This window comes from Hylobates moloch, unplaced genomic scaffold, assembly GCF_009828535.3.
Source record: "Hylobates moloch isolate HMO894 unplaced genomic scaffold, HMol_V3 SCAFFOLD_23, whole genome shotgun sequence".
Classification (NCBI taxonomy): Eukaryota; Metazoa; Chordata; class Mammalia; order Primates; family Hylobatidae; genus Hylobates; species Hylobates moloch.
The window spans coordinates 3,510,325-3,646,109 of NW_026652298.1; the positions used below are offsets into that span (position 1 = coordinate 3,510,325).

The following is a 135,785-nucleotide window of genomic DNA, read 5'->3' on the forward strand; positions in this document are numbered from 1 at the left end:
GTTTATGTGATGTTATGTTTAGTCTGTTTATGTGATAAATTACATTTATTGACTTGCATATGTTGAACCAGCTTTGCAACCCAGGGATGAAGCCAACTTGATCGTGGTGGACAAGCTTTTTGATTGCTGCTGAATTTAGTTTCCTAGCATTTTATTGAGGATTTTTGCATTGATGTTCATCAGGGATCTTGGCTGGAAGTTTTCTTTTTTTGTAGTATCTCTGCCAGGTTTTGGTATCAGGATGATGCTGGCTTCATAAAATGAGTTAGGGAGGAGTCCCTTTTTTTCAATTGTTTGGAGTAGTTTCAGTGGAAATCATACCAACTCTTCTTTGTATCTCTGATAGAATTCAGCTGTAAATCCATCTGGTCCTGGGTTTTTTTTTGCTTGATAGGCTATTTATTACTGCCTCAATTTCAGAACGATTGTTATTGGTCTATTCAGGGATTCAATTTCTTCCTGGTTCAATCTTGGGAGGGTGTATGTGTCCAGCAATGTATCCATTTCTTCTAGATTTTCTAGTTTATTTGCATAGAAGTGTTTATAGTATTTTCTGATGGTTATTTATATTTCTTTGGAGTCAGTGGTGATATCCCCTTGTCATTTCTGATTGTGTCTATTTGATTCTTCTATTAGTCTAACTAGCCATCTATTTTATTATTTTTTTCAAAAAACTGGCTCTTGGATTTGTTGATTTTTTTTGAAGAGTTTTTTGTGTCTCTGTCTCCTTTGGTTCTTTCTGTGTAGGGTTGTCTTTTTGTGTAGGGTTGTCTTTTTCTGTGGGTTGCTCTGATCTTGTTTATTTCTTGTCTTCTGCTAGCTTTGGCGTTTGATCTTGGTTTAGTTACTTTAGTTATGATGTTAGGTTGTTGATTTCACATCTTTCTAGCTTTTTGATGTGGACATGTAGTGCTATAAATTTCTCTCTCAACACTGCCTTAACTGCATTGCAGAGATTCTGATATGCTCTCTCTTTGTTCTCATTAGTTTCAGGGTACTACTTGATTTCTGCCTTAATTTCATTATTTACCCAGAAGTCATTCAGGAGCAGGTTGTTCAACTTCCATGTAGTTGTGTGGTTTTGAGTCACTTTCTTAAACTTGCATTCTAATTTGATTGCACTGTGGTCTAAGAGACTGTTATGATTTCCATTCTTTTGCATTTGCTGAGGAGTGTTTTACTTCCAATTATGTGATCAGTTTTAGAGTAAGTGCCATGCGGCAATGAAAAGAATGTATATTCTTTTGCTTTTCGGTGAAGAGTCCTGTAGATATCTATCAGGTCGGCTTGATCCAGAGCTGAGTTCAAGTCCTGAATATCTTTGTCAATTTTCTGTTTTCATGATCTAATATGGTCAGTGGAGTGTTAAAGTCTCCCACTATTATTGTGTGGGAGTCTAAGTCTCTTTGTAGGTCTCTAAAAACTTGCTTTATGAATCTGGGTGCTCCTATATTGGGTCCATATATTTTTAGGAGAGTTAGCTTTTCTTGTTGAACTGAATCCTTTACCCTTATGTAAATGCCCTTCTTTGTCTTTTTTGATCTTTGGTGGTTTAAAGTCTGTTTTGTCAGAAACTAAGACCACTGCTCTCTTCTGTTTTCAATTTGCTTGGTAAATTTTCCTCCATTCCTTTATTTTGAGCCTATGTGTGTCTTTGCATGTAAGATGGGTCTCTTGAAGACATCATACCAATGGGTCTTGACTCTTTATCCAGCTTGCCATTCTGTGTCTTTTAGTTGGGGCATTTAGTCCATTTACGTTTAAGGTTAATATTGTTATGTATGAATCTGATCCTGTCATCATGATGCTAGCTGGTTATTTTGCAGACTTGTTTATGTGGTTGCTTCATAGTGTCACTGGTCTATATACTTCAGGGGGTTTTTGTAGTTACTGGTAAGTTTTTCTTTTCCATATTTAGTACTTTTGTCAGGGGCTTTTGCAAGGCAGGCCTGGTGGTGATGAATTCCCTCAGCATTTGCTTGTCTGAAAAGGATCTTATTTCTCCTTCACTTATGAAGCTTAGTTTGGCCAGATATGAAATTCTGGGTTGGAAATTCTTTTTTTAAAGAATATTGACTACTGGCCTCCACACTCTTCTGGCTTGTAGGGTTTCTGCTGAGAGGTCTGCTGTTAGTCTCATGGGCTTCCCTTTGTAGGTGACCTGACCTTTCTCTCTGGCTGCCCTTAACATTTTTTCTTCCATTTCAACCTTGGAGATTCTGATGATTATGTGTCTTGGGGTTGATTTTCTCATGGAGAGGAACCTCTTACAGGGGTTCTCTGAAGTTACTGCGTTTGAATGTTGGACTATCTTGCTAGGTTGGGGAAGTTCTCCTGGCTGATATCCTAAAGTATGTTTTCTAACTTAGTTCTGTTTTCCCACCTCCTTAGGTAGCCCAATCAGTCATAGTCTTGGTCTTTTTACAGAATCCCATAGTTCTTGGAGGTTTTTTTCATTTCTTTTGATTATTTTTTCTCTATTCTTGTCTGTCTGTCTTATTTCAGAAAGGCAGTCTTGAAGCTCAGATTTTTTCCTCCACTTGGTCTATTCTACTATTGATACTTGTGATTGCATTGTGATGTTTTCACGTTGTGTTTTTCAGCTCCATCAAGTCAGTTATGTTCCTCTCTAAACTGGCTATTCTGGTTATCAGCTCCTGAATTGTTTTATCATGATTCTTAGCTTCTTTGCAATGGATTAGAACATGCTCCTTTGGCTCAGCGAAATTTGTTATTACCCACGTTCTGAATTCTACTCCTGCCAATTCAACCATCTCAGCCTCAACCCAGTTCTGTGCCCTTGCTGGAGAGGTGCTGTGGTCACTTGGAGGAGAAGAGGCACTCTGGCTTTCTTAGTTTTCAGGGGTTTTGCTTTGATTCTTTCTCATCTTTGTGGGCTTACCTACTTTTGATGTTTGAGGTTGCTAACCTTTGAATGGGGTTTTACTGAGGTCTCTTTTTGTTGATGTTGTTGTTTTCCTCTTTTTTAACAGGCCATTTTCCCATAGGGCTGCTGTGGTTTGCTGGGGATCCACTCCAGCTTATTGTTGCCTCAGTTCCTCCCACACCTGGAGTTGTGCACCAGCGAAGACTGCAAAACAGCAAAGATGGCAGTCTGCTCCTTCCTCTGGCAGCTCCACCCCAGTAGGGCAACAGCCCAATGCCAGCCTGAATGCTCCCGTAGAAGGTATCTGGAGACTCCTGTTGGGAGGTCTCACCCAGTCAGGAGGAACGGGATCAGGGATCTGCTTTAAAAAGCAGTCTGGCTACCCCTTGGCAGAACAGATGCTCTGGGGGGGGGATCCCCACCTCATCCAGACTGCCCAGATTCTCCAGAGTGCAGGCTAGAAAGACTAAGTCAACTGAACTGTAGTGATAGTGGCTGCCCCTCCTTGCAGGGGCTCTGTCCCAGGGAGAGATCAGAGTTCCATCCATGTAACTCTGGCTGGAGTTGCTAAAATTCCCACAGGGAGGCCCTGCCTGGTAAGGAGGGATGGGTTGGAGTTCCACTTGAGGAAGCAGTTTTGCCATGATCTGGCACAGTAGCGGTACTATGTTGTGGGGAGCTCCTCCCAGTCTGGACCACTTGGACTCTCCACAGCCAGCCGGCAAGAACTGCCAACTCAAACTGCAGAGATCCGCCTCAGGCAGTCTCCAGCCTGCTGCTGCTGGCCAGCTGGAATTCCAAGCCAGTGGGTCTTAACTTGTGAGGTGCCATGGGAGTGGGGCCTGCATAATGACACTGCTTGGCTCCCTGGATTCAGCCCCCTTCCTAGGAAACGGATCTCCCACCTTGCCAGAATTCCCAAGACCAGAGTACTCAAAGCTCCTGGGTCTCTGTGTGTGCCCAAGCAGCCACTTCGCCAAGACCACATACTCTGTGCTTTGGACCCGAGGCCCTGGTGGGGTGGGCTCACAAGCGGATCTCCTGATCTGTGGATTGCAAAGATCCATGGGAAAAGCACGCTTTCCCAGGTGGGGTCGCACCATCAGTCATCACCTCCCTTGGCTGGGAATGTGGGCTCCCCTGGCTCTGTGCCTCTCCCAGATGGGATATCTCCCCACCCTGCTTTTCCTTGCTCTCCATGGATTGAGCTGTCCACCTAGTCAGTCCCAGTGCAAGAACCTGGATTCCTCAGTTGAAGGTACAGAATTCACTTGCTGTTTTTATTCCACTTTGTGAGAGCTGCAGACTGCAGCTGCGTCTAATCAACCATCTTGGCCCACCCACCCAAAAAAGTTAAAATTGTTTCTTTAAAATATGTGTTGCTATCCTTTTGCTCTGTGTTCCCACCCAAATCTGTCAAATTGTAATTCCCAGTGTTGGAAGTGGGGTCTCATGGGAAGTGATTGAATCATGGAGGCAGATTGATTTGTGGTTTGATTACCTATAAATATAGAAATGATTACATCTGTTCTTTCAACTCCAGTTAGGTGTGGATCTACGCTGAGGAAACTGAATGCTGAGATTTATGGCAATTTTGGGACTACTACAACTATTAAGAAGCTTCCTTGTCTCCAGTTGTCAAGGCTTAAGAAAAATGAATCCAGGAGATTTTATTATTGTAAGAAGTACACAATGCTGATATTGTGAACAAAGTATGCCAATGATGGCACTTGGTAATAATAATGTATTATATCAATAGACTTTCTCCTATCTAAAGGTTACTGATTGCATTTTAAGATATTTTTTAAACCACAGTTTCCCTCAATTTTATCATAAAAATTATAAAAATGTTGTAAATGAACACTCATGTATCACTTAAGTTTACTAGTAAACATTTTGTCACATGTTTTCACCTCCCTGCCTTCCCTCTCCATTTGTTTATTGGAAAACACACACTCTCATGCACTATCTCTTGTTTAAAAGTAAGGTATACAGGGAGGTGAAAGATCTCTACAAGGATAACTACAAAACACTGCAGAAAGAAATCATAGATGACACAAACAAATGGAAAAACATTTCATACTCATGGTTTGAAAGAATTAGTATCATTTAAATGGTCATGTTGCCCAAAGCAATATACAAATTCAATGCTATTTCTATCAAACTATCAATGCCACTATTCACAGAATTGGAAAAAAAAAACTATTCTAAAATTCATATTGAATGAAAAAAGAGCCCAAATAGCCAAAGCAAGCCTAAGCCAAAAGAACAAAGGCAGAGGATCACATTACTCATCTTCAAACTATAAGGCTACAGTAACCAAAACAGCATGGTACTGGTACAAAAACAGACACAGACTAATGGAACAGAATAGAGAACCCAGAAATAAAGCCACACACTTTAAACCATCTGATCTTCAACAAAGTTGACAAAAATAAGCAATGGGGAAATGAGTCACTGTTCAATAAATGGTGCTGGATTAGCTGGCTAGCCATATGCAGCAAAATGAAACTGGACCCCTACCTTTAATCATATACAAAATTCTCAGTGTTGGGAAGATTTAAATGTACGACCTCAAAGTATACTTATTCTAGAAGAAAACCTAGGAAATAACATTCTGGAAATAAGCCTGGGCAAAGAATTCATGACTAAGTCCTCAAAAGTAATTGCAACAAAAACAAATATTGACAAATGAAACATAATTATACCAAGAGCATCTGCACAGCAAAAGAAGCTATCAACAGAGTAAACAGACAACCTACAAAATGACAGAAAATATTCATAAGCTATGGTCTGACAAAGGTCAAATATCCAGAACTTAAATTTACAAGCAACAACAACAACAAAAAAAACCATTAAAAAGTAGGCAAAGGACATGGACACTTCTAAAGACATATAAGTAGCCAACAAACATATGAGAAAATGCTTGACATCACTGATCATCAGAGAAATACAAATAAAAACCACAATGAGATGCTATCTCACACCAGTCAGAAAGACAGATGGATGCTCGCAAGGCTGCAAAGAACAGGGAATGCTTATACACTGTTGGTGAGAATCTAAAGTATATTAGCCATTGTGAACAGCAGTTTGGAGACTTCTCAAAGAGCCTAAAACAGAACTACCACTGGACCCAGCAATTTTATTACTGGGTATATATCCAAAGGAAAATAAATCACTCTGTCAAAAAGACACATGCACTCATATGTTCATTGCAGCACTATTCACAATAGCAAAGACAGAATCAACCTAGGTGCCTATCAACGGTGGATTTGATAAAGAAAATATGGTACATACATACCATGGAATACTATACAAACATATAAAAGAATGTAATCACGTCCTTTACAGCAACATGGATGCAGCTAGAGGCCATTATCCTAAACAAATTAATGCAGGAACAAAAAACCAAATGCCACATGTTCTCACTTGTGAGAATTATGTCCATGTGCACATGGACATAAAGATAGGGAAAATAGACACTAGAGACTACTGGAGCTGTGGGGAAGAGAGGAAAGGGGCTGAAAAACTACCTATTGGGTACTATGCTCACTGGCTAAGTGGTGGGACCATTTGTACCCCAACCCTCAGCATTATGCAATGTACCATAAACCTGCACATGTACCCTCTGGATCTAAAATAAAAGTTGATATTTTTAAAAATTAAATAAATGAATTAAAATCAAAGTAAGGTAGACATCATGATTTCATTTCTAAATATAGTTCAGAGTGTATCTCTTCAGGAAAAAAAGACATTATTTTTTATTAACTACAATAGCAATTGTCACAATTTTTTTAAATGGATGGAGAGGGGAGGGGCCAAGGTAGCTGAATAGAAACAGCTCCGGTTTGCAGCTCCCAGCGAGACCAACTCAGAAGGTGGGTGATTTCTGCATTTCCAACTAATGTACCCAGTTCATCTCACTGGGACTGCATAGGCAGTGGGTGCAACCCACAGAGAGTGAATAGAAGCAAGATGGGGTATCACTTCACGTAGGAAATGCAAGGGACCTCCCTCCCCCAGCCAACGGAAGCTGTGAGGGACTGTGCTACCCAGCCTGGGTACTACGCTTTTCTAATGGTTTTTGCAATCTGCAGATCAGTAGATTCCCTCATGAGCCTACATACACCACCAGGGCTCTGGGTTTCAAGCACAAAACTGGGTGGCTGTTTGAGCGGGCACCAAGCTGCAGGAGATTTTTTTTTCATACCCCAGTGGTGCCTGGAACCCTAGCAAGTCAGAACCATTCACTCCCCTGGAAAGGGGGCTGAAGCCAGGGAGGCAAGTGGTCTCACTCAGCAGGTCCCACTGCCACGGAGCCCAGCAAGTTAAGAACCACTGGCTTGAAATTCTCACTGCCAGCACAGCAGTCTGGAGTTGACCTGGCATGATGGAGCTTGGAGGGGGGAGGGGCATCCGCCATTACTGAGGCTTTAGTAGGTGGTTTTCCCCTGACAGTGCTAAGAAGACTAGGAGGTTAGGACTGGGCAGAATTTACCACAGTGTGGCAAAGTGGCTGTGGCCAGATTGCTTCTCTAGATTGCTCCTCACCAGGCAGGGCATCTCTGAAGAAAATGGAGCAGCCCCAGTCAGGGACTTACAGATAAAACTGTCATCTTCCTGGGACAGAGCACCTGCAGGGAGGGCCATCTGTGGGTGCAGCTTCAGTGGACTTAATCTTTTCTGCCTGCCAGCTCTGAAGAGAGCAGCTGATCTCCCAGCAAAGTGCACCAGCTCTGCAAAGGGACAGACTGCCTCCTCAAGTGGGTCCCTGACCCCCATGCCTCCTGACTGGGAGACACCTCCCAACAAGGATCGACAGAAACCTCATACAAGAGAGCTCCAGCTGGCATCAGGCTTCTGGGACGAAGCTTCCAGAGGAAGGAGCAGGCAGCAATCTTTGCTATTCTGCATCCTCCACTGGTGATACCCAGGTGAACAGGGTCTGGAGTGAACCTCCAGTAAAATGCAGCAGACATGCAGAAGAGGAACCTGACTGTTAGAAAAAAAAACAAACTAACAGAATGCAACAACAACATCAACAACAACCAAAAAACCCACACAAAAACCCCATCCAAAGGTCACCAACCTCAAAGATCAAAGATATATCCATGAAGATGAGGAAAAACCAGCGTAAAAACACTCAAAATTCCAAAAACCAGAATGCCTCTTCTCCAAATGATGGCAACTCCTCTCCAGCAAGGGCACAAAACTGGACAGAGATGAGATTGATGAATTGACAGAAGTAGGCTTCAGAAGGCAGGTAAAAACAAACTCCTGTGAGCTAAAGGAGCATCTTTTAAGCCAAGGCAAGAAAGCTAAGAATTTTGACAAAAGGTTAAGGGAACTGCTAACTAGAATAACTAGAGTTTACAGAGGAACATAAATGAACTGATGGAGCTGAAAAACACAGCACAAGAACTTTGTGAAGCATACACAAGTATCAATAGCTGAATTGATCAAGCAGAACAAAAGATATCAAAGATTAAAGATCAACTTGCTGAAATAAGGCATAAAGACAAGATTAGAGAAGAATGAAAAGGATCAAACAAAGCCTCCAAGAAATATGAGACTATGTAAAAAGACCAAACCTACAACTGATTGGTGTACCTGAGAGTGACAGGGAGAATGGAACCAAGTTGGAAAACACACTTCAGGATATTATCCAGGAGAACTACCCCAACTTAGCAAGACAGGCAGACATTCAAATTCAGGAAATACAGAGAACACCACTAAGATACTCCAAATCCCAAGAAACGTAACGATCAGATTCTCCAAGATTGACATGAACGAAAAATTGTTAAGGGCAACCAGAGAGAAAGGTCAGGTTACCTACAAAGGGAAGCCCATCAGATTAACAGCAGACCTCTCAGCAGAAACCCTACACGCCAGAAGAGAGTAGGGACCAATATTCAACATTCTTAAAGAAAAGAATTACCAACCCAGAATTTCATATCCATCCAAACTAAGCTTCATAAGTGAAAGGGAAATAAAATCCTTTACAAACAAGCAAATTCTGAGGGATTTTGTCACCACCAGGCATGCCTTACAAGAGCTCCCAAAGGAAGCACTAAACATGGAAAGGAACAATCAGTACCAGCCACTGCAAAAACATACCAAATTGTAAAGACCGTCGACACTGTGAAGCAACCATACAAACAAGTTTGCAAAATAACCAGATAGCATCATGATGACAGGATCAAATTCACACATAACAATATTAACCTTAAATGTAAATGGGCTAAATATCCCAATTAAAAGACACAGACTGCCAAGTTGGATAAAAAGTCAAAACCCATTGGTCTGCTATGTTCAGGAGACCCATCTCACAGGCAAAGAGACACAAACGCTCAAAATAAAGGCATAAAGGAATATTTACCAAGCAAATGAAAAGAAATAAAAGCAGGGGTTGCAATCCTAGTCTCTGATAAAACAGACTTTAAACTAACAAAGATAAAAAAAAACACAAAGAAGGGCATTACATGATGGTAAAGGGATCAGTGCAACAAGAAGAGCTAACTATCCTAAATATATATGGAACCAATACAGGAGCACCCAGATTCACAAAGCAAGCTCTTAGAGACCTACAAAGAGACTTATGCTCCCACACAATAATAGTGGGAGAGTTTAACACCCCACTGTCAATATTAGACAAGTCAACAGGACAAAAATATAGCAAGGATATTCAGGACTTGAACTCAGCTTTGGGTCAAGTGGACCTAATAGACATGTACAGAACTCTCTACCCCACATCAACAGAATATACATTCTTCTCAGTACCACATGGCACTTAATTCTAAAATTGACCACATAATTGGAAGTAAAACACTCCTCAGCAAATGTAAAAGAATGGAAATCATAACAAACAGTCTCTCACATCACAGTGCAATCAAATTAGAACTTAGGATTAGAAACTCACTCAAAACCACACAACTACATGGAAATTGATCAACCTGCTCCTGAATGACTCCTGGGTAAATAACAAAATTAAGGCAGAAATAAAGAACTCCTTCGAAACCGATGAGAACAAAGAGACAATATACCAGAATCTCTGGGACATAGCTAAAGCAGAGTTAAGAGGGAAACTGATAGCACTAAATGCCCACATCAGAAATCTGGAAAGCTCTGAAATAGATACCTAACATCACAATTAAAAGAACTAGAGAGACAAGAGCAAACAAATTCAAAAGCTAGCTGAAGAAGAGAAATAACTAAGATCAGAGCAGAACTGAAGGAGAGAGAGACACCAAAAACCCTTCAAAAAAATAAATGAATCCAGGAGCTGGTATTTTGAAAAAAATTAACAAAATAGATAGACCACTAGCTAGACTAATAAAGAAGAAAACAGAGAAGAATCAAATAGACACAATAAAAAATGATGAAGGGGATATCACCACTGATTCCACAGAAATACAAATAACCATGAGAGAATACTATAAACACCTCTACACAAATAAGCTAGAAAATCTAGAAGAAATGAATAAATTCCTGGACACGTACACCCTCCCAAGACTAAACCAGGAAGAAGACGAACTCCTGAATAGACCAATAACAATTTCTGACATTGAGGTAGAAATAGCCCATCAACCAAAAAAAGCCCAGGATCAGACAGATTCACGCCGAATTGTACCCGAGATACAAAGAGGAGCTGGTACCATTCCTTCTGGAACGATTCCAAACAATAGAAAAAGAGGGACTCTCCTTAACTCATTTTATGAGGCCAGCATCATCCTGGTATAAAAACCTGGCAGAGATACAACAAAAAAAAATTTCAGACCAATATCCCTGATGAACATCAATGCGAAAATCCTCAATACTGACAAACTGAATCCAGTGGTACATCAAAAATCTTTTTTTTTTTTTTTTTTTTTTTTTTTTTGAGACGGAGTCTTGCTCTGTCGCCCAGGCTGGAGTGCAGTGGCGCAGTCTCGGCTCACTGCAAGCTCCGCCTCCCGGGTTCACGCCATTCTCCTGCCTCAGCCTCTCCGAGTAGCTGGGACTACAGGCACCCGCCACCAAGCCCGGCTAATTTTTTTGTATTTTTAGTAGAGACGGGGTTTCACCGTGGTCTCGATCTCCTGACCTCGTGATCCGCCCGCCTCGGCCTCCCAAAGTGCTGGGATTACAAGCGTGAGCCACCGCGCCCGGCCTCAAAAATCTTATCTACCACAATCAAGTCGGCTTCATCCCTGGGATGCAAAGCTGGCTCAACATATGCAAATCAATAAGCATAGTCCATCACATAATCAATGACAAAAAACCACACGATTATCTCAATAGATGCAGAAATGACCTTTGATAAAATTCAACGTCTCTTCATGTTAAAATATACTAGGTATTGATGGAACATATCTCAAAATAATAAGAGCTATTTATGACAAACCCATAGCCAGTATCACACTAAATGGGCAAAAACTGGATGCATTCCCTTTGAAAACTGGCACAAGACAAGGATGCCCCCTCTCACCACTCCTATTCAACATAGTGTTGGAAGTTCTGGCCAGGGCAATCAGGCAAGAGAAAGAAATAAAGCGTACTCAAATAGGAAGAGAGGAAGTCAAATTGTCTGTTTGCAGATGACATTATTGTATATTTAGAAAATCCCATAATCTCAGCCCAGAAATTCCTTAAGCTGATAAGCAACTTCAGCAAAGTCTCAGGATACAAAATCAATGTGCGAAAATCACAAGCATTCCTATATACCAACAACAGACAAGCAGATAGCCAAATCATGAGTGAACCCCTATCCACAATTGGTACAAAGAGAATAAAATACCTAGGAATACAACTTACAAATGACGTGAAGGACCTCTTCAAGGAGAACTACAAACCACTGCTCAAGGAAATAAGAGAATATGGAAATAAATGTAAAAAAAAAAAAATCCATGCTCATGGATAGGAAGAATCAATATTGTGAAAATTGCCGTACTGCCCAAAGTAATCTGTAGATTCAATGCTATTCCCATCAAGCCACCATTGACTTTCTTTGCAGAATTAGAAAAAACTGCTATAAATTTCATATGGAACAAAAAAAGCCCATATACCCAAGACAATCCTAAGCAAAAAAAACAAAGCTGGAGGCATCATGCTTTTCTGACTTCAAACTATACTACAAGGCTACAGTAACCAAAACAGCATGGTACTGGTTCCAAGACTGATATATAGGATGATAGAACAGAACAGAGACCTCAAAAATAATATCACACATCTACAACCATCTCATCTTTGACAAACCTGACAAAAACAAGCAATGGGGAAAGGATTCTCTATTTAATAAATGATGCTGCAAAAACTGGCTAGCCATATATAGAAAACTGAAACTGAACCCCTTCCTTACCCCTTAGACAAAAATTAACTAAGATGGATTAAAGACTTAAATGTAAAACCCCAAAGTGTAAAAACTCTAGAAGAAAATCTAGCCAATGCAGTTGAGAACGTAGGTATGGGCAAAGACTTCATGACTAAAACACCAAAATCAAGTGCAACAAAAACCAAAATTGACAAATGGGATCTAATTAAACCTAAAGAGCTTCTGCACAGGAAATAAACTATCATCAGAGTGAACAGGCAACCTACAGAATGGGAGAAAATTTTTGCAATCTACCCATCTGACAAAGGTCTAACATCCAGAATCTAGAAGGAACTTAAACACATTTACAATAAAAAAAAAACCATCAAAAAGTGGGTGAAGGATATGAACAGACACTTCTCAAAAGAAGACACGTATGCGGCCAACAAACATATGAAAAAAACTTTATCATCACTGTCATTAGAGAAATGCAAATCAAAACCACAATGAGATACCATCTCATGCCAGTAAGAATGGTGATTATTAAAAAGTCAGGAAACAACAGATGCTGGAGAGGCTGTGGAGAAATCGGAACGCTTTTACACGGTTGGTGGGAGTGTAAATTAGTTCAACCATTGTGGAAGTCAGTGTGGCCATTCCTCAAGGACCTAGAACCAGAAATACCATTTGACCCAGCAATCCCATTACTGGGTATACACCCAAAGGATTATAAATCATTCTACTATAAAGACATATGAACACGTATGTTTATTGTGGCACTATTTACAATAGCAAAGACTTGGAACCAACCCAAATGCCCACCAATGATAGGATAAAGAAAATGTGACACATGTACATCATGGAACACTATGCAGCCATAAAAAAGAATGAGTTCATGTCCTTTGCAGGGACATGGATTAAGCTGGAAGCCATCATTCTCAGCAAACTAACACAGGAACAGCAAACCAAACACTGCATGTTCTCACTCATAAGTGGGAGGTGAACAATGAGAACACATGGACACAGGGAGAGGAACATGACAGACTAGGGTCTGTTGGGGGGGCTGTGGGAGGCAAAGGGAGGAAGAGCATTAGGACAAATACCTAATGCATGCAGGCTTAAAACCTAGATGATGGGTTGGTAGGTGCAGCAAACCTACATGGCACATGTATACCTATGTGACAAACCTGCACATTCTACACATGTATCCCAGAACTTAAAACAAAATAAAAAAATAATAATAAAATAAAACAGACAGATGGGGCGGGGGGGGGGGTGGGGAATTGACAGATTTCCTCAGTTTTCCCTGATACTATATACCAATTTTTAAAAATACAGGATCCAATCCGTAATCATACATTGGGTTTATTCTCCTCTAATCTTGAACAGTTCACCTGCTTTTTTGTTTCTTTCATGATATTCGGAATTTTTAAGAAATCCAAGACTAGTCATTTTGTAGAATGTTCTGTGATTTAGGTTCCTCTGGTTGTTTCCTCATGATTAGATTCAAGTTAAGCATTTTTGGTAAGAATATTATATATGTAATATGTTTTTCTCAAAGAGTCCCTTCTGGAGGCACATAAAGGCAGTAGTTATTCCTGATGTTAAGTTTGATCACTCAGTTAAAGTGGTACATACCAGATTTCTCCATCATACGTTATGTAATCTAAGGGTTGATGCTTTGATATTTCATGAATCCTGATTCCCCACAAAATTTCACCAAATCGTTTTAACATCTTTTGATTATCCTTGCCTGAATTAGGTGTTACTGGTGGTTGTAAGATGGTCATTTTCTATGCTATCATTTCTTCTACAGTTACTGGCTGGACTCACTACGTTTTTGTTGTTGCCATCATTGTTTTTGTTAATTAGTATTGAACCATAGATTCTTTTTTTAAATTACCTCTCTAATACCACAAGCAACAAACTACAGGTAAAGTTCAAGATGTTTTTACTTGATTCTTTTTGTCTTCAGAATAAAAATTATAGAAGAGATAAAGTCAGAGTACTCTGTCTCAAGTTACTTGAATTAATTGGTTACTTGGTTGAGAAGATCATATTGTTAGAATTTATATGCAGAGTGATCTAAAAGTCAGATTTTCCATTCCATGACTAGGATGACCCATGTGGAGCAAGGCAAAGTGAAGAAATGTTGGAAGAAATATTACTCAAAATTAACATATACAAAAACAAAAGAATAAGATGATACTTCTGGAGTTTTCCATTATTGTGTAAAACAAAACAAAACAAAATTCTTAACATATCTTATTGGATGAAGCAATTGTTTTCTGGTGTGACTTGGTTTTCCATTTATAAATCATTGCATGAGAAGATGAATTCATTTCTAGTTTTATTGAATACAAAATGCCAATGAGCTATCCAGCTGAAGATGCATAGAAGACAACAGGAAGTGTGGGTTTGAAGCCTAACAAACTGACCAAAAGCATTGGCTATACTGTAAAAATTAAAGCTATTGTAGTAAACAGGACAATAGAGGCAAGATTAAGAGGAAGAGAAGAGAGGCCAAGGACAGTCTCTTGGGGGAAAATATTTCTGGTAAACAAAGAGGAAGATGTGATAAATAAGGAATAGAGAAGGCCAATAAAGGATTTTTTTTTTTTAATGAACAGACTTACATTTAGGCTCAAGGCCACATGCTTCTTTACAGATTGATAGGTGCTGCCAATGCTCAGAGAATGACACCCCAAGTATGAGTGCCTTGGCACGTGCTGAGTTCTTTCAACTGAAAAAGATTGGAAGGGCATCAGAAACAAGGTCTCTCTAATCTTCCTTACATCCTCCTTTCTCTCCCAAGGCATATCATAAAAACCAGAACTCTTCCCTGAAGTGGTCATAGAAACTAAAAATCCTTACCCCTAAAGCAAGCCATGAAATCTAAAAAGGTCACTCTCTGACCTACCTTCCCTGAAAGTGAGACACTTTTGTCCTGCCATGTGCCCATAGGAAAAGAATACTGCACAGAGAGGCGAAGAAGAATCTTAACAAAGAACCTTTTTATGTTCCCCAAAGTTATTCCCATTAGATCATACCCCTTTTTCCAATCATATTTCTCCACAAATGTCTACTTCTTTCACGGGGCTTAGCATAAAAGTACATGGTTTTCCCTGGGTCTTTGTGTCTTCATTTCTGAAGTCTCCTACTTCCCATAAAACACTGTTAAATAAAGTTATGCTTTTTTCTTGTTAATCTGTCTTTTGTTATGGGGTATCAGTCATGGCCCTTATGATGGGCAAGGAAAAGATATTAGGTTAGTACAAAAGCAATTGCAGTTTTTGCACTGTTGAAATTTGCTGTTTGATATTCGAGTTCATTCTTACATAACTGTGGTTATGTTATACATCATTTTAATGCACATTTCTCATTTTTTTTTTTGCTAATGACTTATTACTTGCTGTTTATCTTATACTTATTTTAGACTATTGAAATGCTGTTAGACAAAAAGCAAATTTGAGCAATTTTCTCATTTGAGTTCAAAATGTGTTGTAAAACAATGTAGACAACTCGCAACATCAGTAATGCATTTGGCCCAGGAACTGTTAATGAACATACAATGTAGTGGCAGTTCAAGAAGTTTTGCAAAGGAGATGAGAGACTTGAAGATGAGGAGCATAGTGGCTGGCCATCGGAAGTTGACAACAATCAATTGAGAGAATCTTTGAAGCTGATCCTCTTACAACTACACAAGAAGTTGCCTTAAAACTCAACGCCAACCATTCTATGGTCATTTGTAATTTGAAGCAAATTGGAAAGGTGAAAAAGCTTGATAAGTGGGTGTCTCATGAGCTGAGCAAAAATTTAAAAAATCATCATTTTGAAGTGTCATCTCTTATTCTATGCAGTAACAATGAACCATGTATCAATCGAATTATGATGTACAACAAAAAGTGGATTTTATACAATAACCAGTGATGACCCGCTCAGTGGTTAGACCAAGAAGAAGCTCCAAAGCCCTTCCCAAAGCCAAACCTGCACCAGAAAAAGGTCATGGTCACTGTTTGGTAGTCTGCTGCCAGTCTAATCACTACAGCTTTCTGAATTCTGGCAAAACCATTACATCTGAGAAGTATGCTCAGCAAATCGATGAGATGCACCAAAAACCGCAATGCCTGCAGTTGGCATTTGCCAACAAAAAGGGCCCAATTCTTCTCCACAACACCACGTAACTGCACGTTGCACAACCAATGCTTCAACAGTTTAATGAATTGGGCTATGAAATTTTGCCTCATCTGTCATATTCACCTGACCTCTCGCCAACCCACTACAACTTCTTCAAGCACCTTGACAACTTTTTGCAGCGAAAATGCTTCCACAACCAGCTGGAAGCAGAAAATGCTTCCCAAGGGTTCGTTGAATCCCAAAGCATGGATTTTTACCCTACAGGAATAAACAAACTTATTTCTCATTGGAAAAAATGTGTTCATTGTAATGATTCCTATTTTGATTAATAAAGATGTGTTTGAACCTAATTATGATTTAAAATTCACAGGCTGAAACCGTAATTACTTTTGCACCAACTACAGTTTTCACCCCTACTGTTTTTAGAGTCAAGATTACTAGAATGTCAGAAATGAGCAAAATTAGATGTAACTTCATAAAGACAATGTAGTCCTGATAGTAAGTATAAAGGTCGTTTAGTCTTTGTATCAGTTTCTTGTCATTGCTGTAACAAGTTACCACAAACTTGGTGCCTTAAAACAACATTCTAGAGGTTTTAGAGGTCACAAGTCCGGAATCATTCACTGGCCAAAACCAAAGTGTTGAGAGACCTTCACTTCCTCCAGGGGCCCTAGGGGAGAATCCACTTTCTGTCTTTTTCAGCTTCTAGAGCGTCATTTCTTTGACTTGTAGCCCCTTCCTCTATTTTCAAAACCAGTAGCATCTTGTTTCAGTCTTCTCATCACCTTTCCCTTCTCAGGTCAAATTTCCCTCTGTTTCCCTCTTATAAGGACACTTTTGATTACATTTAGGATCCATTCAGATAATCCAAAATGTGGGAAAATAAAACCATAAAAAATGTTCCAGAACCACATCACTCTTCAGGCTGCTAATCTCTGTCAAGTTTGTTTGGTATTATCACACTTATCAGCATTTACATGAAGCATTACTTTTCAGAAGGATTTTAAATAGCTATAATTAAAGCTATGGTGGCCAGGCATGGTAGCTCATGCCTATAATCCCAGCACTTAGGGAGGCTGAGGCAAAAGTATTGCTTGAGGCCAGGAGTTTGAGACTAGCTTGGCCAATATAGCGAAACTCTGTCTCTGTTTTAAATAAAATAAATAAAGTTGTGGAACAGGGAGTAAATTGCGCAAGTTTACAAAACCAATCTTTTCATCAAAACGAAGCCTCATACTGTCTGTTCTTTTGAATAGTTCTTAGAATGGCCACATGCCCATTTTGACCTCACTGTGACAAAGTGAGGGCTATTTGAGCCAAGAAAAGTCTACACTAAATAAGTAAATACAGTAAAAAGTTATGTTTATTAGATTTAATTTCCCCTTTGGAAAGAGCCAAAAACATGGCATTCTAAAATAAGACAACCCTTAGGTCAAATCTCAGATGTGCCATCTGTACTTGACCAATCTGAGCCTTAGTGTCTTCATCAAATGACATTGAATAAATAAGCACTTGATAGCTGCTTAATAAATGTTGGGCACTTTCTTTTTCATGAAAATTTACACCATTCATTAAATATTATTTGACTGTCTACCATGTGGCCAGGCATTAGGTTAAATTTATGTGTGTCTGCTAAGATTTCTATTTTAGTAATTTTTTAAACCTTAATGTGACATAGAAAGATAAAGCAAGATGTCTACAGATATGAGAAGAATTTAAATAAAATAATGTACAGTTTAACATTCAAAGTTGTGTTTATAATTGGGAATAAAGAAGACCTACTGACATATATATATATATATATATATATATATATATATATATATATACACTATATTTTCATCCCCCATAACCTTTGTTACAGTCTTTTATTATAATGTTGGGGTGTTTTAGGCCTCAGAAACAGGCCTCAGGAAACAGAATCAATCAATCTCTCTCTCTCTCTCTCATCTTCTCCTGCCCAAACAAGGAATCTAAACTGATTGTAGGTCATAAGACCCTTATTCCGGAGAGGGTCCTGCCCCATATTCTGGAGGAAGGAATGTTGCACAGAGAGGCCGAGAGGAATCTGAACAGGCAGGCATTGCTGGGTAATGTGGTTTGGTTTGGCTCTGTGTCGCCACACAAATCTCATGTTGAATTGTAATCTTTCAGTGTTGGAAGTGGGAGGTGAATGGATCATGGGAGCAGACTTTTCCCCTTGCTGTTCTTGTGATAGTGATTGAGTTCTCACAAGATCTGGTTGTTTAAAAGTGTGTAGCACTTCTTACTTCACTATCTCTCTCCTGCTTCATGTGAGGATATGCCTGCTTCCCTTTTGCCTTGCACCATGACTGAAAGATTCCTGAGGCCTTCCCCAGCCAGCCTACCCATACAGACTGAAGAACTGTGAGCCAATTAAACCTCTTTTCTTTATAAATTACCCAGTTTCAGGTAGTTCTTTATAGCAGTGTGAGAACAGACTAATGCACTGGGTTTAGATAATACTCTTTTTGTTGAATCACATTTTGACACAGTTGTCCCTGCTTCAATCATGGACAATCAATAAAGTCTCCATCAAAGGCCCAAAGGACAGGGTTAGAAAGCTTCCAAAGCACTGAACACATGGAAGTTGACAGGAAGACGTACTCATCTACATGCCTGCAGGGTGGCAAACCCCCACAAGGACAGTAGCTCCTGTACTCAGGACTGTCCCAGACCTCACCCTATGTATCTCTCCATCTGGCTGTTTACTTGTATCCTTTAAGATATCCATCATAATAAACTGGTAAGCATAAGTGTTTCCCTGACTTCTGTAAGCTGCTGAAGTAAATTAATTGAACTCAAAGCGGGGGTCTTGGGAGCCCCAACTTGAAACCAATCAGAAGTTTTGGAAGTCCAGACTTGTGACTGGTGGGAAGGAGGCAGTGGTCTTGTGGGACTGAGTTGTCAACCTGTGGAATCTGTCTCTATCTCTGGAGGACACCCAAGCTGGTGTCCACTGCTTGCTGTGTAGGGAAAAGCCACCATACATTTCATCAGAGGTCTTCTTATGTGAAGGTGATTGTTGTGGTGTGAGAGCAGAGGGAAAAGCATGGTTTGAGGGTTTTTCCCAAAAATACAACCTGTTGTGAATTCTTGAATTAATTGTTTTATTGATAAGCAATGAGTTGGAAACAATGTATGAATATAAACTGATATAGTATCATTTCATTAATAGTATCTAACTCAAATTTAATCAAGTGAAATCTTTTTATCTAGAGAAAAATGCCAACAATAGGTTACAATATAATATTTGCTGACATTTTTCAATATCAATACGTAACTATCAGCTCCTAAATGTTTGAGTTTAAATTTGAAGATTTTATAAATCTTGATAAAGTATGTATGAAGAAAATTATATTTTGTTAAAATCAAAGAAGATAGTCACAAGGTAAATTTCAGTTTATCTTCATAATTTAAACAGTTACCTCTTCAGGATGAATGTCATTTTTTGTTCTTGCTAACAGTGATAGAATTCATGAATAGTTGCATTTTAGTCACTGTCATTAATTGATAAGTCAGAAGTTTGTAGTGTATCTTCGTAAGTAAATTCTTTTCCTTTAAGTGTGAGAGTGATTGACAAAAGCAGGAATCAACCAATCTAAAAGTGTTAATAACATTTAAAGTAAAGCCTACAAATATGAACACCAAACAAAAGTGTTCTTGATACCAGTTTATAATCCTAAATGGGGGAAACATTGTGAAAATATAACACTATCAAATGACTCCTAGGGATTTCCACATCAGCCTAAACTAATATGTGCCACAATTAATAGTATGCTTTATTCCTACTTACAAATGGCATTTCATCTAAGGACACACAAAGCAGTACACTTGGGAAGTATAAATTATACACATGTAAGACGCGGAATGACTGACTGAACTTTACATGAGAAAGAAGAAAACTGGCTAGGCACGGTGGCTCATACCTCACTTTGGGAAGCTGAGGCAGGTAGACTGCTTGAGCTCAGGAGTTCAAGACCAGCCTGAACAACATGGCAAAACCCTGCCTCTACAAAAAATACAAAAATTAGCCAGGCATGGTGGTATGCCTGTAGTCCCAGAAGGTTGAGGCTGCAGTGAGCCGAGATTGCACCACTGCACTCCAGCCTGGGTGATAGAGAAAGACCCTGTCTCAAAAAAAAAAAAAAAAATGAAAGAAAGAAAGGATCATAGAGGACAATAAGATGAGTATGAATTAAGTAAATATTTAACAGTATGAAAGGACTCCTAAGAGTGTATAATATAATGTCACTGCATGTTAAATAAAGGTTAAAATGGAGTAAATGAAGAACTGCTTCAGTTAAGCTTCTGAAGGATCAAGTCCATGTCGCACTTCGCTTTAGAATACAACTCTCAAAGAGATATATGGTTAGAATGATGAAATTCTAAAGAGGAAAACAGCAATAGCTAAATGCTAAAAGGTAGATTGTATTTTAAATTTCTTTAAGTTTTAAAAAAGATAATTTAATAATAGCGTATAGCAAGGGTTCTCAAATGCTTTAGTCTTAGGACCACTTTATGCTTTCAAAAATTATGAGGGACTTCTGGCCTTAGCTCCAACATGTAAAGAGCTTAAAAGTTATCATTCCATCCTTACAAGAGAGAACTAGAACACCTGACCACCTAGACCAACTGAAGTTCTCTGATAGATTCAAGAAAAGTTGTTAATTTCAAGGTAAACCACGGCCTTGAGATCTGAAGAGACAAGCAAACCCAGAGAGTCATGACCAAGATCAGCTAACCTAGAAAAGTTGCTGAAGACATAAACTGGCAGGATCATTTAAAAGATAATTTTGACAAATTGCTGGAGGTTGAGTGTAGACTAGCTTGAGAATGAGAACTTCTTTAAGACCATAGTTTCAGTGAGGCCACCATACTTCTTTGGGTTTACCTCAAAGACACTCAACAAGGCTCTCATGGTAAAGACCAAAAATGTTTTTTGCAAGATGAAAAAGCCCTGAAGATCTATTTCACAACAATGTGAACATACTTAACATTACTGAACTGTATACTTAAAACTTGACAGAATGGTAGGCTGGGGATGGTGGCTCCCACCTGTAATCCTAGCACTTTGGGAGGCCAAGGTGGGTGGATCACTTGAGGCCAGGAGTTCAAGACCAGCCTGGCCAACATGATGATACCCAGTCTCTACTAAAAATACAAAAATTAGCTTGGCATGGTGGCATATGCATGTCATCCCAGCTACTTGGGAGAGCAGGCAGGAGAATCTCTTGAACCCAGAAGGTGGAGGTTGCAGTGGGCTGAGATAGTGCTACTGCACTGTCTCAGGAACAAAAAAAAAAACAAAATGATGGAATAGCAAATGTTATGTGTTTAACACAAAAAATTGACAGCATTCATCTGGTCAAACAATAACCAGTTAGAAGATATAATAGACAAGAGAACCCTGATCATAATAGCAATAAAGAAGAGTAAAGATAAAATAAGAGATATCCAAAACTTCTGTGTAGAAAATTATAAAACATTTCTGAAAGACACAAAAATAGACTTGAATAAATGAGAAATTATCCTTTTTAATAGGATATCTCAACATCATAAAGATGTCAGTTTTTCCTAAATTAATTTATAAAGTTAATCTGATTCCAGTAAAAATTTCAATATTCTAATAAACTTTTTATGGATCTAAATAATTTGATACTAAAATTTGTATGTAAAAACAAACACATAAGAATAGCTTTAAAAAACACTCACAAAAGAAAACTGTGAGGGAGGATATACGCCAACCAGATATTTAAACATACTATAAAGCTTCTATAAAACTAAAACAATTTGGTACTGGAACATGGATAGCCTAATGGGATAGAATGTAAAATCGAGAATAGACCACTGATATGGTTTGGATCTGAGATTTGTGTCCCCACCCAAATCTCATGTTGAAATATAATCACCAATGTTAGAAGTGGGGTTTGATAGGAGGTAACTGACTCATGGGGGCAGCTTCTAATAGTTTAGCACCATGCCCCAATGCTGTTCCAGTGAGTGAGTTCTTACAAGATCTGGCTGTTTAGAAGTGTTTAGCACCTCCCCCGACTCTCTCTTCCTCCTACTGTGGCCATGCAAGACATACCTGCTTCCCCTTCACCTTCCACCATGATTGTAAGTTTCCTGAGCCTCCCCAAAGGCAGAAACTGCTATTCCTCCTGCATAGCCTGCAGAATTGTGAGCCAATTAAACCTCTTTTATTTATAAAGAGGTTTATTACCCAGTCTCAGGTATTTCTTTATAGCAGTGTGAGAAAAGACTAATCAAAGAAAACTGGTACCAAGGAGTAGGGCATTACAATAAAGATACTTGAAAATGTGGAAACAGCTTTGAAATTGGCTAACTGGCAGAGGATGGAAGAGTGTGGAGAGCTCAAAAGAAGATAGGAAGATGAGGGAATGTTTTGAACTTCCTAAAGACTTGTTAAATTGTTGTGACCAAAATGCTGGTAGTGATATGGACAGTGAAGTCCAGGCTGAGGAGGTCTCAGATAGAGATGAGGGAATTATCTGGGAACTGGGGCAAAGGCCACTTTTGTTATGTGTTAGCAAAGAACTTGGTGGCATTGTGCCCCTGATCTAGGAATCTGCAGAAATTTGAACTTGAGAGTGATAATTTAGAGTACTTGGCAGAAGAAATTTCTATGCAGCAAAGTGTTCAAGATTTGGCTTGGCTGCTTCTAACAACCTATGCTTATAGGTGTAAGCAAAGAAATGACCTGAAATTGGAATTTATATTTAAAATGGAAGCAGAGCTTAAAAGTTTGGAAAATTTGCAGACTGGCCATGTGGTAGAAAAGAAAAATTTATATTCTGGGGAGGAAATCAAACTGGCTGCAGAAATTTACATAAGCAAAGAGAAGGCAAGTACTGATAGCCAAGACAATGAGGAAAAGGCCTCAAAGACTGCCTTTGAGGCAGCCCCTCCTATCACAGGCCTGGAGGCCTAGAGGGAAGAATGGTTTCATAGGCCACTGCCCTGTGCAGCTTCAGGACACTGCTCCTGCATCCTGGCCACTCTAGTTTCAGCCATGGCTCAACAGGGCACAGGTACAGTTTAGGCCACTGCTTCAGAGGGTGCAAGCCATAAGTCTTGGTGGCTTCCACATGGTGTTAAGCCGGTAGGTGCACAGAGTATAAGAGTTGAGGCTTGGGAGCCTCCACCTAGATTTCAGAGGACATATGGAAAAGCTTGGATGTTGAGGCAGAAGCTGGCTGCAGGGACAGGGCCCTCATGGAGAACCTCTACTAGGGCAGTGTGGAGAAGAAATGTGGGGTTGGAACCTCCACACAGAGTCCCCACTGGGACACTACTTAGTGGAGCTGTGAGAAGAGGGCCACCGTCCTCCAGATCCCAGAATGCTAGAAAGCCACCAACAGCTTGCACCATGGGTCTGGAAAAGCCACAAGCATTCAGCACCAACTCATGTGAGCAGCTGTGGGGACTGACCCCTGCAAAAGCCATAGGGCAGGGCTGCCCAAGGCCCTGGGAGCACACCTGTTGCATCAGTGTGTCCTAGATGTGAGACATGGAGTCAAAGGAGATTATTTTGGAGCTTTAAGATTTAATGACTGCCCTGCTGGGTTTTGGATTTGCATAGGGCTTGTAGCCCCTTTCTTTTGGCTGATTTCTCTCTTTTGGAACAGCAGTATTTACCCAATGCCTATACCACCATTGTATCTTGGAAGACACTAACTTGTTTTTTATGTTACAGGCTCATCAGGCAGAAGGGACTGGTCTTGTGTCATATGATATTTTGGACTATGGACTTTTGAGTTAATGCTGAAATGAGTTAAGGCTTTGTGGGACTACTGGGAAAGCATGATTGTATTTTAAAATATGAGAAAAACATGAGATTTCGGAGAGGCCAGGGGCAGAATGACATGGTTTAGATCTGTGCCTCTACCCAAATCTCATGTTGAAATGTAATTACCAATGCTGGAGGTGGGGCTTGGTGGGAGGTGATTAGACCATGGGGGTGGTTTCTAATAGTGTAGCACCATCCCCCAGTGCTGTTCTAGTGAGTGAGTTCTCATAAGATCTGGTTGTTTAGAAGTGTTTAGCACCTCCCATCTCTCTTCCTGCTCCAGTCATGTAAGACATGCCTGCTTCCCCTTCACCTTCTGCCATCATTGTAAGTTTCCTGAAGCCTCCCCAGAAGTGGAAGCCACATGCTTCCTGTACAGCCTGAAGAACTGAGAGCCAGTTAAACCTTTTGTTTATAAATCACCCAGTTTCAGGGATTTCTTTATAGCAGTGTGAGAATGGACTAATACAACCACCTACATATAAAAATTAATATGTGGTGGAAGTAATCTCTCTTAGTGCTTGGGACAAAGATTATCTTTTTAATAAATGGTGTTAGGACAACTGAAAACGATAAAATTTGATCCATTCCTCATACCATACACAAGAATAAGCTCCAAATGGATCAGAGATCTAAATAAGAAGGAAGGGATGGAGAGAGGGAGTGAAGGAGGGAGGAAGGAAGGCAGGAATTATGTAAGTTCTAGAAGAAACCATGAGTGAATTTTTCTATAGCCTCAGTAAAAATAGGCTTTTTACTTATAATTCAAGGCTTTTTAACTGACTCAAAATTCAGATGTAATAAAAGAAATGATACATTTGACCTCATAAAAATATAAATATTTGAGATGATAAACCACAAAGTTAAAAAGCAAATAAACTGGGGGAAATATTTGCAACATATATTGTAGTTCAATAGCTGATTTCTAATGTACTAAGGACTTTTAAGAATTGGTGAGAGAGAGAGACCAAAAAATCTTACAGAAAAATGAGTCAAAGTCATAAACAGATGATTCACAAGAAGAGGCATAAAAATGGCCCTTAAATGTAGGTAAAGATGTAATTGTGATCATAATAAAGAAAAATGCTATTTAAAATTATCCTGAGATTTTACTTTTCTCCCAGCTGACAGGCAAAAGTTCAAAACTTGATGATATACTTTTGTTTAGGCTATAGAGAAACAGGCACTCTTGTACATTGTTGGTGAGAATGCTAAATGATAACAAACTATGTATATTCTTAGACTTATACTTGTAGGCATTTATAATAATACTTGTAAGAATTTATCTTGAAGATACAACTCCAACACACATTAAAATACACCTCCAGAAATATAAAAATACATACATATACACAAACTGATTACAGCATTAATGTAATTGAAAAATGTTGGAAACTACTTAAATATCTAAGCATAAGAAGTTGTATGAATAAACTGTATGGAACATCCACACAACTGGGTATTATATAGATGCTTTTAAAAAAGAATGAGAAAAAGTTTCATATGAACTGATATGGTATGATTTCTAGAAGACATTGCTTGCTGAAAGAACAAGACATTTTATATATATATATACACACACACACACACTGTATATGTATATAAGATATTCACATTAAAGAGATGAGAGAAAACCATGCAGAAGGGATATGGGAATGAGTGACACCTCTCCAAATATATCTTTTAGTATTATTTTGATTCTTGGGAGCATGCTAATGTTCTACATGTTTTTTAGAAAATTAAATCAATAAGGGTGAGAAGAAAAAAAAGAAGTCCTAAAATGTAAAGCAAAAGGGACCAAATGATCCCACATGTATTTTAAATGAATGCCATAACCACAATGAAGAGGAAAAAAAGAATGAATTTATCCCAGTTACTTTGAACCCACTATTTGACTTTTTACCCAGTCTTGGATTGGGTGGGATAGTGGGAGAGAATTTCAAACAAATCCTTAACTCTTTTTTTGTAGCATTTTAAAATATAGTGGTATGGGCAACAAAATTCTGAAACAAATTTGGATGTATTATAAGATTGAGCAAATGAATAAATGTATTGATATTGTTGAGATCCAGAGTTTTTACTGAAGAAGAAGGGACAAACTAATATGGAACGTGGAAAGGAAAGAAATAACTCTTGTGGGGCGAACTGGAATTGGAGGAATAAATGTAAACCCATTTCTAAAATATGTCTATGCATGTCTGTATACTTGTATATTTACATATACGGAAATTTCCTAATTTTGTTCACTTAAGAGCAAGAGCAAAGACACTTCAGCATAACTATAGCACATTTAGCATCAAGATCTTGATCTGTAATATCCTCTCTCCCTGAAATGAATTAAAGCTTCTCAGAAAAATGACTGAGTTTAGGGCTAGGGCAGGGTAAATATGAGATGAGTCTAGAACATCTTGATATACTAGAAAGCAAGAACATATTACAAAAGGATAATGAACAAGAACACAGGATCCAAATGAAAGGGACTGCCACTTGTCAAATCTGAAAAAATTAAACAGAAAAATTTCTGTACCATAACAAAATATAAACCATTGGAGTGAAAAATAGGAACTCATGAATCTAGACTGATAATAAATAGAGATAAAGAATGGGGAAGAGATGAGGGCCCTTGCTTGTAAAATGTCAAAGCCTGAGTGGTAAATATAGAAAGAATGCTGGAATTGGAAAATCAGAAATTTGTGATCATTATAGGCAAGATTTAATTAGGAACAGGAATTCTGAAATGCCTATATGAGAAAGTTAACAGATCCTCTTCTCAAAGAAACAGTGATAAAATTGGATGAATACATAAATTAGTTAATTAATAATAAAGTCTCTAGAAACTGACCACAGGGCATATAACAAATTGAGAAACATCTGCTCAAGAAAATCTGCTGCATCTCAGTAAGAAAAGTGTGAGTCTGTGTCATTCATGCCAGGGGTTGCTCCTATCTTCCCCATCTCCATGTTGCAGAAATTCTATACTGTGCAGGTGGGCAGGCCATGAGGACTGGTAGCTACCATCTTCCCTCAGCAGTTCCAGACCTAGCACACAGGTGTCACTCCAGGAGAGGCTGCAGCAGGTTGGGAAGAGCAGTAGCTCCCATTCCTACCCTCATGGCTCTGCCTTGTGTTGTGACAGGTCTGTCTAGGATGGACATAGCATGATGTAAGAGTGGCAGCTCCTTGACCCTGCCTGACAGGGTTAACTTTATTAGCAACAGAACATGAAAAAAGCAGGGACACTATTTAAAACAAAGAAGTGACATCTAGAAGGTGGTAGAATAGGAGGTTCCTGTATTCAAGCCCCCACAGAAACACTGATTTGAACAACCTACTACCCATGAAGAAGAATATGTTTATGTGATGCACATAGTCCAGCTCAGAGGTTCCACCACCCTAGTGGAGCCAAAAAATCCAAGTATAGATGCATAGAAGGTAAAAAGAACAGTTTCACTTTATGTGCATCACCCCTCCTTCAGGTAGCACAACTCTGCCAATAGAGACCCCTTTAATCTACAATTTCTTTCTTGGGAAAGAGAGTGAAATAAGTGCCCAAGTTCCCCAGTCTTATGACATACCGTCCAAGGTACCCACTTCTGTTTTGCCTACCCAGAACACTGAGATCAACATAGCTAAATCATCTGAAGACAACTAGGAGCAGTGAAAAGGGATAGGGAATCAGCAACCAGCATGCAGATCTCAAGAATCAGCACAGACTCTACTAACAGACACATGGACCTAAGAGCCTAACCACAAGCTCTTAGACACCTTATTGGGAGACCACCTCCTACTAACTAGCTAACAAGTGTCCCTAGCATTGTGCACCACTTTCTTTCTCCCCATAACCACTGCATGCAATTCTCCACAGAATTCACATGGATATAAGCTGATAACTCAACTCTGCTTAGTTGGAAAAAAGCACAAAACCTTAAACATTCAAGGGCACTGTCCTACGATAAATAAGCAGGAGAGTTTCAGCACCCTATTAGATTTGCGATATTGAGAGAAAGCACACAATCCTAAGATGCCCTCTTCAAGAGAAAACAAAGGAATAGTGGAGTTAAGCACATTCAGCTAAAAGGTATGAGAAATCCCTAGATTCTAGCTGGGCTGACTCATGAAGATATTTCTGTCCTGAAGCCAGTCAGTAAAGACTAGAGGAAGTGACTACTTCAAATGCCAAGACAGCAGTGCAAATTTCAAGAAACAGACATACAAAATCAAGGAAACGCGATACCACCAGAGACAAAATAAATCTCCAGTGGCTGACCATAAATAAATGAAAACCTATGCATTACCTGAAAAAGAATTCAAAATAATCATGTTAAAGAAGTTCAGTGAGCTTTTATTCTTGTACAGTTATTTAAGTTCCTTGTAGATTCTGGATATTAGCCCTTTGTCAGATGGATAGATTGCAAAAACTTTCTCCCATCCTGTAGGTTGCCTGTTCACTCTGATGATAATTTATTTTGCTGTGCAGAAGCTCTTAATTTGATCCCATTTGTCAATTTTGGCTTTTGTTGCAATTGCTTTTGGTGTTTTAGTCATGAAGTCTTTGCCCATAACTAGGTCTTCAATGGTATTGGCTAGGTTTTCTTCTAGGGTTTTTATGGTTTTAAGTCTTACGTTTAAGTCTTTAATTCATCTTGAGTTAATTTTTATATAAGGTGTAAGGAAGGGGTCCAGTTTCAGTTTTCTGCATATGGCTAGCCAGTTTTCTTAATACCATTTATTAGATAGGGAATCCTTCCCCATTACTTGTTTCTATCAGGTTTGTCAAAGATCAGATGGTTGTAGATGTGTGGTGTTATTTCTGAGGCCTCTGTTCTGTTCCATTGGTCTGTATATCTGTTTTGGTACCAGTACCATGGTGTTTTGGTTACTGCAGCCTTATAGTATAGTTTGAAGTCAGGTAGCATGATGCCTCCAGCTTTGTTCTCTTTGCTTAGGACTGTCTTGGCTATGTGGGCTCTTTTTTGGTTCCATATGAAATTTAAAGTAGTTTTTTTCTAATTCTGTGAAGAAAGTCATTGGTAACATTGGATCTGTAAATTAGTTTGGGCAGTATGGCCATTTTCATGATATTGATTCTTCCTATCCATGATCATGGAATGTTTTTCCATTTGTTTGTGTATTGTCTTATTTCCTTGAGCAGTGGTTTGTAGTTCTCCTTGAAGAGGTCCTTCACATCCCTTGTAAGTTGTATTCCCAGGTATTTTATTCTCTTTGTAGCAATTGTGAATGGGAGTTAACTCCTGATTTGGGTCTCTGTCTATGATTGGTGTAGAGGAATGCTTGTGATTTTTGCACGTTGGTTTTGTATCCTGAGACTTTGCTGAAGTTGCTTAACAGTTTAAGGAGATTTTGGGCTGAGACAATAGGGTTTTCTAATACACAATCATGTCATCTGCAAACAGACAATTTGACTTCTCTTTTCCTATTTGAATACGCTTTGTTTCTTTCTCTTGCCTGATTGCTGTGGCCAGAACTTCCAAAACTATGTTGAATAGGAGTGGTGAGACAGGGCATCCTTGTCTTGTGCCAGTTTTCAAAGGGAATGCTTCCAGCTTTTGCCCATTCAGTGTGATATTGGCTGTGTGTTTGTCATAAATAACCCTTACTATTTTGAGATATGTTCCATCAATACCTAGTTTACTGAGAGTTCTTAGCATGAAGTGGTGTTGAATTTTATTGAAGGCCTTTTCTGCATCTATTGAGATAATCATGTGGTTTTTGTCATTGGAAAGTGGACGAAGGATATGAACAGAACCTTTTCAAAAGAAGACATTTATGCGGCCAACATATGAAAAAATGCTCATCATCACTGGCCTTTAGAGAAATGCAAATCAAAACCACAATGAGATACCATCTCACGCCCATTAGAATAGTGATCATTTAAAAGTCAGGAAACAATAGATGCTGGAGAGGATGTGGAGAAATAGGAATACTTTTACACTGTTGGTGGGAGTGTCAATTAGTTCAACCATTGTGGAAGACAATGTGGTGCTTCCTCAAGGATCTGGAACCAGAAATACCATTTGATCCAGCAATCCCATTACTGGGCGTATACCCAAAGGATTATAAATCATTCTACTATAAAGACACATGCACACGTATGTTTACTGCAGCACTATTCACAATAGCAAAGACTTGGAACTAACCGAAATGCCCATCAATGATAGGCTGAATAAAGAAAATGTGGCACATATGCACCATGGAATACTATGCAGCCATAAAAAAGGATGAGTTCATGTCCTTTGCAGGGACATGGATGAAGCTGGAAACCATTATTCTCAGCAAATTAACACAGGAACAGAAAACCAAACACCATGTGTTCTCACCCATAAGTGGGAGTTGAATAATGAGAACACATGGACACAGGAAGGGGAACATCACACAGCAGGGCCTGTCGGGGGTGAGGGACTAGGGGAGGGATAGCATTAGGAGAAATACCTAATGTAGATGACGAGTTGATGCATGCAGCAAACCACTGTGGTAACTACACGTTCTGCATATGTATCCCAGAACTTAAAGTATAATAAAAGGAGATAAAAGAACTAGGTAAAATGAAAAAGAAAATTTTTTTTTGGTATATTTCCTAATCAAGATAGATGTTGATTGTCTATGTTATGCTGTTGTTATTCTTGTTGTTTATCCATTATTACTACTGAAGAGTAGTATTTTGACCATCCATTTACCTAATTTTCTGGATGTTGTTATTCTAACAGTTCATGTTCTGAAAGTAAAATAGATTTTCTTGCTTTTCTAGTTAACATCCATGTCTTCTGTGAATAACTACAATTCAGATTTTTTGAATCAGCTTCTTTCCTGTTTTTTTTTCTCTTCCTTGTTTTGGTCCCCACTCAGACATCTCACACAGTAGTGAATTGTGAGAGGCCAGTCCACTCCCTCTTTTAACTTTACCTTTATTGAAATACTTCTAATGTTTTTGTGGATTAGTATATTTGCAGAAATTTTCCCCTTTACTAGGAATTTTTTAATTATGCTATTTTGCATGTATAATCATCAAATATTTTATTCTAGGATTTAATGTTGTAATTTTCCTTTAATTTTTGATTTAATGAATAAAGTTTGAATTGTTAAAAAAAAAAGTATAACAAAAAAAGTTCAGTGAGCTATAAGAGAGCACAGATAAGCAACTATAGAAATCAAGAAAACAATACACGAAAAATTTTCTTTAACAAAAAAAATATAAATAATAAAAAAGAACCAAACAGAAACTCTGAAGCTGAAGAATACAATGACTCAACTAAAAAATACAACAGTTTCAACAGCAGAATTGACCAAGAAGAAGAAAGAATCAGCTAACTAAATTCATGTCATTTGAAATTATTCAGTCAAGGAACAAAGTGAAAAATAATGAAAAACAGTGAAGAAAGCCTTTGGAACTTATGAAACACCATCAATTGACCAACATATCCATTGTGGGATTCTCAAAAGGAGCAAAGAAAGATAAAGGAATAGAAAGCTTATTTTTAAAAATAATGACAAAAAAATTACCAAATTTGGGGAGGGAAATAAACACTTAGATTTATGAATCCAAAAGAGCTACAAATAGACTGACCATAAAGAAGTTTTCAGCGTGACATTTTATAAACAAATGGTCAAAAGTCAGTGGCTCATGCCTGTAATCCCAGCACTTCAGGAGGCTGAGGCATGCAGATCACTTGAGGTCAGGAGTTCAAGAACGGCCTAGCCAAAATGGCAAAACCCCATCTCTACTATAAATCCAAAAATTTGCCAGGCGTTGGGGCATGCACCTGTAATCCCAGCTACTCATGAGGCCGAGGCAATAGAATCACTTGAACCTGGGAGGTGGAGGTTACACAGTGAACCAAGATCACACCATTGCACTCCAGCCTGGGTGACAGAATAAGACTCCATCTCAAAAAAAAAAAAAAGGTCGATGACAGAGGGAATTTTGAAAGCAACAAGAGAAAAGCAATTCATTTCATGCAATCAAAATCCCCATAAGACTCTAAGCAAATTTCTCAACAGAAACCTTGCAGACCAGCAGAATGGGATAATATATTCAAAGTCTGCCTGGAAACAGACTTGGGGCTGTTGGCAGGCAGGGTTGAGGTTATGGTGGTAGTGAGGCTGGCCCCTGTTTGCATGGGAACTAAGTGAGGCCTATGATGGTCAGCTTTCTCCCACTTTCCTGACGACCGGAATGACTCAGCAAAGGCAGCCATAATCCTCCTAGGTACACAACTCCAGTGACCTGGGAATCTCACCCCACTCACCACAGCAGCTGCAGCAAGACCCAACCAAGGTGAGTCTGAGCCCAGACATGCCTAGCCTTGTCCCCACCTGATGGTGCTTCCCGATCCACCCTGATAGTGGAAGACAAAGGGTATATAATCTTGGGAGTTCCAGGGCCCTACCCACCACTGGTCCCTCTCCATAACTACTATAGCTGATGCTTTCTGGAAAGCACAAACCTCCTGGCAGGAGGCCAACCAGCACAAAAATAGAGCATTAAACCACCAAAGCTAAGGACCCTCATGGAGTCCACTGCACCCTCCACCATCTCCCCTGGAACAGGCGCTGGTATCCAGAGATCAGAAACCCATAGACAGTTTACATCACAGGACTCTGTGCAGACAACGCTCAGTACCAGCCCGGAGCCAGGTAGATTCACTGGGTGACTAGACCCAGAAGAGAGACAATAAACACGGCAGTTCAGCTCACAGGAAGTCACATGTATAGGAAAAAGGGGAGAATACTACATCAAGGGAACACCCCGTGGGACAAAATAATCTGAACAACAGCCTTCAGCCCTAGACCTTCCCTCTGACAAAGCCTATCCCAATGAGAAGGAACCAGAAAACCAACCCTAGTTAAATGACAAAACAAGGCTCTTCAACACCCCCCAAAATATCACACTAGTTCACCAGCAAAGGATCCAAACAAGGAAGAAATCCCTGATTTACCTGAAAAAGAATTCAGGAGGTTAGTTATTAAGCTAATCAGGGAGGGACCAGAGAAAAGTGAAGCCCAATGCAAGGAAACCCCCCAAAAAATGATACAAGAAGTGAGGGGAGAAATACTCATGGAAAGAGATAGCTTAAAGAAAAAACAATAAAAATTTCAGGAAACTTTGGACCCACTTTTAGAAACACAGAATGCTCTGGACAGTCTCAGCAATAGAATTGAATAAGTAAAAATTCAGAGCTCAAAGACAAGGACTTCGAATTAACCCAATCCAACAAGGCAAAGAAAAAAGAATGAGAAAATATGAACAAAGCCTCCAAGAAGTCTGAGATTATGTTAAACAACCAAACCTAAGAATAATCGGTATATCTGAGGAAGAAGGTAATTCTAAAAGTCCAGAAAACATATTTGGGGGAATAATTGAGGAAAACTTCCCCAGCCTTGTGAGAGACCTAGACATCCAAATACAAGAAGCACAAAGAACATCTGGGAAATTCATTGCAAAAAGATCTTCACCTAGGCACATTGTCATCAGGTTATCCAGTCAAGACAAAGGAAAGAATCTTAAGAGCTTTGAGACAGAAGCACTAGGTAACTTTAAAGGAAAACCTATCAGATTAACAGCATATTTCTCAGCAGAAACTCTACAAGCTAGAAGGGTTTGGGCATCTATCTTTAGCCTCCTCAAACAAAACAATTATCAGCCAAGAATTTTGTATCCAGCAAAACTAAGCATCATATATGAAGGAAAGATACAGTCACTTTCAGACAAATGCTGAGAGAATTCACCATTACCAAACCATCACCACAAGAACTGCTAAAAGGAGCTCTAAATCTTGAAACAAATCCTGGAAACACATAAAAATGGAACCTCTTTAAAGCATAAATCACACAGGACCTATAAAATAAAAATACAAGTTAAAAATAAAAAACAAAAAATCAAAGTACACAGGCAACAAAAAGCACGATGAAAGCAATGGTACCTCACATTTCAATACTAACATTGAATGTAAATGGCCTAAATGTTCCCTTAAAAGATACAGAACCACAGAATGGATAAGAACTCACCAATCAACTATCTGCTGCCTTCAGGAGACTCACCTAACACATAAGGACTCACATAAGCTTAAAGTAAAGGGGTGGAAAAAGGCATTTCATGCAAACAGACTTCCAAAGCAAGCAGGGATAGCTATTCTTATATCAGACAAAACAAATTTTAAAGCAACAGCAGTTAAAAGAGGCAAAGAGGGACAGTACATAATGGTAAAAGGCCTTGTCCAGCAGGAAAATATCACAATCCTAAACATATATGAACTTAACACTGGAGCTCCCTAACTTACAAAACAATTACTAATAGACCTAAGAAATCAGATAGACAGCAACACAATAATAGTAGGGGACTTCAATACTCCACTGAAAGCACTAGACAGGTCATCAAGACAGAAAGTCAACAAAGAAACAATGGATTTAAATTATACCTTGGAACAAATGAACTTAACAGATATATACAGAACCTCTCATCTAACAACTGCACAATACACATTCTATTCAATAGCGCATGGAGCTTTCTCCAAGATAGACCATATGATAGGCCATAAATTGAGCCTCAGTAAATTTAAGAAAATTGAAATTGTACCAAGCACTCTCTCATACCACAGTGGAATAAAACTGGAAATCAACTCCAAAGGAACCTTCAAAACCATGCAAATACATGGAAATTAAATAACCTGCTCCTGAATGAGCACTGGGTCAAAAATGAAATCAAGATGGAAATTTAAAAAATTTTCAAACTGAATGACAATAATGACACAACCTATCAAAACCTCTGGGATACGGCAAAAGTGGTGCTAAGACAAAAGTTCATAGCCCTAAATGCCTACATCAAAATGTCTGAAAGAGCACAAACAGAAAATCTAAGGTCACACCTTGAGGAACTAGGAAACAAGAACAAACCAAACCCCAACCCAGCAGAAGAAAGGAAATAACCAAGATCAGAGCAGAACTAAATAAAATTGAAACAAAAAATATAAAAGATAAATGAAACAAAAAGCTGGTTCTTTAAAAAGATAAATAAAATTGATCGACCATTAGCAACATTAACCAAGAACAGAACAGAGAAAATCCAAATAACCTCACTAAGAAATGAAACAGGAGATATTACAACTGACACCACTGTAATACAAAAAAATCATTCAAGGCTACTATGAACACCTTTATGCATATAAACTAGAAAACCTAGAAGAGATGGAAAAATGCCTGGAAAAATACAACCCACCTAGCTTAAATAAGGAAGAATTAGATAACCTGAACATATCAATAACAAGCAGAGATTAAAATGGTAATTAAAAAATTACCAACAAAAAAGAGTCCAGGACCAGATGGATTCAGAGAAAAATTCTACAAGACATTCAAAGAAGAATTTGTACCAATCCTTTTGACACTATTCCACAAGATAGAGAAAGGAGGAACCCTCGCCAATTCATTCTATGAAGACAGCATCACCCCAGTACCAAAACCATGAAAGGACATAACCAAAAAAGAAAACAACAGACTGATATCCTTGATGAACATAGATGCTAAAATCCTTAACAAAATACTAGCTAACCAAATACAGCAACATATCAAAAAGATAATCCACCATGATTAACTGGGTTTCATACCAGGGATGCAGGGATGGTTTAACATATGCAAGTCAATAAATGTAATACACTGCAAAAACAGAATTAAAAACAAAAATCACATGATCATCTCAATAGATGCAGAAAAAGCGTTTGACAAAACCCAGCATCACTTTAGAATTAAAACTATCAGCAAAATCAGCACACAAGGGACATAACTTAATGTAATAAAAGCCATCTATGACAAACCCAAAGCCAACATAATACTGAATGGGGAAAAGTTGAAAGTGTTCCTTCTGAGAACTGAAACAAGAAAGGATGTCCACTCTCGCCACTCCTCTTCAACATAGTACTGGAAGTCCCAGGCAGAGCATTCCACAAGAAAAAGAAATCAAAGGCATCCAAATTGGTAAAGAGGAAGTCATACTGCTACTGTTTGCTGATGATATGATTGTTTACCTTGAAAACCCTAAGGACTCCTCTAGAAAGCTCCTAGAACTGATAAAAGAATTCAGCAAGTTTCCAGATACAAGATTAATGTACACAAACCAGTCGCTCTTATATATAGCAACAGCAACCAAGCAGAGAATTAAATCAAGAACTCAATCCCTTTTACAATAGCTGCAAAATAAATTAATAAAATACTTAGGAATATACCTAACAAAGGAGTCAAAAGATCTCTACAAGGAAAACTACAAAACACTGCTAAAAGAAATCATAGCCAACACAAGCAAATGGAAACATATCCCATGCTCATGGATGGGTAGAATCCATATTGTGAAAATGACCATATGACAAAAGCAATCTAACTCAAACTCAATGTAATCCCCATTAGAATACCATCATCATTCTTTACAGAATTAGAAATAATAATTCTAAAATTCATATGAATCCAAAAAAGAGCCCGCATAGACAAACAAGACTAAGCAAAAAGAACAAATTGGGAGGCATCACACTACCTGATTTCAAACTATACTTAAGGCCATAGTCACCAAAACACCATGGAACTGGTATAGAAACAGCATTGACAGGAACACAGACCAATGAAACAGAATAGAGAACCCAGAAATAAACTCAAATACTTACAGCCAATTGATCTTTGACAAAGCAAACAAAAACATAAAGTGGGGAAAGGACACCCTTTTCAACAAATGGTGCTGGCATAATTGGCTAGCCACACATAGGAGAATGAAACTGGATCCTCATCTCTTATCTTACGTAAAAATCACCTCAAGATGGATTAAGGACTTAAACCTAAGATCTGAAACTATAAAAATTCTAGAAGATAACATTGGAAAAACCCTTCTAGACATTGGCTTAGGCAAGGGTTTCATGACCAAGAACCCAAAAGCAAATGCAATAAAAACAAAGATAAATAGCTGGGACCTAATTAAACTAAGGAGTTTTGCACGGCAAAAGGAACAGCCAGCAGAGTAAACACACAACCACAGAGTGGGAGAAAATCTTCACAATCTATACATCTAGCAAATGACTAATATCCAGAATCTACAATGAACTCAAATCAGTAAGAAAAAAACAATCCCATCAAAAAGTGGGCTAAGGACCTGAATAGACAGTTCTCAAAAGAAGATATACAAATGGCAACAAATACATGAAAAAATGCCCAACATCACTAATGATCAGGGAAATGCAAATCAAAACCACAATGCAATACTAACTCACTCCTGCAAGAATGGCCATCATCAAAAAAATTAAAAAAAAAAAAAAAGCAGTAGATGTTGGCGTGGATGTGAACAGGGAACACTTCTACACTGCTGGTGGGAATGTAAACCAGTACAGCCACTATGGAAAACAGTGTGGAGATTCCATAAAGAACTTAAAGTAGAATTACCATTTGATCCAGCAATCCCACTACTAGGTATTTATCCAGAGGAAAAGAAGTCATTATTTTAAAAAGATACTTGCACTTGCATGTTTATAGCAGCACAATTCACAATTGCTAAATCATGGAACCAACCAAATGCCCGTCAATCAATGAGTGGATAAAGAAACTGTGAGGTGTATATATATATATCCACACACACACACACACACACACACAATGGAATACCATGCAGCCATCAAAAGGAATGAATAACAGCATTTGCAGTGACCTGGATGAGATGAGAGACTATTATTCTAAGTGATGTAACTCAGGAATGGAAAACCAAACATCGTATGTTCTCACTGACATGTGGGAGCTAAGCTATGAGGATGCAAAGGTGTAAGAATGATACAATGGACTTTGGGGACTTGGGGGGAAGGATGGGAGGGGATGAGGGATAAAAGACTACAAATACGGTGCAGTGTATACTGCTCGGGTGATGGTGCACCAAAAATCTCACAAATCACCACTAAAAAACTTATGTAACCAAATACCACCCGTACCCCAATACCCCAATAACTTATGGAAAAACAAAAATTAAAAATAAATTTTGGGGGGGTTAATACTTTTAATTACATGATTGTAATTAAATAATTTCCACTATTCGATATTTTGTATAAAACCAGTTACAACTCACAAGATTTTCAAATGTGACAATATGTATCAAACTACATACATATGCAAAGTTTACAGGAAGCTTTATCTTAAAAATACCTTCAGGAAAATAAACATTCATTCAACCAGTTCTCTTGGCTTTAAAAAATATGATTAGAAATATACACTGTAAAAAAAAAAATCAAGACAATGATTGATCAATACTGATCAGTTACATTTTAAAACTTTTAATAATCTGTACATGAATGCAGGGTAAATTCTGCAAATTATTAATAGAAAACTGCAATACTATCTTTGGATGAACATGTCTGCTGATAGTTCTGCCAGGTAATTAAGGAGGTAATTTCCTATACAGTATAGGTGAATTGTCCAGTCTTTAAACACATCTGGAGTCATCTCCACTCAGTGACGTGGAGAATACCCTGATGTGGGGAAATGCAAGAGCAGCGGCTAGCCTCTCCAGGCCAGTTTCAGTGGGAGAGAACATTTAAAGGGACAATAAAATAGGTTCTAAAAGTTGCTTTTGATGAGCACTGCTTTCCAATATGCACTAATGATTTTTTTTTTTTTACCAGGCCATCCTGCCCAGCGAGCACACTGGCCTTGAGCACACTGGCCTCATGACAATGCTTGGGAACTCCTCTAAAACTTGCCTAGGCCCAAGAAAAGTGAGAGGTAGCAATCACCCCTGTGAGAAGGCTAGAGGGGAGGGGAGGAAATAGGTAGGGGACAGGCTAGGGGCATCAAGCTCAGAATGGGGGAGTTCTGGAGGCCAGCAGAGCCGCGTGCTGCCGGGAAGCACTGGCCACGCCAGGCCATTCTGCTCTCATGAGGTGCTGCTCCCTACCAAGTTCTACAAAAAGCCACGTCCGTCCGTACTTCTAGGAACCCAGTTTTGCAGATGCTCTTCCTCTGGACTGTCCCTGACTCTTGATAATTTTGAGTCCCCAGAGAGCTTCAAGGGCACCAAAAATATTCACTTCTAATTTTAATTCCATTGCAAATTCCATTCTGGAGTACTTTCAGGGCTATTTAAGTCTCTTAAGTTAAGGGAATCTCTCCATCTGACAGACACAGTTTCATGTTCCATAGCAACAAGGTCTTATATAACAAGGATTCTAAGTCAGAATCCCAGAAGATTTTGGGTGTTTGTGGTTTCAGATGGGGGTGATGGGAAGAGTCCACTCTCATTCATAGCAGGAAGAACTTTCCATCCCTCAGACCCAGAGACTTCCTGGATTCTAGAGATGATCCCCATAAGAAAAATAATTAAAAAAAAAAAGACAACATATAAAAGTATAAAACTCACTGGTAACACTGAGTATATAGTCAAATTAAGAATATTGTAATACTGTAATGGTGGCATCTAATCACTTTTAACTCTAGTATAAAAGTTAAAAGACAAAAGTAATAATAATTCGAGCTACAATAATTTGTTAATGGATACACAATATAAAAATATGTAAACTGTGATATCAAAAATATAAATGGGGGAGAAGTGAAAGTGTAGGATTTTTGTGAACAAAGTTAAGTTGTTGTCAGCTTAAAACAGGCTGTTATATGATGTTTTATGTAAGCCTCATGGTGATCACAAAGAAAAAGAAACCTGTAGCAGATACATAAAGTGAAAGAAATCAAAACATTATCACTACCAAACAAAATTGTCAAATCATGATGCAAGACAGCATAAGGAACAAAGGGACTACAAACAGTCAAAAAACAATCAACAAAATGGCAATATTAATCCTTAACTATCAATAATTACTTTAAGTGTAAATGAATTAAATTCTGTAATCAAAAGACAGAGCGGCTGAATGGATTAAAAAACACTCACTTTAGCATTAAGGACACAAACAGAGCAGTGTGGTTATACCTATATTAGACAAAATAGACTTCAAGTCAAAAACTCTCACAAGAGACAAGATAATAATATAATGATAAAGGGGTCCGTTCATCAAGAGGATATAACAATTATAAATATATATGAACCCAAAATTAGGCTCCTAAATATATGAAGCAAATAAACAGAACTGAAGGAAGAAATAAGACAGCAATACAATAATAGTAGGGGACTTCGATACTTTACTTTCAACAATGGACAGGTCAGACAGAAAAATCAATAAATAGTAGACTGGAAAACACTATAAACCAAATGGACTTAACAGAAATATTCAAAACATTCCATTTAATGGCAGCAGAAAACACAATCTTAAAAACATTCTCCAGGATAAATCATGTTATGCTACAAAACAAGTCTTAACACATTTAAGAAGATTGCAATCATATCAAGTACCTTTTTTTTTCCACAATGGTATGAAACTAGAAGTAGGGGGAAAAACTGAAAATTCACAAATAAATGGGAAATTAACATATCTCTAAACAAGTGGATCAAAAGGGAAATCAAAAATATCTTGAGACAAATGAGAATAGGAACACAGCACACCGAAACTTATGGGATGCAGCAAAAGCAGTTCCAAGAGGAAAGTTTATAGTGATAAATGCCAACATTAGGGAAAAAAAAAAAATCTTGAAACAACCTAATTTTATACCTCAGGGACCTAGAAGACCAAAGTAAGCTCAAAATTAACAAAGAAAGAAAATAGTAAAGATTAGAGCAGAATTAAATAAAATAGAGACTAGAAAAACAGTAGAAAGATCAATTACAGTTTTTTGAAAAGATGAAATTGGCAAACCCTTAGCTAGACTAAGAAAAAAAAAGAAAACTCAAAATTATAAATGAAAGGGAGACTTTAAAATTGATACTACAGAAATACAAAGGATCATAAGAGACTGATATGAACAATTATATGCCAAAAAATTGGAAAACATAAGCAAAAAGGATAAATTTCTAGAACGTACAACCAAGACTGAATAATGAAAAAATAATAAATCTGAACAAATAATGAGTAAAGATATTGAACCAGTAGTCAAAAACTTCCCAGCAATGAAAAGCCCAGGACTAGACAGCTTTACTGATGAATTCTACCAAATATTCAAAAAAGAATGAATGCTGATCTTTCTCAAACTCTTCTGAAAAATTAAAGAGGAAAAAATACTTTCAAACTCATAAAGCCAGCAATACCCTGACACCAAAGCCAGACAAGAACGCTATAAGAAAAAAAAAATTACAAGCCAGTATCTCTGATGAACATAGATGTAGAAATCCTCAACAAAATACCAGCAAACTAAATTCAACAGCACACAGAAGGGAGTTTAAATCATGATCAAGTGGGATTTGTCCCTGGGATGCAAGGATGGCTCAATATATGCTCAAGCAATCCTCTCACTACAGCCTCCCAAGTAGCTGGGACTACAGGCATGCACCACCATGTCCATCTAATCTTTAAAAATTTTTAGAGACAGGGTCTTGCTGTGTTATCCAGGCTAGTTTGAAGCCCCTAGCATCAAGGAATCTACTGTCTCAGCATCCTGAATAGCTGGGATTACAGGTGCAAGCCATCAGGCCAAGCTCAAATAATATTTATAATGCTATATTATTGAATGTATATAATAGCACAAAGGTGTGGAGAGGGAATGGAACTATACTGGAATAAAGTTTCTCTATCTTATGTGTGTTATAAGCCCCTAGAAGAACCATTAGGAAATGACTTAAAATTGATTTTTAAAATTAAGAAAGAAATTAAAATGGTATACTAGAAAATAATCATGTAATACAAAAGAAGGCAATAGAGGAGAAATATAGGAACAAAAAGATAGAAGGCCTGCAGAAAACAAATAAAATGGAAGACATGTGCCTAACTACAGTGGCATTACATGTGAATGAGTTAAACACTCCAAAGAAAAGGCACAGGTTGTAAGACTCGATTACCAAAAAAAAGCAAAATTCAGTTTTATGATGTTACAAGAGACATACTTCAGGGTTTTTTGTTTTTTTTAATGTAGGTTGAAAACAAAGGGTTATAAAAAAGAAGAGACTATACTAATATCAGACAAAATAGGCTTTAAGACAGAAACTGTTACTAGAGACAGAGAGGCATCTTAAAATACAGTCAGTTCATTGGGGAGACATTACAATAAATATATATATTGGCATGACAGCAGAGCTCCAAAATGAAGCAAAAACTGACAGAATTAAAGGGAGACATAGACAATTCTATAGTAATAGTTGGAGATCTCAATGCCCTACTCTTGACAATGGGTGGAACAACTAAATGGAAAATCAGAAAGTATATAATAGACTTAAACAACACTATATGACCAACTGACCTAAATGACATCTGTAGAACATTCCATCCACAATAGAAGAATACAAATCCTTCTCAAATGTATTTAGAACATTTTCCAGGATAGACCATATGGTAGGCCATAAAAACAAGACTTAGTTTAAAAGGATTGAAACTATACAAAGAATGTTCTCTGACCACAATGGAATGAAATTACAAATCAATACCACAGCAAATTTGGAGAATCCACAAATATGTGGAAATTAAACAACACGTCTAAATAACTCATGGATCAAAAATAAAGAACAAGGGAAATTATAAAATATTTTGAACTGAATAAAAAACACAACATACCAAATTGGTGGGATATAGCTAATACAGTGTTCAGAGGGAAATTTATAGCTATAAATGTCTACATTACAAAGAAGCAAGATTTTGAATAATCTAACTTTCTACCTTAAGAAACTAGAAAATGTGAAAAAGAATAGTGTGCAAATGAGCACAAGATTTCTTTTTGGGATGATGGAAATGTTCTAAAATTAGATTGTGGTGATGGCTGTACAACTCTGTACATGTACTCAAATTAATTGAATTGGACATGTATAAAAATGAATTCTATGGCAGGTAGATTATACCTTAAGAAAGCCATTTTTATAAGATTGGATCAGGCAAAATTCATCAATGGATATTAAATCTAGAGGGATGTTTTGATGACTGGAAGTATATTTGCATGGTCTTAGACTGTCTCTCCACAGGTTCCTCTTTTATTGCAAGGAAAAACAGTGATTATTACAGTGAAGAATCAGAAAACATCTTGATCAGATAATCAAACTTAACATCACCAGAGCAGCATTCCAAGATGGCTGAGAAGGAACAGCTCCAGTCTGCAGTCCCCAGCATGATCAAAGAAGATGGGTAATTTCTGCATTTCCAACTGAGGTACCTGGTTCATCTTACTGGGACTGGTTGGACAGTGGGTGCAGCCCACAGAGGGTGAGCTAAAGCAAGGTACGGCATCACCTCACCTAGGAAGCGCAAGGGGTCTGGGAATTTCCCTTTCCTAGCCAAGGGAAGCTCTGACAGACTACCTGGAAAAATGGATACTGCACTTTTCCCAAGGTCTTAGCAACTGGCAGAAAAGGTGATTCTCTCCCATGCCCAGCTCAGTGGGTCCCATGCCCACGGAGCCTTGATCACTGCTAGCGCAGCAGTCTGAGATCGATCTGCAAGGTGGCAGCCTGGCTGGGGGTGGGGTGTCTGCCATTGCTGAGGCTTGAGTAGGTAAACAAAGCAGCTGGGAAGCTCGAACTGGGTGGAGCACACTGCAGCTAAACAAGGCCTACTGCATCTAGACTCCACCTCTGTGGGCAGGGGATAGCTGAAAAAAAAAGGCAGCAGACAACTTCTGCAGACTTAAACGTCCCTGTCTGACAGCTCTGAAGAGAGCAGTGGTTCTCCCAGCATGGCATTTGAAATCTGAGAAAGGACAGACTGCCTCCTCAAGTGGGTCCCTGACCCCCGTGTAGCCTAACTGGGAGACACCTCCCAGTAGGGGCCGACTGAAACCTCATATAGAGCGTCCTCTCCAGGATGAAGCTTCCAGAGGAAGGATCAGGCAGCAATATTTTCTGTTCTGCAATATTTGCTGTTCTGCAATATTTGCTGTTCTGCAGCCTCTGCTGGTGATACCCAGGCAAACAGGGTCTGGAGTGGAACTCCAGCAAACTCCAACAGACCTGCAGCTGAGGGACCTGACTGTTAGAAGGAAAACTAACAAATAGAAAGGAATAGCATCAACATCAACAAAAATGTCATCTACACCAAAACCCCATCTGTAGGTCACCAACATCAAAGAAAAAAGGTAGACAAAACCACAAAGATGTGGAGAAACCAGAACAGAAAAGCTGAAAATTCTGAAAACCAGAGCACGTCTTCTTCTCAAAAGGATTGCAGTTCCTTGCCAGCAACAGAACAAAGCTGGATGGAGAATGACTTTGACGAGTTGACGAAAGTAGGCTTCAGAAGGTCGGTAATAACAAACTTCTCCGCGCTAAAGGAGGATGTTTGAACCTATCGCAAGGAAGCTAAAAACCTTGAAAAAGATTAGACGAATGGTTAATTAGAATAAACAGTGTAGAGAAGACCTTAAATGACCTGATGGAGCTGAAAACCATGGCACGAGAACCACATGATGCATGCACAAGCTTCAGTAGCCAATTTGATCAAGTGGAAGAAACAGTATCAGTGATTAATATCAAATTAATGAAATTAAGTGAGAAGACAAGTTAGAGAAAAAAAGAGTAAAAAGAAACAAACAACACCTCCAAGAAACATGGGACTATGTGAAAAGACCAAATCTACATTTGATCGGTGTACTATCAGGGGAAACCAGCCCCCAATACTTCAACGTAGGTTCTTTTCTATTTTCCCTAAGTGTTGGCCAGTCTGAGAAATAAAGGGAAAGAGTACAAAAGAGAGAAAATTTAAAGCTGGTGTCTGGGGGAGACATCACATGCCAGCAGGTTCCGTGATGCCCCCGAGCCACAAAACCAGCAAGTTTTTATTAGTGATTTTTAAAGGGGAGGAAGTGTACGAATAGCATGTGGGTCACAGAGATCACATGCTTCACAAGGCAATAAAATATCACAAGGCAAATGGGGGCAGACTGAGATCACAGGACCAGGGCAAAATTAAAATTGCTAATGAAGTTTCATGTCCCATTAGGCACACATTGTCACTGATAACATCTTATCAGGAGACAGGGTTTGAGAGCAGACAACTGGTCTGACTAAAATTTACTAGGCAGGAATTTCCTCATCCTAATAGGCCTGGGAGTGCTACGGGAGACAGGGGCTTATTTCATCCCTTATTTGCAACTGTATAAGACAGACACTCCCAGAGTGGCCATTTTAGAGACCTACCCCTGGGAATGCATTCTCTTTCTCAGAGTTGTTCCTTGCTGAGAAAAAGAATTCAGCAATATTTCTCCTATTCACTTCTGTAAGAAGAGAAATATGGCTCTGTTCCACCTGGCTCTGAGGGAGTCAGACCTAATGGTTATCTCCCTTGTTCCCTGAACATCGCTGTAATCCTGTTCTTTTTTCAAGGTGCCCAGATTTCATACTGTTTAAACACACATGCTTTACAAATAATTTATGCAAGTAATGCAATCATCACAGGGTCCTGAGGAGACATATATCCTCAGCTTACGAAGATGATGGGTTTAAGAGATTAAAGCAAAGACAGGCATAGGAAATTACAACAGTATTGATTGGGGAAGTGATAAATGTCCATGAAATCTTCACAATTTATGTTCTTCTGCCATGGCTTCAGCCAATCCCTCCATTCAGAGTCCCTGACTTCCCACAACAGTGTACTTGAAAGTGATGGGGAGAATGGAACCAAGTTGGAAAACACTCTTCAGGATATTATCCAGGAGAACTTCCCCAACCTAGCAAGGCAGGTCAACATTCAAATTCAGGAAATACAGAGAACACCACAAAGATACTCCTTGAGAAAAGCAAACCGAAGACACATAACTGTCAGATTCACCAACATTGAAATGAAGGAAAAAGTGTTAAGGGCAGCCAGAGAAAAAGGTCGAGTTAAACACAAAGGGAAGCCCATCAGACTAACAGTGGATCTCCTGGCAGAAACTATACAAGCCCAAAGAGAGTAGGGGCCAATATTCAACATTCTTAAAGGAAAGAATTTTCAACCCAGAATTTCATATCCAGCCAAACTAAGCTTCATACATGAAGGAGAAGCAAAATCCTTTACAGACAAGCAAATGCTGAGAGATTTTGTCACCACCAGGCCTGCCTTACAAGAGCTCCTCAAGGAAGCACTAAACATGGAAAGGAACAAGTGGTACCAGCCACTGCAAAAACATGCCAAATTGTAAAGACCATTTATGCTAGGAAGAAACTGCATCAATTAACAGGCAAAATAACTACCTAACATCATAATGACAGGATCAAATTCACACATAATAATATTAACCTTAAATGTAAATGGGCTAAATGCCACAATTAAAAGACACAGACTGGCAAATTGCATAAAGAGTTAAGATCCATCAGTGTGCTGTATTCAGGAGGCCCATCTCATGTGCACAGATGCACAAAAACTCAAAATAAAGAGATGGAGGAAGATCTACCAAGCAAATGGAAAGCAAAAAAAAGGAGGAATTGCAATCCTAGTCTCTGATAAAACAAGCTTTAAGCCAACAAAGATCAAAAGAGACAAAGAAGGCCATTACATAATGATAAAGGGATCAATTCAACAAGAAAAGCTAACTATCCTAAATATATATGCACACAATACAGGAGCACCCAGATTCATAGAGCAAATCCTTAGAGACCTACAAAGAGACTTAGACTCCCATATAGTAATAATGGGAGAATTTAACACCCCATTGTCAATACTAGACAGATCAATGAGACAGAAGGTTAACAAGGATATCCAGGACCTGAACTCAACTATGAAACAAGCAGACCTAACAGACATCTACAGAATTCTCCACCTGAAATCAACAGAATATACATTCTTCTCAGCACCACATCCCACTTATTCTAAAGCTTACCACATAATTGGAAGTAAAGCACTCCTCAGCAAATGTAAAAGAACAGAAATCACAACAAACTGTCTCTCAGACCACAGTGCAATCAAAATACAACTCAGGATTAAGAAACTCACTCAAAAACACACAACTACTTGGAAACTGAACAACCTGCTCCTGAAAGACTACTGCATAAATAATGAAATGAAGGCAGAAATAAAGATGTTCTTTGAAACCAATGAGAACAAAGACATAACATACCAGAATCTCTGGGACACACTTAAAGCAGTGTGTAGAGGGAAATTTATAGCACTAAATGCCCACAAGAGAAAGTAGGAAAGATCTAAAATCGACACCCTCACATCACAATTAAAAGAACTAGAGAAGCAAGAGCAAACACATTCAAAAGCTGGCAGAAGGCAAGAAATAACTAAGATCAGAGCAGAACTGAAAGAGACAAACAAAAAAACTTTCAAAAAAATCAATGAATCCAGGAGTTGGTTTTTTGAAAAGATCAACAAAATAGACCACTAGCAAAACTAACAAAGAAGAGAGAAGAATCAAATAGACACAATAAAAAATGATAAATGGGATATCACCACTGATTCCACAGAAATACAAACTACCATCAGAGAATACTATAAATACCTTTATGCAAATAAACTAGAAAATCTAGAAGAAATGGATAAATTCCTAGGCACATACACCCGCCCAAGACTAAACCAGGAAGAAGTTGAATCTCTGAATAGACCAGTAACAGGCTCTGAAATGTAGGCAATAAGAGCCTACCAACCAAAAAAAACTCCAGGACCAGATGGATTCACAGCCAAATTCTACCAGAGTTACAAGGAGGAGCTGCTACCACTCCTTCTGAAACTATTCCAGTTAATAGAAAAAGAGGGAATCCTCCCTAACTCATTTTATGAGGCCAGCATCATCCTGATACAAAAGCGTGGCAGAGACACAACAAAAAGAGAATTTTAGACCAATATCCCTGATGAACATCAATGCAAAAATCCTCAGTAAAATACTGGCAAACTGAATCCAGCAGCACGTCAAAAACTTATCCACCATGATCATGTTGGCTTCATCCCTGGGATGCAAGGCTGATTCAACATATACAAGTCAATAAACATAATCCATCACATAAACAGAATCAACGACAAAAACCACATGATTATCTCAATAGATGCAGAAAAGGCCTTTGACAAAATTCAACAGACTTCATGCTAAAAACTCTTAATAAACTAGGTATTGATGGAACTATCTCAAAATAATAAGAGGTATTTATGACAAACCCACAGCCAATATTATATTGAATGAACAAAACCTGGAAGCATTTCCTTGGAAAACCGGCACAAGACAAGGATGCCCTCTCTCATCACTCCTATTCAATATAGTGGTGGAAGTTCAGGCCAGGGCAATCAGGCAAGAGAAAGAAATAAAGGGGATTCGATTAGGAAATGAGGAAGTCAAATTGTCCCTGTTTGCAGATGACATGATTGTATATTTAGAAAATCCCATCGTCTCAGCCCAAAATCTCCTTAAGCTGGTAAGCAACTTCAGCAAAGTCTCAGGATACAAAATCAATGTGCAAAAATCACAAGCATTCTGGCCAGGCAAGGTGGCTCAAGACTGTAATCCCAGCACTTTGGGAGGCTGACACAGGTGGATCACAAGGTCAGGAAATCAAGACCACCCTGGTTAACACGGTGAAACCTTGTCTCTACTAAAGATACAAAAAATTAGCCGGGCGTGGTAGCAGGTGCCTGTAGTCCCAGCTACTCAGGAGGCTGAGGCAGGTGAATGGCCTGACCCCAGGAGGCAGAGCTTGCAGTGAGCCAAGATCGTGCCACTGCACTCCAGCCTAGGTTACAGAGTGAGACTCCATCTCAAAAAATAAAAAAATTTAAAAATTTTAAAAAATAAGCATTCCTGTATACCATTAACAGACAAAAAGCCAAATCATGAGTGAACTCCCATTCACAATTAATACAAGAGAATAAAATACCTAGGAATCCAACTTACAAGGGATGTGAAAGACCTCTTCAAGAAGAACTACAAACCACTGCTAAACAAAATAAAAGAGGACACAAACAAATGGAAGAACATTCCACGCTCATGGATAGGAAGAATCAATATCGTGAAAATGGCCACAGTATCCAAAGTAATTTATAGATTCAGTGCCATTCCCATCAAGCTACCAATGACTTTCTTCACAGAGTTGGAAAAAAACTAAAGTTTATCTGGAACCAAAAAAGAGCCCATATTGCCAAGACAATCCTAAGCAAAAAGAACAAAGCTGGAGGCATCACGCTACCTGACTTCAAACTATACTACAAGGCTACAGTAACCAAAACAGCAAGGTACTGGTACCAAAACAGAGATACAGACCAGTGGAACAGAACAGAGGCCTCAGAAATAACACCACACATCTATAAGCATCTGATCTTTGACAAACCTGACAAAAACAAGAAATGGGGAAAGGATTCCCTATTTAACAAATGGTGCTGGGAAAATTGGCTAGCCATATGCAGAAAGCTGAAACTGGATCCCTTCCTTACACCATATACAAAAATTAACTCAAGGTGGATTAAAGACTTAAATGTTAGACCCAACACCATAAAAACCCTAGAAGAAAACCTAGGCAATACCATTCAGGACATAAGCATGGGCAAAGACTTCATGACTAAAACACCAAAAGCAATGGCAACAAAAGCCAAAATTGACTAATGGGATCTAATTAAACTAAACAGCTTCTGCACAGCAAAATAAACTATGATCAGAGTGAAAAGGCAACCTACAGAATGGGAGAAAATGTTTGCAATCTACCCATCTGACACAGGGCTAATATCCAGAATCTACGAAGAGCTTAAACAAATTTACAAGAAAAAAACAACCCCATCAAAAAGTGGGCAAAGGATATGAACAGACACTTCTCAAAAGAAGACATCTATGCAGCCAAAAGACACATGAAAAATGCTCATCATCACTGGTCATCAGAGAAATGCAAATCAAAACCACAATGAGATACCATCTCACACCAGTTAGAATGGTGTTCATTAAAAAGTCAGGAAACAACAGATCCTGGAGAATATGTGGAGAAATAGGAACGCTTTTACACTGTTGGGAGTGTAAATTAGTTCAACCACTGTGGAAGACAGTGTGGCAATTCCTCAAGGATCTAGAACTAGAAATACCATTTGACCCAGCCATCCCATTACTGGGTATATACCCAAAGGATTATAAATCATGCTACTATAAAGACACATGCACAAGTATTTTTACTGAGGCACTATTTACAATAGCAAAGACTTGGAACTAACCCAAAAGTCCATCAATGATAGACTGGATTAAGAAAATGTGGCACATATATACCATGGAATACTATGCAGCCATAAAAATGATGAGTTCATGTCCTTTACAGGAACATAGATAAAGCTTGAAACCATCATTCTGAGCCAACTATCACAAGGACAGAAAACCAAACACTGCATGTTCTCACTCATATGTGGGAATTGAACAATGAGAACACTTGGACACAAGGAGGGGAACATCACACACCGGGGCCTGTCATGGGGTAAGGGGCTGGGGGAGGGATAGCATTAGGAGAAATACCTAATGTAAATGATGAGTTAATGGGAGCAGCAAACCAACATGGCACATGTATACCACTGTATCAACCCTGCACGTTGTGTACATGTACCCTAGAACTTAAAGTATAATAAAAAATAATAATAATAAAAAAAATCACCAATGAAAGTCAGATGGACATCAGATACCACCAGTTCTGATACCCTGAGGACACAATATAAAACATTAGACAAACTGAAAATGAGGAATGTTTAATTAAAGGAGGAGGAGATATATTATTCAAAAGTGTCATAAAATACAAATAAATCTATGGAAATGCTCCAGATTAAAGGAAGCTAAAGAGACATGACAATTAAATGTTAACACTGATCTTAGACTGGGGGAAGATATTTCAAAGAGCATTATTATTTTCATTTGATAAAACTGGAATGCAGAGAGATTAGGTTAAAATATTATAATTAAAGTTAAATTTACTAACATTGACAAACGTATCATAATTGTGAAAGAATATTCATGAGAATTACGTATTGAAGTATTTAGGAGTAAACAACCATGACATATGTAATTTATTCTCAAATGGTTTAGACAAAAATCTCCCCCCAGCCTCTCTCTCTCATGTTCAGACACCAGCAGTTTTCCTCTCCTTTAAAGAATATTTAATTTTATTTACAAATAGCAAAAAAGTATTTTCTCTAGTTTAATAAACTGATAATCATGGCCATAATGTTTGAATATATTATTTGGGAAACCTATTGTAACACTGTCAAACAGCAATTTCCCACTATTGTTTTTGCACTATCAATGTAAATGTCAACACAATAAAAAGGCAAATAACATTTTACTCTTACTATCCAAAGAGTTCTGGCCTCATAGATTTCCTGACAGGGTCTCAAGGAAACCCAGGGGTCCATGGACCACTTGTTTCAAGAACACAAATTATAATCCTACTTGTTATATATTTTCATAGGAAGCAGAACCAAAGGGAACAAGCATGAAAGTTATCTATACAAACACATCCTGACTATGAGTGGTATAAACAAATTAAAGTGTGTCTCTGAAAAAAAGCTGTAGAATTTTCTCTTTTCTTTCATGTATTTTTTCATGTGTTATTTTTATTTTTATCATAAATGTTTTCAAATAATCACTAGAGAGACTGGTATTGTGAATCCCCATATGCCCTATTTAAACTGACATTAATATTTTGCTATTATTTGCTAGCATATTGTTCAAGTTGTTTAAAGCAAATTCCAGACATCATAGCATTTTATCCTTATTATACTCTAATATCTAGTTCATATTCAGATTTCCCCAATGGTTCCCTACCACTACCACCAAATTTAATTCTACACTTACTATTTTGGACTTGAATCCAAAAAAAGCGTTTGTACATTGTTTTTGGCTAATATGATTTTTTTTTTTTTTTTTGAGACAGGATCTTACTGTTACCCAGGCTGGAGTGCAATGGCAAAATCACAGCTCACTACAGCCTTAAGCTCCTGACTCAAGGGATCCACGCCTGAGCCTCCCAAGTAGCTGGGACTACGGGCACGCACCACCATGCCTGGCTCCCCATATTTCCTACAAACTGAAAGTTCCGTCTTAAGGTTTGGCAAAACTCAGGTTTAACATTTTTGAGAAAAATATATCATGGTGATACTGCCATAATAATTTATATAAACATGGCAAAAGGCCCATCTTTTTTTTTTCTTTTTTGAGAGAGAGAGTTTCACTCTGTCTCCCATGAGGAGTGCAATGGCGTGATCTCGGCTCACTGCAACTTCCGTCTCCCAGGTTTAAGCTATTCTCCCAACTTAGCCTCCTGAGTAGCTGGGATTACAGGTGCACACCACCACGTCCAGCTAATTTTTGTATTTTTAGTAGAGATGGGGTTTCACCATGTTGGCCAGGCTGGTTTGGAACTCCTAACCTCAAGTAATCCACCCACCTCTGTCTCCCAAAGTGCTGGGATTACAGGCGTGAGCCACCGCTGGCCCTTCCTCCCTTCCTCCCTCCCTCCCTTCCTTCTCCTTTCTTTTTTTTTTTCTTTTTTTTGCCAGAGTCTCGCTCTGTCACCCAGGCTGGAGTGCAGTGACACAATCTTGGCTCACTGCAACTTTCACCTCCTGGGTTCAAGTGATTCTCCTGCCTCAGCCTCCTGCGTAGCTGAGACTACAGGTGTATGCCACCACGCCCAGCTAGTTTTTGTATTTTTAGTAGAGATGGGGTTTCACCATGTTGGCCAGGCTGGTCTCGAAGTCCTGACCTATGGTCCATCCACCTCAGCCTTCCAAAGTGCTGGGATTACAGGCGTGAGCCACCACATGCGGCCCGGTCCATCTTGAAGGGTTAGGGACAGTTCTAACTACAAGTAGGTTTATACAGCTTTGCTTTTTCTTCAAGATCTGTACAACCCCATCCTAGAGTTTGAAGGATGTAAAGAAGTACTTTACCTCTATGGTCACTTGTTAGAACCAAAAGACACCTTCATGATAGAGATTTAAGCTAATTGGTTTACCAAGGGGCAAGCAACTGTTTAGTAGAATTTCACTAGCAGATTTGCTTAGCTGTGGTCATTTAAAAAAGCAAACATTGTTTTTCAAAATCAATTACTGCTTTCTTTCATTGTTGCTTGCCCAAGTATCCTAGAAAATGGTGATTTGGTTATTTTCTACCTCATTAGGAAATATCTTTCAATAATGGATAAATTAAGTTAATTTTGCAGGTAATTAAGAGTTTGTAATGTATTTACAGAGTGTTTAAAAATCATTGAATGAGAGATTCTTTATGTTGTGACTGTGGTTTCTTGTAGGTGGGGGTTCATAAGGTTATGAATTAATGACTTTGGTTAAAATAAATGTAAATCAAACCCAGGGAAGTTGCAGACAGAAAAGGGGATCAAAGGCTATTATAGGAGTTCCTAATAGCATCAGTATAATTAAAATTCTATTAAGTTTCTCAGAGGTTAATAATTTCATAGTGAAAATATGCTCAAGGCTGACATTTGGCATACAAATATTTAGCCCACAGCAATATTTTTTAAGGAAAATCTAATTAAGTTAGGCAGCAAAGGGGGGTTAAAAATGGCTGATCTGAAACCACAGAAAGAATTTTTTCCATTTCAAAGGTCTTATGTCTGGCAGTGATGCAAAGGTAAGCAAATTTTTTGGAATTTACTAATGAAAAGAAAACCCTCTTTTCATATCTTCCTTTAGCAATCCTTATTCCTCAGGTAGAATAATACCCATTCAGTGTAATTGGACTTTTCATGTCTTCTTTTTTTTTTTTTAAGAAATAAATTTGAAAGACTCCAGCAAATGACTGGATTCTATGTGGAAGAAGTGAAGCTTCAGATTGTGGTACATATGTAAATTAAAACATCTGCTACTATGGTGCTTACCAATCACTTAACTTGAGAACTGCATTTCTGTAAGGAAGGAAAAAAGAAAACACTTTCATAATATAAATATCAGATTGAGAAGAAACATCCTCTCAATGAGACTAAAACCATGTCCAATGCTTACATGCTACTCAGCCTAGCTTGTAGCTTCCACTCAGAACTCTGGTTTGGAGCTGATTTATATTCTGCTCTTGTTGAGTTTTGATTCTAGAATCAGTGATTTGCCTTCAGTGGCCACATGAGTCACAACCCATATAAAACTTAGGATCAGGAGGAGGGACAAACCTCTGGCTTGTGAGCTTTAAAATTATATGCAGTTTCCTGGGCTGTGGGGAAGCTGAGTGAGTTCATGGAAACTCACTCCATTTCATTTTCAGTTAAACATTTTCATTGTTTAATCTGAATTCATTTGGATTAGACACATAGTTTAAGTACAAGGCAGGTCTTTCAGGCCCCTACTTTGCTTAATTTTTCCCAGCAACCCATAGATTGCTAAAATTAGTGACATAAATACAGCTTTACCTTTCAAGGAAATAATAATTCCCTTTCTAAAAATTCACTCTGTTTCCTTTACATAATCTTATCAGTAAGTACAATGACATTTCCAGTTTCATAGATGGAGTCAAGCACAGAGATGGGTAGAAAGGGGAGTTACAAAACAGTATACCTGCAGCAGGACTGGAGGACAAATACAAGGAGGAAAACAGTTTGACCAGTGCCCTCTGTCAAATAATCTCTCATTTTCTAGACCTCCTCTCCCTGACCCCACCTCCACATAAAAATAAGCAAATAAAACAAGTTAACACAATTCCTTGGATAATAAAAACTGACACCTGTTGAGTACTATGTGCCAAGCAGTCTTCTAGGTGCCTGAAATGTAATACATTATTTCATCCTCACAACAACTCCATGACTTACAGGTGGGAGAAGTGAGGCACAAAGAGGTTAATAAACTTGCCCAAGGTAACAATCTATTAGAGGCAAGGCAGGGCTTGTAAACTTAAGCTGCAGTACTGTTCTCATAACCATGATGCTGTGGCCCACTGGCACCTGTATTCCACTTCAATGCTCTCTCCTTAAACTTCACAAATGTATACTATACCAAAAGTATAGGCTTTAGCTAAGATATAAGAGCTGGCATTCATACTGACCAAGATAATTTATAGATTCAATGCTATACCCATCAAGCTACCAATGACTTTCTTCACAAAGTTGGAAAAAACTACTTTAAAGTTCATATGGAACCAAAAAAGAGCCTGTACAGCCAAGACAATCCTAAGCAAAAAGAACAAAGCTGGAGGCATCATGCTACCTGACTTCAAACTATACTACAAGGCTACAGTAAACAAAACAGCATGGTACTGGTACCAAAACAGAGATATAGACCATGGAAGAGAACAGAGGCCTCAGAAATAACACCACACATCTACAACCACTGATCTTTGACAAACCTGACAAAAACAAGAAACGGGGAAAGGATTCCCTATTTAACAAATGGTGCTGGGAAAACTGGCTAGCCATATGTAGAAAGCTGAAACTGGATCCCTTCCTTACACCGTACACAAAAATTAACTTAAGGTGGATTAAAGACTTAAATGTAAGACCTAACACCATAAAAACCCTAGAAGAAAACCTAGGCAATACCATTCAGGACATAGGCATGGGCAAAGACTTCATGACTAAAACACCAAAAGCAATGGCAACAAAATAGACAAATGGGATCTAATTAAACTAAAGAGCTTCTGCACAGCAAAATAAACTATCATCACAGTGAAAAGGCAACCTACGAATGGGAGAACATTTTTGCAATCTACCCATCTGACACAGGGCTAATATCCAGAATCTACAAAGAACTCAAACAAATTTACAAGAAAAAAACAACCCCATCAAAAAGTGGGCAAAGGATATGAACAGACACTTCTCAGAAGAAGAAATTTATGCAGCCAACAAACATATGAAAAATGCTCATCATTACTGGTCATCAGAAAAATGCAAATCAAAACCACAATGAGATACTATCTCATGCCAGTTAGAATGGCGATCATTAAAAAGTCAGGAAACAACAGATGCTAGAGGATGTAGAGAAGTAGGAACACTTTTACACTGTTGGTGGGACTGTAAATTAGTTCAAGCACTGTGGAAGACAGTGTGGCGATTCCTCAATGATCTAGAACTAGAAATACCATTCGACCCAGCAATCCCATTACTGGGTATATACCCAAAGGATTATAAATCATGCTACTATAAAGACAAATGCACACGTATGTTTATTGCGGCACTATTCACAATAGCAAAGACTTGGAACCAACCCAAATGTCCATCAATGATAGATTGGATTAAGAAAATGTGGCACATATACACCATGAAATACTATGCAGCCACAAAAAAGGATGAGTTCATGTCCTTTGCAGGGACATGGATGAAGCTGGAAACCATCATTCTCAGCAAACTGTCACAAGGACAGAAAACCAAACACTGCAGGTTCTCACTCATAGGTGGGAGTTGAACAATGAGAACACACGGACACAGGGAGGGGAACACCACACACCTGGGTCTGTTGGGGGGTGGGGGGGCTGGAGGAGGGATAGCATTAGGAGAAATACCTAATATTTTGGTATTGGGTGCAGCAAACCAACATGGCACATGTATACCTATGTATCAAACCTACATGTTGTGCACATGTACCCTCAAAGTATAATAAAAATAAAAAATGTATTCACATAAACTTGTATAAGAATTATTACAACAGTTTTCTTCATACTAGCCCCAACATAAAAATGGACAATAATTTACAGTATATTAATATAAAGAAATATTACTGAGTAGTTAAAAAAAGAATTAACTGTTGATCCACAACAATATAGAAGAACTTAAAAAATGTAAGTCAAAGAAGCCAAATAGTACCTATATAATAAATACTATGGTATATGAGCTCATTTATCAAATCAGGCAAAACTAATCTTTGGGGAAAAATCAGAATGGTGGTTGTCTCTTAGGGATTGGGGATGGGAACTGCCTAGAAAGGAACTTTATGGAGTAATGGAAGTGTGCGTTATATAGGTATCTGTGTTTGTCAAAAACCTTATATACTGATTTGTATATTTCACTCTACGTAAATTTGACTTGAATAAAACAATTCTATACAAAAAAAAAAGAGCTGGCATTAGTACCAGTCTACAATTCTTTATCCTAAAATTCCAAAATTAAAATATTCTAAAATCTAGAAGGGTTTTTGAAGTTTTAGACACATCTAATTTGGCAGCAAAACCTGAATGAAAACTATCTATAGCTTTATTTATCACATTAATGACAAATATTCACATATTTTGCTGTAGAAATAATTAACATATTTAATTACAGATCCTGCTCATACCCTGCTAAATATACTCCATAATATATACGCATTATATTACATTTCAAAAGAAAAACAACAGATTCTGAATTCAAAACACATTTGCCCCCAGGAGTTTCTGAATTTTGGACCTATGGGGTGTACTTTTTTCACCCTCATAACTTAAAAAGAGAGGTGGTTTAGATCAAGGCCTGGAAGATGCATTCTGACTTATACTCCAATCAAACACACAAGAAAACATGTCCAGAGAAATTTTATGAATTTAAATAGTACCATACAGTTAGTAGATGTTTTAGCCAGTTTGCATTTCTATAAAGGAATACCTGGGGCTGGGTAATTTATAAAGAAAAGAAGTTTATTTGGCTCATTGTTCTGCAGGCATGGTGTCAGCATTTGCTTTTGGGGAGGGACCCCAGGAAGCTTCCAATCACGGTGGAAGGCAAAGGGGAACAGGCATGTCACATGGTAAGAGAAGGGGGGAAGAGTGACAGAGGAAGGTGAGACCAGGCTCTATTAAACAATCTGAACTCACAAGAACTAATAAAGTGAGAACTCACTCATTATCATGGGGAGGTCATCAAGTCATTCATGAGAGACCCACCCCAATGATCCAAACACCTCTTACTAGGCCCCAACTCTAACACTGGGATCAAATGTGAATATGAAATTTTGGGGGGAAAAATATCCAAACTATTTCAGTGGCAAAGCTGGAATTGAGGCCCAGATCTTGAAACCTTGTCCTCCAGAGTTCCTGATATAGCTCTTTGACATGGGTTTTGTGCTTTTTTGGCTTAGGTCAGAATATGGAATGGCTGCAGGTGGCTGATCAGATGCTGGGGCAGGCCATGCCAGAACTGGCTCCAAGAGCAGAAGTTCAGGCCTCTCTAACTTGGAGCTTTCCTGGGGGGAAAAGGGAAGCAGCGGGTAATAACTTCCCGTAAAAGTAGTTACCATGTGTTGCCAGTGACCTCAAGAATTCTATTTTAATATTGAAATTCCAGCTCTCCTTTACTCCCACCCAGTTTAAACCTGTACAAATCTGCATTTTAACAAGTGCTCTAGTAATTCCAGGGCAGAGGCTTCTGACTACACTTTGTTCAGCACAGTCAATCTTAATCAGAGCTTGAATCCCAGGGCCTCCATGTTGCATGACTCCATGGGCAGCCATTCATATCATAGCCCTTGTGAACGGGACTCCCTGGAGTTATACGTTGCACAGCCTTTATAGCCCCCTACACTGTGTCCTGTACATCAGCAGACACACTTCCCTTCTATGAATTCCCACTATGCTGACCCAGTCCTGGGCGAGGGAATCAGCAAGGGAGGGCCAGTGAAAAACAGAAAAGTTTATTCAGCTCGGATGTACTTTCTAGAATGTTGCAATCAGAATATGTAAAAAAAAAAAAAAAAAAAAAAAAAAGCTATTTTAATATTTTGTGTTTTACAGTTAAATATCATTTTTACATTTATTTCTGGCATTTAAGCCTTTGAAAGATCTTACTCTAGCCTGCTGACATCTTTTCTTCTTCCCTTTTGTGTCTTTCCTTACTCTTTGCCACTTACCTGCCTACCAACTTCCTGCTCAAATGAACTCCACCTTCAATCCCTCCCCTTCAAAAACAAAAAATCATCTACTCACCACTTTCTGATCAGGCCTAACTGTCCAAAACACCCTAGCATGACCTGGCTTCTCATTATCCAGTCTGTTTCCTTAGCTAACACATGGCGGAAATTCAGGCACTGGGGCAAGTGGAGCAGCATATTTAGGGTATTAGAGTATTTGTTTAGGAGTTTTAAAATCATTTTCAAAATCATACCACATATCTGCCTCATTATTCATGAATGTTGATAGAGAAAATAATTTCTACTTATTATATAGGGATTGTTGTCAAGATTTATTTAGGACTTGTGTTCAAAGCCCTCTCCTCCATAGAAAATGTGCCACAAAACAAAACAAAAAGTCTTTCTCAGAGCAAATGATAGACCCCTCTAAGCTAGATCTGGCTCCATTGCCAAATCTTGGTACTGCATTGTGAACTATCTAGAGGGGAAAGATACAGACCATGTCAATGGACTAGTCAATGCTCTGGAGAGTATAAACACTCCAGAAGAACGCAAATGTCATTTTCCCTCCAATTGGCTCAGGCCTTTGAGGCCATTAGGCATAAACCATTAACCCTTGGAGTCAAGGATTATGTCATTTGGTCTTGTAAATTATTGGCCCAGGAGCATCTTGTAGATGTCCAACAAGCAGTAAAGGAAAACATGACAGAGCTTCTGAGAACCAGCTCCCAGGGAGAAAAGCAAGGAACAGCCAGAGGAATCACGAGGTGGAGAGCAAATGAGGAGTGGCAGGAGAGTGTTTACGACGGACGAAAGTTCACCCAGGAGCTTCTGCAGCAGAGCATCAGCTAGTACACAGAGCAAAGAGGGAAAAGCAAGCCCAAGCTTAAGAAAATTTCTGATTAAGTCTTTTGATCCTTTACAAAAAGAAAAACATTTCCTTCTTCATGAAAATATGTTTCCACCTGGAACAGCATCTTCACCAGAGACAATTTACTAATGTGAGCTACTGGCATGTATTCTATTCTAGCTACATAGCACCAGCATTCAAGTCCCACTCAAATTCAATTCTGGTCTTAGAACAAAGAAACTGGAGCTTTTCTCTTCCTAGCTATATTCAATGCAAAGCAAATGACACTCTTTGGATAGAAATGGCTTGTGTTTCTGAAGAACACACAAGTGTTGATCTCCAGTGAAGAAAATTCCTTAGTGGTAAGTCGAATCAACAGAACCTAAATTACTCTAACTTGAAGGGGAGCTATAAATGTCTCTACATATGTTAGGCCTGATTTCCATGACCAAGGACTGGCTAGAAGTCAGATTCTTGCTCACATAGTTTATATTCAAAATATATGCACATAAAGGCAGCTGTCTTCACTGGTACACTGGACTAGTCCCTAAGTGAAGAAGAGAACATCCATTTATTTTTATGAAATCTTAAATTTGTTAAATTCTCAGTGACTTATTAAACAATTATTTTAATGTCTATAAATGAAAACTGCTTAAGTTTCTAGTTTTCATCCTTTCAGAATACTTGCTGTGTGAAGGATTTCCATGTAACTTCAAAATTTGAGAAATAATTGAGTGCTTTTGAACATATCTGGCTACACTGCTGATATGTTCTATGTCACAATAATGTAAATTTCCTCACAGTATATATAGTTCAGGCTGATTGATGGGTAGTTTGTTTTCAGTGTTTACTTGGTAATACGGCTTGGCTCTGTATCCCCACCCAAATCTCACCTCAAATTGTAATTCCCACCTGTCGAGGGAGGGAATGGTGGGAGGTGATTGGATCATGGAGGCGATTTCCCTCATGCTGTTCTTGTGACAGTGAGGGAGTTCTCATGAGATCTGATGGTTTTAAAAGTGGCAGTTTCCCTTGCACTGTCTCTTTCTCCTGCCACCATGTAAGACGTGTCTTGCTTCCCCTTTGCCTTTCGCCATGATTGTAAGTTTCCTTAGGCCTCTCCAGCCATGCAGAACTGAGTCAATTAAACCTCTTTTGTTTATAATTTACTCAGTCTCAGGTAGTATCTTTATAGCAGTGTGAAAATGGACTAATACACTTGCTTGAATTGTATTTTGCTTAGATAGAATATTATACATTAAGTGTTCAAATACTTTGTGGTAGAAAGGAAAGGAGCATATATTAGTTAGCCAGAGCTGCCATAACAAAATACCACAAATTGGTGGCACAACAGAAATTTATTTCTTCACTGTTCTGGATGTTGTAATTCCAAGATTAAGGTGCCAGCAGAGTTAGTGTCTGGAGAGACCTCTCACTTTGCCTTATAGATGACCACTTTCTCACTGTGTCCTCACAGAGCCTTACCTCTGTACATGTACTCCTGGTATCTTCCTCTTCTCATAAGGATACAGGTCCTGTTTTATTAGGACCCTACACTTATGACCTCATTTAACTGTAATTACCTCCTTAAAGACCCAATCTCTAAATATAGTCACATTGGGAGATTAGGGCACTCTGGCAACAGACAGACATGGATTTAAATCCTAGCACCCATCACTCAATAGTTGTGTGTCCCTGAAAAAGTGTATCCTCTCAATGCCTCATTATCTTCATCTGAAAATCAGGATAATAATTGTATGAAGGAACTTACAGAATTTTGTGAAGATTACATGGAATATGTAGAATGCTTAGACTCTAGTCAAGTACATAGTTCTCACTAAATGTTAGCTATTTATATAAAAAATGCTCCTTTGAAAAAACCTAGAAAGGCTTCACAAAGATTTAGAGATTTTAGAAATGGTCTGAACAATAGGTACAAAGAGAGGTAAGACCCATGCAAATGTAATTAGGGAATTTTCAGTTTCCACAACATACAGACTGAGATAATAGACACCCTTCTTCAGCTATAAATGTATAAACAGGTCAGAAAAAATATACAAAACATTAACTACATAGTTGAATGAAAAAAAGAAAAGATAAGTCCTCAGCCAGAAACAAAAGAGGAACTTATAGCTTGAGTTGTCAGCAGTGGCTGGGAGGCTCCTCACATAAGGTGGTAGAAGGAAGACAGTGTTAATGTCCAGATGGGATTAAATGGGGTCATAGGCCTGCAGATGACAGAAATCTAGAACTGAAGTCCTCCAACCCTGGAAAGACTGCCTTTTCTTTGAAAGAATGATCAAAAGGGCTACACCCCGATCTAAAGAAATAGAGATAAACTTGCCGAAGGCTCTAGGGGAGGAGAGCTTCTATGAGAAATTACTGTTCAAAGGAATCCTGAACAACTGACACTCCTCTTGTAGCAATATTTTTACAACCTAGGCATGTTGAATCTCTCCACACACACACACACACACACACACACACACACACACTGATAAAGATGTACTCATAATGAAAAGAAATTAAACTATATGAGGATACAGTTCACTATAAAGCACACAGCATAAGGAGACACAACAAACACAAGTATTAGCATTAAAGTTTCTGAAGATAATAGACAATTCTGAAAGAAAATATAAAATAGCTATGTTTACATTATTATGGTGATTTTAAAAACGAAGAGAAACTTTAAAGAAGAATACTATGTACAAAGAATAGAAAGATGTGAAAAAGAACCAAATATCACTTCTATACATGAAAAGACTTTGAAACAAAGAAGTCTTATAGGAAGACTAAACAGCAGGCAGATTAGACAAATTGAAGAAAGAATTGGTGAACTGGATTCCTCAGATAGATCTGAGGATCTATCTGAGAATCTATCTGAGGATAGATTATGCAAAATGAAGCAGAGAGATAAAGATGTCAAAAATATAAAAGAATATTAAAAGAAATGAAGGAGAGACTTAAAACACTCAATATGTATGCAACAAGAGTTGTGGAAAGAATAGAATATTTGAAAATTACATATATAGAAAATTTTCTGAGACAGAGTCTCACTCTGTCTCCCAGGCTGGAGTGCAGTGGAATCATCTCAGCTCACTGCAACCTCCACCTACCAGGTTCAAGCAATCTTATGCCTCAGCTTCCTGAGCAGCTGTAATTACAGGCACCTGCCACCACACCCGGCTAAATTTTGTATTTTTAGTAGAGATGGGGTTTCACCATGTTGGCCAGGCTGGTCTCAAACGGCTGACCTAAAGTGATCCACCTGCCTTGGCCTCCCAAAGTGCTGGGATTATAGGCATGAGCCACCACACCTGGCCTGAAAATAATATAGTTAAGAATTTTTCAAAATGGTTAAAGAGATATATCCTCAGTTTGAAGAAGCATAGGTCTTGAATAGGATAAATACAAATACATTCACATTTAGACATGTCAAACAGCAAAGAATATCTTCAAAACAACCAGAAGGAAAATATAGATTTCCTACCTTAAAAATAATTAAAATAAAAATAGATTTTCTATCAGCAATATCAAAGGCCAGAAGATAATATAAAAATTTCTTCAAAATGCTGATAAAATATAACTATCCAAAATTCTATACTTATCATTCAAGACTGGAGAGAAGTGAAAAAGGTTTCAAGCAAAGTTTGAAAACCACTTTCTGAAGGAACCACTAATGCATGATCTTTTTTAAGAACCAAGGAAGAAGCTGGGAACAATGATGAATTAATACATTTATAATTGTAAGTATATATAAATCAGCATTGACTGTTAAGAAACATAAGGGCTAATTTGAGAGGGTTGAAAACAAGGTGCAACTACTATATTAGACAACAATAATATGGAAAATAGGGATTAGTGAAGAGTTTAACTCTCAGGAGGAGGGAAGCAATATTAACTTTAGACTTTGTTAAGACAAGTATGCATTTTTTAAATGTACAATATTGTAAGACTGGAAAAAGACTTCTAAACTAACAGAGGGAGAAAAGACAAAATAAGAAAACCTTAAAGAATCTATTTAACAGCAAGAAAGAAGAAAAAAAGCAGTGTGTGTATATATAAAATCTCACACATTAAAATTTAAAAATAAATCAAACCACATCAGTAATTTCAACAACTAAACAGCAGTACAGACATCAGCAAAATGGCAGCATAGGACTTCCCAGCACTCATTCCTCCAGAAAACATCAATGTGAATAACATGTATAAAAATGCCTTTGCAGAGCTGAGGAAATTAGGAGATTACAGCACCTGGGTATAACACAGAAATAAGAAACAATGCATTGAAGAGGATAAGAAAGACAGTTACACATTACCCATATCATCCCTTCCCTAATCCAGGTAGCAAAATGTGAATTGAGATACCTGGAGGAAATAGAGGGAAGTGAGCATTGAACTTTGCCTTGGACTCCAACACTGGGCCTGACCCAGTAAAATCCAGTGCTGGGCAGGTCCTCATAGCCCCAGACTTCAGGTCAGCACCCACAGACTGAGCCTCTAGGCCTCCCCTACTACCAGGCTGACCCCAGTGGCTCCAGGTTCCAGACTGGCCCCAGGAATGGGCTGGACCCAGAAGCCCTAGGCCCATTAGAGTGGCCCCATCCCAGGCAAACTCCAGCCCTCACAGACTCAGGCTCTGATGTGAACACGCCAGGGCCAGGCCATCCCCAGTGGCCCCATGTACCAAACCACCCCCAGCACTGGGCGTGACCCCATATCTCCAGGCTTCAGGCTGGCATCTGCAAACTCAGGTTTCAGGATGACCCCTGCATAGCCAGGCTTCAGGCTGGCCCCTGCAGACTCAATCAAAAGATCCATCCCAGTGGATCTAGGCTCCTATCTCAACCCTACAGACGTAGGCACCAGGCCCACCCACTTGCTGACACAGGCACCTAGGTCAACCTGCCTTAAGATTCCAGTACAAGCCCACCTGCAGACCATATCAGAAGCCCTGCCCAGAATCTCTGGACAGACTGATTGGTGAAGAGTTTTCCCAGACAAAGAGTTTTCCAGTCTGCACAGACATCAATGTATAACCAGAAGGATCAAGAACAATTGGGGAAACATGACACCACCAAAGGAACAAAATAATATACCAGCAAACTGACCCTAAAGAAACAGAGATTTATAAACTGCCTGACAAAGAGTTCAAAGTAATCATCTTTAAGAAGTTCAGTGAGCTACGAGAGAATACAGATAGACAACAAAACAAAATCAGGAAGACAGACAATGAAACAAAATCAGGAAAACAATATATGAACAAAATTTGAAGTTTAACAGAGATAGAAACTATAAAAAAAATCGAAAGCTAACAAAACACAGCAACTGACCTTGAAAATTCCATAGAGAGCTCCAATAACAGACTCAATAAAGCAGAAGAAAGAATCAGTGAGCTCAAAGATAGGACATTTGAACTTACCCAGTCAGAGAAACAAAAGGAAAAAGAAAGAAGGGGAATTAAAAAAAAGCTTATAGAATTTATAGGAGAGCATCAAAAGAGTAAAGTTTCAAATTATAGGAGTTCAAGAAGTAGAAAGACAAAGAGCCAGAAAGTTTATTTAAAAAGATAATAGCAAAAAACTTTCCAAATCTGGGGAAAGACAGAAATATCTAGATACTGGAAGGTCAAAGGTTTTTAATCAGATTCAATACAAACAAAATTGCAGACTACACCAAGACATATTATAATCAAACTACCAAAAATTTAAGACAAAGACAGGATTCTGAAAGCTGCAAGAGAAAAGAAGCATATCACATATAAGGAGTTGCAATAAGGCTAGCAGTGGATTTCTCAGCAGAAACCTCATAGGCCAGGAGAGAGTAGATGGCATATATACAAAATGTGGGATGGGTGGGAGCAGGGAATATCCTCTCAATCAAGAATACTTTAACTGGCAAAACTGTCTTTTAGGAAAGGAGGAGTGATAAAGACTTTCCTAGACAAACAAGAGCTGAGGGAATTCATTACCATTGGACTCATCTTACCAGAAATGCTAAAGGGAGTTCTTCAAGCTTAAAGAAAAGAATGCTAGTAACACAAAAAATATGAAAGTATAAAGTTCACTGGTGAAAGAACCCACCAGGTGCAGTGGCTCAGGCCTGTAATCTCAACAATTTGGGATGCCGAGGCAGATGGATCACCTGAGATCAGTAGTTCGAGACCACCCTCGCCAACATGGTGAAACCCTGTCTCTACTAAAAATACAAAAATTAGCCAGGCGTGGTGGCGAGTGCCTGCAATCCCAGCTACTAGAGGGGCTGAGGCAGGAGGATTGCTTGAACCCGGGAGGCAGAGGTTGCAGTGAACCAAGATCATGCCACTGCACTCCAGTCTGGGCAACAGAGCGAGACTCTATCTCAGAAAAAGAAGAAAAAAAAGAATGAACCAAATTTAGAATATTCTTATACTGTAATGGTGGTATATAAATCACTTACATCTTTAGTATGAAGATTAAAAGACAAAAATATTTAAAATAACTATTGTTACAATAGTTTGTTATGGGATACATAATATTAAAAGATGTAAGTTGTGACAACAAAAGAATTGAGGGTTGAATAAAAGTGTAAAATGTGTTTATGCAATCAAAGTTATTATTCTCTCAAAACAGCCAGTTGTAATTATGACGTTTTATGTCAGCCTCATGGTAACCAGAAAACAAAACTCTTTAGTAGAAACACAAAAGATAAAAAGGAATCAATATATACTATTAGTGAAACTCACCTAATCACAAAGGAAAACAGCAAGAGACGAAGAAAGGAACAAAGGATCAACAAAACACTCAAAGAACAATTAACAAAATGGCAGTAATACATTCTTACATACCAGTAATTACCTTAAATGTAAATGAATTAAATTCTTGAATTAAAATACATAGAATGGCTAAATGGATAAAAACAGGACTCAACTACATGCTGCTTACAAAGTACTCACTTCACCTTTATGGACAAACTGAAGATGTGAAGAAATGAAAAAAAAGATATTCCATGCAACTGGAACCCAAAAGAGACCAGGGTTGGCTATACTTATATCAGATAAAATAGACTTTAAAGTAAAAAAACTATAAAATGAGACAAGGAGTTTCATTATATAATAATAAAAACGTCAATTCATAAGACAATATACAGTTGTAAACATAAATGCACCTAACATCAGAGTACCTAACTATATAAATCAAATATTAAAAGATCTGAAGAAAGAGAAAGACTATAATACAATAATAGTGGGGGACTTTGACATCCCACTTTCAGCAATGGACTTATCATTCAGGCAGAAAATCAATAATGAAATATCAGATGTAAACTATACCTTAGACCAAATAAAACTAATAGACACATATAGAACATTTCGTATGACTGCAGCAGTATACATATTCTTCTCAAGCACACATGGAATATGCTCTGAGATAGATCATATGTTAAGCCACAAAACAAGTCTTACAAATGTAAGAAGTTTTAAATCATATCTAGTATCATATTTTTACCACAATGGTAGAAAGTACATATCAGTGACAGGAGAAATTTTGGGAAATTCACAAATACATAGAAATCGAGCAACATTCTCCTAAACAATGAACGAGTCAAAGAAGAAATTTAAAAAGAAATGAAAAAAACATTAAGATAAATGAAAGTAGACACAGAACATAGCAAAACTTACAGGATGCAGCAAAACTAGTTCTAAGAGGGAAGGTTATAGCAGTAAATACCTACATCAAAAAGAACAAGTCCACATAAGCAAGCTAACATTACACCTCAAGGAACTAGACTAAGAACAACAAACTAACCTCAAAATTAGTAGAAGAAAGGAAATAATAAAGATCACAACAGAAATAAATGAAATAGAGACTAGAAAAACAATAGAAAAGATAAATGAAACTGAGGGTTGGTTTTTTGAAAAGAGGACACTCACGAACTTTTAGATAGACTAAGAATAGAAGACTCAAAGTTGTAAATGAAAAAGTAGACATTACAATGAAAGTATAAACAATCATAAGGATTATTATGAATAATTATACACTAACAAATTGGAAAACCTGGAAAAAACAAATTCCAGACGCATACAGGCTATCAAGGCTGAATCGTGGAGAAAATCTGAACAAAGCAATAATGGGTAAGAGAATTGAATCAATAATAAAAAGTTTCCCATCAAAGGAAAGCCCAGGACTGGATGGCTTCACTGCTGATTTCTACAAAACATTAAAAAGAATACAAATCCTTCTCAAGCTTTTCCCAAAAGTGAAGAGAAGGAAATACTTCCCAACTTATTGTACAAGGCCAGCATTACCATGATATCAAAGTCAGACAGAGATACTAGAAGAAAATAAAATTACAGGCAAATTTCCCTGATTAACCTAGGTGCAAAAGTCCTCAAAAAAATTCTAGCAAACTGAATTCAACAGCACATTAAAAATATCATAAACCAACCAGGGGTGGTGGCTCACACCTGTAATCCCAGCACTTTGGGGGGCTGAGGCGGGTGGATCACCTGAAATCAGGAGTCCAAGACCAGCCTGGCCAACATGGTGAAACCCCATCTCTACTAAAAATGCAAAAATTAGCTGGACGTGGTCACACGTGCCTGTAGTCCCAGCTACTCAGGAAGCTGAGGCAAGAGAATTGCTTGAACCTGGGAGGTGGAGGCTGCAGACAAGGATCTCCACTCTTGCCACTTCTATTCCACATAGTACTGAAAAACCTAGCTTGAGCAATCGGGGAAAGGAAAGAAATAAAAAGCAACTACATCAGAAAGGAATAAATTAAACTGTTCTTGGCTTTCAGACAACATGATCTTATATATAGAAAGCCCTAAAGACTCCATCAAAAAACTGTTAAAACTAATAAGTGAATCTGATAAAGTTGTATCCTGAATGAATCCTAGAAATAAAAATGGGCATTCATGAAAACACTATTCACATTTGAGTAAAGTCTGTTGTTAATAGCAAAATACCAATGTTAATTTCTCAGTTTTGAAAATGGTACCATGATTATGTAAGATGTTAACATTAGGAGAAACTGAGTGAAAGGCATACAGAAACTCTCTGTACCTTCCTTGCAACTTTAATGTAAATCTAAAATAAATTATTGCAAAATAAAAATTTTAAAAATTATATGGAAATTTTATATACAATTAATGATCTTTTATCTGTGACATAAAGAAAATGATACATTTTGAATATGTTCTTTTACGGGCCATGAGAACTCAACTCAGTTCACTTTCAAGGACTGACCCAAATATTACATTTGAAAGGAGAGAAGTGGGGAATAATAGCAGATGAAAGTTATGTTCTCATAAAAGAAAACTTGAAGATTGTATAAGAAATGTATTTCCAGTCCCAAATCAATTGATTGGCATTGCTAAGTGGCAAAGAATCATAGAAGAAGTAAAAGAAAATGAGCTAAAATGCTTAGTTGCTGGTGCTGTTTCTCCTTTTGCAGGAAATCTCAGTATGCCCAAGGCAGTGAATGCCATGTGGGATCCCCATTCCCTTCTCTTCTATAGAAAGAAGAGTGTGGAAAAAAGCAGGAGTGGCTTCTGCTGGTTCCAGGGCCATAACACATATTAGTCCCAATAAGAACACCACTTCCTGTGACTGGACAGGCAATGCCACTAAATCATAAGAAAAACTACTGCAAAAGCAAAATTTCAGGTGAACACAAGTCAAAGTAACGAGGAAGTCAACATTTTCCACAAGCAAAAAGTTGTAGATAGACAACTAAAATCCTTCAGGGTATTTGGTTTAGAAAAAAATTCCACCAGCACATATTTATATAACTGTTTTAAATGAAGTCAAAATATTTCTGGAGCTCTTTGCTGGATAAGAAATTGTTTGTATTTATCTGCTATTCCATATCATGTTTTTCACTTAAGAATATCAAAAGAGTTCCATTTGTATGTCTTCATCTATTCATAGAGTGGGGGAAATGTGTTCAGAGAGACTTGAAGCTAAGTGGGCAAATCTTTACAAGCTGGTATATTCCTACTGTTTGAAGCTGGTATATTCCTACTGTTTCAAAAAGATTACCCAAACAATGGTCTCCACACAGCCCCACATCTACTCTTTTACTTGCTAGACTGCTCCTTTGGAAGTGCCTATGAATTTCGTGTGACATTTTAGGGACACAAAATCAACCCTGACCCTCATAGACTGCCAGGAAAGTACGTGGAGAGCCTTATTTTTTTCCTTTTGTCATACTTCACCATGTGAGGCTGAGATTCCCCAGGAAGAAGCTCTGATATCATCATCAATGCCTGTCCCTTTTGATATCCTCTTCTTTAACAGTTGCTTCAGTTTCCTCATCTGTAAAATGAGGATAACAAATAGAGCTATCTCAGGGCTATTGTGTGGATTAAATAAGAGCATTATCTCAATTTTCATGGTGAGAAAGGCCCAGGCAACAGTGCCAAGTGTATAAAGTGTTTAATAAGTATTTGTCGAATAAGTAGATAAATTAATGAATTCTTCTACCTCTAGAAAATTCATAAGTCTCTGCCATGCTCTTCCTAATACCTGGGCCACTCTTCTAAATACTGGAGGGCTGTATAGGTAGCTGGAGTACTAATTCCAGCAACTGGGTAGCCAAGCACCTATTCTTAGCCTAAAACAAAACTCCTGAATGTTGCCTGGCCTGCAGATTGTGCCGTAATTTCAGCCACTCTCTACTTCAAATAAAATCTTGGTTCCTTTGCCCCCAATACTACAAAGAACTTTTCCAAATTTTAACCCCAACTGGACTATATCTTTAGAGAAATGTCTAATTAATTTGCTTCCTAGGGAACCATCTAGTGCTATTAGATTGTTTAGGTCTCAAGGTGTGTGTGTACAGTCAGCTCCGATTGAAGGGGAATTGCATAGATTCTCCAGATGGTAGGCTGCATGACTTATTCTTTAACGTGCTAAACCCCAGTTATCAACATTAGCCCCCAAAGCACAGGGAAGAAGAGAACATGGTCTTTCATAGAGTTCTGCGTTTCTCCACTGGGATGGCCCAAGTGAGAGATTTTGACACATTGCCTTCCTCGTCTAGAAAACTAGCATGCTTTTCTTTGTTTACCTTGGCCTTGGCCTGCTCGGCCAGTCTGGGCTTCCTGGGCAAACACAACTCCGGGTGAGTCCCTCATCCCCAACCTTCTGAATCTGGCAGAGTCACAAACCATGCCCACCTCCCTGCTCATGCCTCAATCTTCTCAGGCCCTCCCTGTGTTGAACCCTTAGTGCTGCCACTTGCTTGTTCTTGTTCCCTGACCAGATCATATGTCCCTGCCACCCAGTCCTCTCCTCACCCGTCTCCTCTTTACCTTCATTTGGTCCCCTGTCTATAAGCAGGCCAGGTTGTAGCCTCCAGAGTTCAGAACTGAGGCCTGGGCATCAGAAGCCTGCTGTTGTAGGAAATCTGAGTTTGATTCAAATATGTGGGGTGAGAGTCAGAGGCAGCTCTGGTTTCATTTTGAAGTTTCATTTTGCCAGCAACAGAAACTATGTCTGACTTAAGCAGAAAATACACTTTTTTCAAAGGATATGAGGTAGCTCACAAACTCTTCAAGAACACTGGGCTCAGAGGACAGGTGGGAGCAGAGACCCAAGACCAGTGAGGCTCTCCAGTCCCCATGGAACACAGGGAGCTGAATGTTAGCAGTACTGGCACCACCACAACCAAATGGGTTCTCTCCTGTTTCTGCTTCTTTGTGCCACTGGCTCCCTGTTCAAAGGCTGGAGTGATGCATCTGAGGGATCCACCCTAGGGCACATGCTTACACTTGAGCTGCAGGGAGGGCTAGTGAAGGGGGTTTTCTGGCCTTTAGGCAGGAAATTTCTCAAACATGAAAGGTAGTTCATATACTAGGTAGCCAAAAATGACAAATGTCAATTGCATTTGTCTCATTTGTCTCACCATTTTCCATTCTGTTCCTCATTCCTGTTTCCTGAAAACTAAAGCTATCACAATGCCCCATCCACCTCCCACTGCAGAATGTCCTGGAAATCTGGCCTCTGCACTCCTATTTCCACCACAGCATGTGGTTCCCCAACTCAGGATTTGTGGCATGACCTCCAATTCCTTCTCCAAAATTTTCTTTGTGCAAGTTTTGAAAGGAAAGGAACATCAGCACTCTCAGTTCATCCTGAAAGATGGAGTAGGAAGGTATAAGCTGCCACTTCTCTGCTTTACACATTCCTATCCTGAAGTTTAACACATGCTTACAAACTGTGTACATCATCAGATTAGCTTCTTTGCTTGTCTAATTCTATGATCACTGCTTTTGGAATATACAGGGGCTGGGGCCAGGTTGCTGGGAAGCCACAGGCTTATTAGAGCTAGTAGAAACCTTTCTGAGTTTGCAAAACAACAAGCCTTTAAAGAAAACATGTGCCCTTAGAGGACACTATCACACAAAGATTCCTTTTAGAAGACATTATCCCGCAAAGGCTCCCTGGATGTCAAAGTTCTTCCAGAGACTGAGAATTCAAAGGTCATCAACTGAGAGAGATATTCCTATCACCCCTCCTTGATGATCACTAGCAGAGGGCTTTGTGTTCATTCCATTCCCTCGCCAACATTTGGTTCCCAAGCTTGTCCTCTTATATCCATCTACCCATGTCCTGGAATGCAGCCAGCCCACCGACACTGATAGGATGGATGCTAGCTGCAGCGAGACTGCTTGTCTGCTGTATACAGAGAGGATGACAGCAGGACATCAGAACAGCTGTTGGAAGGGAGAGGAAGTGGGCAGCTGCAAGCAGGGTGGTCAGGAGAAGTGCCTCAAAGATGCCCTGAGATGCAACACATCACAAAGCACCACATCTTTAAACAGCCAACCAGGCAGAACAGCCTGTTGGGAAATGACCAGAAACATAAGATTCCTTTCTAAACGGAAGTCTGGGTCAGGAAGTGAGTCAAAGAAGCAAAGCAGCCAAAGGAGGTTAGGACTATTGTATGCTGAGAGCAGTTCCAGTGACCAAATCAAAGGTCCTTTTCTGTGTGGGCCTCTGGAAGGTTCTCCAGGTACTCCACAGCACATAGTTTTAGACGTTTTTTGTTCTAAAGCAAAAGAAGTGGTTTCAAAATCCTTCCAATCCATCCAAACACTTCCTGGCATGTTTACACTCTATATACCACAGACAGCATGCAAAATCTTGATGGTAAGGTCACTACAAGCATTGGAACCGATATATCAGTACCTTGGCATGACCAAGAGCAAGTTCAAAAGGGGGAAAATCATATCAAGAAGCTCTGGCAAAAGAAAGATAACAGCAATGGAGCCCAAATCCTGGCTTTAGATGCTAGCAAGCTCAAGTCTAAGGCAAAACACAGTGGATTATATCATTCTTGATGTCTACTTGGAGGAGGCTAGACAAACTTTTTGTTGCTCCTGAACTATGCTTAGGTATGAGGCAGTAGGCAACTTCACTGAAGCAGTTCTGAATGCACACACACAAACAAAGAGAGAGAGAGTGGCACCTTTCTTGTCTCACCTCCCTTCCACCCCCACAACCCCCACAGCTTATCTCAAGCTTTTCTGGTTTTGAGATGGAGTTTTGCTCTTTTTGCCCAGGCTGGAGTGCAATGGCGCAGTCTTGGCTCACTGCAACCTCTGCCTCCTGGGTTCAAGTGATTCTCCTGCCTCAGCCTTCCAACTAGCTGAGATTACAGGCAAGCGCCACCATGCCCAGCTAATTTTTGTATTTTCAGTAGAGATGGCATTTTGCCATGTTGGCCAGGCTGGTCTCGAACTCCTGACCTCAGGTTATCCACCTGCCTTGGCATTCCAAAGTGCTGGGATTACAGGCATGAGCCACCGTGCCCAGTCTCTCAAGCTCTTTCAAAGACTGACTCTGTAAAGTTGCGTCTCTAGGGGTCCAGAGAAATATAATACAAAAATGAATTCTCTGGTGATCTAGGTGCTTAACATAGGGATAGCATTTACAGGCTCCTAAAGTCACCTGTGTTTCAGACTGGGCCTATTCACCCTCAAAACCCCTTTTACCAACTTCTTCAGATCCAACTGAGTCAATTAGTTTCAAACACTTCTTGCTAACTAAACAAATGCACTTTTAAATATTTTTAAATGTTCATGTCTTATTATGAACAAATGTTTTACTGCCAACACTTTTTGAAATGTTGAAAGCCTCTCCACTGCATTAAATTCCCCTCAAGAATATCCCTTGACTTATCCTGACTTTTGACAGAAACCATTTCATTTTGCCAGAAAATACACATTTAAGGCATCTAACAATTACCATAACCCCCTCAGATTGTTGACTGAAAATCCATTGTGTGGAGGCCCAGTGTGTGGACCATAAAGGCTGTTTCATGTGAGCAATAAAGAATCTAACTTCTATCAGCATCCTCAGGGAGGACCCGAGGCCCCTGCCTCCAGGCTGGCTAAGGCCTTTTTTTCTGGAAGCCTTGCCCCACCTGTTTCTGTTGCATCAAGTTATCAGTTGAAACTCCTAACTTGCATATGATAAGCCTTGGAAGTCAAGGCCTGGCCTAGAAGATGCTGATGGCAGGGATGGTTTCCAAATGCCCCCAGCATATTTTATTTTAAATAAGCTGCTTTTCTGATGAAGCTATCAGGAAAGTTAAGGACAAAAATAGCTCAATTCCTAGTAGAGATTTATTGAAAATTATCCAACTAGATGTTACTGCATATTTCAATGTGATTAGAACTAGATGCTCTTCCTGACAATGATTGTCCTGTGACTATGATTAGGAGAAGGTAAGAAGGGAGCTGAGGGGTGACCCATGCTCAGAATAACATATAAAGTAAAAAGAACCAAGAAAGAGAAGGAGCCAGATGATTCTGGATCTGGCCAAAATAGGTCCCTACCCACACAAGATAGACTATAAAGATGGTAGGAGATGTGGTCATGAAAGGTCAAAATATAGAACAAGGTGGAAGGGAGATAAGACAGACAAGTCCTGGAAAAGTGCAGGTTCTTCACAATCGTAGAACGAGTTTTAAACAAGCGATGCTGGGCTGCTGGCTTTTCCACTCCCACTGCTTTATTTCTAAATCTACACTGCTTACAACTTTTTTCCTTTCATAATACAAATAAAGTTAAACCATAGATTTCTTTGGAAGTCACTGAGAAAGTTATAACACTGATATTAAATTCACATATGCCCATATAACATACAAATCCTATATTGAGTGATCAAGAAATAATATTATCCACCTGGAAGCGCCCAAGAATTTGGTTAGCAAGCCCTTTGAGTAGCTGTCAGTGTGAGGGCCTGTGACGAAGATGGAGATGATAGAAGAAACCTGCCCCATTTCCCTTTCCTCTCTACGGTGAGGAGGCAATTCTAGCAACTTGCTGTGTAAGGGTCTGTGTGGGGAGGTCCACACATGGCAGAGTCAGGCCCTTCACCTTTCTTCCCCAGTCACCAGCAGCCAAGGAGTGATTGCTTTCTCCTTTTAACAGGAAGTAGTACTGGCCCAATTCTGAATTTCTGCAAGAGTGCAAAGATGCGTTCACACGTTTAAAAGCAAAAAGTAGTAGAGGCTGCTCCTATGGAGATATCCTGCTGGCCATCTGTGTCCAGAAGCTGGCTACCTTCTCAGATGTTCATTCAATTCCTTCACCAGTTACCTATCTGGGATCTCCTGTGTCCTCAGTTTAGCAGATGCTATGGGGTAGATGTTAAGCAGCATGATCTGCTGGCCCAGCAACCCAGACTGGACTGCAGCCATACAGGGTGATTATTAGGTTGGCGCAAAAGTAATTGTGGTTTTTGCCATTGTAATGGTAATACAATCTTGAGTGCTGGCCCTTCCTAGAGAGACTCTTATCACACAAAGCCTCTGTTAAATTCCTAGACAAAACACCTGGCCTCAGGGTTTTAAGTTCCCGTTGTGGGAGTCCTTATCTTTTTCTTAACTGTAATATTAGAGGGTGGATGATGCTGATACTAGAATTTACATTCCATATGAATACCTAAGTGCTTTGTATACTGAATGTACTAGTCAGGACATGCACATAATAAATTGGAAAATTATTGAGCATCAACTCTATGCACAGTCTTGTGCTGGGCACCCTTTTATTAGTGGGTGTTTATCAAAGTATTCAATAATGGTCAGTTAGGATAAATGTGGTTGCATAATACTGACAAAGGTAGTATTGGATATATATGTCATTATGCCTAGATATAATTATGCCTATTATTTGTTTCCTTCTGGGTTAGTATTCCTTTGAGAAAAGATATTAATATACACAACAATGGCACATCTGTTCCCTACAGGTAAGGTGCGACTGACAACATCACAAGTCTACCTTTGCATAGTTTTGTGCTTATTAACATTTTAATCTATAAGCGATGCTATAACTCTGGGTGATGGCCTGGTTCACCAGGACTGCTGTGAAGGGTGACTTCTTTGATGTAACAAAAGATATTTAAATGAGTCTATGGACTGTACGGAAAGTTGCCCTAAAAACAAGTCACCCAGAGGTCTATTTTATAATCCTTGCACATTGGAAACAGGCTGAGGCCTTGCTGCCAGCAGCCATCTGGGGTGGGGTAGGAGCTGTGGGAAGCACACACCTACTAACAGGAACAAGATAACCCATCCAGAGAGTGATCTATGCTGCTCAAGAATGGGTGATTTTTTTTTTATTATTATTATACTTTAGGTTTTAGGGTACATGTGCACAATGTGCAGGTTTGTTACATATGTATCCATGTGCCGTGTTGGTGTGCTGCACCCATTAACTCGTCATTTAACATTAGGTATATCTCCTAATGCTGTCCCTCCCCCCTCCCCCCACCCCACAACAGGCCCCGGAGTGTGATGTTCCCCTTACTGTGTCCATGAGTTCTCATTGTTCAATTCCCACCTACGAGTGAGAACATGCGGTGTTTGGTTTTTTGTCCTTGCGATAGTTTACTGAGAATGATGATTTCCAGTTTCATCCATGTCCCTACAAAGGACATGAACTCATCATTTTTTATGGCTGCATAGTATTCCATGGTGTATATGTGCCACATTTTCTTAATCCAGTCTATTGTTGTTGGACATTTGGGTTGGTTCCAAGTCTTTGCTATTGTGAATAGTGCCACAATAAACATACGTGTGCATGTGTCTTTATAGCAGCATGATTTATAGTCCTTTGAGTATATACCCAGTAATGGGATGGCTGGGTCAAATGGTATTTCTAGTTCTAGATCCCTGAGGAATCGCCACACTGACTTCCACAATGGTTGAACTAGTTTACAGTCCCACCAACAGTGTAAAAGTGTTCCTATTTCTCCACATCCTCTCCAGCACCTGTTGTTTCCTGACTTTTTAATGATGGCCATTCTAACTGGTGGGAGAATGGGTGATTTTTACCTAGGAGAGAGAGAGAGAGAGAGAGAGTGTGTGAGAGAGACAGAGTGTGTGTGTGTGTGTGTGTTAAAACTATATGAGCTGTGAAAGAGTTTAGTGGAGGCCAGAGTTTCAATTTTAAGTGGGATCAGTCTACATCTGCTGGTATAAATCAACCCAGCTGTAGGAACTGGGCCCACAGCTTTCTCAGACACCTATTGTTGAGGGTAGACTTGGGCTGACAGTGATATAAACACCACAGAAAAGGCTCTCAGGGGTAAATAGAAAGCAGGAAAAGACCCTGGCCCCCTCCAGCCAGCAGTTCTCTGAGTTCTGTCTTCAAAGGCAAAGCTGGGTTTCTGGAAGCCACAGGCCTCTCCCACCCCTGACTGCACTGAGAAATGCTCACCTGCGTCCTCAGTCTTGTCCATCTTGTGGCATCTGCACACACAGCCCCCGGCCAGGCACTCAGCCAGAGCTTTGGAAATCCTGATTCAGCAGGCGCTCTGCTTAAGAGTGGCAGGCAGGTCCCTTTGCTCCTTACTGGTGACCTTTTGCCCAGGTCATCACCTGCTTCCAAAGGGATTTAAAATGAGGCATGGGGAAAGGACCGTTACAAATTCGCACTTCATTCTCTTTATTTGCACCTTCTTTCTTCTTTTCTCTCATCTTTCCCTGCGTTCTCTCCCTCTAGCTTTCCCTCTCTCCTTCCACACACTGTGTCAGGTAGGTGAAGCTTCCAGACTACTAGGGGAACACCTGTTTCCTTAGTTGTCCCACGGTCACCCCTAAAGCTGTCTCTTCTCAAGGGCGGCCGATCTCTGAGGTCCATGTGGCACAGCCTCCAGGGAGTGGACCAGCTATGAACTTGTAAGGAGGAAGGATCCCGCCTTCTGCTTCCAGCTTCCTCCAGTATTGAAAAGCAGTGGAGCCAGTGAAGATCTGTTTCTGTCCGTGAAAAGAATCCCCTATATCCTAAGAGATCAGCTCAGCAATGAAGGGGTTACTCTCCTTGGTGTGGGGGTTGGGGGTGTAGAAAGTTGCAGGACACTCTTCTCAGCTTGTCTGATGGAGATGCGACCTGGCACCACTGAAAAGCTTTAAGATTAATGGAGAAAAGGCGAAATCTGACAGCTTTTCCACTGGTTTCAGTCCTCCTGGGTGGGCTGATTGGTCTTGAATGTCACTAGCTACTTAATCTTGTGTATCTGAAACAGACTGGTGTGTTTGGGGAGCCCTGTTTGCTCTGTATAGACATCAATTGGAGAGGCAGATAAAAGGAAACTGCGATGAATTTCTCCTTTAAGCCTTTCACCAGGCACTTTCTGACTGCAAAATAATTAGTGACCCTGGCAGACACAACCATCCTGTGGTAGATGCTCCTGCCACACCCCTGGTGCGACTCTGACTTCCCTGGACAAGCTGCTTCTGCTCTGTTCAGTGCAGACTCATGCTGCCTACATATTCTTCCTGCTCACCAACTTTTTTTCTTTTTTTTCTTTTTTTTTAACTACATGGGCTTGCTTACCATTATGAACTATGGGTGCCTGCTTGATCTGGTGGCTGAGCAAACGGATCTCCAGAGACACAGATCTACAAGCACAAATGTGGACAGGGAAATAGAAGGACAAAATAAATAAATAAATAAATCCCGAAATGCACCCATTTGCCTGCATATATGTCTCAAACAAATAGGGTTGAGCTATTTTTTAATAACCAAAACATCTACCCAGGAATGGAAATTTAAAAATCAAATGATGCTTTCTATATCCTGTTTTTTCAAACTGAATACATAAAAGAAGGCATTCAGGTTAAGTGTCAAGCATTAAAAGAGAAAGAAGAAATACAACAGTGTTTGCAGAGGAGGTTACAATAGATTGGCTCCTTATATTTAAAAGATAGGAATGTTTGGTGATGAAGTAACTCTGTCTAGTCTGGTTTGGTCTGGTGTGAGAAGTCTCTGATGCATTTTACACACACATAGTGGTTTATGAAGAACCTGTCATAAACCTAAACGATAGCACCAATTAGAGATGAGCTTCCATTCATATATTTCAGATCATTTGCCCTTACCCTTTCCTCACTTTCTGATTCTTTAAACTCATGAGTGTGGTTGAGTGTATCATCGGGTGATGAATAGCTAGAGATGACTGAGGCCAACAGACTATATATTAATCATCCTTAGCCTAGCATCTGGGAATCCATAAAACTCTCTGTACTTTCAAACACAAGAGAAAGCCACATTCTCCAATGTCTGAAATTTGCCACTTACAAGCACACACAGGTCTATGCAGGGCATCTTCCTGCAATGTGCTTTGGGCTATGATGAAAAGTTTCTTTAAGGCAGAACACTTTCCAGTAAACATATACAAAATTCATCATAAACCAGACTAATTCTTCTGTCTACCAAAGGAAGATGGAAGACATAAACTGAGTCCAACACCACAGCAAGGTATCACAGGTCTCTATTACGACTTTGAAATAGCACCAGATATCTGGCTGTTTTTAAATTGCCAGTTTCTCCTCTTTGGTTGAGGATGTCTGCCAAAAAGAAGATACAGGAAGTTACTGATGGGCCGTAAAATGGAAAATGAAGTGAAAAATTAGTCTTCACTATACCAAAGCAACCTCATTTCAATTACCATTGCAAACATAGGTTATACTTTATTTTGTGACTTACTTTCTCTTTTAAAGATACAGCCTCACATTGTTGAGACAGCCATTGCAAAATTATAATTGAGGCAGTGAAAGAGATCTGAACTAACCAACTCTACCTTGCTTCTAAGCTCCAAGCTGTCCTTGTTCATTCCTGGGTATAGGCCAAACTAACTCTGGGAGAAACTTAGTTTATGGTTTAGCTTTGAAACAAAGATGTTAACAGCCCTTTCCCAAAACAAACCCCCTTTCTGCCTGAGGACTAGACTGCCTTTGCAGGACTAAACAATTAGCTAAAAGATTAGAAATTATGATTTAGGAGTCATGCAGCTGGAGGCTACAAAATTCTGAATCTCCCCAAATTGCTCCTGGGGATAACATCACTATTGTAAAACTTAAGATCAGTGCTTGAGATATTTTGCAGACCCTGCACTTGATGGATCAACTGGCACCACACAGATTGATAAACTGGCTCATCTGGTCTTGTGACCCTGACCCAGGAACTGACTCAGTGCAAGAGGACAGCTTCAACTCCTTATGAGTTCATCTCAGACCTGACCAATCAGAATTCCCGATTCACTGACCCACCTACTCACCAAATTATCCTGAAAAACTCTGATCCCCAAGTTCTCAGTAAGACTGATTTGAGTAATAATAAAACTCCAGTCTCCCGCACAGCTGGCTCTGTGAATTACTCTTTCTCTTTTGCAATTCCCCTGTCTTCATAAATAAGCTCTGTCTAGGGAGCAGGCAAGGTGAACATGTTGGGCGGTTACATTATGTCAAAGCCTAAGACTAGAGTTGACTGAAGTGATGTTGAGGAGACTGAAGCCAGTCTGCATGGCAGGAGAGAGTAGATGCTTCTCCATTTCTACCAAATGTGGCTGGCTGTGCTCTCAGGGGACTAGGAAGTAGTTGGCCAGAGAGCATACTGAATATAGATTTCATGAACAGGTAGGTACTGGGTACACGTTTCATGAACATCAAGAAGTACAAGAGAAGGAAGGAAACTCATACAAATACAAGGAACTAAAATGGGAGAGACTACTAGAGAGAAAGGGTCATTTTTCCTGGGACATTTTTCAACCTTGTTTGAGATATCTGAAACAATGCCTCTCCTCTTCCAGGTTAAAAAAAGAAAAGAAAGTGTGTGTAGCTATAAACAAAGAACAGGTGAGTGCACAGAGAAGGAAACTCAAGTTCCACGTCTAAAGTTATTGCTATAGTCTTTAAACCTAAGTTGTCTCTAAGTCAGTTTTGAATGAAAGGTGGAAGTCACCACAAGGTCACCACATTCATAGAGAGCCAAGAGATCCAAACATTAAAAAAAAACAAACACTGAAGTCATTCTGTGGCTATAATCACTGGCAGATTTCAGGAAGTTTCTCCACAGCCATGTTCTTGCCACTGTCATTTTATCTTTAATGGGCTCTACAGGTGGCAGATACAAATGTAAAGTAAACTATGGAATCCCCCAGAACCTTCTCAAGAGAATGAACCCAGGACTCTTTAGAGAGGCTGATGAATTTGAGACATAAAGATGATAAGAGAACTGGGAAGAGATGAGATGAATTCAAAACGTGTTCTTGGTGGCATGCAATGCTCCTAGTTCCCCACTGTAATCCAGTGGGCAGATGAAAAGGCTCCTTACTAATTAGCCTACTTGGGTGCTTACAGGTTAGGGTTCTGTGTTACCTAGAGACCCCCATTCAAAGACAAATAACAGAGAAGAGTATGATATACATTTACTGATCCAACAAATAATTTTTAGCATCTATTGAGTGTCAGATACTGTGTTGGGGATACAGCAATGATCACAACAAACAAACCTCTTGCCCTCATAGATCTTAAGGTCTATTGGGAGAGTCAGTTGTTGGACTAGGAAGTCTCCATCTGAAGAACATCAAAAAGGGGGTAGTATGGGATGCTGTGGGAGTTTAGGCTGGGGGATCAGAGAAGGTCTCCTTGGGACAACTGAGTGACAATACAGGTGATGTTCCAGAAGGAAAAAGAGGTCTGGAGGCAGAGAAGAGTATAGGATACACAAGAAACTGAAAGAAGATGAAAATAGCTAGAACATAAAGAGTGAGTGAAGAGTGTTGTGACACAAGGAGACTGGAAGGGTAGAAGAGGCCATGTTACAAAGGATCTCAAGGGTACTGTTGAAAAGTCTAGTCTCTAAGAGAATGAGAAGCACTGAAGAATACACTTTAAAAGGAAAGTGATATGAACAGATTCATATTTAAGACCCACTGTGACTGCTATATAAAGAATGTGTTGGATTTCCATAAGCCAAAAGAACAAAGCTGGAGTCATCACGCTACCTGATTTCAAACTATGCTACAAGCCTACAGTAACCAACACAGCATGGTACTGGTACCAAAACAGAGAGATAGACCAATGGAAAAGAATAGAGCCCCCAGAGATAATACCACACATCTACAACCAGATGAACTTCGACAAATCTGACAAAAACAAGAAATGGGGAAAGGATTCCCTATTTACTAAATGGTGGTGGGAAAACTGACTAGCCATATGTAGAAAGCTGCAACTGGATCCCTTCCTTACATCTTTATACAAAAATTAATTCAAGGTGGATTAAAGACTTACATGTTAGACCTAAAACCATAAAAACCCTAGAAGAAAACCTAGGCAATACCATTCAGGACATAGGCATGGGCAAAGACTTCATGACTAAAACACCAAAAGCAATGGCAACAAAAGCCAAAATTGACAAATGGGATCTAATTAAACTAAAGAGCTTCTGCACAGCAAAAGAAACTACCATCAGAGTGAACAGGCAACCTACAGAATGGGAGACAATTTTTGCAATCTATCCATCTGACACAGGGCTAATATCCAGAATCTACAAAGAACTTAAACAAATTTACAAGAAAAAAATCAAACAACCCCATCAAAAAGTGGGCAAAGGATATGAACAGACACTTCTCAAAAGAAGACATTTATACAGCCAACAGACACATGAAAAAATGCTCATCATCACTGGCCATCAGAGAAATGCAAATCAAAACCACAATGAGATACCATCTCACACCAGTTAGAATGGTGATCATTAAAAAGTCAGGAAACAACAGGTGCTGGAAAGGATGTGGAGAAATAGGAACACTTTTACACTGTTGGTGGGACTGTAAACTAGTTCAACCACTGGGGAAGACAGTGTGGCAATTCCTCAAGGATCTAGAACTAGAAATGCCATTTGACCCAGCCATCCCATTACTGGGCATATATCCAAAGGATTATAAATCATGCTGCTATAAAGACACACGCACACGTATGTTTATTGTGGCACTATTCACAATAGCAAAGACTTGGAACCAACCCAAATGTCCATCAATGATAGACTGGATTAAGAAAATGTGGCACATAGGGGTGGAGCCAAGATGGCCGAATAGGAACAGCTCTGGTCTACAGCTCCCAGCGTGAGCGATGCAGAAGACAGGTGATTTCTGCATTTCCATCAGAGGTACCAGGTTCATCTTATTAGGGAGTGCCAAACAGTGGGTGCAGGACAGTCACTGCAGTGCACCGTGCATGAGCCGAAGCAGGGCGAGGCATTGCCTCACTCGGGAAGCACAAGGGGTCAGGGAGTTCCCTTTCCTAGTCAAAGAAAGGGGTGACAGATGGCACCTGGAAAATCAGGTCACTCCCACCCTAATACTGCGCTTTTCCAAAGGGCTTGGAAAATGGCACACCAGGAGATTGTGTCCCGCACCTGGCTCAGAGGGTCCTACGCCCATGGAGTCTCACTGATTGCTAGCACAGCAGTCTGAGATCAAGCTGCAAGGCGGCAGCGAGGCTAGGAGGGGCACCCGCCATTGCCCAGGCTTGCTTAGGTAAACAAAGTAGCCAGGAAGCTCGAACTGGGTGGAGCCCACCACAGCTCAAGGAGGCCTGCCTGCCTCTGTAGGCTCCACCTCTGGGGGCAGGGCACAGACAAACAAAAAGTCAGCAGTAACCTTTGCAGACTTAAATGTCCCTGTCTGACAGCTTTGAAGAGAGTAGTGGTTCTCCCAGCACGCAGCTGGAGATCTGAGAACAGGCAGACTGTCTCCTCATGTGGGTCCCTGACCCCTGAGCAGCCTAACTGGGAGGAACACCTCAGTAGGGACACACTGACACCTCACTCGGCCAGGTACTCCTTTGAGACAAAATTTCCAGAGGAATGATCAGGCAGCTGAATTTGTGGTTCACGGAAATCCGCTGTTCTGCAGCCACTGCTGCTGATACCCAGCCAAACAGGGTCTGGAGTGGACCTCTAGCAAACTCCAACAGACCTGCAGCTGAGGGTTCTGTCTGTTAGAAGGAAAACTAACAAACAGAAAGGACATCCACACCAAAAACCCACCTGTACATCACCATCATCAAAGACCAAATGTAGAAAAAACTACAAAGATGGGGAGAAAACAGAGCAGAAAAACTGGAAACTCTAAAAAGCAGAGCGCCTCTCCTCCTCCAAAGGAACGCAGTTCCTCACCAGCAATGGAACAAAGCTGGACGGAGAGTGACTTTGACGTGTTGAGAGAAGAAGGCTTCAGATGATCAAACTACTCCGAGCTACAGGAGGAAATTCAAACCAATGGCAAAGAAGTTAAAAACTTTGAAAAAAAAATTAGACAAATGTATAACTAAAATAACCAATGCAGAGAAGTGCTTGAAGGAGCAGATGGAGCTGAAAGCCAAGTTTCGAGAACTACGTGAAGAATGCAGAAGCCTCCGTAGCCATCGCGATCAACTGGAAGGAAGGGTATCAGTGATGGAAGATGAAATGAACGAAATGAAGTGAGAAGGGAAGTTTAGAGAAAAAAGAATAAACAGAAATGAATAAAGCCTCCAAGAAATATGGGACTATGTGAAAAGACCAAACCTACATCTGACTGTTGTACCTGAAAGTGACAGGGAGAATGGAACCAAGTTGGAAAACACTCTGCAAGATATTATCTAGAACTTCCCCAATCTAGCAATGCAGGCCAACATTCAGATTCAGGAAATACAGAGAACGCCACAAAGATATTCCTTGAGAAGAGCAACTCCAAGACACGTAATTGTCAGATTCACCAAAGTTGAAATGAAGGAAAAAATGTTAAGGGCGGCCAGAGAGAAAGGTCGGGTAACCCACAAAGGGAAGTCCAGCAGACTAACAGCTGATCTCTCAGCAGAAACTCTACAAGCCAGAAGAGAGTGGGGGCCAATATTCAACATTCTTAAAGAAAAGAACTTTCAACCCAGAATTTCATATCCAGCCAAACTAAGCTTCATAAGTGAAGGAGAAATAAAATATTTTACAGACAAGCAAATGCTGAGAGATTTTGTCACCACCAGGCCTGCCCTAAAAGAGCTCCTGAAGGAAGCACTAAACATGGAAAGGAACAACCGGTACCAGCCACTGCAAAAACATGCCAAATTGTAAAGACCATCAAGGCTAGAGAGAAATTGCGTCAACTAATGAGCAAAATAACCAGGTAACATCATAATGACAGGATCAAATTCACACATAACAATATTAACTATAAATGTAAATGGGCTAAATGCTCCAATTAAAAGACACAGACTGGCAAATTGCATAAGGAGTCAAGACCCATCAGTGTGCTGTATTCAGGAAACCCATCTCACGTGCAGAGACACACATAGACCTAAAATAAAGGGATGGAGGAAGATCTACCAAGCAAATGGAAAACAAAAAAAGGCAGGGGTTGCAATCCTAGTCTCTGATAAAATACTTTAAACCAAAAAAGATCAAAAGAGACAAAGAAGGCCATTACATAATGATAAAGGGATCAATTCAACAAGAAGAGCTAACTATCCTAAATATATATGCACTCAATATAGGAGCACCCAGATTCATAAAGCAAGTCCTGAGTGACCTACAAAGAGACAGACTCCCACGCAATTATAATGGGAGATTTTAACACCCCACTGTCAACATTAGACAGATCAATGAAACAGAAAGTTAACAAGGATACCCAGGAATTGAACTCGGCTCTGCACCAAGTGAACCTAATAGACATCTACAGAACTCTCCACCCCAAATCAACAGAATATACATTTTTGTCAGCACCACACCACACCTATTCCAAAATTGACCACAGAGTTGGAAGTAAAGCTCTCCTCAGCAAATGTAAAAGAACAGAAAAGATAACAAACTGTCTCTCAGACCACAGTGCAATCAAACTAGAACTAAGGATTAAGAAACTCACTCAAAACTGCTCAACTACATGGAAACTGAACAACCTGCTCCTGAAAGACTACTGGGTACATAACGAAATTAAGGCAGAAATAAAGAGGTTCTTTGAAACCAATGAGAACAAAGGCACAACATACCAGAATCTCTGGGATACATTCAAAGCAGTGTGTAGAGGGAAATTTATAGCACTAAATGCCCACAAGAGAAAGCAGGAAAGATCCAAAATTGACACCCTAATATCACAATTAAAAGAACTACAAAAGCAAGAGCAAACACATTCAAAAGCTAGCAGAAGGCAAGAAATAACTAAAATCAGAGCAGAACTGAAGGAAATAAAGACACAAAAAACCCTTCAAAAAATTAATGAATCCAGGAGCTGGTTTTTTGAAAAGATCAACAAAATTGATAGACTGCTAGCAAGACTAGTAAAGAAGAAGAGAGAGAAGAATCAAATAGACGCAATAAAAAATGATAAAGGGGATATCAACACCAATCCCACAGAAATACAATCCACCATCAGAGAATACTACAAACACCTCTACGCAAATAAACTAGAAAATCTAGAAGAAATGGACAGATTCCTTGACAAATACACCCTCCCAAGACTAAATCAGGAAGAAGTTGAATCTCTGAATAGAGTAATAACAGGCTCTGAAATTGTGGCAATAATCAATAGCTTACCAACCAAAAAGAGACCAGGACCTGATGGATTCACAGCCAAATTCTACCAGAGGTACAAGGAGGAACTGGTACCATTCCTTCTGAAACTATTCCAATCAACAGAAAAAGAGGGAACCCTCCCTAACACATTTTATGAGGCCAGCATCATCCTGATACCAAAGCCTGGCAGAGACACAACCAAAAAAGAGAATTTCAGACCCAAATCCTTGATGAACATTGATGCAAAAATCCTCAATAAAATACTGGCAAACCAAATCCAGCAGCACATCAAAAAGCTTATCCACCATGATCAAGTGGCCTTCATCCCTGGGATGCAAAGCTGGTTCAACATATGCAAATCAATAAATGTAATCCAGCATACAAACAGAACCAAAGACAAAAACCACATGATTATCTCAATAGATGCAGAAAAGTTCTTTGACAAAATTCAACAACGCTTCATGCTAAAAAGTCTCAGTAAATTAGGTATTGATGGGACGTATCTCAAAATAATAAGAGCTATCTATGACAAACCCACAGCCAATATCATACTGAATGGGCAAAAACTGGATGCATTCCCTTTGAAAACTGGCACAAGACAGGGATGCCTTCTCTCACCATTCCTATTCAACGTATTGTTGGAAGTTCTGGCCAGGGCAATCAGGCAGGAGAAGGAAATAAAGGGTATTCAATTAGGAAAAGAGGAAGTCAAATTGTCCCTGTTTGCAGATGACATGATTGTATATCTAGAAAACCCTATTGTCTCAGCCCAAAATCTCCTTAAGCTGATTAGCAACTTCAGCAAAGTCTCAGGATACAAAATCAATGTACAAAAATCACAAGCATTCTTGTACACCAATCACAGACAGAGAGCCAAATCATGAGTGAACTCCCATTCACAATTGCTTCAAAGAGAATAAAATACCTAGGAATCCAACTTACAAGGGATGTGAAGGACCTCTTCAAGGAGAACTACAAACCACTGCTCAATGAAATAAAAGAGGACACAAACAAATGCAAGAACATTCAATGCTCATGGGTTGGAAGAATCTATATCGTGAAAATGGCCATACTGCCCAAGGTAATTTATAGATTCAATGCCACCCCCATCAAGCTACCAATGACTTTCTTCACAGAATTGGAAAAAACTACTTCAAAGTTCTTATGGAACCAAAAAAGAGCCCACATTGCCAAGTCAATCCTAAGCCAAAAGAACAAAGCTGGGGCATCATGCTACCTGACTTCAAACTATACTACAAGGCTACAGTAAACAAAACAGCATGGTACTGGTACCACAACAGAAATATAGACCAATGGAACAGAACAGAGCCCTCAGAAATAATGCCACATATCTACAACTATCTGATCTTTGATAAAACCTGACAAAAACAAGCAATGGGAAAAGGATTCCCTGTATAAGAAATGGTGCTGGGAAAACTGGCTAGCCATATGTAGAAAGCTGAAACTGGATCCCTTCCTTACACCTTATACAAAAATTAATTCAAGATGGATTAAAGACTTACAGGTTAGACCTAAAACCATAAAAACCCTAGAAGAAAACCTAGGCAATACCATTCAGGACATAGGCATGGTCAAGGACTTCATGTCTAAAACACCAAAAGCAATGGCAACAAAAGCCAACATTGACAAATGGGATCTAAGTAAACTAAAGAGCTTCTGCACAGCAAAAGAAACTACCATCAGAGTGAACAGGCAACCTACAAAATGGGAGAAAATTTTCGAAAACTACTCATCTGACAAAGGGCTAATATCCAGAATCTACAGTGAGCTCAAACAAATTTACAAGAAAAAAACAAACAACCCCATCAACAAGTGGGCGAAGGACATGAACAGACACTTCTCAAAAGAAGACATTTATCCAGCCAAAACCACATGAAAAAATGCTCATCATCACTGGCCATCAGAGAAATGCAAATCAAAACCACAATGAGATACCATCTCACACCAGTTAGAATGGCCATCATTAAAAAGTCAGGAAACAACAGGTGCTGGAGAGGATGTGGAGAAACAGGAACACTTTTACACTGTTGGTGGGACTGTAAACTAGTTCAACCATTGTGGAAGTCAGTGTGGCAATTCCTCAGGGATCTAGAACTAGAAATACCATTTGACCCAGCCATCCCATTACTGGGTATATACCCAAAGGACTATAAATCATGCTGCTATAAAGACACATGCACACGTATGTTTATTGTGGCACTATTCACAATAGCAAAGACTTGGAACCAACCCAAATGTCCATCAATGATAGACTGGATTAAGAAAATGTGGCACATATACACCATAGAATACTATGCAGCCATAAAAAATGATGAGTTCATGTCCTTTGTAGGGACATGGATGAAACTGGAAACCATCATTCTCAGTAAACTATCGCAAGGACAAAAAACCAAACACCGCATGTTCTCACTCATAAGTGGGAATTGAACAATGAGAACACATGGACACAGGAAGGGGAACATCACACTCCGGGGCCTGTTGTGGGGTAGGGGGAGGGGGGAGGATAGCATTAGAAGATATACCTAATGCTAAATGACGAGTTAATGGGTGCGGCACACCAACATGGCATATGGATACATATGTAACAAACCTGTACATTGTGCACATGTACCCTAAAACTTAAAGTATAATAATAATAATAATAATAAATAAGAAAATGTGGCACATATACACCATGGAATACTATGCAGCCATAAAAAAGGATGCATTCATGTCCTTTGTAGGGACATGGATGAAGCTGGAAACTATCATTCTGAGCCAACTATCACAAGGACAGAAAACCAAACACTGCATGTTCTCACTTATAGGTGGGAATTAACAATGAGAACACTTGGACACAGGGAGGGGAACATCACACACTAGGGCCTCTCATGGGGTGGGGTGAAGGAGGAGGGATAGCATTAGGAGAGATAACTGATGTTAAATGACGAGTTAATGGGTTCAGCACACCAACATGGCAGATGTATACATATGTAAAAACCTGCACATTGTGAACATGTACCCTAGAACTTAAAGTATAATAATAATAAAGAATGTATTGGATTGAGTCACAGAGGATTCTGGGAAACAGGTAAGAAGTCTGCAGACATCTGAATGGAGACAATGGTAGATTGGACCAAGGTGGTGGCAGAAGATTGAAAAGAAGCAGAAATATCCTAGTATCTGTAGACAAATTAACAGTGAAGATGCCTCAGGTCACAGAGACAGGGCAGAGGCATGCGAGATAGCCACGTGAGGATCTCATCCCACCCTGAGAAGGTGGGTCTTGGCACATACATCCCTGTCAGGTCTGACCAGAATGAGCAGTGGGAAGTCAGGAGGGTAGTTAGGAAGAAGGTAACTGACTAACTTGATGATTTTTAATAGTTAAGCTAATAGTTATGTTAGAAGGAATTTAGTTGTAGTAGAAAAGAATTCTGCAAAGGCTTCCTTTAAGAGAAGAGTCTGGGCCAGGTGTGCTGGCTCAAACCTGTAATCCCAGCACTTTGGGAGGCCAAGGCAGGCGGGTCAGGAGTTTGAGATCAACCTGGCCAATGTGGTGAAACACCGTCTCTACTAAAAGTACAAAAATTAATCAGGCGTGGTGGCATGCACCTGTAATCCTAGCTACTCCGGAGGCTGAGGCAGGAGAATTGCTTGAATCTGGGAGGCAGAGATTGCAGTGAACCAAGATTGCGCCACTACACTCCAGCCTGGGCAACAGAGCAAGACTCCATCTCAAAAAAAAAAGAAAAAAAGAAAAAAAAAGAGGAGTCTGTATATATTTCAAACATGAATTATGAATTTTAGTTTACATGCACGTTCAGAAACCTATTACATAGTCCCCTAAAACAGTCGTACATATGTATAAAGGTCAAAGCCCTATATATGACTATATTGTATATGCATATAACATATATTCCACATGTATATTTCATTTTATCTCTTAATACTAGTAGCTAGTAGGCCTCTTTCTACTATACCTCTCTACTTCTGGATCTACCAACTGAACTGTCAATTTACCAAGACTTCACTTACAAGACAAATATAACATATTAGAGAGAGTCTGGCTATGGTGGTTCACGCCTGTAATCCCAGCATTTTGGGAAGCTGAGGAAGGAGGATCACTTGAGCCTAAGAATTTGAGACCAGCCTGGGAAACATAGGAAGACCTCATCTCTACAAAAATTACAAATATTAGCTGGGTATGGTGGTGCATGCCTGTAGTACCAGCTACTTGGGAGGCTGAGGTGGAAGGATCACATGAGCCCAGGAGGCTGAGGCGGTAGTAAGACATGATTGTACCACTGCACGCCAGCCTAGGTGACAGAGCAAGACCCTGTCTCAAAAAAAAAAAAAAAAAAAAAAAAAAATTAGAGGGGAAAAAACCTAGAAATAGATTCTGTATTCAGATTCTAGAGTAAATGCCTTTAAGTTCTGGTCCACTTCAACAACAACAAGAAAAAAAATTGAAAAAATTATAGGTGATGCAATATGGGTGTAGCTGATAATGCAAGAAAAATGGTTTAGAACCCTGATCATCTTCATTTCAGGTTGTAACCCATGAAAGTACTACTTGGAATGTAAGAAATAGTAGAATATTCACACTTTCATATGCTTATATGAACCTAATATGTTTTAAGTAAAAATAAAATGTTAAGGGTAATGCACATATTTTTCTTATGTAATTCTCCTCTTAAACCAATTTTTTCAATTATCTGATAGCCACCATATTAACTATTGGATAAGAAGTATTCTTTGATGGTACCAAGGGCCCAGATATAAAGAAGCCACACATCCTAAGTACAGGCTGCTGGGTTATAAGGACAGTGTGGGAAACCACAGATCATCAGAACTCCAACTCATCCAGAAAAGAGATTATTTTCTCAGCCACACCTGATAAGATTTCACCAGTAACTAGTGAAGAGGAATTGGAAACTCTTACCAGAACCCTTTGTATATCATTTATAGCCTATTATACAAACACACTGTATGTGTTTATTATATAGTAAACTGCACACAGTTCTTATTTCATAGTGTGTTTAGTCATTCTCATTTAATCCTTTTGTATCTTCATAAAGTCCGTCAAGAACTTCTGCAGCTGTTGTTGGTGATGGAGGTGTGTACCCAGTGGCCCTGCTTGGACTAGGTTCCCAGGCAAGCTGTCTCCTTACAGATATTGCTTTAGTGGGGCCTATTTTGGCCAGAGTTACACAAACAGAGAGAGTACAGCACATTGAAAAGAAGTGCCATTTAAAGACATGTCTGACTTTTAGAGATACTTAGGTTCATACATTTATACTGAGTTGTGAATGAGCTTCAAGGGATCTAGGAAGCCTTGGAAACTGTTACATATGTATGTTTGCAGGGGGAGGAATGTTTGGCTTTCAGCAGATTTTCAAAAGACCCCTTAATCCCAAGAGAGGTCAAGAATCATTGATATAATAAAAAGGAATGAAGTTCTCATACACGCTACAACATGGATGAACCTTGAAAACATTATGCTAAGTGAAAGAAGCCACAAAAGACCACATACTATATGTCTTTATTCGTATGCAAGTCCAGAATAAAGAAATCTATAGAGACAGAAAGTAGATTAGTGGTTGTTTAGGGCTAGGTTGGGAGTGGGGGAATAAGAAGAGACAGAGATGACAGCTAAAAGGTACAGGGTTTTTGATGTGAGGAATATGTCCTAAAATTGACTGTGGTGAGGTCTGTACATATCTATGGATAAGCTAAAACCCATAGAATGGTAGACTTTAAGTAGATAAATTAAATGGTATATTAATTATAGATCCATAAAGCTATCTTTTAAAAAAATAATTGGCATACACTTATCATTTGCCAATCTTGTTCCTATTCTTCACTTCATGAGGTATTACGAAATAAGTAAATGAACATTCAAAAGTCACTACTAAGTGACTCACTCTTCTGATGCCAATTCCATTTCCCACCACGCTTCGGCTGTTGCCTAGTGTCAGGATAGGGGGAAAAGAGCATGCACTTGGGAGCCTGGACTGCTTAATAACACTTGTACAGGCTGCCTAATCTTACTGTCTTGTTCTTATTTTCCTGTTCTAAAACAGAATGTTACTCAACTAAGAGTATAATTGTGAGACACTCTATGTAAAGTACCTAGCACTGTGCCTAGCATATGGTAGATACTAACAAATGGTAGCATATGTTTATCATCATGTATTAGCACTGATTTGGTTTTAAGTGACAGAAACTCAATCTAGTTAAAGCAAAGATGGAAATGTATTAATTTATATCACTGGGAAGGCCATCTAGCTTCAGAAAAGCAATAGCCAGAGACTCAAGTGACCTCTCAAGACCCTAGGTCCCTCTTTGTCTCCTGGCTTCGTCCTCAGGTGGAAACACATGGAGACAAAGTTGTCAAAGCTTCAGACTCAGATTCCACCAGTTTAGTGGCTCAAGTGGAAGAACAAACCTCTTTTTAGATAGTGCCAAAAGTCCTGGAAGACTCTTACTGGCCTGGCTAAGATGCAGTGTCCATCTCGGAGCCAATCTCCATGGCCAGGGGGAAGGAATTACAATTAATCAGGCCTGAATCATGTTCCATATCTGTGGAAGGATGATGTATTAGTCCATTTTCACACTGCTAATACATACCCAAGATTGGGTAATTTATAAAGAAAAAGAGGTTTAATGAACTCAGTTCCACATGGCTGGGGAGGCCTCACAATCATGGTAGAAGGCAAAAAAACACTTACATGCCTTTACATCTTCTTACATGGTGGTGGGCAAGAGAGAATGAGAGCCAAGTGAAAGGGGAAACGCCTTACAAAACCATCAGATCTTGTGAGACTTATTCACTACCAGGAGAACAGCATGCGGGGAACTGCCCCCAGGATTCAATTATCTCTCACTGGCTCCCTCCCACAACACATGGAAATTATGGGAGCTACAATTCAAGATGAAATTTGGGTGGGGACACAGCCAAACCATATCAGAGGATAGATTACTCCTTCCCTGCACCCCAACCCCAAACCAATACATGTGCTACGTATCTACAGACATTTATTCTTTCCAGGGTGAGATAATCTTTTTAGGCTGAATGGTGAGGCAAAGAAAACTGACAATTCAGTTCTGCATTTACCGGTCACCCACTCTGGGGTAAGCACCTTCCATGCTGTGTGTGTGTATATGCACTTGAACCCTTGAATATATGGGGAGCCTGTCAGATGCCAAGATGAATGAGAATCTCGTATATTAATTGTTTACACATTTTATAACAACAGTAATCCCTTCCTGGTGGCTTCAACTAGTTGCTGAAGTGTGGAGGAGACAACCTTTGTAAGAAATGTGGATAAAATTATATGTCATGGGTAATTTTACTTATTAAATATTTTCTCGGTTGTGAGTTTAGAAAAGAGAACAAGGTAACACAAATGAGTATTTCAGGAAGCCCCTGCAATATTAGGCAGTGACTGATGGGAAGAGGCCAGTAGTGGGTTTACATTTGCAAAGAGCCAAATCCTGCAGAATGGAGGCTGGTCTAGCCGAGGGTCAGCCCTCCTAGGGAGCTGACATGGGTGTAAATCAGATGTATGCCATTGCTCATTCTTCAGGTCATTTGTTTTTTTGGACATTTGGATTTAATTTGTGGTGTCTCCTCCTCTTCCAAAAGCAGTGTTTAGAACATAGAGGAAATTTAAGGTTCCAGGATACACTGCTGGGTTGTGGCCTCCCCCGTGCCATTTCTTGTCTTCATGTATTTTCATGGGTGATTCTCATTATATTCAAAACATGTTACATTTATGTGTCTCCCTCACCTCAGAACAGTTCAGACCCAGCTGTTTAGCATCACTAATGAGAAGTTTCTCTGTAGACCTCCCATGGTCAAAAACTAACAGAAAACTACAATGCAGTGGTTAGGAGTGCAGGTTTTGAATTCCAATCTGGCTTTGAATCCTTACTTTATTTTTTTATCACCAGATCATATTAAATCACTTATTATGTTTATTTTTTATATCTGTTTTCCTCAGTTAGAATATGAGCTCCAGGAGGGCAGGCATCACTGTCTGTTTTGTTCACTGATATAGTTCACACACCTAAAACAGTGTCAGGTACTTTGATGGCACTCAATAAATATCTGTTGAATGTGTGAATCATGTAATTAACCACGTTACTATACTATTTAACACAGCTTCTGTTTTCACCCTTAGGGTTTCATCCTGAGTGTGTTGAATTATGGGATTGACAGGGAGCAGTGCTCAACAGCAGCATCTGAATGTCCTCTTTTTTTTCCATCTTCTCCCTGCTCCATCTGCCCAGAGAAGGGTTTTACCTTTCTGTACACCCGTACTTGGGTCAGCATGCATTCTTTCCTACTTTAAGTTTAATGTATAAACTCTATGTGGTAAGTTCTCTACCTTTGCTCTTGATATAAAAAAGCTAGATTTTGGAATCCCAGCAGAAATTCTCTCCCATCAAAGCCTGCCTAATAATAACAAGTCAAAAGCACTTTGACTTTTAGATTACTATGTCTCTTATGAACTTAAAAACTATTTTGAAACTCAGAGCTGAGCAATGACTTCTTTGTCTTAGACTATAACTGTTCTCTCCCTGAAATAGGACAGATAAAAAGCTATCGGTGCTGCTCAGGAAATAGTGACTTCTCAGCATCTCAGCATAGTTCCCTGCTATATCCACTTCCATAAATGATCAACATCCCTTTCGTTGGGTGCTTCTTTGCCTTGTAATGCCTATATGTGATTACCGAACTGGTGGTTCTTTTCTCATCTGTAAGATGCCTTTATGAGTCTTTGCTTGATTCATGATATACTGATTCCCTTTTCCAGCTGTAGAAGGGCAATCTTCAACTAGATGCTCATAAATGACTCCCCTCATGAGAAGTACCACTGTCTTCATGCTCAGATCCCACTATCTAAATCCTGTTTCCTACCTCGTCTTACCTTAGCTGATATTCATCAACAAAGGTTTGCCTGAGAAGGACAGTTTACTCTTATGCCATTTGCAACTAATACAGGACCCTAAAAGTGTATGTGGAGGAGGCATATTGAGTTAAAAGTACAAGTAGAGTGTCTGAAACCACCAATTTCCTTTCCAGTAGTGATAAAAGATATTAAACATAGTGAGACAAATTTAAAGGAAATTTATCAGAGAGCAAGAGAGAAAACTATTTCTCCCCAAAGAAAGCATTTATGTGCAAGTAAAGCTACTAGCTGACAGTCCAGGGCTGAAAGCAACTCAGTGGCCCCTGGAGTCGGGGACGGAGGGAGTGGTAGCCTCTCTCTCAGCCCTCCATGTGCCTCCCCATACCCACAGTGTGGAGAGCTGGGAAGACAGGTATGTCAGAACCCTGGCCATGGCAGCCACCAGACAGAGGAGGCAGTCCTAAACAGACTGACTTTAGAAGACTAGGAGAAATCCCTTAGTTCTCAGGGCTTAAATCCACCTGAAAAGATTCCTAATTTCCAAAAAACCGGATTTCAATTTGGCAGTGTGCACTGTGCAGAGTTCAGGGAAAGAGACAGCTCACTGGAAGACTTGATCGTCTGATCCCTATGGAAAAATGGATGCATCAGAGATCTATGGACTATTTGCAATTTATTCAACTGGCTCCCTTCAGTTTGAATATTTGCACACTTAGCAATCTCCTGATGAGAGTTGGCTTCCTCATCTTTATTTTTTTTTTTGCTGTATGTAACAGACTTAACCAAAACTGGCTTCCAAACTAAAGAGTATCATTTTCTCAAAGGAGGAGCAGTCTGAGGTACTGTAGGTCTAGGGTTGGTAAATTTAGAGGCTCACCAACATCAGCAAGGACCGGACTCTTCTCATAATTCTGCACTGCAATACTTAGAGTGTTGGCGTTGGTCCTCTAGCTTGTCTCCTTATGGTCAAAAAACAGTGACAACAACCTTCACCATAGCATCCTCACACAACAAAATGTGAAGTCCATAGTGAGAATGATATTTCTTTGCCAACAAGAAAACTTTCCCAGGCCTCCCCCCAACCCTTTTCCAAAACCTTACGGTTGTGCCTTATTAGTCATAATTGTTCCCAAATCTTTTTCTAAGCCAACTGTCAGCAAGGAGAACACAGTCACCATGATCAACCTGGACTAATCAGGACTACTCACCTTTTGGTCCTGAGCATGGGCCCAGCTTTCCTAAAACGCAGAGTCACACATCAATGTATCAGAATTCTACTAATTAGAAAACCTGGGGAAATGGCTGTTACATACACAATGCAACCAAAAGTGTCTACCGCACCATGAACATTTCTTGCAAGGAAAGACATATAGAGAGTTCAACTGTCTGGTCACTACGGCTATTTGTCTGCTTATTTAAAAAATAATATTCCAAGGCCAGGCATGGTGGCTCATACCTGTAATCCCAGCACTTTGGGAGGCTGAGGCGGGTGGATCACTTGAGGTCAGGAGTTCGAGACCAGCTTGGTCAACATGGTGAAACCAACCCCTCTCTACTAAAAATACAAAAATTAGCCAGTGGTGGCAGCCACTTGTAATCCCAGCTATTCAGGAGGCTGAAGCAGGAGAATCACTTGAACCAAGGAGATGGAGGTTGCAGTGAGCCGAGATCGCACCACTGCACTCCAGCCTGGGCAATGGAGTGAGACTCTGTCTCAAAAAAAAAAAAAAAAAAAAAATCCTCTTCACTTAAACATTTGTCTTCCTCTTCAGAAATAACAACAAAAAAAGCTCCAAGAATGAAGAGGTGACCTATTAAATTTCAAATTGATGATGACTTATGCCTGCTTTCTTAAGGTATGGACAGACAGATGCCCAGCAATCACAAGGGCTCTGTGGGGTGATCAGGAGTGATGGAAAAAATCTCACTTAGTAAAGGTTCAGCAAATGTCCACTGAGGGATCTTGATGTGCCAGGCACTGTATCAAGCAGCATACCAAGGAGATAGGGCATAGTTTCTGCTCCTAGGAATCCACAGTCAGCCTCATGACTTTGGCTGGGGATACTCTTTGTTATGAGACCTAGAGCCAACCAGTCTGGGAGTCCAAGACTGTCCAGATGGTTTGGGCTTCTGGCTGCCCAATCAGTATGGCTAGCTTGCCACCAGCAGAGAGACAGAAGGTAGTCTCTTAGCTGTCCTCCTTAGCTGACCAGGGCCCGGAGGGTGCGTACATCTTCTTTCAATCCCTGGATCTGTGGTTCTTCTTGTCAGCAGACAAGGCCAGCAGTGTCTGCCTTGTTCTACACTATGAGTTGGGTTCAAGCCTCTGCTCTCCAGAAAAGCACTGACAGTATTTCTTAGGAATAATATCTATATAAGAAAGCCCTCAAGGAAGGCAAGAAACAAGCTTGGTAATGGGCTGAAGGGAAGAGGGCAGAGTTCTAGGAGGGAATGAGCAATGCTGTGTATAAGAAGGCACAGGATAAGCAGTGGAACATGCAATAAAAGGCATTGCAGTAAGGCAATGGTAACACATAAAGAATGAATTCAAACAATCTCAACACCTCAAACCCTATAAGAAGCAAGGTGCAGACACCATGACCCCTTATTTAGTAGACATTTTGGGGCTCTGTGGATATATTAGATTAAGCAGACAGGGTAGAATTTTGTTATTGTCACTATGGTTAAAAGTAATTTGAGGTGTCCGTTCCAAGACGGCCAAAGAGGAATAGCTCTGGTCTGCAGCTCCCGGCGTGATCGATGCAGAAGATGAGTGATTTCTGCATTTCCAACTGAAGTACCTGGTTCGTCTCATTGGGACTGGTTGGAAAGCAGGTACAGCCCACGGAGGGCAAGCTGAAGCAGGGCGGGGCGTCACCTTACCTGAGAAGCACAAGGGGTCAGGGGATTTCGCTTTCCTAGCCAAGGGAAGCTGTGACAGACGGCACCTAGAAAAACGGGACACTCCTGCTCAAATACTGCGCTTCTCCAACGTTCTCAGCAAACGGCACACCAGGAGATTATATCCCCCACCTGGCTTGGCAGGTCCCACGCCCATGAAGCCTTGCTCACTGCTAGCCCAGCAGTGAGATCAACCTATGAGGCAGTGGCCCAGCAAAGGGAGGGGCGTCTGCCATTGCTGAGGCTTGAGTAGGTAAACAAAGTGGCTGGGAAGCTCAAACTGGGTGGAGCCAACTGCAGCGCCACAAGGCTTGCTGCCTCTATAGACTCCAGCTCTGGGGGCAGGGCATAGTTGAACAAAAGGCAGCAGAAACTTTTGCAGACTTAAACGTCCCTGTCTGACGGCTCTGAAGAGAGCAGTGGTTCTCCCAGCACAGTGTTGGAGTTCTGAGAACAGACAGACTGCCTCCTCAACTGGGTCCCTGACTCCCGTGTAGCCTAACTGGGAGACACCTCCCAGTAGAGGCCAACTGACACCTCATACAGCTGGGTGCCCCTCTGAGACAAAGCTTCCAGAGGAAGGATCAGGCAGCAATATTTGCTGTTCTGCAGCCTCTGCTGGTGATATCCAGGCAAACAGGGTCTGTAGGGAACCTCTAGCAAACTCCAACAGAACTGATTGTTAGAAAGAAAACTAACAAACAGAAAGGAATACCATCAACATCAACAAAAATGACACCCACACAAAAACCCCATCTGTAGGTCATCATCATCAAAGACCAAAGGTAGATTAAGCCACAAAGATGGGGAGAAACCAGAGCAGAAAAGCTGAAAATTCTAAAAACCAGAGTGCCTCTTCTCCTACAAAGGATCGCAGCTCCTTGCCAGCAATGGAACTAACCTGGAAGGAGAAAACTTTGATGAGTTGACAGAAGCAGGCTTCAGAAGGTCGGTAATAACAAACTTCTCCGAGCTAAAAGAGGATGTTCGAACCCATCGCAAGGAAGCCAAAAACCTTGAAAAAAGATTAGATAAATGGCTAACTAGAACGAACAGTGTAGAGAAGACCTTAAATGACTGGATGGAGCTGAAAACCATGGCACGAGAACTACATGACACATGCATAAGCTTCAATAGCCGATTTGATCAAGTGGAAGAAAGGGTATCAGTGACTGAAGATCAAATTAATGAAATAAAGCGAGAAGAGAAGTTTAGAGAAAAAAGAGTAAAAATAAATAAAGCCTCCAAGAAATATGGGACTATGTGAAAAGACCAAATCTATGTTTGATTGGTGTACCTGAAAGTGATGGGGAGAATGGAACCAAGTTGGAAAACACCCTGCAGGATATTATCCAGGAGAACTTCCCCAACCTAGCAAGGCAGGCCAACAGTCAAATTCAGGAAATACAGAGAACACCATTAAGATACTCCAGAAGAGCAACTCCAAGACATGTAATTGTCAGATTAACCAAGGTTGAAATGAAGGAAAAAATATTAAGGGCAGACAAAGAGAAACATTTGGTTACCCACAAAGGGAAGCCCATCAGACTAACAGCGGGCCTTTCAGCAGAAACTCTACAAGCCCGAAAAGAGTGGAGGCCAATATTCGACATTCTTAAAGAAAAGAATTTTCAACCCAGCATTTCATATCCAGCCAAACTAAGCTTCATAAGTGAAGGAGAAATAAAATCCTTTACAGACAAGCAAATGCTGAGAGATTTTGTCACTACTAGGCCTGTCTTACAAACGCTCCCAAAGGAAGCATTAAACATGGAAAGGAACAACTGGTACCAGCCACTGCAAAAACATGCCAAATTGTAAAGACCATTGATGCTAGGAAGAAACTGCATCAATTAATGGGCAAAATAACCAGCTAACATCATAATGGCAGGATCAAATTCACACATAACAATATTAACCTTAAATGTAAATGGGCTAAATGCCCCAATTAGAAGACACAGACTGGCAAATAGGATAGAGTCAAGTCCTATCAGTGTGCTGTATTCAGGAGACCCATCTCACGTGCAGACACACACATAGGCTCAAAATAACGGGATGGAGGAAGATCTACCAAGCAAATGGAAAGCAAAAAAAAAGGAGGGGTTGCAATCCTAGTCGCTGATAAAACAGACTTTAAACCAACAAAGATCAAAAGAGACAAAGAAGGCCATTACATAATGGTAAAGGGATCAATTCAACAAGAAGAGCTAACTATCCTAAATATATATGCACACAATACAGGAGCACCCAGATTCATAAAGCAAGTCCTTAGAGACATACAAAGAGACTTAGACTCCCACACAATAATAATGGGAGACTTTAACACCCCACTGTCAATATTAGACAGATCAACAAGACAGAAGGTTAACAAGGATATCTAGGACTTGAACTAAGCTCCCCACCAAGTGGACCTAATAGATATGTACAGAACTCTCCACACCAAATCAACAGAATGTACATTCTTCTCAGCACCACATCACACTTATTCCAAAATTGACCACATAATTGGAAGTAAAGCACTGCTCAGCAAATGTAAAAGAACAGAAATCACAACAAACTGTCTCTCAGACCACAGTGCAATCAAATTAGAACTCAGGATTAAGAAACTCACTCAAAACCAAACAACTACATGGAAACTGAACAACCTGCTCCTGAATGACTACTGGGTAAATAACAAAATGAAGACAAATAAAGATGTTCTTTGAAACCAATGAGAACAAAGACACAACGTACCAGAATCTCTGGGACACATTTAAAACAGTGTGTAGAGGGAAATTTATAGCACTAAATGCCCACAAGAGAAAGCAGGAAAGATCTAAAATCAACACCCTCACATCACAATTAAAAGAACTAGAGAAGCAGGAGCAAACAAATTCAAAAGCTAGCAGAAGGCAAGAAATAACTAAGATCAGAGCAGGACTGAAAGAACTAGAGACACAAAAGGCCTCCAAAAAAATAAATGAATCCAGGAGCTGTTTTTTTGAAGACATCAATAAAATTGATAGACTGCTAGCAAGACTAATAAAGAGAAAAACAGGAGAATCAAATAGACACAATAAAGAATGATAACGGGGATATCACCACCGATCCCACAGAAATACAAACTACCATCAGAGAATACTATAAATACCTCTACACAAATAAACTAGAAAATCTAGAAGCAATGGGTGAATTCCTAGACACATATATCCTCCCAAGACTAAACCAGGAAGAAGTCGAATCTCTGAATAGACCAATAACAGGCTCTGAAATTTACGCAATAATTAATAGGCTACCAACCAAAAAAGTTCAGGACCGGATGGATTCACAGCTGAATTCTACCAGATTTTCAAAGAGGAGCTGGTACCATTCCTTCTGAAACAATTCTAATCAATAGAAAAAGAGGGAATCCTCCCTAACTCATTTTATGAGGCCAGCATCATCCTGATACCAAAGCTCAGCAGAGACACAACAAAAAAAAGACAATTTTAGACCAATACCCCTGATGAACATTGATGTGAAAATCCTCAATTAAATACTGACAAACCAAATCCAGTAGCACATCAAAAAGCTTATCCGCCACGACCAAGTCAGCTTCATCCCTGGGATGCAAGCCTGGTTCAACATATGCAAATCAATAAATGTAATCCATCACATAAACAGAACCAATAACACAAACCACATGATTATCTCAATAGATGCAGAAAAGGCCTTCAACAAAATTCAACAGTCTTTCATGCTAAAAACTCTCAATAAACTAGGTGTTCATGGAACATATCTCAAAACAATAAGACCAATTTATGACAAACCCACAGCCAATATCATACTGAATGGGCAAAAACTGGAAACATTCCCTTTGAAAACTGGCACTAGACAGGGATGCCCTCTCTCACCACTCCTATTCAACATAGTGTTGGAAGTTCTGGTCAGGGCAATCAGGCAGGAGGAAAAAATAAAGGGTATTCAATTAGGAAAAGGGGAAGTCAAATTGTCCAGGTTTGCAGATGACATGATTGTATATTTAGAAAACCCCATCATCTCAGCCCAAAATCTCAAGCTGATAAGCAACTTCAGCAAATTCTCAGGATAGAAAATCAATGTGCAAAAATCACAAGAATCCCTATACACCAATAACAGACAAACAGCCAAATCATGAGTGAACTCCCATTCACAATTGCTACAAAGAGAATAAAATACTTAGGAATCCAATTTACAAGGTATGTGAAGGACCTCTTCAAGGAGAACTACAAACCACTGCTCAATGAAATAAAAGAGGACACAAACAAATGCAAGAACATTCCATACTCATGGATAGGAAGAATCAATATCATGAAAATGGCCATACTGCCCAAAGTTATTTATAGATTCAATGCCATCCCCAACAAGCTACCAATGACTTTCTTCACAGAATTGGAAAAAAACTACTTTAAATTTCATATGGAACCAAAAAAGAGGCCACATTGCCAAGACAATCCTAAGCAAAAAGAACAATGCTGGAGGCATCACGCTACCTGACTTCAAACTATATTACAAGGCTACAGTAACCAAAACAGCATGGTACTGGTACCAACACAGAGAGATAGACCAATGGAACAGAACAGAGGCCTCAGAAATAACCCCACACATCTACAACCATATGATCTTTGACAAACCTGACAAAAACAAGAAATGGGGAAAGGATTCCCTATTTAATAAATGGTGCTGGGAAAACTGGCTAGCCATATGTTGAAAGCTGAAACTGGGTCCCTTCCTTACACCTTACACAAAAATTAATTCAAGATGGATTAAAGACTTACATGTTAGACCTAAAACCATAAAAGCCCTAGAAGAAAACCTAGGCAATACCATTCAGGACATAGGCATGGGCAAAGACTTCATGACTAAAATACCAAAAGCAATGGCAACAAAATCCAAAATTGACAAATGGGATCTAATTAAACTAAAGAGCTCCTGCACAGCAAAGCAAACTACCATCAGAGTAAACAGGCAACCTACAGAATGGGAGACAAATTTTGTATGCCACGTGCAACCCATTCAGTCCATCTGACAAAGGACTAATATCCAGAATCTACAAAGAGCTTAAACAAATTTACAAGAAAAAAGCAAAAATCTCCATCAAAAAGTGGGCAAGGGATATGAACAGACACTTCTCAAAAGAAGACATTTCTGCAGCCAACCGACACATGAAAAAATGCTCATCATCACTGGCCATCAGAGAAATGCAAATCAAAACCACAATGAGATACCATCTCATGCCAGTCAGAATGGCGATCATTAAAAAGTCAGGAAACAACAGATGCTAGAGAGGATGTACAGAAACAGGAATGCTTTTACACTGTTGTTTGGAGTGTAAACTAGTTCAACCATTGTTGAAGACAGTATGGCGATTCCTCAAGGATCTAGAACTAGAAATACCATTTGACCCAGCCATCCCATTACTGGGTATATACCCGAAGGATTATAAGTTATGTTACTATAAAGACACATGCACGCATATGTTTACTGCGGCACTACTCACAATAGCAAACTTGGAACCAACCCAAGTGTCCATCAATGACAGACTGGATTAAGAAAATGTGGCACACATACACCATGGAATACTATGCAGCCATAAAAAAGGATGAGTTCACGTCCTTTTTGCAGGGACATGGATAAAGCTTGAAACCATCATTCTGAGCCAACTATCACAAGGACAGAAAACCAAACACCGTGTGTTCTCACTCATATATGGGAATTGAACAATGAGAACACTTGGACACAAGGAGGGGAACATCACACACTGTGGCCTGTCATGGGATGAGGGGCTGGGGGAGGGATAGCATTACGAGAAATACCTAATGTAAATGATGAGTTAATGGGTGCAGCAAACCAACATGGCACATGTATACCACTGTAACAAACCTGCACATTGTACACATGTACCCTAGAACTTAAAGTATAATAATAAAAAAAGTAATTTGTACAAACTAGAAATACTAAAGGGAAAAATAAAGTGAATTCCTGGAAAAAATAACCCCATTTATTATTAATGCTCAGTGGGAAAATCGTTTCAGTAATTTACTGCTGCCTGTATGGATACAGACAATAACCCATGCAATGATGATTAATAGCATTGTTCAGAGAAATTTACCTCTACATGGTTACAAGTGTGCCATGGCCCGCTTTTTTTTTTTTTTTAAAAAATGAATGAACAAGTTTAATTCACACAAACCTATAATTAATTTTTTTTGAGACAGTCTTGCTCTGTTGCCCAGGCTAGAGTGCAGTGGTGTGATCTCAGCTCACTGCAACCTCCACCTCCTGGGTTGGAGCAATCTCCTGCCTCAGCCTCCTGAGTGGCTGGGATTACAGGCACCTGCCATCACGGCCAGCTAATTTTTGTATTTTTAGTAGAGATGGGGTTTCACCATCTTGGCCAGGCTGGTCTCGAACTCCTGACCTCCTGATCCACCCACCTCGGCGCATGCCTGTAGTCCCAGCTACTTGGTAGGCTTAGTTGGAAGGATCACCTGAGCCCAGGGGGGTCAAGGCTGCAATAAGCCATGATCATGCCACTGTACTCTAGGCCACAGTGCAACCCTGTTTCAAAAAAATAAAGATTCATAGATGTAGGATGCTCCTATGAAAAATGGTGTGAGCTCCACGAGGGCAGATGCTTGGTCAGTCATGTTAACTGTTGTATCTTTTGTATCGAGAGCTGTGCCTGGGATAGGATAGATGCATAATAAATAGCCGTTGAGGGATGAATGAATGCTAAATGTTGATTCATTGGCTGGCCCAGTCATCCCTGCATCTTCTATCTCAGCCTTTCTTTTTGCAGGGTACTTCCCTCCAACTTTCTTTTCACTCAGGGCCGTGTGGTACCTCACCTTTCCCATGTCTCTCCTTCCTATTTACTTTTGTCTAGCCAATTTATGGGGTTGCTCAGCAAATGTTTTGGCTCCAATTGGGAAAACAAGCTCTTAGTGTCATCATTGTCACCTGGCCCAGACTCCCAAAACAAGCCTGGTGTTGAAGGAAATGTCAACTGAAAAGGTTTGGTCTGCCCCTCTGGTAGACCAAAAACAACACATCTGGATATTGAATCTGAGTTTCTTCATTGCCTTTCCAGAGAAATCCCTCCTGATCCCTCACTCAGAGCCACTTCCACCTTCAGTGGCTCTAGAATTCTGTAAGACAGCAGCTGTCTATTACCTAAAACAAAAGTGGAAAATTTAAATGATACTTAAACTGGAGTCACTCTCTTCTGAAAGTGGAGGATGAGGAAACCAGACTCAATTTCTTTATCTGTAATATGAAAGAGTTGATTTAGATTAGTGGTATTCCATGGGCATAATCTGTCTTATAGTGTGTTGTGATTTGCCCATTGTATCAGGGTTCTCCAAAGAAATGGAACCAATCAGATATAGATGAAGATATGTCAATATCTATAGATACGTAAGAGGAAATTATTATGGGAATTGGCTCATGTGATTATGGAGGGAGAGAAGTCCCATCCTATGCCATATGCAAGCTGGAGAACCAGGGAAACTGGTGGTATAATTCAGCTGGAGTCCAAACGTCTGAGAACCAAGGAAGCTGATGGTATAACTTTCAGGCCAAGGCCGAAGGCCTGAGATTCTAGGAGGCCACTGGCATAAGTCTGAGTTTGAAGGCCCAAGAACCTGGAGTTCTGATGTCCAAGGGCTGGAGAAGATGGATGGCCCACCTCCAGCAGAGAGCATGAATTCACCTTTTCTCTTCCTTTTTGTTCTATTCTGGGTCTCGAAGGATTAAATGGTGCCCACTCATGTGGAGTGAGGTTGGCTCTTCCTCACTCAGTCCACTCATTCAAATACCAGTCTCCTCCAGAAACACCCTCACAGACACCGAAATAATGCTTTACCAGCGGCCTGGTATAATAGTCCATTCTTGCACTGCTATAAAGAAGTACCTGAAACTGGGTAATTTATAAAGAAAGAGGTTTAACTGATTCACAGTTCCGCAGGCTGTACAGGAAGCATAGCTGGAGGTCTCAGAAAACTTTCAATCATGGCAGAAGGTAAATCAAATGCACCTTACATGGCCAGAGGAGGAGTAAGAGAGAGAAGGGGGAGGTGCTACATACTTTAAAATAACCAGATCTCGTGAGAAGGAACACACTCTCATGTGTGCCGCAAGGGGGAAGTCCGCTGCCATGATCCAATCACCTCCCACCAGGTCCCTCCACCAACACTGGGGTGGAGACACAAATCCAAATCATATCACCTGGGTATCCCTTAACCCAGTAAGATCACATCTAAAATTAACCATCACACCTATAGAAAAAACTTTTAAAACATGAATTAGTTGCCGACATTTAAAAACCAGAAATTTCACAGAGAAACAACAGCTGGAGTGTAACTCCAGCAGAATCAAAGCTGGAACGGAGTCAGATTCCCTCTCTAGTGGGGCTGTGTTCTCTCCCAGTCTTCACTACTCCCTACCTTCTTTCGCTTTGTTTAGAGTCTTTGAGGCCCATGTGATCTGCTGGGGTGGCAGGCCTGCCTAACTCTCACTGTTCTGCCTGATTCCTGTGGGGACACTGGGATCTCTGAATTCAGTGACTAAAATCAATTCTAGCTGATTCTGGGGTATTTAAACAAGTCATTGCTGAAACCTTGCAGAGTATGCCTCTATCGTGATACTCAAAGTACCTACAAATGCTCTGAGGACATTGTTAAGATGCAGATTCTAATCCAGTAGGTCTGGTATGGGGCCTGAGAGGCTGTATTTCCATCAAGCCTCCCTGTGATGCTGATGTGCAGACCACATTTTGCAGCAAGGCCCCCTACTTGCCTCCAAATTCTCTTCCATTAGAGTTTTGGAGATTATAGTCAGCCAGGGAGTGTTTTAAAAATATAGCAACACCCAGTCTGCATGCCCAGAGATTTGAATTATTTAGTTTGGGGTGGGCCCAGGGATTGGTATTTTTTTTAATGTCTCAGATTATTCTAATGTGTCTTCAGGATTAAGAACCACTGCACTGGGCCGGGTGCGGTGGCTCATGCCGGTAATCCCAACACTTTGGGAGGAAGAGGCAGGTGGATCACAAGGTCAGGAGATCGAGACCATCCCAGCCAATATGGTGAAACCCCGTCTCTACTAAAAATACAAAAATTAGCTGGGCGTGGTGGTGTGTGCCTGTAATCCCAGCTACTCAGGAGGCTGAGGCAGGAGAATCGCCTGAACCAGGGAGTCAGAGGTTGCAGTGAGCCAAGATTGCACCATTACACTCCAGCCTGGTGACAGAGCGAAACTCCATCTCAAAGAAAAAAAAACAAAAAACAAAAACCACACACACACACACACACAAACAAACTACTGCACTAAGTGGCATTCATTCTCAATATCAAAGTTTAACTTCTAGGCTGAATCTTAGCTTTAATATAAAGACATTAAATTTGTGTTGTTTTCAAAGGATAGACCGTAGTGGTTACTGAGAGAGTTAGTGGGTGCAGAGGGGCCCCTTGGTACCTCAGTTGAGTCCCACTTTCCCAACTAAGTACCTTCAAGCTGCTGCTGCTCAGATTTCTGAGCCAGTTCTGTCACTTCATCAGCTGCCCTTGGCTTTGAACACCCAGGAAAAAAACCTGGTTACATCTCTCACGCCTTGGCTCACTGGCCTGAATTTCTCAACTTCAAAGTGAAAACCTTCTAACAAACTTTTAACACAAGCCTCCGTGTCTCTCTCCAAGGACTCCTGAGGTCTGGCACACCTTTTCAAGTTTATTCACTTCCACCTACATCCCTACAATAATCTAGGAGGGCTCAACAGAGGGACTGGAGGTCAGGAGCAACTACAAAGAGAAAACATCTAGATGAAGTCTATAAGAATAAAAAGAAGTCATTCTTTTAACTGAATAGGGTGAGGATGGCCACTCCTATATCTTAATAGACAAAGCCATATAAAAACAAGGAATTGTGTCTTTGCCCTTAGTTCCCAGTATGGCAATGTCCCATATTTGATACATGCTTGATAAATCCCTGTAAGTTTATTCATGGAGTGGAGTTCCTTCTGTGAGACTGCTTGTTCTGACCAAGTGAAATCAGGTGTGGAAGGAACTACGACTTAACTGCATTTAAGTGAGACTCCCTGAACCTGCTCACAGCCTGGGCCTGGCTGTCCCTATTTCTCCTCGGCTCTCTGAATGCACTTCTTTTAGTGCACTGAGGGAAAGGTACATGCATGACTGTTCCTTCTTGCCCCATCCCTTCTACACATACACGTATCTTTCCTCTTCCCTGGTTTCTAGGTTTGGGCTCCAACTCTTAGTTTGAAGACCATTCGTAAGCATACTTCGTTGAAAAATACAGTGAAAATTATTCCACACATAACATCACTTACACCTATCCACCTCACTTCCTGTAGGATATGGGGCTTTGTTTTCCAGAAACTGCCAAGAATCTACCACCTTGAACCTGTTGACAGGTAGTTGAGGAATGGGATCTTAGAGTCTGTAGGAAAGGAGTATGCCACTCCCTGGACCACTCTGGGCCCAGGACACACCCTCTACACTTCCCCCATGCCCCAAGGCCTTTCAGAAGCTGAGAAACAGCCGGAGGCTTGATAGCTGCCCTATTTAGAGAAAGGCTGGACTCTTCCCACCCCTATCTTCAGAGGAATGGAACTAGAACTTATTATGTCTTGGTGCCTATAAAAACAGGCACGTGACTTTTTTGGTCTCTTAGAACTACTGCCTCAGGGGTGGAGCCAAGATGGCTGAATAGGAACAGCTCTGGTCTACAGCTCCCAGAGTGAGCGACACAGAAGAAGGGTGATTGCTGCATTTCCATCTGACGTACTGGGTTCATCTCACTAGGGAGTGCCAGACAGTGGGTACAGGACAGTGGGTGCAGTGCACCCTGCACGAGCCAAAGCAGGGCGAGGCATTGCCTCACTCGAGAAGTGCAAGGGGTCAGGGAGTTCCCCTTCCTAGTCAAAGAAAGGGGTGACAGATGGCACCTTGAAAATCGGGTCACTTCCACTCTAATACTGTGCTTTTCCAACAGGCTTAAAAAATGGCACACCAGGAGATTATATCCCGCACCTGGCTCAGAGGGTCCTACACCCACGGAGTCTCACTGGTTGCTAGCACAGCAGTCTGAGATCAAACTGCAAGGTGGCAACAAGGCTAGGGGAGGGCCATTGCCCAGGCCTGATTATGTAAACAAAGCAGCCAGGAAGCTCGAACTGGGTGGAGCCCACCACAGCTCAAGGAGGCCTGCCTGCCTCTGTAGGCTCCACCTTTGGGGGCAGGGCACAGACAAACAAAAAGTCAGCAGTAACTTCTGCAGACTTAAATGTCCCTGTGTGACAGCTTTGAAGAGAGTAGTGGTTCTCCCAGCAGGCAGCTGGAGATCAGAGAACAGGCAGACTGCCTCCTCAAGTGGGTCCCTGACCCCCGAGCAGCCTAACTGGGAGGCACCCCCCAGTAGGGGCAGACTGACACCTCATATGGCCGGGTATTCCTCTGAGACAAAACTTCCAGAGGAATGATCAGGCAGCAGCATTTGTGGGTCACCAATATCCGCTATTCTACAGCCACTGCTGTTCTGCAGCCACCACTGCTGACACCCAGGCAGACAGGGTCTGGAGTGGACCTCTAGCAAACTCCAACAGACCTGCAGCTGAGGGTCCTGTCTGTTAGAAGGAAAACTAACAAACAGAAAGGACATCCACACCAAAAACCCATCTGTACATCACCATCATCAAACACCAAAAGTAGATAAAACCACAAAGATGGGGAAAAAACAGAGCAGAAAAACTGGAAACTCTAAAATGCAGAGTGCCTCTCTTCCTCCAAAGGAATGCAGCTCCTCACCAGCAACGGAACAAAGCTGGACGGAGAATGACTTTGACGAGTTGAGAAAGAAGGCTTCAGATGATCAAACTACTCCAAGCTACAGGAGGAAATTCAAACCAATGTCAAAGAAGTCAGAAACTTTGAAAAAAAATTAGACAAATGGATAACTAGAATAACCAATACAGAGAAGTGCTTAAAGGAGCTGATGGAGCTGAAAGCCAAGGCTCGAGAACTACGTGAAGAATGCAGAAGCCTCAGGAGCCGATGTGATCAACTGGAAGAAAGGGTATCAGTGATGGAAGATGAAATGAATGAAATGAAGCGAGAAGGGAAATTTAGAGAAAAAAGAATAAGAAGAAACGAACAAAGCCTCCAAGAAATATGGGACTATGTGAAAAGACCAAATCTACATTTGATTGCTGTACCTGAAAGTGACAGGCAGAATGCAACCAAGTTGGAAAACACTCTGCAGGATATTATCCAGGAGAACTTCCCCAATCTAGCAAGGCAGGCCAACATTCAGATTCAGGAAATACAGAGAATACCACAAAGACACTCCTCGAGAAGAGCAACTCTAAGACACATAATTGTCAGATTCACCAAAGTTGAAATGAAGGAAAAAATGTTAAGGGCGGCCAGAGAGAAAGGTCGGGTGACCCACAAAGGGAAGCCCATCAGACTAACAGCTGATCTCTCGGCAGAAACTCTACAAGCCAGAAGAGAGTGGGGCCAATATTCAACATTCTTAAAGAAAAGAATTTTCAACCCAGAATTTCATATCCAGCCAAACTAAGCTTCATAAGTGAAGGAGAAATAAAATATCTTACAGACAAGCAAATGCTGAGAGATTTTGTCACCACCAGGCCTGCCCTAAAAGAGCTCCTGAAGAAAGCACTAAATAGGGAAAGGAACGACCGGTACCAGCCACTGCAAAAACATGCCAAATTGTAAAGACCATCAAGGCTAGGAAGAAACTGCATCAACGAGCAAAATAACCAGCTAACATCATAATGACAGGACCAAATTCACACATAACAATATTAACTTTAAATGTAAATGGGCTAAATGCTCCAATTAAAAGACACAGACTGGCAAATTGGATAAAGAGTCAAGACCCATCAATGTGCTGTATTCAGGAAACACATCTGATGTGCAGAGACACACACATGCTCAAAATAAAGGGATGGAGGAAGATCTACCAAGCAAATGGAAAACAAAAAAAGGCAGGGGTTGCAATCCTACTCTCTGATAAAACAGACTTTAAACCAACAAAGATCAAAAGAGACAAAGAAGCCATTATATAATGGTAAAGGGATCAATTCAACAAGAAGAGCTAACTATCCTAAATATATATGCACCTAATACAGGAGCACCCAGATTCATAAAGCAAGTCCTTAGTGACCTACAAAGAGACTTAGACTCCCACACAATAATAATGGGAGACTTTAACACCCCACTGTCAACATTAGACACATTAATGAGACAGAAAGCTAACAAGGATATCCAGGAATTGAACTCAGCTCTGCACCAAGCAGACCTAATAGACATCTACAAAACTCTCCATCCCAAATCAACAGAATATACATTTTTTTCAGCACCACACCACATCTAGTCCAAAATTGACCACATAGTTGGAAGTAAAGCACTACTCTGCAAATATAAAAGAACAGAAATTATAACAAACTGTCTCTCAGACCACAGTGCAATCAAACTAGAACTCAGAATTAAGAAACTCACTCAAAACTGCTCAACTACATGGAAACTGAATAACCTGCTCCTGAATGACTACTGGGTACATAACGAAATTAAGGCAGAAATAAAGATGTTCTTTGAAACCAACGAGAACAAAGACACAACATACCAGAATCTCTGGGACACATTCAAAGCAGTGTGTAGAGGGAAATTTATAGCACTAAATGCCCACAAGAGAAAGCAAGAAAGATCCAAAATTGACACCTTAACATCACAATTAAAAGAACTAGAAAAGCAAGAGCAAACACATTCAAAAGCTAGGAGAAGGCAAGAAATAAGTAAAATCAGAGCAGAACGGAAGGAAATAGAGACACAAAAAAACCCTTCAAAAAATTAATGAATCCAGGAGCTGGTTTTTTTAAAAGATCAACAAAATTGATAGACTGCTAGCAAGACTAATAAAGAAGAAAAGAGAGAAGAATCAAATAGATGCAATAAAAAATGATAAAGGGGATATCACCACCGATCCCACAGAAACAGATACTACCATCAGAGAATACTATAAACACCTCTACACAAATAAACTAGGAAATCTAGAAGAAATGGATAAATTCCTTTACACATATACCCTCCCAAGACTAAACCAGGAAGAAGTTGAATCTCTGACTAGACCAATAACAGGCTCTGAAATTGTGGCAATAATCAATAGCTTACCAACCAAAAAAAGTCCAGGACCAGATGGATTCGCAGATGAATTCTACCAGAGGTACAAGGAGGAGCTGGTTCCACTCGTTCTGAAATTATCCAATCAGTAGAAAAAGAGGGGATCCTCCATAACTCATTTTATGAGGCCAGCATCATCCTGATACCAAAGCCTGGCAGAGACACAACCAAAAAAGAGAATTTTATACCAATATTCTTGATGAACATTGATGCAAAAATCCTCAATAAAATACTGGCAAACCAAATCCAGCAGCACATAAAAAAGCTTATCCACCATGATCAAGTGGGCTTCATCCCTGGGACGCAAGGCTGGTTCAACATATGCAAATCAATAAATGTAATCCAGCATATAAACAGAAGCAAAGACAAAAACCACGTGATTATCTCCATAGATGCAGAAAAGGCCTTTGACAAAATTCAACAACGCTTCATGTTAAAAACTCTCAATAAATTAAGCATTGATGGGACATATCTCAAAATAATAAGAGCTATCTATGACAAACCCACAGCCAATATCATACTGAATGGGCAAAAACTGGAAGCATTCTCTTTGAAAACTGGCACAAGACAGGGATGCCCTCTCTCACCACTCCTATTCAACATAGTGTTGGAAGTTCTGGCCAGGGCAATTAGGCAGGAGAAGGAAATAAAGGGTATTCAATTAGGAAAAGAGGAAGTCAAATTGTCCCTGTTTGCAGATGACATGATTGTGTATCTAGAACACCCCATTGTCTCAGCCCAAAATCTCCTTAAGCTGATAAGCAACTTCAGCAAAGTCTCAGGATACAAAATCAATGTACAAAAATCACAAGCATTCTTATACACCAATCACAGACAGAGAGCCAAATCATGAGTGAACTCCCATTCACTATTGCTTCAAAGAGAATAAAATACCTAGGAATCCAACTTACAAGGGATGTGAAGGATCTCTTCAAGGAGAACTACAAACCACTGCTCAATGAAATAAAAGAGGATACAAACAAATGGAAGAACATTCCATGCTCATGGGTTGGAAGAATCAATATTGTGAAAATGGCCATACTGCCCAAGGTAATTTATAGATTCAATGCCATCCCCATCAAGCTACCAATGACTTTCTTCACAGAATTGGAAAAAACTACTTCAAAGTTCATATGGAACCAAAAAAGAGCCTGCATCACCAAGTCAATCCTAAGCCAAAAGAACAAAGCTGGAGGCATCACACTACCTGACTTCAAACTATACTACAAGGCTACAGTAACCAAAACAGCATGGTACTGGTACCAAAACAGACATATAGATCAATGGAACAGAACAGAGCCCTCAGAAATAATGCCACATATCTACAACTATCTGATCTTTGACAAATCTGACAAAAACAAGAAATGATAAGGATTCCCTATTTAATAAATGGTGCTGGGAAAACTGGCTAGCCATATATAGAAAGCTGAAACTGGATCCCTTCCTTACACCTTATACAAAAATTAATTCAAGATGGAGTAAAGACTTACATGTTAGACCTAGAACCATAAAAACCCTAGAAGAAAACCTAGGCATTACCATTCAGGACATAGGCATGGGCAAGGACTTCATGTCTAAAACACCAAAAGCAATGGCAACAAAAGCCAAAATTGACAAATGGGATCTAATTAAACTAAAGAGCTTCTGCACAGCAAAAGAAACTACCATCAGAGTGAACAGGCAACCTACAAAATGGGAGAAAATTTTTGCAATCTACTCATCTGACAAAGGGCTAACATGCAGAATCTACAATGAACTCAAACAAATTTACAAGAAAAAAACAAACAACCCCATCAACAAGTGGGCGATAGATATGAACAGACATTTCTCAAAAGAAGACATTTCTGCAGCCAAAAAAACACATGAAAAAATGCTCATCATCACTGGCCATCAGAGAAATGCAAATCAAAGTCACAATGAGATACCATCTCACACCAGTTAGAATGGCAATCATTAAAAAGTCAGGAAACAACAGGTGCTGGAGAGGATGTGGAGAAATAGGAACACTTTTACACTGTTGGTGGGACTGTAAACTAGTTCAACCATTGTGGAAGTCAGTGTGGCGATTCCTCAGGGATCTAGAACTAGAAATACCTTTTGACCCAGCCATCCCATTACTGGGTATATACTCAAAGGACTATAAATCATGCTGCTATAAAGACACATGCACACGTATGTTTATTGCGGTACTATTCACAATAGCAAAGACTTGGAAACAACCCAAATGTCCAACAATGATAGACTGGATTAAGAATATGTGGTACATATATACCATGGAATACTATGCAGCCATAAGAAATGATGAGTTCATGTCCTTTGTAGGGACATGGATGAAACTGGAAACCATCATTCTCAGTAAACTATCGCAAGAACAAGAAACCAAACACTGCATGTTCTCACTCATAGGTTGGAATTGAACAGTGAGAACACATGGACACAGGAAGGGGAACATCACACTCCGGGGACTGTTGTGGGGTGGGGGGAGGGGGGAGGGACAGCATTAGGAGATATACCTAATGCTAAATGACGAGTTAATGGGTGCAGCACACCAACATGGCACATGGATACATATGTAACAAACCTGCACATTGTGCACATGTACCCTAAAACTTAAAGTATAATAATAATAAAATAAAAATTAAAAAAATTAAATAAATCTTGAAATCTAAAAAAAAACAAAAAAACACTACTGCCTGTTTCCTGATGAAGAAAAGAGGGCAAGATGACTTGGCTCAGTGGGGGAGTTTGCTCTCTCCTCTGAAAGTTTTGTAATATTTCTCTTCCCTCATTTTGTTGTCCAAAATCTTCCATCTCCCAGCTACAATGTTATTATAGAATTCATAAGGCCTGTCTGCTGAGAGAAGTTTAAAAGAATACTCATGTAGAAAGTCCAATAAATGTTTAATAAGCATTGCCACAAGCTAGGAATGGACACTGGAGACAAAGTGGTGAATAAGGTGGCACGGCCCTTGCCCTCTCCCAGCTTACAGTTTAGGGAGGACTAATTTGCATTATTTAGTATACCAGAGCCCATGCAACTGAAGACAATATTGCTTGGAGTGGAATTGAGCAAGAGGCTTCAACTCATTTACAATTATATAGATTTTAACTTTCTGCTTTGACGTTTTCAATTCTCCCTGCCAGTCTTTATACTAAGATTTACTTCTTTCTTCTTGGGATCTTAATTTTGATTCATCAATTAGTCAGCCAGAGTACATCCTCAAATAATTTTTTCAAGATGAAATACATATGAGGTATATTTTTGAAATCTTTGTCTAGAAATGTACTTCTGTTGCCTTAACAGATGAAAAACAATGTGTATAATATTCTTAGTTTATAAATTTTCCCTTCAACATCTTGTAAACACAGCACCATTATTTTTCTGGCATTTACAGTTGCATAAACAAGTTGAAAGTTTGTCTGATTTGTTCATTTGTGGTTAGATTTTTCTGGCTAGATGCATGCAGATTTATTCACTTATCCTTGTAATTCAAGGTTTTGCTAGTTGTTTTTTTTTTTTTTTTTAGAATATTCTTTGGCTGAACCAAGGGGCCCTTCTCATCTATGAATCCAGGAACTTTTTTCTTCCTTGAAAAGTTGTCTTTTTCATCATGATTATCACTTCTGTTCTAACTACTGTAGTTTCTACACTTAACCTTAGCCCAAAGGCTGAGAAGCAATTAACTAACTACGCTAGGGTTTTTTTAATAAAAGAAATCTGCAGTTCTTGGTTGGCTCTCTGTATCCTTTGAATAATACTTTCTTACCCACCATTTCTTTATTCATTTTAACCTATTTCTTTTCCCCTGCTTTTCACTATCTTCTGGAACAACTTCTAGGCTTATCCTCCACATTACTGATTTAAATTCTACCCTGTTAGTACTGCTGTTTATGACTCTGATGCAGATTTAAATTGTGCTACTCCAAGTATTGCTTCCTTGCAGTCCTGTTTTACCACTCCCACTTCCCTTTCTTCTCAACATTTTCATTTTTATGTTGTATCATGTGGTATAGTTGTTGTATTGTTAGCCCTTCACTTCACAATGTTCCCACCTATGGCTTTGTTTCTGTTTCATTAAGGTCATGTATTATTGAGGATGCTATTTTCTAAAAATGTATTTAACTATTTTCTAAAAAATTTATCCTTCCAATAAGTCATTTCTATTATTACACAGTCCCTCTAAGTTGTAGTTCTAAAGGTATCAGAATTATCTGGGGAATGCGTGAGATTGATTTCTGGCCCCCTCCTGAGAGATACTGAGATTCAGCAGGCTACGCTGGCACAGACGGTGCCCAGAACTCAAGCAGTTCCATGGTCCACTGGATTGCAGGTTCCGTTACCTTAGGTCTACGAGACAGATGTGCATAGCATATAGCACAATTCCTGGTTACTCACAGGCAAGCATTACATTGGCTCTGCTGGAAAGACGTATAATTTTTCTCCCCTACTTTCAAGCCTTGATCTTTGACATGCTAAACCAATCAAATACATTAAAAACTCAGATCCCCTGCAAGCATACTACCAGAGATTTTTGTCTCTGCCCTTGTCTACAGTGCTTCATGTGAGGAACCTAAATCAGCAATGCTCTACCACTGTCAGTCCCCAGCTGGGCTCTACCTGAACAAGCATATGTTGAGGTGGAGGAGGCAGCCAGGAGTTCCATGCTCAGCAGGTTACCTCCATCTTGTGTCTCTGAACAAAGCAGAAAAAGAAAGCAGAGAACAGTGTGTGAGATCTTCCACCCCATCTCAGGTGAGTGAATAGAGCTGCCTTATGTTACAAAAGGAAGTGCAGCTAATTTGTGGATATTTTGCTAGATTATTCCCTCCCTTCAATTTGGATCCAGCAGCTATATTAAAAATGCCTCTTTATCAAGTTGGAAGCTAAGAGAGGTAGCTTCCATCAGTTGCTACTAGATAGGTAGCACATTCCATAGTAAAGGAAACTTATCAAGAATAATCCAAAATGGAATATAAGATGCTTTGGAAAGGGGGAAAAAGGGAGGGTAAGAAAATGGACTCTTCTTACCCAGTTGTTCTCACAATTGTGCTCCAATATCCAGGTGGTTTCAGATCATTCCTTTTACTTGCCTTTCTTTTCCTTTCGTCTTGTATATTACAATGGAGCTTTCTCTTATTTCTCCTCCTCCCTTTCCAACCAGACTGTCCCTGGAAGGAAATTTCATGCTCTACTTCCTCTAGTCCGAGAACCTCAGAGCCCTTTGTAAGACTCTATCTTTGCCCCAGGGAACTTACTTAAACCTGCCTCAGCAGCAAGTGCCTTTCCTCGGGTAGATGCAAATACTGCTGCTTTCTATCAAGTTCCTTTCTACCCACACACTTTTCCAATTACCTCCCCGAGCCTCCTTCTCTCCCCCATGCCGCCTGGCTCCTTACACAGCTGTCATCACTTAGGTATATATTTTGTGCTTATCTGACTTATGTTATTGTGTGTTTCCATTATATCTGTCCTATTTCCAGTTATATTGCACACTCATTTGGTCTTCCATCTCCTTTGTCACTTCTCACAGTCTGTTGTGTGTGCCCACACATGGAGGTCCCTCAGATTGAGATGATTACATATTTCCTTTTGCACACACACCCCCAACTATAATGACAGGTCTTTTTCTTCTGCAGTTTCTCTGTTTCTTAACCATTTCTAATTTCCCTGGTACTAGAAGTCAGAAAACCTTTGTTCTTCTCCATTTGTTTCTACTACCCTGTAACTTTATTCGAGTCATTTAACATTGGTGAGATGTGGACTCTAACGTACCTTTGCAGGGTGGGGTGGGGGGTGGGGTGAGGATTATAATGGCTTCCCCTTAGGGTTTCTGGTTGCTACTGCTACTGAGTTCCCACTGGGTTCCTAGGTCAGCTGAGGTTTCAGAACTCCTGATCAGCAATTTTTTTTTGTTGTTTGACATTCCCCTGTTTCTGCGTCACTAGAGTACATATTGACTGAGATGTCTTCCTGCCTTCACAACAGGTGAGCATACCTCTTCAAATAGGAAGCCCTTGGCCTTATAAAAGTCATAAGGAACATTGTCTGCAGGGTGTCTGAGGTCTCTGGAGGCCAGTAATACCTCTTCTGAGCACACTGGTTTAAAGGGCAGGATGGGAAAGGACATCCTGAATGATACAGGCAAAGTCTTTCCATATGGGGAGGAGAAATACAGCCCATGGTTCAAGCTCCCACTTATATCCCCTGCCCAGAACCAAACCATTCCCAAATTCTCAAATTGGTTATAGTACTAAACCCCCAGTGCAGTCATACAATATCTTCTATGGCTGCTATTTCATTGCGAAATATTGTGTACTTAGCCTTTATCCTAGGGTAGCTCAGTGGTGTCAAATTCCTTCCAGTAATAGCATTGGCTTTTCCAGTGCCTGATTCCAAATGAATCATATATGGTCTTATTTCTGAAATTGACATCAACTGATGTTAGGCCCAAGGTTTATATAATAGCTAAGATGTTTATGGACACTATCCCAATATAACCTTCTCTCAAGCCACAGTGTCCTCTCCAATGAGGGTTGAGTTGCAATTCTAGGTGTCTACTGCTGGCTGGAGCCTCACTCAGTTTCTAGACATTCAAATCTAAGTCTTGGCATACTACGTGGTACAAAGTAGGTCCTCAAAAATATCTGTGGAGTAAAGGAATACATAAGCCCCAAGAGGAATCTTGATGAAAACTTATTTTCTAATTTCAGTGTGAAGTATATGGAAAGACTGGTTCTCTCCTCCAGATAGCAAGTGATTAAGAACAGCCAATTCCCTCATTCTCAAGTGTGACTTGGGCTGGAATACAGAGAGGGTTCCAACTTGCAAAGCAGTCTTGTTAACTCGATTCTCCCATTGCAGTTTCCTTTGGTGCCAGCTCCAATTGGCAGTTCCTGGAAGTTCCCAGCAACAGCATCTCCTGATGGTGGTAATTACTATTGGCTGTTCTGGGAATGGCAGCCACTCCTATAAAATCTTCAGTGTCTGTTATGTCCCTGAAGATGCACCATGCAACATTTTCAGCACCATTCCTACAGAGCAGTCCAAAGCTGGAGCACTGCTCTTCGAGCAACTTCCATTTGTGATTGCTCCAAGGCCTCAGCTGCCTTGCTGCTCAAAGTGTGGTCCATGGATTGGAAGCACTGGAATCACTTGAGAGATTGTTAGAAATGCAGGACCTTGGACTACACCCTAGACCTACTGAAACAGAATCTGCATTTAAACAAGATCCCAGGTGTTTCCTATGCACATTAAAGTTCAAGAAACATTTCCCCACTACAGTTCTAATTCAATAGGTCTAGGTCTAGGTTGGGGCCCCAAATTCTGCATTTTTGAACAAGGTCCTAAGTGTTGATGCAGCTAGTCCAGGGACCACCCTTCAAGTAGCAGAGCTTTAGATTCATTAGGGAAGAAAGAGTATGTAAATTCCCCACTCACCACCATCACCACCATCATCACCATCACCTGTGGCTGCTCCCAAAGGCAAGGGACTAATGACCAGTGCTTCCCTTAGCCTACCAGGACACTGTTTTTCAGTCCCAGCTGCACACCAGACAGAATCACCTGGGCAGTTTTTAACAAGACTGACTCCTTGGACCATCACCAGAGTGTCTGGTTTGAATGATGTGTGAAGGAACCCAAATATTGGAATTCTTCAGCAATTCTTCAGGTGATTCTAATGGATGGAAAACTACTGGCCTTGGGTGAGCTCTTAAAATTAGTAAGGGTGCTCTCTGCTTCCCCCTTCCACCAAATTCTCTTACCTCTCTTGCAGGTCTAATCTCTTGTATCTGAAAGATTTTAGCTAAATTCCTAATTCTGCTTCAAGTGCAGCAAGAACACTTGTGTAAATCAATTTCTACCAGTGCCTGGGTAGTATTCTAAGAAAACTCTAACAATGACTTGATGGTGCACTAGACAGATGATTCCCTTTCACAAGCTTCATGAAACTAATTCTGTAAAGTGCCACTCTTTAAACAACTCCAGGAGAAACCCTCGGTCTTCCTGTTTCACACGTTGAGAGGAATTTCCTAAGAGAAAAACATGAGATTCAGCTTTCCTGTATCCTTGAGTTTCATCCTCCATCTCCAAGCTGGTTTATCAATTTTTTCTCACATCACTTCATTATATTTTATATCCTTGTGGTCTCCTCAGGGAATTCCCGCAGGAGTTCCCTGGCTCCTCTCTTCATTCCTGAGGGCAGTGCTGGAGTTAGAGGGTGACAATTAATTACTTCCCTGCTTTTCTGCTCCAAGACCCAAAGCAGTTGACAGGTAGACAAGGGAGGCTGGGGCTGTAAGCTGGGGCCAAGAATGTCTGCTCTATTGCTGATAAAGCTAGATGAAGAGCCCCAGTCTGCACCTAAGATTTCTCACACAGCCCTATTTAACATTTCCCAACGAAATTGCAGGCTCTTCCTTTGCCAAGACGAAGTCCAGTCCCAGGAAACCTCCAGAGACAGAGAAACCTTGCTTCCTGGAAAGTGAGAATGGAAGGGGTTGAACTGCACGTGTCCATTTCTCCATCCCAAACTCACCAATCAGAGAAGCAGGACGAGCAGAAAGGACGTCATCTTCCCAACACACAAAGAGGTGGCGGCAAAATGTCCCGCTGTAGGGCCAAGAGGGGAACTCCAGGAGCGAGACTTACCACCAGGAGGTGGCCATCTTGCTCAGTGCTCCTCGGAAAGCAGGTGGCTGAGCTGCAAATCCTGATTGGCCCTCAGAGATCCGGCAATGAAACAGCCAGCCAATCAGTCTCTCCCCTCAGTGCCACGGCCAAGCCCCTGTGAGGTCGCCCTGAGAGCACCATGAGTCCACTGTCCAGCCTGACAGTGGTTATCAGATGTGATGCACTTAGGGAGGGTTCCTATTTGCAGTAGAAATGTGGAGTGTTTTAAAAGAAATATATTTCTCTGGCACTTACACTCGGCCAATGGCATTCTGTGTGGGCCAATGAAAAGCTGCTGTAATTGAAAGAAGAAGTGCTAGGTGCCAAGCAGTTTTCCAGTAAAATGACTTAACAAGGCGTGGGTTTGTGGTGGGGGGGGATACGCATGGGGAGGGGACGGGGGGCAGAATACAATAAGGACCAGAAGAAGGGACAGACTTTTAAGAAGTCACTGGAAAAGATTGTCTAGCCTAATTTCAGAGAAACAGTAAGAGTCCGAGGCCCTCTCTGCTTTGCTAACTGGAACTGTGGCTGAGGGGAGGAAGGGAGGGAGGGAGACTGGTGCCCACAGAGCGGGGAGGGCTTGAGGTTCACAGTGGATGTATTGCTGACATTAAGCCAAGACCCAGCTAATTGCCTGTGATTGTTTTCTCTTTTCACATTTACTCATCTAAGCTGGGGATGTCTCCCAGGCACCACAGATATAATTAAAGTTGGGTTTCTGTCTGTCTCAGACTTGGGCTCCTCTTTAAAAAGTTAGCAGAAATATAGAAATCTTTGGTTTTAAAAATATTCAAATGATTTTCTAGAAGCATCCTCAAAGTCAATAGATGTAAGTTTCATAGCAACTTATTTCCTAAAAATGAAAACAAAGTGGAAAGTCAGGACCATGAGGGGTGCAGAAAAATGGAAGCTAAGTAACTGTTCTATATAATTAATTGCAGAAGGTATGGCTGTTCTCATTACCAAGTAGTCCTGAAGCCCCTTTAAGCTAATTAATGCAGCTAGAAGCAGTCAGGGATGTAGTAAGGGAAGTGAGATCTGCCTGATCCATTGCTATAAACAGGCCCTGTGTTAGGACTTACATGTTTGTTTTCTTTTCTTTTATTCCTCTGAACAAAAATACTTAAACTGTAAGTGGGGACTTTTCACAGCACAAAACTTGCGTCATATGTTTAAAAGCTGTGGCAAAGTCATCTTTCAGCAGAAGTTGTGTAGCCTTAAACAAATCATGCCCTGGTGTGCATCCTTCAGTAGAGGGATGGTTCTCAGGTTTGCCACATGGTGCATGCAGTCAGTCTCATGACTCATTTTGGACTTGGCACTGGGAAGGGTTCAGAAAGGTGCAGAACATGCAAATGGCTTTGAGGATGAGTGCTCACTCCCCAATAAGGGGATATCCCCACCTGCATACAAATAGTCCAGGCCACTGTTTTCCAAACGTAACGAACCTACAATGCTGTCCCCTATAGAAACTTCTGGATGCTCAGCAGTTCACCTCCTGGTTTAGTCCAAAACATTGTGTCCAAAACATAATCTCTTTTTCAAGGACATTTAAGAAAATGCATTTTAAGCTTCACATTGGTCTCTTGATTTGTAATGACTTTCTCAAATATGTTTGAGAGGAGATGAAAGGAATTTTAAACTAGGTGGATTTCACAAAGTGAATTGGCTTCATCTGTGTACTCATGAAACCGAACCATGAGCTTGAAAACATCCTAAATGTCAACCAAAACACCACTGCAGATATGGAAGATCAACTGCAGATATGGAAACCCACATGGGCATACAACCTATTCTTGAACAGGCCTGAAATAGCTCAACTTCACGGAGTGCTTCAAAGCACTGCTGCAATCTTCTAAAAGTCTTTTGGTTAAGTAACAATGCTAAAGAAAAATAGAATTTTCCATGAACAGAAAAATAATATTCAAGTTTATATCAGAGCAGGAATCCGCTTTTCTTTTCTGTGAATAACATTTGGGCCTGAAGCCAATAAATGTACCATTTGAGTCCTGGTTTACACACACACACACACACACACACACACACACACACACACACACACAACACACACACACACACACACACACACACACACACACACACACACACACGGGGGAGGGTTTCTTACCCTGAGTATGAATCCCACTGGTTTGTCTTCAGAATGCAAACTGTAGGTCTAAGAAGTCATATGGTTTAATTTCAAGAACCTACTCAGGGTTGGGTTGGGATGTAATGTACATGTTTCCCTAATCCTGTTTGGTTTTGCTAATATATATAATGATATCTTTAAGCTTCTGCCTAAGCTATGCCCACCGCTGGGGGTCCAGTGAACAGCTAGGGCAGCCTAACGAAGCCAGCGTGCATAAGAACTGTGGACCCTATTGGATGAGTGAAGGGATCAAGGATCAGGGAGAGTTTGCCTCAGTCAGAAAAATCCTAGTTGTAGAATGGGAAGGAGGAATGTTGGACCGCCCTCTGCTTTTATTTTATGACATTCCCCAACTGGACTCAGGTCTCACTTCTGGAGAAAATTGGCTGATGGTTAAACACTGAAAGAGCTCTATATGGTGGGCATTTGTTGCTTTGTTTGCCCGGAACAGCACTGTCATCTTTTTAGTAGGATTCTGATGGAGCTGCCAACCATAGTTCCTCATGCTTTGGCCACAGTGAATGGTCCAGTGATGGGCATATGACCCAACCATAGTCAATAGGCTCTTCCCTAAGATATTCCCATTAAGAGCCCTCTGATTTTTGTGGTTCTGAAGCTTTGAGGATGTAGGCCCAGGACTGGTGTTAGTGTTGAAGCTTCCAGCTTCACAGGGACAAGTCTAAGGGAATAAGTTTAACACAGAGAAACAGAGACAAAAACAACAACAACAACAACAACAAAGAAAATGAAGAGAGAAGGAGTGAATTCTCTATAACACTTGAGATTCTGAATCCAGTGGCTGCTGAGACACTCTACCCACTGCCTTTTCCCTACTTTGGTTATATCAATCGATAAATAGCCTTCCCTTTGGTTAATTTAGGTTTCTAAATTTAAAATTGGGTTTCTCTGCCCCTCTATAAAATATTGAGAACACAAACTGTGCCGTTTGGGAGCTTCTCTAACAGAGGATTCACAAAAGCCTCCTTGCCTTGGACTCTTGTAAAACTTATGCTTTTCTGAGAATAAAAGAGGGTGCTATTAACAATTAACAATTATATCAGGACAACGGGCCTAAGCTAGAGATATATGGCCACCCTTAGTAAAGGATCAAACTTGGCTTGTTGCTGTCATTGTTGCCCAGCAGAATAGTGGCAAAGACTGTAATACCTGGTGGGGAACTGAAGTATCTGGTAAGAGACGGTGAACTCAGCTGGAGTGAACTATTCATGAGCTTGGAAGAACACTGAAGAAAACTCTTGGTCTGGCCGGGCACCGTGCCTCGTGTCTGTAATTCTAGCACTTTGGGAGGCCAAGACAGGAGGATTGCTTGAGCCCAAGAGTTCAAGACCAGCATGGGCAATGTGGCAAAAAAAAAAAAAAAGCCAGGCCTGGTGGCATGGGCCTATAGTTGTAGCTACTCAGGAGGCTGAGATGGGAAGATCACTTAAGCCCATGAGGCAGAGGTTGCAGTGAGCTAAGATCATGCCACTGCACTCCAACCTGGGGGACAGAGTGAGACCCTGTCTCAAAAAAATAAATGAAAATAAAATAAAATAAAACCTATGGTGGCATTTGTGTGAAGTTTGAGGTCCCCTATTATTCTGGTGTTATGAGCATGACATGATTATTTGTGCCCATAGCTGACAAGACCTAGGGACATTCAAGTTACAAAGAGTAAACCCAGAAAACTATGGCTCATTTTCTTTTGAAAGCTCAGCATGTGGACCATGCTTCTCTGAAAAAGTATCTCTGATGCCCAGGGTAAGCCCCCAGCACCCACATTTATAGATTGTGACAAGTGCCCTTCGTTTATAGTTCATTAGGCCACTGTAGACCCTGATTCAGGTTCCTTCTCCCAAGAACTAGGACTAATTAATAGCTAATTAATCTTCATGTGACTGGGAAGACAGTATGTTGATCTAGGAGCCTTGGAGCAATGACATTCTGCAATGTGACCAGAGAACCAGAGAAAGCTGGCCTGCAGAGAGAGAGAAAAGGAAAGAGAGACGTTCTGAGAGCAGCAGAGACCAGAGGCCGACTTCGCTCCTGGGTTGCTGACAAGCTATTCTTGCTCTTGGGCTCCATGAGATACCCCTTATCCTTATACCACCCCCCACGTTTTGCTTAAGCTAGCTCAGATTGATTTATATTTCTTTCATCCAAAAGTATCTGAACTGATACCAGGAACTATCTTCTTGATGATGTTAGAGCTCATCTATTCCCTCCACAGTTTACAGGCCAATTTCCCCTCTGCATGTAACTTTCAAATTGAAATATAGGATTTGTTCCTTCTCTAATTAGACCAAAACATTAAAGGAAAAATACCCCCCCAAAAATAAAAAAAAAAGTCAACATGGCCTCCATACTTTGAAGTCACATGGGATCCACATGGACTTAAACAAGAGACAAAAAGATAAATTCAGGGATGCCTCCTTCCCATGCAGTATTTCATAACATGGTACCAGCCTACAAAATCAAGACATCAAGAATGATTTGGCTAACTTGCTCATTCAATTTTTCCTAAAATAGACAAGTGCTGAAATACAAAGATTCATGAGATTCTAGCTGAAACACATACAAAGCTGATCTTAGGAAAACTTGGGAAATAAATGAAATTTGTTAATGTTTTCCCCAACTCCACTTTTTGTGTTTTTCTCCCAATCAAGCCTTCACATTTCCCTACCCACTTGCCCCAGAAGGAAGCCATCTGACAAACTAAATTATAGTGAAGTGTTAGTGGCAATTTGTTACTCCTAGTAGGTGTATTTGCATTTTTTAAAAAAACTAGAAAGAGAAATTCAAAACCAAAGAAATGATTATCTAATGTTGGCTTTTTGCTCCAATGCAAACTGGAAAGGAGCTATTTTGTGGCATGTCTAATTGCTCTGAAAACTTCTCTACTTGCATATAAAGCCAGCAGTGACTTTGGTAAATAAGGTGAACACAAAATAGAATGAAAAAAATTGGTAGCTAATCTTAAGGAATTGTACCTTTTATTTCCTTTTTGGAGGCCCAAATTCCAAGCCAGAAGCTGGGAATGTAATGAATGATTGGAAAGCACACCATAGGCTAGGGTGGACAACAACCTTTGGTACCTGTGTGTGTATGTGTGTGTGTGTGTGTGTGTTAGAGTTGGCTAAAGGGGCATCTGAGTTGGGGCCAGAGGGAACAGAGGAGACACACATCTCATCAAAGGCATAAGCTCCTAGATCAGAAAACCATGTCACCGAGAGCCAGTTAGGAAAAAGAAACCAGTCCCACAATTGCTCTGCAAGTCTTGACTCTTTCTTCTGTAGCATAAAAGAGACGGGCTCTTCTGTGAGAAGATCAGAGCCTTTCAGCCTGGGTGGGCAGCCAGCAAACCGCTGTCCCTCCTCCACTGCCAGGCTGTCTCACAGAAGTGACCAAGAGGCATTTAACGAGCCATCGCCACCACAGGGAAGAGAGCCAGAGATGCCGGCCTGCCTTTAATGTAGGCATGAGGATGGGAGCCCTGACCAGTTCCAGGAAAATGACACTGACTAAAGAACAGTGGAACCTCACCCCACATGAAGGGAAGTGCTAGAGGCTCCAGAAAGGCCCATGTGGGGATGGAGGGTGTTTGAGCTGAGTGCTTGCATTTGTCTGTTATGGTAAGGACCCAGTGTAGCATCAGATTAGAAGTGAAAAGTCCATGTTTTACTTACACTTGGGACCAGGGTAAGGCCTGCTGTTTGTTCCCTGCTCTGTGGGACTGACCTTGGAGAAAGGTTACATGCTACAACTAATTGCTATGGGTGGGTGATGTGGAAAGAATGTAGGAATATCAAAAATGAATCCAAGAGTGGAAGCCTAAGGCCTGAAGTTTATGCCCAGGGCACTTCAAAATTACCCTCAGACAATATAAAACTGTGCAGTTGTTATAGAAAACAGCATGGAGATTCCTCACAATATTAAAAATAGAATTACCCTATGATCCAGCAATCTCACTTCCAGTGTATATCCAAAAGAATCAAAAGCAAGATCTCAAAGAGAAGTTTACACATCCATGTTCATTGCAGCATTATTCACAATAGCCAAGAGGTGAAAACAACCTACATCTCCACAGACAGTTGAATGAATGAACCAAATGTGTTATATACACACAATGAAATGGTTTTTAGCCTTACAAACAAAGGAAATCCTGTCACATGTTACAACATGGACAAACATTGATGACATTACGCTAAGGGAAATAGGCCAATAACAAGAAGACAAATCCTGTGTGATTACATTTATACGGGGTATCTAAAGTAGTTAAACTCATGGAAACAGAAAGTAGAATGGTAAGTGTCAGGGGCTGCAGGGAGAGGGAAATAGGCAGTGGTTCAGAGAATATAGAGTTTCAGTTTTGCAAGATGAAAAAGTTCTAGAGGTCCAATGTGCAACAATGTGATTATAGCTGACACTGAACTATGCTTAAAAATAGTTAAGGTGGTAAATTTTATGTTTTGCATTTTTACCACAAATAAAAACAAAAGCCAAAATCCAAACAGGTGATTTATGAGGAGCAAAGAAAGTTTCCTTTTTCGGTGAGGAGAGCTGGAGTGGGACCACCCGGAAGTATTTTCCCCAGGAGTAGGGAGGGTGGAAAGGGTCAGCAGGTGTCAACCTGATGTGGGAAATGTGGCACATTTAGCAAAACCAGGGCTGACTCTGGGGTGGTTTTTGTTTCAGGAGCAGCACTAGAAGGCGCCCCATTCTTGGGCCTCCTCCTTCACTCACTGGGAAGTAAACAGAGATGGGAGGCTCCCTGTTCTGGGAAAAAGCTAATCAAATGATCCAACTGCTCCTCATCTGCAACCCCGAGAGAGGTACCAGGAAATACAGTTTTGGCTGAGAGAAGGGTAGCCATGAATAAGGGAGGCTGTCATGGAAAACTGCTCCCCCACCTCCCAGCTCTATCCAGGCCTTAGCCTCTGCACGCTGCCCCAGAGCAGGTATCAGCCAGGGGCTGGCGCTAGACCAGCTCCTGGAGCAGTCATCCAGCCTCCCGCCTCTGCACTTTGGAAAAGAAACTGTCCTCTATCCCCATCCCATTATTTAGTGTTTGGGAAGGACCCAAAGTTAGCTAGGAGGCTGTGGCTGCGAGTCACTCACTGCAAAGGTGGGTTGTAGTGTTAAGAGAACAGTTACGAAGCTTGTAAATCCAAACCCCCATGAATAGTTTTCTGGAGTATTCCCCAGTGTCACTCTTGGCTGAGACTAGGGGAGGAACAGGGGCTGCAGAGAGATGATACACTTCTCTCTCACTGGGAAGCAGTGTTCCTGTGACCCTGTTTCAATCTTTGGTAATGAACCATTTCAGAACAACTGAAGTCACTGGAGTCACTAATAATTACATAAATTTTATTTTCCTTTTTCACTTAAAATGCTTCTTCATCCACAAGGGCCCATTTTTAGTAACACACTGAATCCTGCCAACATCCTGGGGCTGATTTGATCTTTACACTTCTAGGAATGTCCAAGGACGTTGGGGGTTCAGGCTGCCAAGATGGATGTGAACATGTGTGACCAGCAAGGAGCTTCTAAGGTCTGAAGATTGAGAAGGTCAAGGGTCAATCTCTCCTAAGCTCCAAAGAGTTAGTGGTCTCCTCTCGGGTCCTTTCCTCTGAGTTCTTCTCCAACCTTTTGAAAACAAGATCCCCATTTCACCTCAGCCACAAGGTGATCCAGTGCCAGGATTGGTTTTAGACACTCTAACCAGTCCCCAGGGCCACATCAATGCACTGTCCAAGAAGGCAAGCATTTGGAACGCCAAAACCCCCCAGAGATGGCAACAGGATTCTGTGATGATGTGGTTTATGGAGTCGCATTTTTAAAAATCCGGCATACTTACAATGAAAGATGCTGTGGAAAAATCACTGGACTTACCCCAACTCCTTTGCTATTTATTGCCTCGGATGGCACTAAGGTTATATCAGAACACAGCTGTAAAGAAGCCGGAAGAGGCTTCGGAACAACTAAAACACATTTTCCCCCAAAGTGAATCTCTAGTTAACCCTATATACAACATAAGCAATGTACCTCTTGCATAGTATTCTTTAAATATTGAGACAAGATTAGCAAACAATAGCAATTTCATGCCCTGAATTGAGGCTACACTCATGTTTTGTAGTGCCTGCTATTCTCACAATAGTAGTCTCTGATAGCCAAACTCTACTTTTTGTTGCACTCCAGGTCTTAAGACTCAGACGCTTCTTTCCCTCCCATGGCTAAGGGCCCCCCATGCAGAGGCAAGGATAATTTTCCTTTTGGCCTCTATTCTCTGCAGGAAGCCAGCTGAGGGAGTCATGTTGCCCTAAGTCTTGTTTTACTGTGGCTGACTTTACTGTGTGTTTGTGTTCCAGGACCTCAATATTTGCAGCTCCTAAACTGTCATCTCAAATCCATTACAGTTATGGGTGAAGCTCATAAAACTGCTCAAGAATCAAGACAGTTGACTGCAGCAGGACAAAACCTGGCACGCGTTTCACAGGCAAGATTGTTCAATTAAAACTTTTATTCCAGCTGACCACAGGTCAACACCTGGTTAGCCTCTTTCAAGGCTCTCCTGAGAAGTTTGTAGAGCTCCCAAGGCCAGTGGATCATGGCTCAGTCAATGATATCAGATGTGAGGCTGCTCTTGCTACCATGAATCTAGCTGTCATTTAACAAGATGGTCTAAACTAGGCCAATTATTTGCTCAATTTTGCACAGCCACGTTTAAGGATACAAGAAATCTGCTCTCAGATCACTGGGGAACATTCAAATCAAAGATTGCAGACATCAAAAGTCCTTGAAAAGCCATCTGGGAACTTTTGTGTGCTTACAAGCTTGCTCTTGAAGCTCACACACACGCTTGCAAAATGACAAGCAGATACCATAGACTTCTGGGAAAATTCATTACCACACTATAGCCTGACAAAAAGTCACAGGCTTTTTAAGGTCATATATCACCTACCAAGGCAATATCAGCACCTATTCCCCAACCACAGGGCCAATTGCTTTCAGGGGGAATGAAGTCAACATCTCCATAATGATGGTCTAGTGATATGCTAGTTAACAAAGAAGTAAAATAAGCAACAATAACAAAAATAGCCACCATTTGTTAAGTTCTTAGCATATATGATTGAACTTTTAACTTACACTATGCAATTGATCTTCATAATAATTCTATGAGGCAAGTATTAAAATTTTTACCTTATAGATAAAATTGATGCTGAGAGAAGTAACTTTTCTGAAGACATAAAGCTTTTAAGAGGCACGGCTCATGACCCCAGGACTGATATAGCATTTGGCACAGTTAACCAATAGGTTGATTGTCAGATGGATTGACAAACAGCTCAGATCTCTGAAAAGAAAAGATGATACTTCATCTTTTCAATAGTGGCAAAAGTATTATATGGAACCATATGAAATTGCAATTTTACAGGTGAAAAAAGTCAACTGTGGGCACTTTTGTACATTTTAATTTAATAAATCTATTATAGAAGGTGTGACTATTCAGAAACATGGTTGGTTTTCAAACAGATGTATTAAAATTCACACATCTAAATTAATGCTTTAAAAACCTGTCATCACACTTTATTGAGAATATCATTTATTTTTATAGTTCTAAAATATTTAGTCCTACATATTTATTCAAAATCAGCTGGTCTTTGGAAGTCCTCATGACAAGGCATTTGTCACAAGATGTTTGGTATGCTTGGAAGGGCGGTATGATATAATGGCTAAGAACAACTTTCTAGATATTTATCTTAGGCAAATTACTTAACTTCTCTATTCCTTCCTTATCTGCAAGAGCAGGATCATAATTGTGTCAATCTCATAGACTGGTCATAGGAATTAAGTGAGGAAACAGTGCTTAGAACAACGTTCAGGACATACTAAGAGTTCAGTTATTGTTAGCTGTTTTTATTACTACCATAGGATTTAGTCTACATGGAATGCACAGATGTTGGAATAGCAATAGAGTGCATGAGTAGCCAGTAATATAAACTTTATTGGTCTGTTTTCACACTGCTAATAAAGACATACTCGAGACTGGGTAATTGATAAAGAAAAAGAGGTTTAATGGACTCACAGTTCCACACGGCTGGGGAGACCTCAGAATCATGGCAAAAGGCATATCTTACATGGTAGCAGGCAAGAAAGAATGAGAGCCAAGTGAAAGGGGAAACCCCATATAAAACCATCAGATCTCGTGAGACTTATTCATGTGATAATGATGTGTCAATGTATGTTCATCAACTGTAACAAATGCACCAGTCTGATGGAAGATATTGATAATGAGGGAGGCTATGCATGTGTAGGGATAGAATATGTGATAAATCTATGTACCTTCCTATCAATTTTGCTATGAGCCTAAAAGCGTTCTAAAATAGAAAGCCTATTAATAAAAGACAATCCCTAAAAACTGAAAATAAGTGAGAACAAATGACCCTAACTGTCCACAAAACTGGTAGCATAGCATAGCTAAACATAGAAAAACTATTTCAATATGAAATAATTTTAGTGTATATCCTCAGTGGAATATATACTGAGGAAAAAAAGAATTACAGGCTGGGTGCAGTGGCTCACGCCTGTAATCCTAGCACTTTGGGAGGCCGAGGTGGGTGGATCATAAGGTCAGGAGATCGAGACCATCCTGGCTAACACAGTGAAATCCTGTGGCCGAGGCGGGCGGCTCACGAGGTCAGGAGATCGAGACCACAGTGAAACCCCGTCTCTACTAAAAATACAAAAAAATTAGCCAGGTGTGGTGGCGGGCGCCTGTAGTTGCAGCTACTTGGAGAGGCTGAGACAGGAGAATGGCGTGAACCCGGGAGGCGGAGCTTGCAGTGAGCCGAGATTGCACCACTGCACTCCAGCCTGGGCGACAGAGCGAGACTCTGTCTCAAAAAAAAACAAAAAAACAAAAATTATTTAGCCAGGCGTGGTGGCGGGCGCCTATAGTTCCAGGTATTCGGGAGGCTGAGGCAGGAGAATGGTGTGAACCCGGGAGGCGGAGCTTGCAGTGAGCCGAGATTGTGCCACTGCACTCCAGCCTGGGCAACAGAGCAAGACTCCATCAAAAAAAAAAAAAAAGAATTACAAAGATAATTTTTAAAATATTAAACTATTTCAGTAATCATATTGTTGGTAGTAGCATTAGTTTTGTTATTTTCAGACAGTGCTGTATATGTTATGAAATAAAATAAAAGAGTAATTGCACATAATTTTTTTTTTAGAGAGAGATGGGGTCTTGATACATTGCCTAGGGTAGCCTTGAATTCCTGGTCTTCAGCAATCCTCCTTCCTCAGCCTCCTGAGTAGTTGAGAGTATAGGCACATATCACTGCGCCCAGCAGAAAAAGAGTAATTATATTGTATCATTGAGAACCAGGACTTGCTAATGCAAGATAAGCTAAATAGGTGATGGTTTGATGGGGTTAAGTCTTAAAGTCTTCAATTTGAATTTGAAGTGTGAGTTATACATTTATAATGTATTTTTTCTGTAAGAAATAAAATCATTCCCAACTTCTGTCCTTTGCAAAGGCCTGGAAATGATGAGTAATCCAGTAACAATGAGCACTCCCAGTGCTCAGATTATGGTCTCTAAGTATCATTTCCAACCTAAAAGGGTCAATTCTGGGTCTGCAACAGGAAATATAAAAAATGAGTCTGTAACATTTTGTCTTAACAGAAAGCAATAAATCTATCAAAGATTACTGGGGTTGCTGTGGGTTGAATTGTGTTCCCCCAAAATATGTGTTCAAAATCTAACCCCTTATACATGTGAATATGACCTTATTTGAAAATAGAGTCTTTAAAGATGTAATCAAGTTAAAATGAGGTGATACTGGACTAGGGTGGGCCCAAATCCAGTGACTGGTATCTTATTAAGAAGAGGGAAATATGGACACAGACACAGAGAGGGAGAGAATGCCATGTGATAATGGAGACAGAGACTGGAGTGATATCCTCAAGGCAAGGAACATCAAGGATTGTGGCAATGGCCAGATGCTAGGAGAGAGGCAGGGAGCAGATTCTCTCCCAGAATCTCCCAAAATAACCAACCTTACCAATGTCTTGATTTCAAACTTCCAGCCTCCAGAGCTGTGAGGCAATACATTCTGCGGTAAGCCACCCAGTTTGTGGAATTTGTTACAGCAGCCCTAGGAAACTAACATAGAAATTATGTCAAGAAGACTCAGAAGCCAACTGGAAGGGGCTGTCACTAGCCAAATATGGGACAATTTGGGCATCAACCATAATAATTCCAATAAAGTGAAACAAATAGGCATGTTTAAATCCAGAGAATTATTTTTTGTTGTTTTTTTTTTTTTTTTTTTTTTTTTTTTTTAGACAGAGTCTCACTCTGTTGCCCAGGCTGCAGTGCAGTGGCACAATCTTGGCTCACTGCAAGCTCTGCCTCCCAGGTTCAAGTGATTCTTCTGCCTCAGCCTCCTGAGTAGCTGGGATTACAGGTGCCCACCACCACACCTGGCTAATTTTTTGTATTTTTAGTAGAGACAGGGTTTCACTGTGTTGGCCAGGTTGGTCTCGAGTGCCTGACCTCGTGATCCACCCACCTCAGCCTCCCAAAGTGCTAGGATTATAGGCATGAGCCACCACGCCTGGCCTATATTGTTATTTAAAATTTTGTTTGTTTGTTTGTTTGTTTGTTTTTGAGACAGAGTCTCACTCTGTCACCGAGGCTGGAGCGCAATGGCGCATTCTCCACTCACTGCAGCCTCTGCCTCCCGGGTTCAAGTGATTCTTCTGCCTCAGCCTCCTGAGTACCTGGGATTACAGGTGTGCCCCACCATGCCTGGCTAACTTTTGTATTTTTTAGTAGAGACAGGGTTTCTCCATGTTGGTCATGCTGGTCTTGAACGCCTGACCTCATGATCCGCCTGCTTCGGCCTCCCAAAGTGCTTGGATTACAGGTGTGAGCTACCGTGCCCGGCCTATTTAAAAAATTTTAAAACCTAATTGGATATCTGTGGAGTATACTAGAGAACTAACTCAATATTTTGGTAAAATATAAGGGAAAGAATCAAGCATTTATTCTGACTTATGTAAACTGTATGACTGGGTAACCAAAAAGTAGGTGAGGGGAACTTTATGGAAGTGTTCCAGCTAATATGTGATAGAATGTTGCCATTTTGGCCAGGCAGTGGCTCACGCCTGTAATCCCAGCCCTTTGGGAGGCCGAGGCAGGCAGATCACGAGGTCAGGAGTCCAAGACCAACCTGGCCAACATGGCAAAACCCCGTCTCTACTAAAAATACAAAAATTAGCCAGGTGTGGTGGCGGGTGCCTGTAATCCCAGCTACTCAGCAGCTGAGGCAGGAGAATCGCTTGAATCCAGGAGGCAGAGGTTGCAGTGAGCCGAGATCATGCCATTGCACTCCAGCCTGGGCAATAAGAACAAGACTGTCTCAAAAAAAAAAAAAAAAGAACGTTGCCATTTTGCAACTTGTAATTAATTAATGGGTCCAGACAACAGTCACTGATGGCTGCTAATGAAAAGCCCTGGGCTATCTGATGGAAGCATCCAACACCACGATGCACTCTTAGGGGGGAAAAAAATCAAACCTAATTCGATCAAGTCTCTAGATTCAACCACAAATTTGTAGAGAACACAAGGGACAAATGACATTATTAAAAATATTATGGGTATGCAAAAACAAAAAAGAAAAGCAAAAAATACTGTGGGTATGCAATCAGCAATATGTAGGACAAAATTTCACAACAAAAAATGATTTGATTTTTTAGACAAATAAATTGTGAGGAGGGGAAAAAAACCACAAAAGGGAACCCCTAGATTAAAGGAGGCTTGAGAGATATTAACCTATTGTAATGCGTGCAACTTAACTTGAATCCTGATTCTAATAAAGAAACCGAAGAAAAAATATTTATGAGATGTTTAAAGTAATTGACTGGCTATAAAGGAATTATTGGCAATTTTTTATGTGTAATAATTCATTTTTTTAAAAAAATCCTTTGTTTTTAGTGATCAAAACTTATAGATAAAAAAATATGTGGTCTGGGGGTTTGCTTTAAAATAATTCACCAGGGTGAGGCAAGGTGGGTGGAGTATAGATAAAATTAGATTGGCCATGTCTTTGTAATTGCTGAAGATGAATACATAGGAGTTTACTATAACTTTTCTTCTACTGTTAATATTTTAAATATTTTTTATACTAAAAAGTTCAGAGGGGTAAAAACTTCACCAAAAGAACTGGGTCCAGCCAAGCGCAGTGGTTCACGACTATGATCCCAGCACTTTGGGAGGCTGAGGCTGGTGGATCACGAGGTCAGGAGTTTGAGACCAGTCTGGCTGGCATGGAGAAACCCCATCTCTACTAAAAATACAAAAAAAAAAAAAAA

At 40.1% G+C, this 135,785-nt stretch overlaps 1 long non-coding RNA gene across 1 annotated transcript; it reads right to left on the reverse strand.

Moving 5' to 3' along the window:
* Window positions 1–68,760: 68,760 nt before the first annotated feature.
* LOC116462575 (uncharacterized) lies at window positions 68,761–121,248 on the reverse strand. The gene is made up of 6 exons (XR_004246389.1): window positions 121,122–121,248; window positions 117,614–117,753; window positions 78,555–78,619; window positions 77,436–77,596; window positions 71,003–71,112; window positions 68,761–70,019 (listed from the first exon to the last, which is right to left on the reverse strand). It is a non-coding gene; the product is annotated as an uncharacterized LOC116462575 (long non-coding RNA).
* Window positions 121,249–135,785: the final 14,537 nt, after the last annotated feature.